At 39.2% G+C, this 121,896-nt stretch overlaps 6 protein-coding genes across 10 annotated transcripts in view; 3 read left to right on the forward strand and 3 right to left on the reverse strand.

Moving 5' to 3' along the window:
• Nucleotides 1–580, forward strand: part of LOC106084066 (proteasomal ubiquitin receptor ADRM1 homolog) — a 1,860-nt gene extending 1,280 nt beyond the window's left edge. For both annotated transcript variants that reach the window (XM_013247509.2, XM_013247511.2), the window contains one exon: nt 1–580. This exon is cut by the window's left edge. In XM_013247509.2, the coding sequence (XP_013102963.1) occupies nt 1–318 (318 nt within the window). In that variant the 3' untranslated portion in view covers nt 319–580.
• Nucleotides 581–55,906: 55,326 nt separating this feature from the next.
• On the reverse strand, nt 55,907–56,187 carry LOC106084076 (uncharacterized). Its single transcript, XM_013247534.2, has one exon. The coding sequence runs from the start codon at nt 56,185–56,187 to the stop codon at nt 55,993–55,995; it is 195 nt and encodes a 64-aa protein (XP_013102988.1). The 3' UTR covers nt 55,907–55,992.
• A 12-nt stretch (nt 56,188–56,199) lies between these two features.
• On the reverse strand, nt 56,200–60,963 carry LOC106084075 (uncharacterized). Its single transcript, XM_013247533.2, has 3 exons — nt 60,742–60,963; nt 59,856–59,983; nt 56,200–56,384 (listed from the first exon to the last, which is right to left on the reverse strand). Exons 1-3 carry the CDS (start codon nt 60,885–60,887, stop codon nt 56,200–56,202), a joined length of 459 nt encoding a protein of 152 aa, XP_013102987.2. The 5' UTR covers nt 60,888–60,963.
• Nucleotides 60,103–87,242, forward strand: LOC106084074 (protein argonaute-2). 4 transcript variants are annotated; one of them, XM_059368835.1, is made up of 9 exons: nt 60,103–60,305; nt 69,430–69,507; nt 76,270–77,052; nt 77,119–77,341; nt 77,412–77,823; nt 77,899–78,238; nt 78,309–78,994; nt 79,074–79,243; nt 86,268–87,242. In XM_059368835.1, the coding sequence occupies exons 1-9, from the start codon at nt 60,194–60,196 to the stop codon at nt 86,404–86,406; spliced, it is 2,943 nt and encodes a 980-aa protein (XP_059224818.1). In that variant the 5' UTR covers nt 60,103–60,193; the 3' UTR covers nt 86,407–87,242. The 4 variants fall into 4 exon arrangements, with proteins under 4 accessions (XP_059224818.1, XP_059224819.1, XP_013102984.1 ...); XM_013247530.2 differs by lacking the exon at nt 60,103–60,305 and adding an exon at nt 61,812–62,644; XM_059368836.1 differs by lacking the exon at nt 69,430–69,507.
• A 30,240-nt stretch (nt 87,243–117,482) lies between these two features.
• LOC106084058 (transmembrane protein 234 homolog) lies at nt 117,483–118,345 on the forward strand. The gene is made up of 3 exons (XM_013247499.2): nt 117,483–117,887; nt 117,951–118,042; nt 118,121–118,345. The coding sequence occupies exons 1-2, from the start codon at nt 117,572–117,574 to the stop codon at nt 118,034–118,036; spliced, it is 402 nt and encodes a 133-aa protein (XP_013102953.2). The 5' UTR covers nt 117,483–117,571; the 3' UTR covers nt 118,037–118,042; nt 118,121–118,345.
• LOC106084064 (uroporphyrinogen decarboxylase) lies at nt 118,274–119,947 on the reverse strand. The gene is made up of 5 exons (XM_013247507.2): nt 119,763–119,947; nt 119,303–119,587; nt 119,079–119,237; nt 118,716–119,015; nt 118,274–118,651 (listed from the first exon to the last, which is right to left on the reverse strand). Exons 1-5 carry the CDS (start codon nt 119,775–119,777, stop codon nt 118,340–118,342), a joined length of 1,071 nt encoding a protein of 356 aa, XP_013102961.2. The 5' UTR covers nt 119,778–119,947; the 3' UTR covers nt 118,274–118,339.
• Nucleotides 119,948–121,896: the final 1,949 nt, after the last annotated feature.

Here is a 121,896-nt window from a genome sequence, read left to right on the forward strand (position 1 = left end):
CTGCCTGAAACCGAAGATGCTGATGAAAATAAGAAACAGCAAATAAAGGACACTATAGCCTCCCCGCAATTTCAGCAAGCCTTATCGCTTTTTTCCAGTGCCTTAGGATCGGCACAATTGGGCCCAGTGGTATCACAGTTTGAGTTGTCCCCCGAAGCTGTGGCAGCTGCGTATTCGGGAAATCTGGAGGATTTTGTCAAAGCTTTGGAAAAGGCTTTACCCGCTGGTGCAACCATGTCCCCCACCAGTACAAAGGGCAAAGATACCACCGAAGTAAAAAAGGAAGAAAGCAATGAATCTGCCGAGAAAAAAGAATAACCATCGCCGTGGCCATAATCACTAAATACATCTATGAAGGGGACGCTTGCGTCTTGAACATAAAGTTAATCGGTTAATTGTTTTCAAAACATTTTTTTTATTTGTATTATCTCCATTCGAAATCTTGTTAGCAAACTAGGCGTTCTCTCTTTTCTAAAGACTGAGAAACAATTCTAACGCATATAAATAACACCATCACACATGCAAAAATATGCGAAGCGCTTGTAAACTTTGCCTCTAATAAAAACAATATTCAATAGAAGGAATTTTTTTAAAGGGGTAGTGCCTTCAGTTTAAAGGAGAATGTGCGTAGGAGTACAGGAGTTATCATGTAGTTATCACTGACGTCAGTCCTTATTATTTCTATAGACGAACGGACGGATCGCCGCTTCAGAGATATGGGTCGCCGAAGACCCCGAAGTCAACAAATAGCCAAATAAATTAAGATTTTCAAAACGTTGAGGCCCCAGCAGCACGTGTTAACATCTTCCAATTGTTCTCAAATTTTGGGAATCTTAAAATCTAACAAAATGAAAAATTTTAAGGGTCTTACGCCGAAATTTTGTACCTGCATCCCTAATTTCAGGGCCTTAGCTTAGTTCGTATAGGTTAGTTTAGGTAAGAGTCCTTTACAGACTCACTTAGACAATTTTAAGTCCATTGTGATACCACAGTAGCGACAGACCAAGGCTTCTGGCGGGAATCGAACCCACGACCTCTGCACTGGTAATCCAAGCATGCTACCAACTTGGCTAGCGGGGCGCCCTAGTTTGTATAGAAAGTACAACTTTTTACGTTTTAGTATTTAACTAGAAGAATGTCAAGAAAATCTCCCAGTTGCCCAATAATTGCTGTCAAGGTGTTACTGTGTCCTAATTATGAAAGCTTTAGCTCAATTATTAAAGAATGTGCCAAATAGTACCAATTGCAGTCCTATAGTACGTTTTCTTCCACTTCTGGTACAATTCGTTACCGCATATTAATTTTTTTCAAGATCACGATAATTTTTATCAACTTGATTAATTCTAGCTATCGCCACTCGCTGCGGACAAAGATTAACCATTTCGTACTATTTTGTACTTTTTGGTACTTAACTGTACGAATTTTGAAAAATAATTTAGTTACCCATCATATGTTTCCTAGTTTTACCTACATGCCAACTCTATCTGTAAAGAAAGTACCAAATTGTACCAAATGCGGTACTAAACGTACGTTTTCTGTCGTTTCGAGAACAACTCTCCAACTGTTTCCCAACCCCAATTTTACGCAACATGATCCTTTAAGCAGAATTTCAAAATTCTAACTCTATCCGTTGGCCCTGTTCAATGTTCCTATATTTCATAAATTTGTTATACCTTTTTGGTTGTTGTTGTTGTAGCAGTTTATTGTGTACTATCTTTCGTCTGCTTGATTCTGTTGAGTGTCAAGACCCAGGAACTCCCTGACTAAGATGGGGTGCGTCCACAGGATCTGGGTCTGAGTCGAGTGGGTCTGGCCGGGCAGTTAAACAGGTGACGTGTATCGTGCGGTCCCTGGTTACAGTCGGGACATACATCTTGCACGTCGGCATCAATCCTAGCTCTGTGGGAATTGAGGCGGCTGCATCTGCCGGAACGTAATTGAGCCAGAGTCACTCTGGTTTGCCGGGAGAGGTCGATTTCTTCGGGTGCAATGGGTGGCGGTCGTTCTCCAAGGACTACATTCACCCGGTAGCCAGTTAACGCGTCTGCTACCGTGTCTGCATGAATGTTGTTCAGACCCGCTTGATATGCCGCTTGATCTAGAGGTTCTCTCTTGTAGCGCTGGACCTCACGCTCTAGATCATGTAGATCTACCTTAAGGCTTCTGGGCGGTGGGTATCTATCCACAAGATGATGATTTGGATGATTTCTGCGATAACAGCCCAAAAGGTATTGCTTAGACAGCATATAGTTATGTCTTCGCACTGGTAGGATCTTTGTCTCCTGGTGGAGGTGGTCCACATGAGAACTAAGGAGGCAGCCCGTCGCAGTTCGGAGGGCGGCATTCTGACAGATCTGAATATTATTCCACTGCGTGTCACAAAGCTGACGTGACCACACTGGCGCTGCATAACTTACCACAGACCGGCCAATTGCTTTGTACGTGGTCAACAAGGTTTCTTTGTCTGCACCCCAAGTGCTGCCAGCGAGTGACTTGAGGACCTTGTTTCTACTTTTGACTTTATTGCAGATTGCTGTGGCATGTGGGGAGAAAGTGTAGGAGCTGTCAAATGTGACGCCAAGTATTTTGGGACACTTGATGGTCGGAATCAATTCTCCATCGACCATCACAGTCAGCTCAGAATTCACCTCACGCGTATTTGTAGTGAACAGTGTGGCTGAAGATTTGGTGGCGGATATCTTCAGATTTCTTGCAGCGAAATATGAGGCAAGCTCGTTGAGGTAGACGTTCAACCTATCGCAGATGTCATCAATGGGTGGGGGGGCCTGATGCCAAGATCGTACAGTCGTCCGCATATGATACGATCTCTATGCCGTCTGGAGGAGGTGGGATGGAGGATAGGTAGAGGTTAAACAGAGCCGGAGATATCACCCCGCCTTGGGGAACTCCCTGTTTCACTCTACGGTGTTTTGACTTCTTATCCCTAAATTCCACAAATGACTGGCGGCCACACAGATAATTCGCGACCCAACGTTTAAGGCCTGGCTGGAGGGACGTGTTGGCGATGTCCTCAAATAATTTGGCATGGCTGACCGTGTCGAATGCCTTCGATAGGTCCAATGCCACGAGGACCGTCCTGTCACATGGCCTGGGTTGATTGAAGACTCGGCAAATGTGTGTGGTGATGGCATGCAAAGCTGTTGTTGTGCTGTGCAGTCTCCGAAATCCGTGTTGATGCTCGGCGAATGGAAATTCTCCTACGAGGCTCGGGAGGAGTAATGCCTCAAGCGTCTTAGCCACTGGTGAGAGAAGGGAGATCGATCTGTACGACTCCCCCAAACTCGGGTCTTTACCAGGCTTCAGTAGCGGGATCACTCTGCCCATTTTCCAGACATCGGGAACTATAAGAGCGTTCAATGACAGGTTAAGGACAGTGGTAAGGTACTCAACTCCAGGTAAATCCAGATTCTTCAGCATCAATGTAGAGATTCCGTCGGGGCCCAACGCCTTGGAAGATTTGGCGCCACGGATGACATTCGTAACTTCGCCCACGGTAAATTGTGATGGCTGTTCATCGGCTCGGAGACCACGAATACGGCGAATGGCTCTCCTCCTTGCCCTGTCTCTCTCGGGATGCACGATAAATTGACGGTTGAACAACCTGGCGCATCTCTTCGGATCAGTCACGGTTAACTCGCCAAAAGTGACTGAGGTCCTGTCGTCCCGTCTACCGGGGTTCGAGAGAGACTTAACAGTGGCCCACAATTTGCCTGCACCGGTGCCTAAGTTACATTGCTCCAAGTGTTCCAGCCACAAATTCCGCTTATGTTCGTTGACTACCCTGTTTATTTCCAGATTCAGCTCGCTGATTCTGGGATTAGCGGGGTCCATAGCACGAATCCCATCACGCTCGTCTGCGAGTACCACTGCTTGCGCCGGGAAATTGGGTCGCACTTGCGGTATTCGACCGGCTGGTATAAAGCGAGCGGCTGCTGCGTTGATGATGTCTCGGAATTTCCTCTCGGCCACAAGCACATCAGAGGGGGGTGGCAGTTCATTGAAGCGGCGATTGGTATACTCTCTGAAGCCAGTCCAATTGGCCTTCTTGTAGTTGATGAACGTTCGGCGCTCAGAGGTTATGAAGTCGGGTGGTCGGTCGATGGTGAGGATTATGGGGAGGTGGTCTGACCCCAAAGAGATGACGGCTTGCCAGGATACGTCACTCAGGAGATCAGGGGATGCGATTGAGATGTCTGGCGAGCTGCTGCACCTCCTCGTAATTCTAGTGGGGGCATCCTCATTCACCGTGCAAAACGTGGAGCTATCTATTTGCTCTGCCAAAGCTATGCCACGCTGGTCGTTGCCTAGGGGAGAATGCCATGAAGAGTGATGTGCATTGAAATCCCCCAGAACCAGACGACTATGGCCAGATAGCAACCCACTTATGTCGGGGCTGTAGGCCTGGCCATTAATCGGGTCACAGCTGCCAACCGGCGGTATATACACGTTGTATATCTCTATCTCGGCAGTACCAGACTTGACTGCTACCCCCATACATTCCATGTATGGGTCACTAGCGTCAAGCGCAGGCGAGATAGGTCTATACTGCACGGAATGGTGTATTACGAAGGCCAATCCCCCACCTCCATTCCTTGAGCGATCCTTACGTAGCACATTGTAGCCGTGACAACTGTGCAAGCTGCAGGTGTTAGTCAGCTTTGTCTCCTGGATCGCTGCGACCGATATGCTCTTCCGACTCATAAAATCCACAATCTCATCAATCTTGCCTCGCAGTCCATTGCAGTTTAACTGCAGGAACGATACATTTCCCGACACTGGCCTGGCAATAGTAGGGCTAGGGTGCTGTCTTTGCATAAATTGCCGTACGGGAGAGGTCGGGGGGGTCACATAGTCCGACGACGAGGACGCCGAAGGCGACGACGGCGACGCTTGTGACCCACTGCTGGCTATGTTCGCACAGCACCTAGCGACATAGCCAGTATGCCTATACTCCCGTAGCGAAGTTAGGCCAGAGCAAGAACGGAAATGTACCCACTCCAAGCACCTGTTACACCTCACCGACACTGACCGATGATGAAGGCGGTTCTGGCAAACGGAACAGAACCAGGGTCCGGGGTTCTTTTCAATCCCGGCACGGACCAAAAGCATACGGAGAAGGCACTCCGGGATGTGCCTCTCCCATGACGAAAAAAGGCGAACATGTACACTGAGGCGGCAGCCCTTGCCGATGAAGATTCCATCGGGTCAATCCGGTACGTACAACCGGCTGCCATGGGATTGCCTTTTTGGTACTTTTTTGATACCGAAATTTACCATTTTCCAAAAACTCATATAGTGACCCAATTTAGATTGCCATAGTCTGCCTAAGTAGCAAAGTTCAGGGATCTAGCTTAATAGATAAAAAAGGTGCCAAATAGTACTAAATGTGGCACTAATCGTACTATTACTCCCACTTGCGGTACTATTTTGCAATTTTTTTCCCCAAATATTATTTTTTCGAGACGTTCATTCATTTGCGTCCAAAACATTTTCCTAGCCTTCTTCGTTCGCCCTGGGCAAACATTCACTATTGGTACTTTTTAGTACCTAAACGTACAAATACAAAACCCCGTCTTATCCCGTGCCTATGGCCCAAGACCAACATTCGTGCAAAATTTCATGATTCTAGCTTTAACCGTTTGGGCTGGGCAATGATCAGTCAGTCAGTCTCTTTTATATAAAGAGAGAGATGGAGATATATCAGAGGAACACCTCAAGGAAATATATTGCCTGCTCTACTTTGGAATATAGAGAGATGTACTTCACGAAGCTTTACGTACGTCATCGAAGTGGTCTACCGAAAGTGGTCTTGGCGTGGATCCGTCTAAGACGTAAGTTGATCTTTCCAGCAAGAGATACGAGTACAAGTTACCCTAGGTGGCACCTGCCTCCTTCCGAGAGAATATTCCGTTTGCTGTTTGTAGTCTCGAGAACGGCGCCTTAAAAGTCCATCTATTGCTCAATACTCTCTGGAATCCAAAGGATGACTTTTTTGTGCATCACACCTGCACTGAGGACAACATCATCTGATGCACTCAGTTTTATGTTACACCTACTGCCTCCGGACATTTTGGGAAGACAATTTGCTGCGACCACTGCTGTAAGGCTAAGGGAGCTTCTCTCTGTTCATGCTACACTGTGTCATCTTTGATACAATGCCCGATGGACCTTTTGGCAAGTCAATTTTCTGCGACCACTGCTATGAGGCTAAGGGAGCTTCTCTTTGTTCATGCGACACTCTGTCATCTTCGTTACAATGCCCGATGTTCCTGGCAGTGTGGATTGCACAATGCCTGAGTAGCTATTTGATGAAAAGTACTGTTCCTGATAGAACCGAAACTCCAAACTAGACGACCAGGTGGGCTTTGGGGCATACTCTGAAGAACTAGGGCTGGTCATATCGAGAAGGTTACCCAACCACTGAAAGGGCAGACGATTTGGCGGTGAAGACCAGAGGACTGCCGTCAATTAACTTGGCTAACCCGAAGCCTTTCGGGTCGACGCAGTCCGAGTTAGGAAAGTGGGCGACGAATGCGCATGCAACGTTGTGGAACAGCGAAACGGTCAGTAGGACGGCGAAAATCCTATGGGGGGATCCAGATCGTGGAAGACGAGGCTATTACTGAAAAGAAACAAGAAGGAGGTCAGTATAGCTATTGGTATCATAACGGGACACATAGGACTACGAGCTCACTTATGTTGCGGCAAATGATAGCATGTGTAGGGCATGCGGGGAAGATGATGAGACGTTGGAGCATTTCCTTTGTCATTGCCCGGCTTTCGCGTTCAATAGATACCGGCACTTAGGTGGAGGCACAATTCCAGAAATGAACCAACTTAGGGGAGTGGTATTGAAAACAATTAAGGATTTTATAAGGAGCATGGAATTCCTAACTTATTACTGGCTTAGGTGTATGTCCATAGTGGCATGGGGCGGATTAATATCTGCACCCTCTTTTTAACCTAACCTAACCGACCACTGTAGGGTATATCAAGCGCAGATCATTGCAATTAAACCAATGGTGGAATAGCTAAGATATAATGTCATAACTGGAGACCACCGTAGCGCAGAGGTAAGCATGTCCGCCTGAACCCCTGGGTTTGAATCCTGGCGAGACCATCAGAAAAAGTTTTCAGCGGTGGTTTTCCCCTCCTAATGCTGGCAACATTTGTGAGGTACTATGCCATGTAAAACTTCTCTCCAAAGAGGTATCGCACTGCGGCACGCCGTTCGGACTCGGCTATAAAAAGGAGGCCCCTTAAACTTGAATCGGACTGCACTCATTGATATGTGAGAAGTAAGCCCTTGTTCCTTAGTGGAATGTTCATGGGTGAAATTGGCAATTTGCAATAATGTCATAACGACGATTGGCATACACATCTTCTCAGACAACCAGGCAGCCATTAAATAAAAATCTAGGGAACATATTTTTGAGTTCAAGAACCGCCCTCGACTGTCGAATATCTCTCAACAAGATGGCTGAATAGTTCAAAATTTTGCGCGTTCTGAGTGCCGGGCCACAGTGATATCCCAGGGGATTATAGAGTAGACGAGCTTGGGAGACGAGGAACTGGATTCTGTGGCCATGCCTCTAGCGACATGTAAGCCTTGTCTTAGATGACCTAAAGTGTTGTCTCCGTCATCGAATCCGAGGCCTTTGTCAATGTAGCCAGGCATTTTTTATAGTGGCTAGTTTGCATCTCCACTCCTTATCCTGTGGAAGGAGAGTGAGGAGTGTCTTTTAGGGTTATAAGATATAGTCACTTTATTTGCCACAGATATATACCAGGGGATCATAGAGCAGACGAGCTTGGGAGACTGGAAACTACTCTACATATTCCAGGAGAACTGGATTCTGGGAGCATGCCTCTAGCGACATGTAAGTCTACTCTTAGACGACCTTTAGTGTTGTCTCCGGCATCCAATCCGAGACCTTTGCCAATCTAGGCAGGTATTTTTTATCGTGACGAGTTTTCACCCCCACCCCTCATCTTGTGGAGGGAGAGTCAGTGTGCCTTTTGGGGTTATAACATATAATCACTTTATTTGAAACAAAGGAAATGTGGATAAGTTGTTATCTCTCTGTTCTATACGTTTAGATTTGTTTGACCCAATGACTTCTTAGACACCTACAACTCTATTTATTCTCAGGTTAAATGATGGTACCAACAATAGTCAAGTGTTGTGGTGGTGTTTCCTGCTTTTATACTCTCTGCTATTTTCCATTTCCATTGGACTTTCGAAGAAATCTACATCCAAAATTGTGTTATACAAAATCCATACATACATATTTCTATGTATGTATGTATGACCGTGAAAAGGCAAACCATAAAAAAAAACTTTGCAAAACTTTCACTTTCTCCTTAGTCGTTTTTTTTTCGTCTCACTACAAAAGCTTTTCCCAATTACTTGCAAATTTGTATGTAAACATGTGTGTATGTATGTGTATGTATTCATAGACAGACATATGCGTGTTTGTTCAAAAATAAAAAGAAGTCTAGGTAAACTACTTTTCTCAAAGCTTGTAGGAGCTACTAAAAACCTCATACTCATGCAACAAGTTGCCAAAAAACAAGCAGAAGTGTAAATATGTGCTACTGTGTTGAGCAGGGCCGATGGAGCTTCTCGACAATGTAAAAGTCAAAGTTCCAATGAAATGTAAGAAGAGCAATTGTGTACAAGGATAACTCCCTTGTTTTTGTATTCGGTTTTTGATTTTTTTTCTTTTTTTAGACACCCAATGTAGAAACGAGTTTCCTTGGGTTTGCTGCGATTACGTGTTCGCACGCATGTTTGGAAAATTATTTTCACTGTCACTGAAAGTGAAAATGCAGAGTTTTTCCCTTCCCAATTGTTTGGGGATGGGAGATGTAGCCTACTCTGTAGGATAGATTTGTAGGGAGTAGGAAACAGAATAGTGTATAGTTGGCAATATTAAGCTGAGTTGCTGTATGCCCTTTGGGCAGAGAGACATCTTCATTGGCTTGAAAAATGTTGTGGTGAAATTTCGTATTAACCAGTAAGGAAAGGCAAAGTCGGGCGGAGCCGACTATATAATACCCTACACCACCGAGTCCACGTATTACTTTTAATATATAGCACTTGTATCCAAATCTAGTCATACTTAAATTTTGCATACCTACTGAAATATCGATGAGAACCTTCAACTTTTCTCTTACGATGGTGCGAAAATTGTGGCTTCTACAGCCTTAAAAGTCGAGTTTTATCTAAATCTGATTCGATATTTATGAAATTTTGTACACGTATTGGGATGTCAATTAAAACATCTCATGAAAAATTTTGTAGAGAACGGACCAAAATTTTATCTACTACAGCCTTTAAAGTCAAAACGATTAAGAGATATATTGGGTTGCCCAAAAAATAATTGTCGGTAATATAGTAGTAATATGGTCGGCGTTGACAAATTTTTTCAACGGCTTGTGACTCTGTAATTGCATTCTTTCTTCTGTCAGTTATCAGCTGTTACTTTTAGCTTCCTTAGAAAAAAAGTGCGCGAAATTTTGTTTACATTTGTTTGTTTGGCGTCAATTTTAATATGGGTACCACATGTATTGAAAGAAATTCATTTAACAAACCGAATCAACGCTTGTGATAAGCACCTTAAACGCAATAAATTCGATCCGTTTTTAAAACGAATCACACTGGAGATGAAAAATGGATTGTTTACAACAACGTTAGTCGAAAACGATCATGGTTCAAGCATGGTGAACCAGCTCAAACCACTTCAAAGGCTGATATCCACCAAAAGAAGGTTATGCTGTCTGTTTGGTGGGATTGGAAGGGTGTGGTATATTTTGAGCTGCTTCCAAGGAATCAAGCGATTAATTCGGATGTTTACTGTCAACAATTAGACAAAATGAATACAGCCATCAAGGAGAAGCGACCAGAATTGGTCAATCGTATAGGTGTCATATTCCACCAGGACAACGCTAGACCGCACACATCTTTGGTCACTCGCCAAAAACTGAGTGAGCTTGGCTGGGAACTTTTGATACATCCACCATATAGCCCTGACCTTGCACCATCAGACTACCATTTATTTCGATCTTTGCAGAACTCCTTAAATGGTAAAACTTTCGGCAATGATGAGGCTATAAAATCGCACTTGGTTCAGTTTTTTGCAGATAAAGGCCAGAAGTTCTATAAGCGTGGAATACTAAATTTGCCAGGAAGATGGCAAAAGGTTGTCGAACAAAATGGCAATTATATATTTGATTAAAGTTCATTCTAAGTTCTATTAAAAATGCATTTACTTTCTTTTAAAAAATCCGCAATTACTTTTTAGGGCAACCCAATATATGGGAACTTTACCTAAATCTGGTTCGATTTTGTTGACATTTTTTGTAGGTAGTGCGACATCAAAAAAAAATTTTTTTCTGCAATATTTTGTAGGGATGGAATCAAAATTGTGGCCACTACAGCTTTAAAAGGGCTTATTGTATGAAAGATATATATGGGAGCTATATATAAATCTGATCCGATTGTGATGAAATTTTGCACACATATTGGGACGTGACAGAAAGCACTTCGTGACACATTTGATAAAGATCGGGCCAAAATTGTGGCTACTACAGCTTTAAAAGGACATATCGAATGAAAGATATATATGGGAGCTATTTATGAATCTGATCCGATTCTGATGAAATTTTGCACACATACTAGGACGTCAAAAAAAGAACTTCGTGCCACATTTGGTAAAGATCGGACCAAAATTGTACCTTCTACAGCCTTAAAAGTCCATTTCGGATGAAAGATGTATCTGGGAGCTATATCTAAATCTTAACCGATTTAGATGAAATTTTGCACACGTATTAAGACATCACACGAAACATCTCATGCTCAATTTGGTAAAGATCGGACCAAAATTGTGGCACCTACAGCTTTAAAAGGGCACATCGGATGAAAGATATATATGGGAGCTATATCCAAATCTGGGCCGATTTTAATGAAATTTTGCACACATATTAAGACGTCCAAAAAAAAAAACACTTTACGCCAAAATTTTGTAAAGATCGGATCAAAATTGTGGCTTTTACATCTTTAAAAGGGGACATCGGATGAAAGATATATATGGGAGCTATATCTAAATCTGGACCTAATTTTTCAAAATCAATAGCGTTCGTCCTTGGACCAAAAACTTGTAAAATTTGGTGAAAATCAGACAACAAATGCGAGCTGTACCTTGATTAAAAGAATACATGGACAGACAGACAGACGGACATAGCTAAATCGTATCAGGAACTTATTCTAAGCCGATCCGTATACTTATCGAGCTCTTCTCCTTCTTGGCGTTGCAAACAAATGCACAAATCCTTAATACCCTGTACCACAGTGGTGATGTAGGGTATACAAATATAAGATTATGTAACCAAATTAAGATTTATCAACAAGTAACAGCGTGCTAAGTTCGGCCGGGCCGAATCTTATATACCCTCCACCATGGATCGCATTTGTCGAGTTCTATGCGCGGTATCTCTTTTTAGGCAAACAAAGAATATTGAATATATCAAGTTATAGTCCGATTCGGCCCATAAATTAATGCTAAACATTGTAGAAGTCATTGTGTAATATTTCAGTTCATTCGGATATGAATTGCGCCTTTTAGGGGCTCAAGAAGCAAAATCGGGAGATATGTTTATAAGGGAGCTGCATCAAGCTATTGATAGATTCACACCATATTACACACATATGTTGAAGGTCATGAGAGAAGCCGTTGTACAAAATTTCAGCCAAATCGGATGAGAATTACGCCCTCTAGAGGCTCAAGAAGTCAAGATCCTAGATCGGTATATATGGCAGCTATATCAGGTTATGTACAGTTTTGCGCCATACTCAACACAGTTATTAAAAGTCATAACGAAAAACCTCATGTAAAATTTCAGCCAAATCGGATGAGAATTGCGCCCTCTAGAGGTTTAAGAAGTCAAGATCCAAGATCGATTTATATGAACGGTACGCCAGATTATGAACCGATTTAAATCATACTTAGCACAGTTGTTGGAAGTGATACCAAAACACTACGTGCAAAATTTCAGTCAAATCGGACGATGATTGCGCCCTCTAGAGGCTCAAGAAGTCAAGATCCAAGATCGGTTTATATGGCAGCCTTATCAAAAAATGTATCGATTTGAACCACACCTAGCACAGTTATTCGAAGTGATACCAAAACACCACGTGCAAAATTAGTCAAATCGGACTATAATTGCGCCCTCTAGAGGCTCATGAGGTCAAGACCCAAGATCGGTTTATATGGCAGCTGTATCAAAAAATGTACCGATTGAACCACACTTATTGGAAGTGATACCAAAATACCACGTGCAAAATTTCAGTCAAATCGGACAATAATTGCGTCCTTAGAGGCTCATGAGGTCAAGACCTAAGATCGGTTTATATGGCAGCTATATCAAAACATGGACCCATTTACAGACAGACGGACGGACATGGCTAGTTCGACTTAAAATGCCATGATGATCAAGAATATATATACTTTATGGGGTCTCAGACGCATATTTCGAGGTGTTACAAACAGAACGACGAAGTTAGTATACCCCCATCCTATGGTGGAGGGTATAAAAATTATAAAAACAATTAAAAACGCATTAAGTTTAGCCGTGCCGAACCTTTGATACGCACCACCATATATATATTTATAATCCAAATTTATTATAATACTACGATATTCATATCAATATCCAAATATAGGGCGATCTCAATCATGTTTGGTTCAGATGCTGACAAACTCTATACAAGTAACAGTTCCAAATTTTAAACAAATCGGGTAAGAAATGAGCCGTTTCTGTGATTGAGTAATAATTCGGATGACTAATTTATATGACAGCTGTATCTGAATATGGTCCGATCTGGACCATATTTGGGTTGGATGACGGGATTTTTATAGCAGCTCACCATTTAAAATGTCAGTAAAATCGGAGAGTAAATGCGCCTTTTAAGGTCTTTAGACCCTAAATCTGAAGATCCGTCTCTTTGGCAGCTGTATCTAAATATAGCCCGATCTGGACCATATTCGGGACAGATGTTGGGAGGCTTAATACAACTTACTGTTTCAAATTTCAACGAATTCGGCTAATAAATGCGCCTGTTATAGGCCTAAGACCCAAAACCGACAGATTAGTCTATATGGCAGCTATATCCAAATATGTTCCGATTTGTACCATTTTTGGTTCGTATATTGACGGGTCTAATAAAACTCTGAATTTCAGCGAATTGGGGTAATTAATGCGCCTGTTATAGGCTTAAGACCCTAAATCGGCATATCGGTCTATATGACAGTTATATGTAAATATGGTCCAATATACACCATACTCGGATCGGATGTCAAGGCCCCTAGTGCAACTCACTTTTTCAAATTTCGGCAAAAACGAAGAATAAATGGTCCTTTTATGGTATTTATACCCTAAAGCTGAAGATCGGTCCTTATGGCACCTATATCTAAATATGTTCCGATCTGGATCATATTCGGGACAGATGTGAGTAGTCTTGATACCACTCACTGTTTCAATTTTCAGAAAAGTTGGATAATGAATGCGCCTGTAATAGGTCTAAGACCCAAAATCGGTAGATCAGTCTATATAGCAGCAATATCCAAATATGTTCCGATCTGGACCATTTTTGGTTCGGATATTGACGGGCCGGAGAAATCTCTTGTTCCAAATTTCAGCAAAATCGGGTAATTAATGCGCCTGTTATAGGCTTAAGACCCTTAATAGGCATATCGGTCGGTTTATGTGAGGTTATGATGACAGGTAATTGGGCGGCCGACGATATAGCCAGGAATGAATCACTGATGATAGCTTATCAAGCTGCGGCATCAGTGCACCTTTCTTTATTTGATAAACGCAAATGCAAATTGCAAATTTAGCCCATGAACATTCCACTGAGGAACAGGGGCAAACTTTTCACATATCATTGAGTGTAGTGCGATTCAAGTTTACAGCTCAATGATAAGGGGCCTTCTTTTTATAGCGGAGTCCGAACGGCGTGCCGCAGTGAAAATTTTTCTGATGGTCTCGCCAGGTTTCGAACCCATGCGTTCAGCGTCATAGGCGGACATGCTAACCTGTGCGCTACGGTGGCCTCCGATGATAAACGCTCTACCTAAGAATCAGGGCGTGGGTTGATGTTGTGGGTTTCAGAGGATGACCAAGGATCTGTGGCCGAATATTTCACGGAACAGGATTTCACTTATGTTGGGATTTAGGAAGTATGGCCTCGGGCTGCTGATAGAAATCCTGACTATTCATTAGGTTAGGTTTAAGTGCCAGTAGGCCATCAGACTCACTTAGACGTTTTCGTCCATTGTGATATCACAAGAACAAGAGAAGTAAGGTAGATGCCATCTAGTTCCTTCCGTTGAACTGTCCAGATCGCTTAAAAAAGTCTAACAATTTGGTAATGTTCATATCCGCTAAGTTCGACGAGTTCTCAAGGAAATGAGAACCTAAAGTGGAACTCCTTCTGACTGTCAGTGCGGGACACACATACGGCAAAATTTGTATAGTCTCTACTTCCTCGACGTCTCCACGGCTTCTGCGTTAAATACAGGATGAGTTGAACTTCTGCAGGGTTTGTGGTGATGAGGAGGTGTTGGAGACGGTTTAGCACCTTACGTGTCACTGCCAGCGATGATGGCAAGAAGACACTGGATTATGGGTGAACACCTTGACTCGCTCCTGTACTACCGTAGCCTATAGGGGCTGGCTGGAGTAATTCCCCTCTTCTAAAACCCACCAGACACCTTTAGCCGTTGTCGCATGCATACTCTTTTTGTTTCCTTCCCCTCTCTTTTCGTACCACTGTCTTGACCCAAAACATATTTGGTGGACCGTGTGTCAATTAGCTTCATTCTGCAAAGTCTTTTCACAGGGATATCAAACTCAGACATGGCTTGAAATACGTTAGAACGTTAAGATCAGTGGAAAACGGTTTTGTAGTTGACGAAAATATTGCAAGTGTCGATCTCTTGGTGTTGGGCCTTTTCCCAGATAGGGTGTAGTGTGAATATATAGCCCATGGTTGATTTTCTAGATGTATAGTTGATAAGATTGGCGGCCACCGTAGCGCAGAGATTAGTATGTCCACCTATAACGCTGAACGTCTGGGCCCAAATCCTGGCAAGACCATTATAAAAAAAATTTTTCAGCTGTGGTTTTTCCCTCCTAATGCTGGCAACTTTTGTGGGGTACTTTGCCATGTAAAAATTTCTCTCCAAAAGAGGTGTGGCACTGCGGCACGCCGTTCGGACTCGGCTATAAAAATGAGGTCCCTTATCATAAAGCTTTTAGTTAAATCCGACAGCACTCATTGATATGCGAAAAGTTTGCTCCTGTTTCTTAAAGGAATGTTCATGGGCAAAATTTGAAATTTGCATGGTTGATAAGAGTCTTTTAGCTCGTTGCCCAAAAAGTAATTGCGGATTTTTTAAAAGAAAGTTAATGCATTTTTAATAAAACTTAGAATGAACTTTAATCAAATATACTTTTTTACACTTTTTTTCTAAAGCAAGCTAAAAGTAACAGCTGATAACTGACAGAAGAAAGAATGCAATTACAGAGTCACAAGCTGTGAAAAAATTTGTCAACGCCGACTATATGAAAAATCCGCAATTACTTTTTGGGCAACCCAATATATCAGATTGTAGACTAGAGGTCATAATGAAACACCACATACCTAATTTGAAATCAATTTGACAAAAGCTGTGCTCTCTCAGGACGAATCTTGATGTTTACAGGGTCAGAAGTGGGCTGATCTCTCCCACGATACGCCAGAAAGTATCTTGTATGCGATGGGAATAAGACGTATACCTCTGTTTTGCTCCCTTTCTTATGTGCGGGACTTATTTAGCTAAGTTTCTAATAGGCTATGCATTCTTGAAGTCAGATTGCGCAGGCGAGTTGTTTTGCGGATAACCTATCGGCTTCTGCTGCCTTGTAATTCTACAGTCAGATTGTTGCTATGCTGACTTCTTTTCGGCTTGGCGGTATATAATCTATAATGTCATCAGGAATTAGTTCTTGGGGTATCCTTTTGACCACGCACGATATGACATGAAGAGTTATTGGGGCCTTTAAATAACCAATGGCCACTCTGTTCCCACGGCGATCAGTCCCTTGGACCGGAATGAGCTTAATCAATAACAGGAGCTTGACTAGGATCGCCAACATTTTTCACATTCTCAGAACCCTATCTTCATCAGCTTCCAGACTTACTTCTTTAACTCTTCAGGAGACTGCGACTGTGCCAAAACCATTGGTCTGATGTTTAGGTTAGGTTAGGTTGAAAAGAGGGTGCAGATATTAATCTGCCCCATGCCACTATAGACATACACCTAAGCCAGTAATCGGCTTAGTAAAAACTAAAAAGTAGCCTCGAAAAAGAAAATTTTAAGTTAGGAATTCCGTGCTACTTACAAAATCCTTAATTGTTTTTCTCCCCATATCTGGTATCGTCTCCCCACCTAAGTACCGGTGTCTGTTAGCCGCGAAAGCCGGGCAATGACATAGGAAATGCTCCAACGTTTCATCATCTTCCCCATATTCCCTTCACATGCCATCACTTGCCGCACCGATTTTGCATAAGTGAGCTCGTAGTCCTATGTGTCCCGTTATGACACTAAAAGCTATACTGACCTCCTTCTTACTTCCTTTCAGTAATAGCCTCGTCCTCTCACGATCCGGATCACTTCATAGGATTTTCGCTGTCCTACCGACTGTTTCCACAGTGTCACATGAGCGTTTGTCGCCCAAGCCCTTAAATCGGACTGAGTCGACCCGTGCGGTTAACCAAGTTTATCGACAGCAGTTCTCTGGCCTTCACTGCTAAATCGTCTGCCCTTTCATTCCCCCTTACCTGGCACCCAAACGATGCGGATTGTGCCATCCTCAGAGAAGACGTGAATCTTCTTCTTACACTCCAAGACTGTTAGTCCTGGTTTTTATTGCCCTTATGGGCATTTTACTGTCCGTAAAGATATTCACAATCGACGTCCTCTCATAAGTATTACACTATCTCACGCATTCCGCAATCGCCCGGATCTCTGCCTGCAGGACCGTATTATGGTCAGGCAGTCTAAAGCAGATCTCAGTTCCTGGGTTCTCAATGTAGACCCCCAGGCCCACTCTTTCCCCTAGTTTTGAACCATCCGTGTAACATGATCTTCCAGACGGCAATACTAGGGTTCCGTCAGTCCAAGACTGTGCCGTGTGTCTGATGTTTACCTCTTTGATAGAATTTTGGAACTTCTACGTCAGGACCTACCACTTTTCACTTGGTATCTGGCAAAACAAAACAGAGGCCCTCTCCCAAGCCTGGTACAAACGCTGTATAACAAGCCGATCAACGTTGTGCCAGAATGATACACATTCTCCCATTCCCCCTTTTCTATACAACAAATTGCATCTCACATTTGTGATGTGTTGCAAGGTGTATGACGCCTCAAAATTTAAGTCTTAAACTGATGTAGCTTGCGAAAAGCTCACTTATACATACACTTGCTTAACTAACCATATAAACTAGTGGAGAGATAGAGAGAGAGATAGAAAGTGGGAAAGGAAGAGAAGACAGACAGACTACAACGAAATCACAAAAAGTAACCAAAAAGAAAATAATTCCCTCACAGTAACAAATACACACAAACATATAGCTGAATAACTTATCCTTGTCAGCAGAAGGCCACACGCCGACACTCTACAATACACTCATGTACACACACACACAACCATCTCAAGTTAAGTATGTATACATTTCTCTGCGCGCTCAGTAAATGTTACTGTTAACATGCAATTACTTTTGCCATTGACTTTCATGCACATGACAAAATAAAGCAAAACAGAGAGGGGTTTGTTTGGAAAATGTAATTTTTGGGCAATATGTATATTTAGGAGCCTTTGTATGCTAAAAAGGAATGGAACAGTAAAAGTATATATTTTGTAATTCCTATTGCCTATGTGGTCTAAAGATATGTATTTTTCCGCTTCTTCTTTTTTAGTTTTCTTTAAGTGCCCTTTCTTTAATGATGAATTTCCCCACATCTATGAAAAACAAGGCCTTTATTTATTATGGCCATATCAGTTCCCCTACTGCTTCAGTATATATACAACACTTACACATTCTCATTTTAATAACAGCATACAAACAAACACATGCAAGAAAATATTCGCATCGAAAAGATACATTTGTGCAAAAACAAAACGATAAAAAAAAGATGCGAATGTGGGAAATATGGAAACTTAAAAAATAGAGAAAGAAAGAGAGAGAGAGAGATACATACAAAGAGCTACTTGTTGTTGTTGCCATACAATCGTTAAGGCTTCAAAATATGGGGAAATGACTTTAGCTTTAAGTGAAAGTGCAAAATGTACAAAGCCACAATACTTCATTCCGATAACATCCACAACATGTGACTGTCACTATTTAAAGTAATTTTGAGCACAAAAATGTATGCACATTTTTTCATTCATTTTTCCGACTCCGTTTTTTCGCCGAACAGCCAAAATAATTCAAAGTTTGAAAGGAGTGGCATAAGTGCTATTTTCCCTCAAGAACTTGTCATTGAGGAACTTTTTTAAAGCATTACTAAAGGGGACAAAGTGTATATTAACAAACAATAAATAATAAATTTCACTGATACCATTAAACAGCAAACGTGCAAAAACTGCAATCATCAGTTTGAGTATGATTAATGTAAATTGCAAAATGTTATATTGCGTATACGTTATATGTACGGTAATGTAGATCATAATGTGTAGTTACCAATGGTCAACATGACGTTTGTTACCCACCACCGAAGGATGAGGGTATATTCATTTTGTCATTACGTTTGCAACACATGGAAATATGCATTTCCGACCCTGCAAAGTATATGTATATTTTTGATCACCGTGAAAATCTAAGACGATCTAGCCATGTCAGTCCGATTGTCTGTTGAAATCACGCTACCGTCTTTAAAAATAGAAATATTGAGCTGAAACTTTGCACTGATTTTTTTTTTGTCCATAAGCAGGTTAAGTTCAAAGATGAGTTAGATCGGACTATATCTTCATATAACCCCCATATAGACCGATCCGCCGATTAAGGGTCTTAGTCCCATAAAAGCCACATTTATAATCCTATTTTGCTGAAATTTGGAACAGTGAGTTGTGTTAGGCCACTCGATATCGCATTTATTGTTGGATGTCGCCGAAATTTGGGACAATGAGTTAAGTTAGGCCCCTCGACATCTTTCTGCAATATGGCCTAGATCGGTCAAGATTTGGATATAGCTGCCATATAGACCGATCTCTCGATTTAAGGTTTTGGGTCCATAAAAGGCTCATTTATTGTCCGATTTCGCTGAAATTTGGGACAGCGAGTTATGTTAGACCCTACGACATGCCCTCTTCAATTTGCCACAGATCGGTTCAGATTAGAATATAAAGCTGCCATATAGACCTACCTCTCGATTTAAAGTCTTGGCTCCGTAAAAGGCCCATTTATAATTCGATTTCACTAAAAATTTGACACAGTGACTTATGTTAGGCTTTTCGACATCCGTGTCGTATATGGTTCAGATCGGTCTATATTTGGATATGGCTACCAAAAAGACCAATATTTTGTTCTACAAAATTGAACAATGACTTGTACTTATTACACCACTCAATATCCGTGTTGAATTTGGTCCAAATCGGACCATATTCCGATATAGCTGCTATGGGGGTATAAATTATGAATTTTTCCCCGGATTATGACGAAAGGTGGTTTACATATATACCCGAGGTGGTGGGCCAAAGATGGACCCGGTCGAACTTAATGCTTTTTTACTTGTTTAAGTATTTTTTTGGAGTGTTATTTCCAAATCTTGTAACAGCTTTTCTCTAATAACTCTTATGTTGTAAATATAGCCTAGGACTAGGTTAGATTGAAAAGTGGGTGCGCGAAATCTGAGCGATGACATAGGAAATCCTTCAACGTCTCATCACCTTCCCAACATGCCCTACATATGCTATCTACCAAGTGGTGTCCCTATGCGGCCCGCCGTTCAGACTCAGCATAAAAAAGGAGTCCTCTTATCATTGAGCTTAAACTTTAATCGGACAGCACTCATTGATATGAGAAAAGTATCCCCTGTTCCTTATATATAAGAGCAAGCTGAGAAAATCTTAGAATAAATCCTGGGTGGAATTCTGCAACGGATGATACATCTGAGGCGTCTAGGCCGAGGAAGTTTCTGTCCTCTAGAACTATTATGGTAGGGTATATTCAGAATTCAGAGAATGTATGATCAATGTCTAGTGAGTGTCACTGGTATGCATTCGTCTTAGCCCAAAATCCTTTTGGGCGACAATAAGTTACGACTCCTTCAAGTCGCCAGGCCCTGATGATGTATCACCGGTTTAATTACAGGCTGTGTCTGATAGACTGGTTCTCTGACTTAGGGAGATATACTCTGCTTGTATCAGCACGTCATATATACCTGTGGGATGAAGGGACACGAAGGTCATTTTCATTTTAATTTTCCGAAATCAGGAAAATATAGAAATATAAAGATAAAAACATATCATAGGGCAAAGATCCCTGCAGATTGCCTGACGCTGCAGCAGCATGCATATAGTGAAGGCAAGTCCACTGAAAGAGCCCTTCACGACCTAGTCGGCTACATATAGGGTTCTCTCACTGTCAAGGAATATACAATGGTAGCATTTCTTGACATTGAAGGTGCTTTCAATAATGTAAAACCGACGTCAATCATGAAGGAGTTGGCGTTTTTAGGCATCAAATCTACCGTAAAAAAGTTTTTTAATAACTTACATACTCAGTTGTAGTCCTCAGTGCGGCTGTGCTGCACAACAAGTCATCCTTTGGATCCGGTTAAGTATTGAGCAGTAGATGGATTTTTGAAGCGCCGTCCACCAGACCACAACACCATATAGCATAATAGGTCCGACAACTTCGGTATATACCCAATGCATGACACGCGGTCTAATTCCCCAACTTTTGCTAATGGCTCTCTTGCAGGTGTATAGGGCAAGAGTGGCCTTTCTTGCCCTTTCCAAAATGTTGGATTTGTAGTTCAATTTCCTGTCCAGCAAAACACCCAGGTATTTTGGACTTTCTGGAAATGGAACATTCTCTCCACCCAAGGAGACAGGTTCCACTATAGGCAACTTGTATCTTCTGCTGAAAAGAACTACTTCTGATTTGCGGGGATTTATACTTAGACCAATTTCGGTAGCCCACTTTGCTGTTGCACGTAGAGTTTCTTGAAGTATATCTCTCTGAGTTCTGGAAAACTTTCCGCTAACCGCGATTGCCACGTCATCAGCATACGCGACCACTCTTACGCCTTTTTCTTCCAGAGACAATAATATATTGTTAATGGCTATATTCCAAAGTAGAGGAGACAGTACACCTCCTTGAGGTGTTCCTCTACTGACCCATCTTTTAAAATCCAAAGATCTCAAGCCTGGTGACTTAAATGGGGAAAGGTTTTTTTTATTGCCTCTTTGATCATGAAGTTTGTTACGACGCACTCTCCGCAGTTCCGGTTGTCGCTGTCCCCCCCGTTGTGGCCTGTGGAAAGTGGGTGTTCATAAAGAGCCTCATTATTCCCTTCGTAGGCTCTGCTCTGCTACTCATGTGGTCTACCAATGTTTCGGTTTGGATATGAGTTTTCGAGAGTAGCACCACTAACGCTTTAGATTTATTCACCGAAAAGTTTTCATAGAAATTCAGGTCTGATAGAATTTCTCACATTAACATTTTAACAAAATTTTCCAAGAAAATTAATATTAATGAAAATTAAATTAAAAGAAATATATTTGTTTTTATATTAAAGAATATAAATGAAAAATTGGTTCTTTTTGTAGTCTATCATAACTGCCCTTGAAGATCAAGGAAAAACAAAAAACTTCTATGAAAAATATTAGTTTTTTATAAAATGAAATATAATTTTCTCAATATCATATCAGCATGCTAGAGAAATAAAATGTTGATAAAATTTCTTCTAAAATCAGAATATTAACGAAATTACCTACAAAAATAAAAATGTGACAAAAATTTTAATAGAAATCTTCATTTTAAGTAAATTACTTATAAAAATACTTTTTTTTTAAATTCCTAATCAATTTTGATAATTTTTTTTTAATGTAGAAATGAAATTTTGCCAACATTTATGTGAATTCAGTTTTAATTTATTCCCACTGAGAGCATTTAAAATCACCCATTATCTTCCAATCATGAATCATTGCAAATTATTTAAATGGCAACTTTGCAATATGACACCGCTTAGCGGCCATATATAAAAAAGAGAAAATGTGGAGAGAAAAAAACCATTTGTTATTGTTTTCATGAGCCTATCGAAAAGTGAGTAAACAATAAGAATATACAGAGAGCAGAGAGCACACACAGCACATACAAGTGAGACTTGCCGACTATTGTTGTGTTCGTGTCGTGGTGCGGCCAAAAATGTTTGTTTTTAGCATTGTATTTAATGTATTGGACTTTTCGGTTTTAAAACGCAATAAACCTTGATTGAAAGGAGGCATACGCAAACAATACACAGATATTCACAATATCCGCGCCGTGTCAATTTGTCGTTCGGTTCACAAATTCATGGATGTTAAGTATATCCCTTAAAGTTGTGAGGAGATTTAAAACAAAAAAATAATATTACAAAAAGTGTAAATATAGCAAAAAATCACTTGTTTGAAAAAGATTTGTGCTATTTTACTGATCAAAATACCAAATATACACTTAACAACGCGTTTGAGTGTTAATGTGTGTGCGTGTGTTTGTTACCGGTTCAGTTAACATATAAAAATTGCTGTTTATCGAGGAAAAAATTTAATTGCATTTTATTTGTTTTGTGTTTTTTTTTTGCAAAAAAAAAGAGTGAAATTCTGTTGAAATAATTAAGTGAATACCTACGAAAAATCATAACAATATCAACACAACAGCAGCGACTGTGGCTGTCATTCCCAACAGACATACGCATACACATTTGCCAATTTACACGGTGGTTGGGAGAGCTTTTTATATGTGTGCGCGCAAAGCTTCTCGTTGATTTATTGGGGAGTGCGAAAGAGTGTTGTGAGTGTGTACTAAGTCCAGTGCAAAATAAATTTCAAACACTCTCAGTCAGTCGATGTTTATGATGTACCCATGCATGTATGTATGTATGTAGCTGCGACGTTTGTGCATTTCTCTGTTTTGTCGCTTGGCATGAAGTGGGGTGCAGTGGAGTGGGGTATCTTCAGTTGATTCTTGTTTGTTTTAATTTCATTTCGATATAATAACAAATATGATAAAAAAGTAATCCAGAAAATAACAAACACAACACTCACTTGCATATAACTACATATGAATGTACTACTATGTATGTATGTAAAAAATTTCCATTCGTGACGGAGAATATTCACTGGTGTTTAGGACAATATTAACCAACAGCTAATCCAGAAAGTGCGTCAATGGCGCTCTTAAAATGTTATTGGTATAATAAAATAAATAGAAACCTTTTTGGTGCACTAAGAAAATATTATAAAATACCTATCTACATAGTACATATGGAACGTGACATGTCCCACAACTATGTAGTATTGAATAATTTAATAAGGGTTCACTGATTCCACCATCAGTTTCAGGTAATGCTTGACAGCGAGAGAGCCTTCTGGCCGGTAGCGGCCTGGGTCATGAAGAGATGTTTTAGTGGACTTGACCTTTCTATAGACGTGCAATTGCCGAGACAGGCGATCTGTAGTAATCTCCTCCCTCAAATACATATGTATCCATTTATGTATCTCTCTAGGGTCTTTAACATTAAGGTTGGCAAACTAATTGAGAGAAAATCTTTCGCTTTCGTGTGGTAGGGCATCTCTGAAAACGTGTGCCATATGTAGGAAAGCCAGCCAGTAGTGAGCAATTTGATTTCGAGAAGATAACCATTTAGACTACTCTTTGCAATAATATCGGCTCTGTGTCTCCCATTGCCCGTACCCTAAGGAGTTTAAATCTAGGAATTCTTAGTCCACCAACCACAACCCAACACACCCATGGTTCCTGGATATGTTAGGTTAGGTTTTTCACTTAGACTACCTTAGTGATACCACAGCAGCGTCAGACCAGGCATCTGGTGGGAGCTAAACTCATTGGTAATCCGAGCCCGCTATCAACGACCATGATTCCAGGACAAGAACAACGTCAAACCCTCCCAAATAACATAAGCGTAGAAAGGGCTGTGGGGTGGACTAAGCACCCCCTAGAGAAGTTTTAATGGAGATTTTTCTGCAGAAACCGTCAGAAAGTCAGAGTCAAACAAGTCCGCCATTGTTGAGTCAGCCTCGTCTTCTGAGTCCATGAGGAGTTCATCCGTACTACACTCGTTTGATCTTTCCCAGCGCATTTAGGCGCAATTAAGGAAGCAGTAGCACCACTTTTACTAAGGATGATGGATATTTGTTGTGTAAACGATTCTTACTTTGTTACTGCTGCGGTGGAAGTATATTTTGAGTTCCCTCCTTTCCCGCTGGCGCATACCTTGAGCCTAATTCAACCGTATAACCCAGTCACACAGGGCTAATCGGATCCCATCTCGAGGCCTTCCCCTGCTCTTTAAATTGTGGTAGGGACATTTTTGGTCTCCTGCCATTCGCCAGACTTAAGAGATGCGCTTGATAGTTCCTCGAATAAATATTCAGCACCACTCTTACTAAGGGTGATGGACACTTGTGGTGAAGACGATTCCTGCTTTGATGCTGCTGCTGTGGAATTATATTCTAAGTTCCCTCCTTTCCCACTGGCACATACCTTGAACCTAATCCAACCGGATAATCCAGTCACATAGGGCTTATCGGATCATGACTCGAGGCCTTCCCCTGCTCTTTTGATTGTGGTTGGGAGATTTTCGGTCTCTTGCCATCCGCCAGTCTTTAGAGATGCGGTGGATTGTTCCTCGAATAAGTATTCAGCACCACTCTTACTAAGGGTGATGGACATTTGTGGTGAAGACGATTCCTGCTTTGAGGCTTCTGCTGTGGAAGTATATTCTGAGTTCCCTCCTTTCGCACTGGCGCATTCCTTGAGCCTAATCCAACCGGAAAACCCAGTCACACAGGGCTTATTGGATCCCATCTCGAGGCTTTCCCCTGCTCTGTTAGTTGTGGTAGGTAGATTTTTGGTATCCTGTCATTTGCCAGACTTAAGAAATGCGGTTGATAGTTCCTTGAATAAGTATTCAGCAGCAACTGCTGAGGCGTCTCTTGATTCCCAAGCTCCACAGCCCTTGTACACCTTTTGCTTCAATTTGTTGAAGATTTGTTGAGGTCTGCAAGGCAGACGTAGTTTATTCCATCTTCCAGTCGATGATTCAATGATTTGGATTGCACTCCCTTAGTCTCCTAAGTATGAATTCAGAAATTGAAGACTCCTTTTTTATGCTTGCGCGCAACATTGGTCGAAAAGGAATATCTTCCTTCTTGACTAAACGCAGTACTGCGTCTGGCTAGTTTTCTTCAATCTTTTTTGGGGGCAACAATACCTGTCAATTGAAAGTTGATACCTGTTAGGTATTAGTTCGAATCTGCCCCGATACCAGCCTGCATCGTCACAAACTAGAGGAGGTCCAGGAAAATCCGCGAGATGTCGGACGGTACAGATAACAGTTCAAAATTAGCTCCTTATGTTCCCAGGCATTAGGGTATACACTCGATAAGTCATTGTTCGATTAATCGATTATTCGTGATCTTTGAAATAATCGAATAATTGAAAATGAAATATTTTCAAACAAACAAATAATCGAATAATTAAGAACTGTTAATCGATTAATCGTGTTTTGATGTTAAAAAAGCTTAAAAACATATGAATTTTGTCATATGCATTTTTAGGATCATTTAGGCCCTTCTTTAGCCAACTTTCATTCGAATGGGATGAGAATTTTTGGCGTAAGTTCAAAGAGGTTAGGGTTTCCCTATTATAACCTTCACCAGAATTTCCTAATTTCGCCATTCCATGCTAAACACCTCGAAACATTCGTCTAAAACCCCATAAAGTAAATATTCTTGATCGTCATGACATTTTAAGTCGAACTAGCCATGTCCGTCCGTCCTTTTGTCGAAAGTACGCTATCTTTCGAAGGAGAAAAGCTAGCCACTTGAAATTTTGCAAAAATACTTCTTATCAGTGTAGGTCTGTTGAGATTGTAAATGGGTCATATCGGTTCATTTTTTGACATAACTGCCATATAAACCGATCTTGGATCTTGACTTCTTGAGCCACTAGAGAGCGCAATTCTTATCCGATTTGGCTGAAATTCGGCATTAAGTTTTTTTGTTATGACTTCCAACAACTGTGCAAAGTATGATTTAAATCGGTACATAACCTGATATAGCAGCCCTACAAACCGATCTGGGATCTTAACTTCTTGGTTGTTTTACAAGTAAGACCACCTTTAATTCTTTCGCCTTGCTACAAGGTATGGAAAGCTTGCAAAAGTTCTTGGACCCATTTTACTATTATTCGCCTTACTCTCTTTGGGATACGATGCCTGCTAGGTGACCGCCATCTTTTAAATGGCTGCTGTGCCGTTTCCCAATTGGGAAATGAGGCTCTTCGGGTAGCCTGTGCAGCAAATTTTCGAGCCCAATTAAGGGGTATCTCTCCATATCGCCGAAAGTCTTAGAATTATTCGCACCAAGCCCTTTCAATGAACCAGAGAGCATTGCATCTTTTATAATTCCTCGCCTACAAAAAGCGTATTCGTTTGACAGAGGAGGCTGATGGCAAATTTTGGCATCCGCCTATGACGCTGAACGCCTGAGTTCGAATACTACCAAGACCATCAGAAAAAAAATTTCAGCGGTGGTTTTCCCCTCCTCATGCTGGCAACATTTGTGAGGTACTATGCCATGTAAAAATTCTCTCCAAAGAGAGGTCGCACTGCGGCACGCCTTTCGGATTCGGCTATAAAAAGGAGGCCCCTTATCACTGAGCTTAAACTTGAATCGGACTACACTCATTGATATGTGAAAAGTTTGCCCCTGTTCCTTTGTGGAATGTTCATGGGCAAAATTTGCAATTTAGCAAATGCTTCAATAGATAATTAAAAGTTAAACATTTTTGTATGGTTCCATGCAAAAGTTGAAAATTTTTATTTTAATATCGACAGACAGTATCGGCTGATATCACCAGACTTATTTCTCTGGGTGTAGTGGATAACACTATCATATCTATTCTTGAGTGGCTATAAAATTTCTTTTGTAAATAACAATCTATAACGAGGTGCAGAAGTGCGAAATAGCTACACGGTTCTGATTAAATTTTATTTGCTACTCTTTCTTTCAATGATAGACGATTTTCTTTGCAAATGGAAAAGGAAAGCCAGAGCCAACCACTATGGGACGAGTTTCGTCTTTGGTTAGAAGACTCTTTTTACCATATTAGGTGTGATGGCTTCAGGGGCCGTGCGTTGGTATGTTGTATTTATATAGTATTTATTGCGTAAACGCCTCTATGATACAAATACCACATTAACCACGCTCGACAACTCTGTCTATTAGCTGTACTTTTCCCAATGCATGTATTTTCGTGTAAAGACAGATTTTTTGTCTGCGACAATTACACTACTTCTCTAGTTCACATGATTCTGAGCATCTGTTGGAAATTGTATTGATGACTTCGAACGCTCCTTGTGCCCAGGTTCGAGTCCCGACCGGGCTCTATCGAATTTAATGATCTTCGCCCTAACAGGCGAAAAACTTGAAAATTAATAAATTTTGTTAGTAATTAGTTTCATTCGAACTTTTATACATCAAAAAGTTAAATTTTGTTAAAATATTTTCCGTTGCGAATTTTTGCCAAAATTTTACTCAAACTACTTTGCTATGGGAAATTCATAAATTGTTTTTTTTTTCGATTTTTTTTTGCTCCAGCGAATTCTTTAAAATTTGTAGAAAAAAGAAGAAAATTAAAGTTCCATTTTTGTGGGAAATTAACCCAACATTTAGTTTCTATTTCCTTTTATTCGAAAACTTTTGCACCTTGCTGTATAACAGCCATGGCTATGGCTTTCCTATATTTTCTGTTTGCCTGCGTAGTCGCGATTACCATTTGCCTCCTGTTGGAGCATGGTTGATGTGTTTTATTTACACGCTTTTGACGTCGCCTTCGTAGTTTATTATGATAAATCGCTAAAACGACTCGAATGGACTTGCCAGGCAAAGTCAACAAACTGAAAATAAATACGTACTACGTACACGAACAAAAATAAAATAAAAAAGCCATATTACATAGGGACGAACACTAAAATGCACCCACCTATTTTCCATAGACTTTTTGAGCCTTTTCTATGGACGAAAACCAATGCCTTCACATTACTGTCATTAACATCTTCATTACAGCGATGGATATGCAGAGTATTACACATGAATACATACATATGCATATGTATGTATGTATGTATATGAGATGAATATTTCGATATGGTTGTTTAGAGAGTGTAACATTCGATTTTAGATAATTATTTCGTTACGGTTGTTTAGAGAGTGTAACATTTGATTGTATTTATCTACAGATACATCCTCCGTTCCATCCTAATAACTTCTTAAAGTAGGAAATCAAAATCAAAAAGTGATCAAAGCGTTAAATTGCTGCAAAAAATCATGTCAATATTTATGAATACCTGTGTGGAGTTAAATCAATGCCAATATTCCACCCAATTCGTTTATCTGCGAATGTATCAAAGCATGATCTCAATATAAATTTTGCGTCAAAGAAAAAAAAAAAAAACAACTAAATTGCCTAATCAACTAAGTTGAAGTGAGATTTTAATAAAAAAAAGTTTAATCCTATAGTGCTGAATAAAATACCCATCGACTACGATCAACCTGAATTTGAATTGCAGTTGTAAACAAAATACTGTTGGGATATCTTAAGGGCAGCTGACACTCCTTTGGAATAGTTTTACACGGAAAAACTTTTAAAGGTAAGTTGCAAAACAACCATTCTTATGATTAGACAGCTAGAAATTCAAGTCAACTACGTCTAAGTCTAGATGGATTTCAATGAATTTGTTTGATAAAAAATTTCAATAAAATTATCTCTAAAGGCAATTCTGAAGGCAATCTAATGAAATTCTCTGGTATTCGGAAATTTTTCCAAGAACAAAATTTTATGAATTTTTCTTTAAAAACTAAAATTTAATGAACATTTTTCAAAAAAGAGAACAGGGCGCCCCGGTAGCCGAGTAGGTAGCGAGCTTGAATTACCAGTGCAGGGGTCGTGGGTTCGATTTCCGCCAGAAGCCTTGGTCTGTCGCTACTGTGGTATTACAATGGATTAAAAAAGTCTGTAAAGGACTGTCATTCTTACCTAACCTAACTTAAAGAGAACCCTTTGTCTATTGCCTGTTTGCCAATTAGATAGTGATCTGTCATCACGAAAAAGATGAGTGGCTCAAATCGCCCTCTATACTTTACCACGTGTTCCTTAGGGATCTGGCTTTTGGGGCGTTTCAAGAGGATTCCACGGAGGAGAAATGGATAAACTATTGTCGGGCACGTAATAAGACTAAATCCGTTATTCGAAAAGACATGCTCATGCATTTTATTTTGATAACGAAAGTGATGCGAGCACCATGTGGAGTAAGATCAGGAATAATGGTCTATTGGATGTTGTTCGTGACGGTTGCCACGGAATGGGTGTTGATGTTGACGAGTTGAATGCCAGATTTATTAGTTACCAACTTCACGATCCTGGTAGTATTGATGATTTGTTGCTGCCCAATGCTTTTGATGAAAGTTTCTCGTTTGAAATTATCTCCTTAGGCGAGCTGTTTGATGCATTTTCCTTAATTACATCCAATGCCGCTGGAGATGATGGGTTTTCTCTAAGATTTCTTAAACTAGCTTTCCCGCATATCGCTACTTATTTTTTGCGTTTGGTTAACTCAATTATAATAACGTCGACTTTTCCTTCCGAATGGAACTTCCGAATGGAAGTTTGCGAAAATTATTCCCCTACGGAAGAAGCGATGGGAGAATGGATGGATTGAGGATGGGAGCAGCTCATACCATCATACCAAACCTGGAAGGAAGGGAAGTGGTTTCCGATCGGGTACCTTAGATGAACCTTGAAGTCGAGTGCGATTAACGGAACCCTAGTACTGCCAACTGGAAGATCATATTACACGAATGGATCAAAGCTAGAGGACAGAGTGGTCCTGCGGGTTTACATTGAGAACCCAGGGACAGATATCTGTTTTAGACTGCCCGACCATATTACGGTTCTGCATGTCAATTCCCACAGAGCTAGGATTGATGCCTACGTGCAAGATGTATGTCCCGATTGTAACCAGGGACCGCACGATACACGTCACCTGTTTATCTGCCCGGCCAGACCCAGATCCCTGTGGACGCACCCCATCTTAGTCGCGGAGTTCCTGGGTCTTGACACTCAACAGAATCAAGCAGACGAAAGATAGAACATAATAAACTGATACAACAACAACAACAACAACGGTCCTGCAGGCGGAGATCCTGACGATCACGGAGTGCGTGTAGTGGTGTGTTTCTAACGCGAGCACGTCGAATGTGAACATCTTTACGGACAGTAAAATTGTCACGGTAAGGTCACGAACAGTCTTGCAGTGTAAGAAGGAGATTAACGCCTTCTCTGAGGATGGCAAAATCCGCATCGCTTGGGGTGTCGGGCCACAACTTAGTAAGGAGAATTGAAAGGGCAGACGATTTGGCGGTGAAGGCCAGAGGACTGCAGTCAATAAACTTAGTTTAACCGAAGCCTTTCGGGTCGACGCAGTCCGAGTTAAGGGAGTGGGCGACGAATGCGCATGTAACATTGTGCAACAGCAAAACGGTCGGTAGGACGGCGAAAATCCTATGGGGGAATCCAGATCGTGAGAAGACGAGGCTATTACTGAAAGGAAGCAAGAAGGAGATCAGTATAGCTATTGGTATCATAACGGGACACATAGGGCTACGAGCTCATTTATGTAAAATCGGTGCGGCAAGTGATAGCATGTGTAGGGCATGCGGGGAAGATGATGAGACGTTGGAGCATTTCCTTTGTCAATGCCCGGCTTTCGCGTCTAACAGATACCGGCACTTAGGTGGAGACACAATACCAGACATGAACCAACTTAGGGAAGTGGTACTGATTTTGTAAGTAGCACGGAATTCCTAACTTAAAATTTTCTTTTTAGAGGTTACTTTAAAGTTTTTAGAGGGCACAACAGGCCGATTACTGGCTTAGGTGTATGTCCATAGTGGCATGGGGCGGATTAATATCTGCACCCTATTTTCAACCTAAACTATGGAAGAAGCCAACTTTTATATCTTTGGATAACTTAAGACCAATATTGATTTTGACGATTCATTAAAAACTTTTGAGCACGTCCTTAAATGTCAATTATTAACCCATCTTGAATCCTCCCTTTCGCTAAGCGATTATCAATGTGGCTTTCGTAGCAATAGAAATACAACGGGTTTACTACTTGGATTGACTGATTTAATTAGGGGCAATTTTAATGACAAAAAAACTCTCCATTCTACTGTCCATGGATTAGAAAAAGCGTTCGACAGGGTGGATTATTCCATTTTCCTTCAAAAGCTGAGTGACCTTTATGGTATTGGGTGGAATGCTTGTCAACTTATATTGTCCTATCTCACGGGAAAGTATAATTGCGTTTGTGTACATGGTGAAACATGTGAAATCCTTCCCGTTAGAAGTGGAGTTCCTTCTTAGGGCCAATGCTGTTCATTTTGTATGTAAATGATCTGCTTTCAAGAAGTGTAGGTGATTACTGCTCTATGTGTTATCTGCTGATGATATGCAAATTTTATTTACAGGAGAGAATAATTCCATGGACGTGATGCAACAAAAGATACATGACACCATGCACATGTTACATGGGGTCTTGATTTCTTAAGCCTTTAGAGGGCGCAAATCCATGACGTGTTTCGTTATGACTTTCAACAACTGTGCAAAGTATGGTTCTAATCGGTTCATAACCTGATATAGCTACCATATGAACCTGGGATCTTGGCTTCTTGTTTTCTTTTATCCTTTCCTTTATTTTGTTTGCCTAAAAAGAGACACCGGGAAAAGAACTCGACAAAAGCGATCCATGGTGGAGGGTATATAAGATTCGGCCCGGCCGAACTTTGTGGATTATGTGAACTTAAGGCCATAAAAGATCCATTTATTGTATTACCCGAATTCAATGAAATTTGGCACTGTGTGTTCTGGTAGACCCCTACCCATTCCTGTGAAATGTGGTACAGATCGGACCATATTTGGATATAGCTGCCATATAGACCGATCTCCCGAAATAGAGTATTGAGCCCATAAAACGAGTATTTTCCGTCCGATTTTGATGAAATTTTTGTTGAATATCGTCCAGATTAAGCCATATAGGGAATGTGGACCAGATACTCTACACAATATTCTATAAAATACTCTATATTGGGAGATCGATCTATATGGCAGCTATATCCAAATATGGTCCGATCTGGATGATATTCAGTAAACAGGTGTAGAGGTCTATCAAATTGCACTGTTTCAAATTTCATCCAAATCGGATGAAAAATGCTCCTTTTATGGGTTTAATACTCTATATCGGGAGATCGGTCAATATGGCAGCTATATCTAAATATGTTTCGATCTAGACGATTTCAAGAACCAGAACTCGCTGTGCAAAATTTCATCGAAATCGGATGAAAAATGCTCCTTTTATAGGCTTAATACCTTATATCGGGAGATCGGCCTATATGACAGATATGTCCAAAAATGGTCCGAACTGATCCACATTTCACAGGAATGGGTTGGTGTCTTCCAGAACACACTGTGCCAAATTTCATCGAATACGATAATAAATGGATCTTTTATGGCCTCAATACACTATATCGGGAGATCGGGTGGTCGGTCTAAGGGCAGATATGTACATATATATTCCGGTCTGAACCGCACTTCACAGAAATTATTAGAAGTCTACCAAAATTCACTGTGCCAAATTTCATCGAAATCGGATGAAAAATGATCGGTATATATAGCGGCTATATATAACTAAAATCCGATTTTATGTGATCAGAAGGTCAGGCTTATATACAAAGAATACGAAATCATTAAAAATTGTTTGGAAAACTTTTCTACCCAAGATATCTGCAAAATTATAGATACCCAAATAAATACCCAAAAAAGGTATTTATTGGGTATTTACCCGGTAGAAACCCAACTCTCTACATAACCTGATATAGCATAGCAATTATTATCCATTACCCTTTGTTTGCTTGTAGCGTGATATCGGGTAAAACCCTTGACAAATGCGATCCATGGTGGAGGAAATGTAAGATTCCACCAGGCCAAACATAACACGCTTTGAGTTGTTTTCTTTGTAAACCAGTACCTTATTTATATACCAAAATAGTGGCATTTACAACTCTCCCTTTTACCGGTCAAAATGTTACATGGACAATACATGTAGATACTTGTGGATATTTTTACACAATATGACATGCCAAGTAATGCAGAAACCCCAATTATAAATTATCGATAAAAAAAAAACGCGAACATAAATACAAGGCGAAGAGAAAGTTTCTAGAACTTCAATGGCGATGGTAAGTTGTGTATTCAACAACAACAAAATATTACAGCGAACAGCTGGCAGGTCGCTTAAAAAGTCGAGCCGCATATACATACATACACACATATATGTACACATGTATATTTGCCATATTGTTTATGCAGAGACAAAGTTATACAAGAATGTGGGTATGTTTTTGTAGCAAAAAGTGGTTGATAGAAAAATCCATGACAAGGATGTTTTTGAGGGTATTCGCGCTAAAGTATGTGAAACCTTAAACTCGAAAAAGCTCTCCGCACTTAATTAAGAGAGTTAAGGAGAGCAATTTTAGACTAAAAGAGCATTCCTCAAACCTAAACCTACCTCAAACCCTTGGCAATTGTTCCCATACAAATATAGAAAATATAAAGAGCAGGCACATGTACACCAAACAGTAGGGACACCATTCGCATAAGGTAATATAAGAATGTAAAATAATCGGGCCCACTTTGTACAAGTTTGTCATTTTTATTTTGACAAAACATGTTGTGCTTGCCTTGGCCAAGTGTATACTCACCTAAATTATGATGCCTTGGTCACAGGAAAAACTGCAAGTATAGTTAACAGTTAAGCAAGGAAAGAAATGAATATTTGTATATGTAATCAGTTAAAATATCTCTTGTAAATACTATGTATCTGATATCGATTACATGGAAATTGTTTTTATACCCACCACCGTAGGATAGAGGGTATATTCGTTTAGTCATTCCGTTTGCAACACATCGAAGTATCAATTTCCGACCCTACAACATATGTACACTTCGGATCGTAGTAAAATTCTAAGACGACTTAACGATGTCCGTGTGTCTGTTCGTCTATCCGTCTGTCCGTCTGTCTGTTGTAATCACACTACAGCCTTCAAAAATTGAGATATTGAGCTGAAATTTGGCACAGATACGTCTTTTTGATGTACGCTGGTTAAGTTCTTGAACGGGCCAAATCGGACAATATTTGGATATAGCTGTTATATAGACCGATTTCCCGATAAAAGGCTTAATGTCTATAAAAACTTAATTTTTCATCCGATTTTGCTAAAATTTTAAACAGTGAGTAGTTTTAGGCCTCCCGACATCTGACCTAAATATGGTTCAGATCGAACTATATTTAGATATAGCTGCCGTATAGAACGATCTGCCGATAAAGGGTCTGAAGTCCATGAAAGCGTTTTTTATTGCCCAATTTCGCTGAAATTTGAAAAAGTGGGTTATTTTAAGCCTCCCGACATCTGACCTAAGATCCGACTATATTTTGATAGAGCTGCCATATAGACCGATCTGCCGATAAAGGGTCTAAAGCCCATAAAAGCTTTATTTATTGCCCAATTTCGCTGAAATTTGAAAAAGTGGGTTATTTTAAGCCTCCCGACATCTGACCTAAGTATGGTTTAGATCCGACTTTATTTAGATATAGTTGCCGTATAGTCCGATCTCCTGATTAAGGGTCTGAAACCCAATAAAGCTTTATTTTTTAACCGATTTCGCTGAAATTTGAAACAATACGTAGTTTTACGCCTCCTAATATAGGACCCAAATATGCTTCAGATCGGACTATATTTAGATATAGCTGCCATATAGACCGATCTGCCGATAAAGGGTCTGAAGCCCATAAAAGCTGTGTTTATTATCCGATTTTGCTGAAATTTGAAACAGAGGGTTATCTCAAGCCTCCTAATATCTGACCTAAATATGGATAAAATTGGACTATATTTAGGTACAGCTGCCATATAGACCGATCTCCAGATAAAGGGTCCAAAGCCCCCAAAAACTTTATTTATTACCCGATTTTGCTGGAATTTGAAACAGTGGGTAGTTTTAGGCCTACCAACATCTAATCCAAATATGGTTCATATCGGACTATATTTAGATATAGCTGCCATATATACCGATCTCCAAATAAAGGGTCCAAAGCCCCAACAAATTTTATTTATTTACCGATTTCGCTGAAATTTGAAACAGTGAGTAGTTTTAGGTCTCCCGACATCCGCCCCAAATATGGTTTGGATCGGACTACATTTAGATATAGCTGCCATATAGACCGATCTCCCGATAAAGGGTCTGAAGCCCATAAAAGTATTATTTTTTATACAATTTCACTGAAATTTGAAACAGTGAGTAGTTTTAGGCCACCCGCCATCCGACCCAAATATGGTAAAAATAGGACTGTATTAAGATATAACTGTCATATAGACCGATATGCCGGTTAAGGGTCTGAAGCTTATAAAAGCTTTATTTATTCCCCGATTTTGTTGTATTGGGTTGCCCAAAAAGTAATTGCGGATTTTTTAAAAGAAAGTAAATGCATTGCCCAAAAAGTAATTGCGGATTTTTTAAAAGAAAGTAAATGCATTTTTAATAAAACTTAGAATGAACTTTAATCTAATATACTTTTTTTACACTTTTTTTCTAAAGCAAGCTAAAAGTAACAGCTGATAACTGACAAAAGAAAGAATGCAATTACAGAGTCACAAGCTGTGAAAAAATTTGTCAACGCCGACTATATGAAAAATCCGCAATTACTTTTTGGGCAACCCATAGCTGCTATATAGACCGATTTTCTGATAAAGTGTCTAATGCCCATAAAAACTTAATTTTTCATTCGATTTTGCTGAAAATTGAAACAGTGAGTAGTTTTTTTAGGCCTCCCGACATCTGACCCAAATATGGTTCAGATCGAACTATATTTAGATATAGCTGCCATATAGATCGATCTCCCGATAAAGGGTCTGAAGCCCATGAAAGCGTTTTTTATTGCCCAATTTCGCTGAAATTTGAAAAAGTGGGTTATTTTAAGCCTCCCGACATCTGACCTAAGATCCGACTATATTTAGATAGAGCTGCCATATAGACCGATCTGCTGATAAAGGGTCTAAAGCCCATAAAAGCTTTATTTATTGCCCAATTTCGCTGAAATTTCAAAAAGTGGGTTATTTTAAGCCTCCCGACATCTGAGCTAGTTATGGTTTAGATCCGACTTTATTTAGATATAGCAGCCGTATAGTCCGATCTCCTGATTAAGGGTCTGAAGCCCATAAAAGCTTTATTTTTTAACTGATTTCGCTGAAATTTGAAACAATAAGTTTCACGCCTCCTAACATAGAACCCAAATATGCTTCAGATCGGACTATATTTAGATATAGCTGTCATATAGACCGATCTGCCGATAAAGGGTCCGAAGCCCATAAAAGCTGTGTTTATTACCTGATTTCGCTAAAATTTGAAACAGAGGGTTATCTTAAGCCTCCTAACTAAATATGGATAAAATTGGACTATATTTAGGTACAGCTGCCATATAGACCGATCTCCAGATAAAGGGTCTGAAGCCCATAAAAGCATTATTTTCTATCCAATTTCACTGAAATTTGAAACAGTAAGTAGATTTAGGCCACCCGCCATCCGACCCAAATATGGTTCGGATCGGACTATATTTAAATATAGCTGCCATATAGACCGATCTCCCGATAAAGGGTCTGAAGCCCATAAAAGCATTATTTTTTATCCAATTTCACTGAAATTTGAAACAGTAAGTAGTTTTAGGCCACCCGCCATCCGACTCAAATATGGTAAAAATAGGACTGTATTTAGGTATAGCTGTCATATAGACCGATATGCCGGTTAAGGGTCTGAAGCTCATAAAAGCTTTATTTATTCCCCTATTTTGTTGAAAATTGAAATATAAAATTCAACAGTGATTTATATTTATAAGACCACTCAATGTCCGTGCCGAATTTGGGTGCATAAGTTATCCAATTTTCATCGGATTATGACGAAAGGGGGTTTACATATTTATCCGAGGTGGTTTGTATCCAAAGTTCGGCCCGGCCGAATTTTATACCTTTTAACTTGTTTTTTATTCACGCCACGATAGGATTGGGATATACCCTACACCACTACTGTGGTACGGGATATTACAACATTGTGCTTTCGTTTACAACGCCAAGAAGGGAAAGAGCCGGACCCAATGCTAAGCAGACAGCTTGACTTAAACTGACTCTTTTGCTGAATTAAGCCGTGTTTATCTGTCTATCTGTTTGGCCACGTATTGGTGTTCAAGGCAAATGTGGCAGTAATTGTCCAAAACGCTCTTTCACCTATCTCTTTGAAATTTTAAATGGTTAGGGCTGAGGTGTTAACGAGATCACATGCAAAGTGGTTCGGGCGCTTCTGACAGGCCCTTAAAGTTGGTCACTCCTGTATTTTGAAAACTTGTTTGGGCTGACAAATCTTCATTTGTAGTCCGATTTTCTAAATTCTTTTTTGCTGGATAGTGCTCAAAAAACCATATTTTCTGAAAACAAAAATGCAGATTGAAAAAATTTGAAGGAGAAAACTAATAAAGATATATAAATAGCTCATTTGGAATTTTGGGGATAAAAGTGTTCTTCAAAATCTAAAAATTAGTTGTGCCTAATTTTTTTTTCCACAAAAATCCGGGCAAAGATGGTTTCAAAATTGGCATTTTCAGTAAATTGGCTGTGGTAAAAGTAAAAGCACGCTTAGTTCGACCGGGCTGAATCTTATATACCCTCCACCATGCATCGGATTTGTTCATTGAAGTTCATTGAATGACTTTTTCAAATATATTGGGTTGCCCAAAAAGTAATTGCGGATTTTTCATATAGTCGGCGTTGACAATTTTTTTCACAGCTTGTGACTCTGTAATTGAATTCTTTCTTCTGTCAGTTATCAGCTCTTACTTTTAGCTTGCTTTAGAAAAAAGTGTAAAAAAAGTATGTTTGATTAAAGTTCATTCTAAGTTTTATTAAAAATGCATTTACTTTCTTTTAAAAAATCCGCAATTACTTTTTGGGCAACCCTATATATAAGCTATATCAAGTTATTGACAGATATGGACAGCACTTGTCATGACTGTTAGAAGTCATAAAAAAAACGACCTCCAAATTTTCAGGAAAATCTAGTAATAATTGCGCCCTGAAGAGGCTCAGGAAGACAAATCCCGAGATCGAGCTATATGACAGCTATATCAGGTCTTGAACCAATTTATACCATACAGTGGCACAGTTATTGGAAGACATTCTTAAACAACATATGACAAATTTCAGCCAAATTGGATAAGAATTACGCCATCTAGGGACCCAAGAAGTCAAATCGCAATATCGGTTTATATGGCGGCTATATCAGGTTATAAAATGATTTAGACCACACTTCGAACAGTTTTAGAAAGTCATACCAAAACAACATATGCAAAATTTCAGCCAATTTGGATAAAAATTGCGCCCTCTGGAGGTTTAAAAATCAGGAATCGGGCTCAAAACGGGAAATCGGTTTATATGGCAGCTATATCCTGTTAGAGACTTATTTTGACCATACTTAACACAGTTGTTGGAAGTCATACAAAAACGACCCGCGCAAAATTTCAGCCAAATGGAATAACAATTGCGCCCTCTAGAAGCTAAAGAAGTATAATCGGGAGATTTGTTTATATGTACCGTCCATAAATCGCATTTGACACGTTCATTAAATGGCTTTTTCAATTATATAGGAGATACACCTTTAGATACAGATGGACCGTACTTGTCATGACTATTGAAGTTATAAAAAAATACTACGTTTTAAATATCAGCCAAATAATTGCTCACCCTAGACGGCTCGAGAAGTCAAATGGACAGCTGTATAAGGATATGAACCGATTTTAAACATTCATGGCACAGTTATTGGAACGCACAAGAAGCCTATTACTGGCTTACGTGTATGTCCACAGTAGCATGTTGTGGATTAGTATCCGCACACACTTTTAGTTCCAAAAATTCAGCTTAATCGGAAACGAACTGAACCCTCTAGAGGCTCAAAAAGTCAAGATCCGAGATAGGTTGTTATGTTATGTTTGTTAGCTTTGTATATGAGGAAGACAAAACAAAACACTTCATGCTAAATTTCAACCGAATCGGATGAGAAATGCGCCATCTAGAGGTTCAAAATCAAGATCCGAGAACGGCTTATATGGGAGCTATATTAAAACATGGTCCAATGGACCCGAATACAATATCAACCGATCTACATTTCAAAATTTCAAGCGCCAAGCTTAATTTCTTCGAAAGTTAGCGTACTTTCGACAGACAGTAGGTAGGTTTGGAATGTAAATGGGCCAAATAGGTTCAAATTTGGATATCTATTGTATAAAAATGAAATTGTTGCGCTTTGTTTGTTAGTTTGTTTGGACCCTCCCCCTAACCACAATTCTCAGAAATTTCAGATTTCGGAGACGGGTGCACCGATATAAGCGAAATTTTGTATGCAATCTAATGGTACCCCAAAACACGAAATCGGTATACAAGTTTTGGGTAAAATAACCTGGGGGGACGCCCCATCCTAAAACCCACCCGAACGGACATGTTTACCGATTGCGACAATATGATATAAAAATTATATAAAAAAGTATTCCTTGGTGTCTGAGGCGCCTGCTCTAACCCAAAAACCCCCCAGCAAGTCATATTTACCAATTGGGACAATATGGATGCCAAATGAAAGGTATTTTAAAGTAGAGTAAGAATATGATATAAAAATCTATTCCTTTGTGTCTGAGGCGCCTACCCACCTCCCAAAACCCCTCAACAGGACATATTTACCGAATGGGAAAATATCGATGTCAAATGAAAGGTATTAGGAAGATGAGTACACATCTGTTATAAAAATATGGTCCAAGATTTTTACGGCGCCTCCCCAAACTTAAACACCCTCAAAATGGGCATGAATTTGCAATGTCACAAAATGGGTATCAGCTAGTAGCTCCCAGCTAGTAGCTCCAATATAAACCGACCTCCGATTTGACTTCTTGAGCCTCTAGAGGGAGCAATTCTTATCCAATTTTGGTGAAATTTTGCACACTTTTACTTGTTTTACAATAGGCTGGTTAAGGTCGAAATGAGCTATATCGGACTAAATCCTGATATACCCCCTTATTGGCCGATCTTCCGATTAAAGGTATTGAGCACATAAAGGCGCATTTTTTCCCCGATTTCACTAAAATTTATTACGGAGAGTCCCATTCGACATCCGTGCCAATCGGAATGGATATAGACTGATCTGCCGATTGTTAAAATTTTCACAGATTGTTTAAGTTGGTCCAGAAGGAGAAATAAGCTATAAAACTGTTTCATATTGGAGGGGGGTTCGTCCTCCCCTTACCATCAAAACGCCAGCCAAAATCAAAAGTAGACCGATTGTGACAATATGGGACTCAAATGAAAGGTATTTGGGAGTACATTACGAGAATGATATTAAAAATTGGGTGCAAATATCTAGGGGGCTCCCCAACCCCAAAACTCCCCAAATAGGCATATTGTACGATCATGTCAATATGGAACTCAAATGAAATGTGTTCGGGATTAAAAATGAGGTCATAATAATGGGAGGGCCTTTCCACCCCCAAACCCCCTCGAAGACCATTTCAAATGGGGAAATTAGCGAATCATGGATATATGGGGTTCAAATCAAAGGTATTATGGAGTAAACTACGAATATTATAGCAAAATGTATGTCCAAATATCTGAGAGCACACCGTAGGGGTCCATTTGCAACACATCGATATATCCATTTCCGAACCTACAAAATAGATATACTCTTGATCGTCGTAAAATTCTACGACGATCTTGCCATGTCCGTCCGTCTGGCTGTTCAAATCACGCTACAGTCTTTAAAAATAGAGATATTGAGCTGAAACTTTGCACAGATTCCTTTTTTGTTCATAGGAAGGTTAAGTTCGAAGATGAGCTATATCGGACTATGTCTTGATATAGCCCCCATATAGACCGATCCGCCGATTTAAGGTCTTAGACCTATAAAAGCCACATTTATTGTACGATTTTGCTGAAATTTGGGACAGGTAGTTGTGTTAGGACGATCTCTCGATTTAAAGTTTTATGTTAGGCTTTTCGACATCCTTGTCGTATATGGTTCAGATCGTTATATATTTGAATATAGCTACCAAAAAGACCAATATTTTGATCTACAAAATTTAACAACGTACTTATTAGACCACACAATGCCCGTGCCGGACTATATTTCAATATAGCTGCTATGGGGACACTAGGGGACAGCATACCGCAAAACCAATCAGTGATGATGGTACAGAATGTTTACCTCCTAGTCAGAATAAGGTCTAAGTACCAGTGACCCGACTAAAGAACAACAAGGTAGCAGGAGCCGACGGGTTACCCGCTGAAATATTTAACACCGGAAGCGACACGCTGATAAGGCGTATGCCTCAGCTTATCTGTGCAATCTGGCTAGAAGAACGCATATCCGATGATTGAAACCTCAGCATACTATGTCCCGTACACATGAAAGGAGACAAGACGGAAGGTGTCAACCACAGAGGAATAAGTCTTCTCCCCATCGCATACAAGATACTCTCGAGGGTACTGTGTGAAAGATTCAAACCTTAAGTCAATGAGATAATTGGGCCCTATCAATGCGGCTTTAGACCTGGTAAATCCACCCTGGGAAATCCAAATCCTGGGAAAAACCCGAGAAGGACAAATCAACGCCTACCATCTCTTTGTTGACTACAAAGCCGCCTTCGATACCCCTTTACGTTCAAAGGTATTTCAAGCCATGTCTGAATGTAATATCAGTGCAAAATAAATAACACTCTGCAGGATGACACTTGCTGAAACGCGTTCCTCAGTAAGAATAGGAAAGAATCTCTCCGAACCATTTAATACCAATCGAGGTTTCGGACAAGGAGACAGTTTATCGTGTGATCTCTTTAATATCCTGCTGGAGAAGAGTATACGAGATGCAGATGTGAATAGATATGGCAAACTACTCAAAAGAGAACACATGCTACTCGCCAATGCGGACGTCATCGACATCGTAGGTCGGTCACCGGAAGTAGTAACTGCTACCTTTGAAAGAATCGAAAGAGAATCATTGAAAATGGGTCTGGCAGTAAATGGAGATAAGACGAAATGGATGGTTTCATCTCCCAAAAAGCCTTGCACAACCGAGCAGATAAAGAAAATGGAGAAAGTTGGGAACAACAACTTTAAGATAGTCAGTAACTTTATCTACCTCGGCACCGCCGTAACCGAAACGGATGATACCAGTTTTGGGATAAAGCGAAGAATAATACTGGCAAACAGATGCTACTTTGGACTAAATAAGCAGTTTTGAAACAAGGCCACCTCTCGACAGACGAAGACTACACTTTGCAATATACTGATACTACCCGTGCTGCAATATGGTTCTGAACCATGGGTACTTGTGAAAGCTGATGAGGCAGTGCTTGGAGTATTTGAGAGAAAGATTCTTCGTAAAATATATAGACCAGTTTGTGTTAACGGAGAATATAGGCGACGTATGAACCACGAGCTGTATGACGACGATAGCATAGTTACACGCATCAAAATACAACGGCTGCGTTGGCTAGGTCATGTTGTCTGAATAGATGAAGAAGCTCCAGCAAAGAAGTCTTTTGAAGGCAAACACGGTGTTACACGCAAACCGGGAAGACCAAAAGCCCGATGGAAAGATCATGTGGTGGGAGACACGTCGAGACTTGGTGTCAGTGATTTTAGAATGAGCGCAGAAGGTCGAAGCGCTTGAAACGCCATTCGGCTAGTGGAACAAATGTTCTGTCATAGCCAATTAAAGTAAGTAAAGGATTATGACGAAAGGTGATTTACATATATACCCGAGGTGGTGGGTATCTAAAGTTGGGCCCGGCCGGACTTAACACCTTTTTACTTGTTTATTCAAAAAAATACCGTTAAAATGTTTGTTTCCATTTGATCAAATGGTTCATATATTCTTATGCAAATCGTGTTTTAGTAGTTTTTTGATAAAATCTGGCTAAATCTATCCAGGTATACCACACAGTTATATCTGTAAAAAAAATTTTAAATGAAAGAATGTGTTAAACGTAAAGATTACACATATTTAATAAAATGCTGCATAAAATTTCAAACAAAAAAATTTCAAAAATCGGTAAAAATTACTGGTTGGTCATTCTAGTGTTAATCAAATTTTTGTGGGAAATTTAGCAAAAATTCGCATATACAACACTGAAAATGCGGTGTTGTGAAGCCATTATGATTATTATTATATTTTTCATAAAATTCCTACAGGAATTTTCATATCAATCCCCTAACATTTTCACTTGTTCTAAAAATTGTTTGGTAGGTATACCTAAACCGCCTCCATTTTTATTATTTTTTGTTTTCTTGTATGGAAGAAAGGTCATATTGTTGTGAAATTGTTCACCTTCCTTACATTCCCCATCAATCAATCGAAAAACACCTACACAATTTCAGTATAATGTGGGACTTCTGTTACTCGTCAACATCCACTAACTTCTTGTTCTCTTTAAATTGCTGATATTCTCTTGTGAATTCGCTCAAAATATACCGACCTGCAGTTTCCATTTGAATTAAATAGAGGTTTGGAAAGATGTGTGTAATACATAACTGAAAAGGTAAAAATGTTTATAGCAATAGAGTACTTACACACACACACGTACATACATGCAAATGTGCTATGTATGAAATAATGTATGTTGTATGCACTGCATTGTAGATATACCCATGTACATATACTCCAGACATTGTAATATTACAGTAATATCTCTTCTTCAACACTAATAGCAATAATTTGCTTTAACCCTCTTCCCTTGCTCTCTCACACAAACTCTATTTTCTGAGCGCCAAACCGCATTCCCACGCTGAAACTGTAACATCAGCTGCTAAGTTTTCTCTTTCTCTATTCACCATGGCAGTGACATTGAAAAGTAACTTGGTATTCAAATGTTTGGCTTTACATACATACGTACTTTAGAAACTTATTTGCTTGCTACAGGATGTATCTCATACCGCATAAAGTGTCGCACTTGAGTTGCCCATTTTTTGGCGGCAGACAAAACTTCAAGCTTAAGTTTAAAAACAGTTTGGCAGCGGCATCATTTTTAAATTTGATACCGAAACCAAACAAGTTTTCTTGTGTTTTTACTGCAACATTAATTTTCGGAAAGTTATCCCTAATACAAGTTACACAGCAATACTAGTGGTCTGGTATAAATTAAAAAATTCTTATACAATAAATGACATATTACGGATGCTGACTGAGGAGGGATTTGAATGTTATAATACTTCTAAGAGGTAAGGATCCGAACGAGCTATGCAGAAGGGCCGAAAGGGTCTTTCATATGGCATATGACTGGGCTAGACCCAGAGGTCTCAATGTTAACCCAGAGAAGACTGAAATAAGCCTGTTCACAAGGAAGACGAAGGTGGGATAATTTAACGCACCACGTTTCCTCAACAAGACGATTTCGATATCTGTATGATCTTCGACAGGAAACTGATTTGAAAGTGTCACATTCAGAAGCGTACTGAAAGGCTCACAGATGTTGGGCACTATGTAGACGGGCCATAGGCTCGAAATGGGGCCTAAATCCTAGGAAAGTCCACTGGCTCTACAGGTGATTAAACCAATACTTACTTACGCCTCAGTAATTTGGTGGACTGCTATGGAGAATAAGTGCAACATAAGGACCATACAACAGGTTTAGAGAACATGTTGGACCGAAGAGGACCACGCCCACTAGGGCACTGGAGACTATTCTAGATATCCGACCCATTGACATACAGATTAAGTGTGAGACAGCCACTGCGGCTTTGAGACTTAAGGCGATGGGAGAATGGATTGAGGATGGGAGCAGCTCATACCATCGCGGTATAATCGAGGCGACGATAGAAAAACTGGAAGGAAGGATACCTGAGATGAACCTTCACAGTCTTGGATTGGATAGTATTGCCATCTGGAAGATCATGTTACACGGATGGATAAAAGCTAGAGGGCAGAATGGGCCTGGGGGTTTACATTGAGAAACTAGGGACTGAGTTGATATGTATGAGGTATGAGGCTGAGGTATGTCTGCTTCTGATTCTCTGTCCTTTGTTATTTTGCTGCCAAGATAGCAGTTATCAACAACTTCAGTGACATGGCCGTTTAAAGTGGGCGATGTCCGATGTTTTGTTCCTATCCGCATCAATTTGGTCTTAGTTATGTTAAGTTTCAGGCCGCCTTCTCATTCAAGCGTTCCAATTTTTGCTTTGGATCTTTACTTCTTGAGCCGCTAGAGGACGCAATTCTCATCAGATTTGGTTGAAATTTGAAATGAAATTTTGCATGAGGTGTTTTGTTATAACTTCCAACAACTGTGTCAAGTATGTTGTAAATCGGTACATAACCTGATATAGCTGCCATATAAACCGACTTGGGATCTTGACTTCTTGAGCCTCTAGAGGGCGCAATTCTCATACGATTTGGCAGAACTTTTGTACAACTGCTCCTCTCATGACCTTCATCATGCGTGTCCAATATGGTTTGAATAGATTTTTAGCTTGATACAGCTCCCATATAAACCGATCTCCCGATCTTACTTCTTGACCCTACAAGTCCCAATTCTTATCCGAATGGACTAAAATATTACCCAATGACTTCTACAATGTTCAGCATTCAATAAATTTATGGTTCGAATCGGACTATAACTTGATATAGCTCCAATAGCATAACCGTCCCTATTCATTATCCTTTGTTTGTCTTAAAAGAGATACCGCGCAAAGAACTCGACAAATGCGATCGATGGTGGAGGGTATATAAGATTCGGCCCGGCCGAACTTAGCACGCTCTTACTTGTTACTTCTGACATCCTTACTTAGTTTACTTTAATTGGCTATGACAGAATATTTGTTTCATTAGCCGAACGTAGAATAGTTTTCCAAGCGCCTCAATCTTCTGCGTTTATTTTATAATCTCTGATCTTCCACCACTTGATCTTTCCAGCGGGCTTTTGGTAGTCCCGGTTTGCGTGTACCACCCGTTGCTGGAGCTTCTTCATCCATTCTGACAACATGAACTAGCCATCGCAGCCGTTGTATGATATGATACTTGTAACTATGCTATTGTCGTCTTACAGTTCATATACGACGCCTATATTCTCAATTAACGCAAACTGGTCCATATATTTTACGACGAATCTTTCTCTCAAATACCCTAAGTACTACCTCATCTGCTTTCACAAATACCCATGCTTCAGAACCATATAACAACACGGATAGTATCAATGCCTTGTATAGAGTAATCTTTGTCTGCCGAGAGGTGACTTTGTTTCTATACTGCTTACTTAATCCAAAGTAACATCTGTTTGCCAGTATTATTCTTCGCTTTATCTCTAAACTTTGTGTCATTCGTTTCGGTTACGGCGGTGCCGAGATAGATAAAGTTGCTGTTTATCTTAAAGTAGTGGTTCCCAACCGTAGCGCAGAGGTTAGCATGTCCGCCTATGACGCTGAACGCTTGGGTTCGAATCCTGGCGAGACCATCATAAAAAATGTTAAGCAGTGGTTTTTCCCTCCTAATGCTCGCAACATTTGTGAGGTACTATGCCATGTAAAACTTCTCTCCAAAGAGGTGTCGCACTGCGGCATGCCGTTCGGACTCGGCTATGAAAAGGAGACACCTTATCATTGAGCTTAAACTTGAATCGAACTGCACTTATTGATATGCGAGAAGTTTAACCCTGTTCCTTAGTGAAATGTTCATGGGCAAAATTTGCATTTGCAGTGGTTCTCAACTTTCTCCATTTTCTGCTCGGTTGTAAAAGGCGTTTTGGGAGTTGAAACCATCGATTTCGTCTTATCCCCATTTACAGCCAGACCCATTTTCACTGACTCCCTTTCGTTTCATTCAAAGGCTACAGTTACTACTTCCGGTGACCGACCCATGATGTCGATGTCGTCGACATAGGCGAGTAGCATGTGTTCTCTTGTGATAAGTGCGTCATATCTATTCACATCTGCATCTCGTATAATATTTTCCAGCAGAATATTAAAAAGATCACACGATAGGCTGTTTTCCTTGTCTGAAACCTCGTTTGGTATTAAATGGTTCCAAGACATTATTTCCTATTCTTACTGAGGAACGGAAGCAAGTGCCATCCTGCAGAGTCTTATTAATTTTGCATGCATACCAAACTCAGAGATGGCTTTTAATACCTATGAACTTAAAGGGGTATCGAAAGTTGTTTTGTTGTCAACAAAGAGATGGTAGGTGTTGATTTGTCCTTCTCGGATCTTTTTCAGGATTTGACGCAGTGTGAATATCTAGTCTATGGTGGATTTAACAGGTCTAAAGCCGCATTGATAGGGCCCAATTATCTCATTTACATTAGGTTTTAATCAAACGCTCGGGAGTATCTTGTATGCGATGGGGAGAAGACTTATTTCTCTGTAGTTGGCACAATCAATCTTGTGTCCTTTCTTGTGTACGGGAAATAGTATGCTGAGGTTCCAATCATCGGATATGCGTTCTTCTAGCCCGATTGCGCAGACAAGCTGATGCATACGCCTTATCAGCGTGTCACCTCCGGTCTTAAATAGTTCAGCGGGTAACCCGTCGGCTCCTGCTGCCTTGTTGTTCTTCAGTCGGGGTCACTGCTACTTGGACCTCATTCTGACAAGGAGGTAAACATTCTATACCATCATCAGGGATTGGTTTTGTGGTATCCTCTTCGCCGCCAACATCGGACACTAGCAGTTGGGTAAAATGTTCTTTCTTGCTAACATCCCCTTCATAATTAACAGCAGTCATTTTCAGCAAATAGCAGACTGTTTTGGCCGGCTACACTGCTGTACCAGCAACCATTTGTTTGCAGAAACAGCAATCATGTCTGCTGTTTTAGCAACAGATACATGTAAACAACAATTATACCGACAAAACAACAATTATAGGGTTCCATAAAAACCGTTATCTGGGTAAAAATCATAAATTACGCTATATCTCAAAAACAAGGGCTTATGGAGAACAAGTATGCCCCACAGCAGCTATATCAAAATATGTTTCGATTTGGACCAAATACTAATAAGTACAAGTCATTGTTGAATTGTGTATAATAAAATATTGATCTTTTTATTAGCTATATGTAAAAATAATCCGATCTGAACCATATACGTCACGGATGTCGAAAAGCCTAACATAAGTCACTGTGTCAAATTTCAATGAAATCGAATTATAAATGCGCCTTTTATAGGGCCAAGGCTTTAAACCAAGATATTGGTCTATATGGCAGCTATATCCAAATCTGGACCGATTTGGGCCAAGCTGCAGGAAAATTTCGAACACAACTCGTTCTTCCAAATTTCGGCGAAATCAGACGCCTTTTATGGGCCCAAAACCTTAAATAGAAAGATCGGTCTATATGGCAGCTATATCCAAATGTGGACCAATCTAATTGCCAAATTAAAGAAGAATGCCGAAGGGCCTTACACAACTCTCTGTCCCAAATTTCGGCGACATTGGACAATAAATGGGCCTTTTATGGGCCCACAACCTTAAATCGAGAGATCGGTCTATATGGCAGCTTTATGGGACCAAAACCTTAAATTGGGAGATCGGTCGATATGGCAGCTATATCCAAATGTGGACCGATCTGAGCCAAATTGAAGAAGTATGTCGAAGGGCCTAACACAACTCACTGTTCCAAATTTTGGCAAAATCGGACAATAAATGCTCCTTTTATGGGCCGTAATCGGCGGATCGGTCAATATGGCAGCTATATCCAAGTCTGGACCGATCTGAGCCAAATTGAAGAAGTATGTCGAAGGGCCTAACACAACTCACTGTTTCAAATTTTGGCAAAATCGGATAATAAATGCACCTTTTATGGGCCGTAATCGGCGGATCGGTCAATATGACAGCTATATCCAAATCTGGACCGATCTGGACCCAATTGACGAAGAATGTCAAAGGGCGTCCCAAATTTCAGCAAAATCGGATTATAAATGTGGCTTTTATGGGCCTAAGACCGCAAATCGGCGGATTGGTCTATATGGGGGGTTATATCAAGATATTGTCTGATATAGCCCATCTTCAAACTTAACCCGCTTATAGACAAAAAAAAAAGAATGTGTGCAAAGTTTCAGCTCAAAATCTAAATTTTTAAAGTCTGTAGCGTGATTTCAAAAGACAGACGGACGGACATGCAAGATCGTCTTAGATTTTTACGCTGATCAAGAAGATATATATACTTTATAGGATCGGAAATGGATATTTCACCCATCCTTCGGTGGTGGGTATAAAAACTGTTGGCGAATTTGGAAATAATGCGCTAAAAAATTCGACTCTTTTCATTTTGTTGACCAGTGTTATTTATGAAAATCTTATTTTTAAGAAATGAAGTAGAATTCTGTCATTCGATTCTTTCGCCAATTCATCGAAATTAAAAATAGAGGGATCATAACCACTATTAAACCAGCTGGTTTGAATTAACTTGCAAATCAATCAAGTAAAATGTTAGTGGCCCTGGTTTGCTTATGTTCTATGCAGAGCTACGGAGTCGAGGTTTTGAGGCCGGAGTCGAAGTTAAAGTCGGACTATTGAGAGGGGTTTGGGGTCGAGGCAAGTGCGCTCAACTCCGAATCGAACTCCGACTCCGGCTTAATACCCCGACTCAATCTCAGACTCCGCTGCCCTGGTTCTATGAATAAATTCATTGACAAAATGCTGCAAAAAATTATTTCTTGACTTTTTTTTTCCTCAAAAATTATAATTTTATATAAAATTTCTTAAAAAGTATAAGTTGATGGAATTTTTTTATAAAATAACATATCGAGAACAATGTTTATGAAAACTTAATTTCTACAAATCCTAACCCCCCTTTTTCGTACAGCTGTTTGCTTCCAGCCTAAATGCTGTAGAAAAAATTCGCGCCATATCTAAATTTTGTATATCTATAACGCTTGCCATTCGCAGCCACCATTTATTATTCTCATAGAATCATCTTAAAACTCAGAGCATAGTACGAAATGCAGTCGAAGAGAGGTCCGTATGTCTCTTTCCATATCGAAAGGATGCATTTTTACTCTTTATTATAAGTTAACACCGTACAAACATGTTTGCACGTACATATATGGCTGACTGCATTTACAGTAAGTGAACAGATTTCCGCATCCCCCGACTGGCCTCCCCCTGGTGAAACTAAATGCAACAATCGATTTTACCATTACACCACAGTAACAACCAGGAAAGAAAATAGAACTTTTAAGGCCTTTTAAAAATTCTCTGTCCTAAAAAAAATCGCAAAAATTTGCCAAAGTTATAATTATTGACATAATTGAGTGTGGCAAATAATTTTAACAAATTTCCAATAGAAAAATGAAAATGGTTACACTCAAAAAAAAATGTTAGTAAAAACACGTACATAGATGGCTGACTCCATTTGCTGTAAGTGGACAGTTTTCCGCCTCCACCGACTTTTAACCCTGGTTAAACTAAATGCAACAATCGATTTTACCATTGCACCACAGTAACGACCAGGGGAGAAAACAGAACTTTTAAGGAATTTCAAAATTCTACGTCGTAAAAAAAATTTGCAAAAAATTGAGTGGAGCAAATAATTTTTACAAATTTCAAAATAAAGAAAAATAATATTGTTACACTCAAAATTTTTGTTAGTAAAAACAGCAAATATTTTGCTGAAACAGCAGAAAGTCTGCTGAAAATGGGTCAGCAGTAATTTGTTGCAGAAACAGCAAACACTTTTGCTCTTTTCAAATGGAAAATGGGAATCCATAAATGGTTCTACATCCAGAGAAATTAGTTTGCTAATATCAGCAAACACTGTCTGCTTGATTTTGTTGTACAGTCCAGGAACTCTTGGACTAAGATGGGGTGCGTTCTCAGGGATCTGGGTCTGAGCCGAGCGGGTCTAGCTGGGCAGTTAACAGGTGACGTATATCGTGTGGTCCCTGGTTACAATCGGGACATATATCTTCCACGTCGGCATCAATCCTTGCTCTGTAGGAGTTAAGGATCTGCCGGGACGTAATTGAGCCAGAACTACCCTAATTTGCAGGGGGAGGTCAATTTCTTCAAGTGTAATGGGGGGGGCGGTCGTTCTCCTAGAACTACATTAACCTGGTAGCTATTTACCGCATCTGCATGAATGTTGTCTAGACCTGCTTGATATGCCGCTTGATCTTGAGGTTCTCTCTTGTAGCGCTCAACATCAGGCTCTAGATCATGTAGATCTGGCTTAAGGCAAAAAGTATTGCTTAGACAGCATGTTGTTATGTCTTCGCACTGATAGGATCTTTGTCTCCTTATGGAGGTGGTCCACATGAGAACTGTGGAGACAGCCCGTCGCAGTTCGGAGCGCGGCATTTTGACAGATCTAAATGTTATTTCACTGCATGTCACAAAGCTGACGAGACCACACTGGCGCTGCATAACTTACCACAGGCCAGTTACTTTGTACGTGGTCAACATGGTTTCTTTGTCTGCGCCCCAAGTGCTGTCGACAAGTGACTTGAGGACCTTGTTTCTACTCTTGACTTTATCGCAAATTGCTGTGCCATGTGAGTAGACTGTGTAGGAGCTTTCAAATGTGACTCCAAATATTTTGGGACACTTGATGGTAGAAATCCATTCTCCATCGACCATCACAGTCAGCTCGGTATTCACCTCACGAGTATTTGAAGTGAATAATGTGGCTGAAGGTTTGGTGGCAGATCTTCAGATTTCTTGCAGCGAAATATGAGGCAAGTTCGTTGAGGTAGACGTTCAATCTTTCGCAGATGCCAACAATGGATGGGGGCCCGATGCCATGATCGTACAATCGTCTGCATATGATATAATCTCTATGCCGTTTGGAGGGGTGGAATGGAGTATAGGTAGAGGTTAAAGAGTGCCGAGAGAGATATCACCCCCCTTTGGGGAACTCCCTGTTTCACTCTACGAGGCTCGGAAGGAGTAATGCCTCATCTTTGCTGCTGGTAAGAGAAGGAAGATCGGTCTGTACGACTCCCCCAAACTCGGCCCTTTCCAGGCTTCAGTAGCGGGATCACTCTGCCCATTTTGTAGACATTGGGAATTATAAGACTGTTCAAAGACAGGTTGAGGACAGTAGTAAGGTACTCAACTCGAGATAAATCCAGATTCTTCAGCATCAATGTAGAGATTTCGCCGGGGTTATTCGTAACTTCGCCTTCGGTAAATTGTTATGACTGGCCATCGGCTCGGAGACCACGAATACAGCGAATGGCTCTCCTCCTTGCCCTGTCACTCTCGGGATTGACGGTTGCACAACCTGATGCATCTCCTTGGATCAGTCACGGTTACATCGCCAAAAGTGACTGAATTCCTGTCATCCCGTCCACCGGGGTTCGAGAGTGACTATCAAGGGTTAATTCAATTCGGCTTGTGCACCCCTTTAGTGTAGAAGCCACAATTTTGATCCGATCTTTACGAAACGAGGTGTTTTATTTAAAGTCCCAAAAAGTGCGCAAAATTTCATCATAATCGGTTAAGATTTTGTTAAAACTCCCATATATGCATATCTTTCATCCCATATTGCCTTTTAAGGCTGTAGTAGCCACGATTTTGGTTCCATCTTCACAAAATTTGGCATAAGATGTTTTATTAGATTGACAAGGTCAAATACTTAGGTGTGATCTTGGACAGGAAACTGAATTGGAAGTGTCACATTCAGGAGCGTACTGAGAAGGCTCACAAATGTTGGGCACTATGTAGACGGGCCGTAGGCTCGAAATGGGGCCTGAATCCGAGGATAGTCCACTGGCTCTACAGGAGCGTGATAAGACCAATACTTACTTACGCCTAAGTAGTTTGGTGGGCTGCTATGGAGAAAAAGTGCAACACCAGGACCATACAACAGGTTCAGAGAACATGTTGGACCGATGAGGACCACGCCCACTAGGGCCCTCGAGACTATTCTAGATATCCGACCCATTGTCTTACAGATTAAAAGTGAGGCAGCCACTGCGGCTATGAGCCTTAAGGCGATGGGAGAATGGATAGAGGATGGGAGCAGCATATATCATCGCGGTATAATCGAGGCGACGAGAGGAAACCTGGAAGGAAGGGAAGAGGTTTCCGATCGGATACCAGAGATGAAACTTCACAGTCTTGGATTGACAGAACCCTAGTATTGCCTTCTGGAAGATCATGTTATACGGATGGATCAAAGCAAGAGGACAGAGTGGGCCTGGGAGTTTACATTGAGAACCCAAGGACTGGGATCTGTTTTAGACTGCCTGACCATAATACGGTTCTGCAAGCGGAGATCCGGCCGATAACGGATTGCGTGAAGTAGTGTGGTGCTAACGCGAGGACGTGGAGTGTGAACATCTTTACGGACAGTAAAATTGCCATAAGGGTAATAACAACCAGGACGGTAAGGTCACGAACAGTCGTGCAGTGTAAGAAAGAGATCAACGCCTTCTCTGAGGATGGGAAAATCCGCGTCGTTTGGGTGCCGGACCATAACGGAGTAAGGGGGAATGAAAGGGCAGACGATTTGGCGGTGAAGGCCAGAGGACTGCCGTCAACAAACTTGGTTAACCCGAAGTCTTTCGGGACGACGCAGTCCGAGTTAAGGGAGTGGGCGATGAATGCGCCTGCAACATTGTGGAACAGCGAAACGGTCGGTAGAACGGCGAAAATCCTATGGGGGGATCCAGATCATGAGAAGACGAGGCTATTACTGAAAAGAAGCAAGAAGGAGGTCAGTATAGCTATTGGTATCATAACGGGACACATAGGACTACGAGCTCACTTATGTAAAATCGGTGCGGCAAGTGATAGCATATGTAGGGCATGCGGGGAAGATGATGAGACGTTGGAGCATTTCCTATGTCATTGCCCGGCTTTCGCGTAAGTAGCACGGAATTCCTAACTTAAAATTTTCTTTTTAGAGGTTAATTTATAGTTTTTTGAGCGCACAACAAGCCGATTACTGGCTTAGGTGTATGCCCATAGTGGCGGATTAATATCTGCACCCTTTTTCAACCTAACCTAACCTATGGTAGATGGTATATATGATTCGCCCCGGTCCAACTTAGCACGCTTTTACTTTTTATAACCACATCCATTGGATGGGGGTATACCAATTTCGTCATTCCGTTTGTAACACCTCGAAATATTGATCTAGGACCCCATAAAGTATATATTGGGTTGCCCAAAAAGTAATTGCGGATTTTTCATATAGTCGGCGTTGACAAATTTTTTCACAGCTTGTGACTCTGTAATTGCATTCTTTCTTCTGTCAGTTATCAGCTGCTACTTTTAGCTTGCTTTAGAAAAAAAGTGTAAAAAAAGTATATTTGATTAAAGTTCATTCTAAGTTTTATTAAAAATGCATTTACTTTCTTTTAAAAAATCCGCAATTACTTTTTGGGCAACCATATTCTTGATCGTCTCGACATTCTGAGTCGATCTAGCCATGTCCGTTTGTCGAAATAACGATAGCGGTCGAATGCGTAGAGCTAGCCGCTTGAAATTTTGCACAGATATTGATGTGGGTCGTTGGGGACTGCAAAGCGGTTCAGATTTGGATGTAGCTCCTATATAAACAGATCTCCCAATTAGACTTCTTGAGCCCCCGGAAGCCGCTATCTTTGACCGATTTGACTGAAATTTTGCATTTAGTGTCCCGTTATGACTTCCAACGACAGTGCCAAGTACGGTTCAAATCGGTCTATAACCTGATATAGCTCGCATATAAAACGAACTCCCGATTTTAATTCTTGAGCCCTTACAAGCCGCAATTTATGTCCGATTTGACTGAAATTTTGCACGTAGTATTCTCTTATGACTATCAACAACTGTGTCAAATACGGTCCAAATCGGTCTATTACGTGATATAGCTCCCATATAAACCCATCCCCCGACTTGATTTCCTGAGCCCCTAAAAGCCACAAATTTCGTCCAATTTTGCACGTAGTGTTCTCTTATTACTACCAATAGCTGTGTCAATTACGGTCCAAATCGGTCTATAACTTGATATAACTCCCATATAAACCGTTCTCCCGACTTGACTGCTTGAGTCCTTACAAGCCGTAATTTTTGAAATTTTGATATTTCCTATAGAAATATCAATTCGCCTCCAAGCCATTATGTTTGGTTATAACATCTCAGGAAAAAACTCCAGTTGAAAGCAAGCATGCATATCAATTGAAGGCTGCACATATGTATAATTAGGCTCGTTGTAAAAAAATGCACAACAAGACAACTTCAGTGGAAACAAGGTCAACAGCATGCATCGAAGATCCACAAGCATAATCATTGGCAACTGGTTAAAATGAAGTACAACCAAGTTAATGTGAAAAACAAACTGGTTTATGTTCAAGTGTTTATCCCTTTTACCATTATCCACATAAGGATACTCAAGGCATGCTTCTTTCGAAAACAATAACGAAATCCCTAAGTACATACATTGTAAATATTATATTTATTTGTTTTTGTGGGTATTTTTGGGGTTTTTTTTTTTTTTTGTTAAACTTAAACAAGAGATGAAATTACATTTCTACAGGTTTTATTGTTATGTATCTGGATAAAATGAATGCCACCAGTATGGAGGCACAAACAAAACAAAATGCAAACGTATAGAAAGATTCCTCGGTAAAGATATCCGTGAATGCTGGGATATCGCCGTAGATTTTCTCAATAACCGCTAAGGTACCCGTGTGTCGACCACCATGCTTGCGTGCCATTGTGTTTGCGATTTACTTTTTCTTTGGTGCTTTCTTTCCTGCACTGGCGATTTTTTGCTTTTCAGCTTTGGTAAGCACTTTAGTGGTCTCTTCCTCCTCAGGTGCCAATGTTGAAATATGCTTATTGCACAATTGCAATATTTCCAATGTATTCAGGTTATTGCTAAGGAAACGAACGTCTTTCACTTTAAGTTGTTCTGTAAATAAAGTAAAAACAAACATATATTCAATTACTGTGTTTGAAAACAGGTTATTGTGAGTCATTTAGTAAGTAATTTTCTTGGGCTCTCTATTCGCAGATCTGATAGAAGGTAATAGTGACTACTCCAGAAATAATGAACATAAGGGGGAGTTTGAAACATTGGGTTTATCATCCCAAATGTCACAGTTTGTAAGTGGCTTCATATCTATCGATCTACAACGATCTACAGCGACTTGTAAGAGCTACCATACTAATAAGACTAACTTTACTTTAATTGGCTATGACAGAATATTTGTTCCACTAGCCGAACGTAGAGTAGCGTTCCAAGCGCCTCGATCTTCTGCGGTCATTCTAAAATCTCAGACACCAAGTTTCGAGGTGTCTCCCACCACTTGATCTTTCCATAGGGCTTTTGGTCTTCCCGGTTTGCGTGTACCACAGTGTTTGCCTGCAAAAGACTTCTTTGCTGGAGCTTCTTCATCCATTCTGACAACATGACCTAGCCAACACAGCCGTTATATTTTGATGCGTGTAACTATGCTATCGTCGTCATACAGCTCGTGGTTCATACGTCGTCTATATTCTCCATTAACGCAAACTGTTGCATATATTTTACGAAGAATCTTTCTCTCAAATACTCCAAGCACTGCCTGATCTGCTTTCACAAGTACCCATGGTTCAGAACCATATAACAATACGGGTAGTACCAGAGTCTTGTATTTAATCCAAAGTAGCATCTGTTTGCCAGTATTATTCTTCGCTTAATCTCAAAACTGGTGCCATTCGTTTCGGTTACGGTGGTGCCGAGGTAGATAAAGTTACTGACTATCTATCAGTTGTTGTTCCTAACTTTCTCAATTTTTTTATCTGCTCGGTTGTGCAAGGCTTTGAATTTTTCTTTTACCGCTGGTACTATGTTTGCTTTTTGAGAATTTTTATTGAAGGATTAAAAATAAGCACCTAAAATTTCACACAAATACTTGTATTGGTGTAGGTCAGTTGGGATTGTAAATGGGCCATATCTACAAATTTTGTCCCAATTATTTCTTATTGCTGTAGATCGCTTGGAATTGTAAATGGGCTTAATAGGCCCACGTTTGACTTTAAATTATTCAGTCAGATCGCTTTAACAAGCATACATTCCAGATCAGATCCTAATGTGTAACACTTTGCTTGCCGGTGCAGAACAAATGTTCTATAGCTTCCTATTTCTCGACGTCCTTCTAGTTAGTGTAGTTGTTGTTGTTGTAGCAGTTTATTGTGTTCTATCTGTCGTCTGCTTGATTCTGTTGAGTGTCAAGACCCAGGAACTCTGCGACTAAGATGGGGTGCGTCCACAGGGATCTGGGTCTGAGTCGAGTAGGTCTGGCTGGGCGGTTAAAAAGGTGACGTGTATCGTGCGGTCCCTGGTTACAATCGGGACATACATCATGCACGTCGGCATCAATTCTTGCTCTGTAGGAGTTGAGGCGGCTGCATATGCAGGAACGTATTTGAGCCAGAACTACTCTGGTTTGCCTGCGGAGGTCAATTTTTTCAGGTGCAATGGGAGGCGGTCGTTGTTCAATGACTACATTCATCCGGCAGCTATTTACCGTGTCTGCATGAATGTTATCTAGACCTGCTTGATATGCCGCTTGATCTAGAGGTTCTCTCTAATAGCGCTGAACCTCACGGGAACGTATCTCTTAAGAGCTATATTACCTTAAATTCAACGAAGAAAATGGCTACCATCATGGACGACACAACAACAAAGCAACGGAAAACAACAAAGAGACAAAACAGCGCAGCATCAACATGGGTAAGACAGGTGCCAGGTCAGGTCATACTCAGCTCCAAATTACTCGATCGCACCGGCACGGGATAGCTGTGAGCACCTCACCCATCCCATGGCAGCCGGTTGTACGTACCGGATTGACCCGATGGAGTTTCTCATCAGCAAGGGCTGCCGCCTCAGTTTATAACACACTCCTACAATAACAACAATCAGTGTTATCGAGCGGAGAGTCTCAGTGAGAGGACGGGTCGCACCGCCTGAAGAACCGCAGCGTTCGGTTCTTTGGACCGAAATGAGCTCACTCACCTACAGAAGTTTGACGAGGATCGCTACCTCCACATGAAAATCTAGCTACAATAACAACTCTGTCGTACCAGTATAGCATCACTTGGTCATGCAAAAATAGCGTTTCTAGTATTTCTCCCACCAAATTCTTCTCGTGAAGTAAAACACCACACCGCCTTATTAATCCCTATCGCGCCACCAACTCTAATGTCAGTATAGTACGGGTATTTTGTCAATACATGATTCCAGTCCTCAGATCTCCCAAAATGGTACAATAAGTTGTGGAATCTGTCAGGAAATCATTAAAGGAGCAATGTCCAGTTAGTGTGAAATCCAGACTCTAGCCAAAAACAAAGTCTTTATGATCCCGTACGAGTGTCACCATCCTTTAATCAAGTGCCTTAAAATGTAGCACATTTTCCCAACTAACATCCCACTTGCCAGATCCGAAGCATTGAGCCAAACCTCACGCCCTAATGGAATCCCCTTTTTCACACTGTACAGATCATGTAACTTATGAGTATAAAAAGCAAAGGCACGCAAAGCAAACCTTTGCTGTATCTGTAGACACAACCCTACTTACAGGGAAGCACCCCAGCAAAGCCACATTTCTGACTAGACATTGTCTTTTTCCTTCCCGTTTGAATGCCTATACATTGTATAAACAGCACCATGACTAAGAACTCAATCTTTTCTCAGAATGCACTTAAACTTTCCGCCTTCCCCGCAATTTCTCATTCATCCGATCCAAATGGACCAGAAAATCCATTTTCTTAACAGCCTTTCTCAGATATTTTACGAGTGCCACTTTGTGATACTAACTGCGCCATTTCGAATCCCGGATGGACAATTCCGCTACCATAGGGCTTTGAGCATCATTGTCACAGACTTGACCTCTGCGACGTCAGCACCAAGACGAGAGTTTTTGCACAATACTCATAGCCTGCTCAATCCGAGTTTCCAACGCAAGTCTTCTTCGCCCAGGATAAGCAGCTCATTCGCTCTGATTTAAAAGGACTCAGCCAAACTTCTCAGCATCGGAAGACCACAACGCAGTATGGTATTATCGTCTAACAACTGTCGTATCCAACCAGTGCGGTAAACGCCCAACAATTGCCGTTAGCCCTCTTGCAGAAGTATGGGGGAAAAAAAGAGTTCCATTTTTCTTTTGAAATAAATTGGATTTTTTAGTTAATCTCCTGCCCTTTTGCAGGACTATAATCTTGCTGCAGCTGATCTTTATACACCAAACATTGGCCGTAAACAATTACTTTACCAATTGCTTATGGCCAATGTGTCCTTATTCTATATTTTTAAAAAATTGAGTCTTCCTAACTTCTACTGTGAAGAAATTTTTCTATACATTATAGAATATATTTTTCATATTAAAAACCACATACCCACCTTGTGCTTTTGGTATTAAGGAAAATTTAACTTCGGCAGGCTGACGATTGCATACAACATCCGTTTTTACCACACACTTGGGATTTGTTAGCACCACACGGGGAGTGGACAGTAGAAAAAGGAAGTCTCTGAAAACGAAAAAATTTTTAGTTGGACATACTGAACTATTTTTAGCTTTATTTTTTTGTAACACATCATCGAGAAAAAACCATAACAAATTCCCGATTTTTGTTCTTTTTTCAGCCAAACAATTTGTGTGGAGAAATCCACATTACAAACATATTTCTTCTAAGTTGGAGCAAAAATAAGGCCTCAAGCTGACTCCAACACCGACAAAAATGTCCACGGAGAGGGAGCTGGCGGGTGGGCCAGCTCAACTCCACAACCTACCTATGACTTTTCCAGATCTGGGGGCGAAACTGGCCGTGGGAATTATTAGCAAAGTTTACGGTAAGTAAAATTTTTGTGTCAAGTTTTTCAGAAAAAAGTAGGCCAGTTCTTTTGTATGTGCAGATATAAACCTTCTTTCCGTATGTAATGTCTAGAATATTTTGACATCTTCTTTGCTCTTAATGGGGAACAATAAGAAAAATCATTTTCTCGCCATATGTCATTTATTTTCGCGCATGCGTTAGGAAAATGGAAAATTCGGTTCATAGCCAATATACGAAAAACGTCAAATACAACGTATACACAAGAGAAGAAACAAAATATTATAAAAAAAACCATTTACATAAAATTGGCACTTACAAATTATAGAATAATAATAATAATTTTGTTAATATTATCTTAAGTTTCCCCTTTATTTCATATTTTTATTAAATTCACCCAAAGTTTTATCTAATAAAGTACTTTCTTTCGACGCATGCTGTACTCTTGTACTTACCTCGTTGATTTTACATTCTCTGCGAAGGGATCAAATGTTACTGTTATACGATTAACTCCCTTTAAATTAATACGTTTCAATTCTTTTCCGATGGCAGAGACAATGCCCTGGGAACGTTTTAAAGTTCCACTGTATGAAATTGACATTTTATTCTATTATTCTTTATTTTTTTGATTTTCCGGTGCGATGTTGGTGTTATGTTTTGTAACTAGTCTGATTTGTCGATAACTTCTTTAATTGGTATCGATAATTGGATTAAAAACGTAATAATCGATAACAAACGTAAAATCACGCTAATCAGTCGTTTCCGTAACGTTGTGACGTGTAGTTAAGCTTGTGTGCGTTATGTATATGCTTGCTGTGTTTTAATTTAGTACTGGATAGACAAGCCGTAAAGGGCACAAATAAAGCGCAAAAAAAGTTTCCAATGCAAGTCTGTTTGTTTACCAAGAAGTGTATGTTTTAATTGTCCAATACAAGATAAAATAAATATATTTTCAAATAAAAACGATTAATTACAGCACATAAGTACTTCATTGGTCAACAATGTTTAAAATTTGGCCAACATTATAAATCGATTTTTGTCGCTATCTTGTATTCTATACAAATATTTGTCAGTGGTGATAGAAATATCTTGCCTGTAACCGAAAGCTAGAGGTGCATACTCAGCTTTAAGGGTAGTATGCACCCCTGGTGACATTTTCGTTACCATAAAAATGCATTGACATTTTCTAAACGACATTTTTGTTACAATGAAATTTTCTCTGCGTAACAGGGTGACATAATAAGCATTAGGGAATTTTTTTCTTGCAAATACGAATGAAAATTTATGTTTTAATTGGCCCTTGCAACATGAAATTAAGTTATTAGCAAATAAAAACGATTAATTTTAGTACATATTATAAAAATCTTGTATTCTATGGTCTCATTTGTACAACTACCACAAATAATAAAGATGTCAATTCTGTGTAGCCTTCCTTTGGACTATTCGGGTTTTAATTTATTGAAAGTCGACTTCGACTTTTTTACATAAAAAGTCGACTAATCGATTAATCGACATTGTGATCTGTATCGGTTAATATATTGTGAAAGAACGAACGTGAAAAACTTGTAAATTTTCATTTGGGTTTTTGGATAGTTTGCTGCAATCCTACTGCAGTTATTTTACAATAAAAATAAATTGTAAAGCTTCCTCTACACGATGTATATAAAAATCCAATGAAATTTACATTCTTAACGTCGAAAATCTAAAAACGAAAAGTCGTGAAAATCGGGCCAGCAGAAGCAGCATTCAACACACTCATACATCGCCACAACACACATTGTCGATAGATTTGTACCCACCTTTTGAACAAAAATTAAATAAAACCAGAACCACGACGGCCAAAGAAGTCTCACCAACGTCATCTTGGCAAACAATTACAACAAAATTCCAAGATTAATTCTTGAATAAAGCGTGAAGAAAGCATTTACATACAGTGATTCTTAGTGTTAGATTAATAAAAAAAAAGTATATTTTTAACGACGAAATAAAATTTTAAGCAAGAGCGTGCAAACAGCAACAAAAAGATTTATCATAAATTTGTGCCTAATATTGTGTTCTTCATTTGCTGTGTTTCAAATACCAGAAATTTAGAGAAATTCTTATTCTAAGCATAAAATTGTAACAAAATATTGCCATTTCTGTTAACGAAACCAAAACGAAAATCGTAACAACAACAAAAATCAATTCTGACTACAAGTGATACAACAAAAGTCTGAACAAATCCATATAGTTTATCAACACACTCACACACACACTACAAAGGAGAAACAAAAAGAGCAAGACAAACAAGTCTTTTTTTTATAATTCTAATTCAATAGTAATCTAAAAAAGACATCAAAATGTATCCCGTTGGACAACGTAAGTTCTATGTGCTGTGGTGAAAGGATTTATTCAAAAATCAAATATTTGATATTTGGGCAAAACAATTTTGCGTGAATTGGGGTTTTATTTTCATGTTCATGTTCAAAAATGTGTATATTCTCTTTGGTGTTCTCATTCGCTGCATTTTGTGTGCGTTGTTGGAACTTGGCAGCACTAATTGCAATTTTTGTATGGTGTTAGCAGTACAGCCAACTTGTAATGTAATTACAATTCCCAAACAATTGGAAGATTGGGGCTTGCATAGAACTTTAACCACCTAATGCCAACAGATGGAACTTGTAGTTTTAACAAATACAGGATAGTTGATTTTGTAAAAACATTGTGGCGTTACAGTCTATATCTAGCCTCAATACAAGACACATTATTTAGAAACTTGTTTATAGTTTTGAATTGCGTTCATATGTTCTGTTTATATTAGATGTAACATTTGAAATGACAATAAAATGTTGAGGACAGAGCTGTTGTATAAAGGCAACATTGGTATTAGAATTGTCGTTAATTTCATATATTTTTTTAGCTATTTCCTATTTTTTCGAATACTTTCATAAATTCTTTATAACAAGTGGTGTCATCGTATTTGATTTATGGGCTTTATTATTCGAATTGTAGCCTAATGGTGTGAATAATCTCTTTTGGGATCATTGAACTTTAAATATTTACAAAAACATGGGAATTGAAATAAATTCACATTTCAGATTACCAATTGTTCCTTTATGATATGGTCGTTAGAAAAACATCAAGAAACGACGTTATAGGGTTTTCGGCAAAAATTCACTTTATGGGACGCACCTCCGATTTGGCTGATATTTGGTACCGTATTAAGGAAAAAAATAAAAAAAATTGCATAAAATGATAAACTTATGGAATTCGGTTTACTTCCTAAAAGTGGTACCAAACATTGCACCCACGTTCACGAAAAACATATACCATATGCCCATGTTAACAGGTTTCAAAATTCTCAAGACCCCGTAGGTCCTTCCCTGTGCAATTTTTAGACATGTTTTTGCATTCGTATTCTACTCGCCTAGGTCGGACCATACGTTTGAACTTTCTCGCGGTATATTCCCATGTGCATTATCATCGACCTGATGTCCTCGCTTTATGTGTAACCAAGGTGGATGAGGATTCTGATCCACAGGGTTTTCACATTCCAGGGTATCACACTCTATCTCTTTTTTCCCCCACATAGGACTTGAGCTATATGTACGTAATGATATATTGTTCTATAGGCAGCAACACTTGGGTTCACAAGATCCGGAATTTAATTCCATTTGGGTTAAATTTAGGATTGGAACACACGTACTTTATTTCGGGTTTATATATAGAAGTCCAAACTCGGAAAGGGACGTTTCCTAAAGAGTCTTTGACTCCCTTTGTGACTCAATTACTACAATCTTAGAGGATCTTCGTTGTTGCTGGCGATTTCAATGTCCACAACTCCTCCTGGCTTTCCCATTCGGGACATACGATTCCGGAGCGTCAATACGCCGAGCTTTTCGCCTGATGCAACTAGTGAATGAACCGACACACATTTCATGTGTCCAAGGAGACAAACATAATACTCTTGACCTATTCTTAACTTCGCCACCCTGGGATGTATGAAGTGAATGTCCTTGCGCCTCTTGGTAGTTCCGATCACTGCACCATTTCAGCGTCCTTTTCGTATTCTGCTCTTCGCGGCGCCTCTTCCTCAACCCCGAAGCCGTCAATTATTGTATATAATGTACTGGCCGAAATGTTTGCAGGAAATTCTTCCATGCCATTTAGCAATCAACCACACCCCGTGATTGATAGTGTACCTAGTTCGATGCCTCAGATATTGAACACGTGGAGTTAAAAGGGTCCTTGCGGATCTCGACGTTAATAAATCTCCGGGCCCAAATGGTATATCAACACTTCTCCTTTGTAAGAGTTCTTCGACGCTTGCTCTTCCACTACGCAACCTTGTTTACGGTGCGGGAGTTTTCCCGGCGAGTTGGAAGATAGCGAACGTTTAACCCATCCCCAAAAAAAAGGTGGGGCGAACAAACCTGCGAATTACCGGCCAATTTCGATATGCTCCGCGTTCTCCAAGGTTATGGAGAGTATGATTAACCGCCATCTTGTCAGATACTTAGAGACCAATGGGCTTCTTAGCGATAGACAGTATGGGTTACGGTAGACCTAATGGCATTTTGTCGGAACGATGGAGTCGCTCTATCCACCAGTTTGGTGGGAGTAAGGTCGTTGACGTTCGTGCTTTTATTCTGAACTCTTAAACAGGATATTCTGTTTCTAGTTTTGAAAGACTTCAACAAAATATCTCTCTTTACTTAAACAAATTTACTGCACATTTTCTACGCCAACACAATCCTGCCATTATATTACACTAGGATTAATTTTGGCTAGATGCTACTTTTAAGTCATAAGCATAAAAAAGCATTTAAATTTTTCACAAATCTTTCATTAACCATTTTTTTATTTGGATTTTGATAGTAGTTCACGTGATAAGCGGAATAGAGCACCAACTCCTAAAAAATGCACAGAAACAGCTGGAAGTGAAATAATATTGAGTTATCTCCGGTGATTATTTCAGTAATTAATTTGTTATTGATCTGTTAGAAAATTGCACAAAAAAAACAAATTTATAGCAGAAATAAAATAAATAAAGGTACACATGTTGAAAGCTACGACTGTCGAAGCCCTATATACGGGCACTACGCCAGGTGAAAGGAAATAATAATTCTGCTTACCGCATGTTCTTAAACATTACTCATTTATTCACAAGCGCCACCAACCAGTCTTGTGCGAAGTTAAAATTCTTTACTTATATATAATTTATCTATGCCGAGACAGCAGTTTGAACTGAGTTAAGGCCCTATCACACTATATGTTTTTTATCTGATGGCACTATGTGTGTCAAAATTATGAATTTTTTGTAATTAATCAATGCGAATATTTGGATCGATCATAATTTATAAAAAAAGAACTAGCTTGCCCAGTGTGCTTCGCTATATCCATAAGTGTTTGCGGCCCTTTTTGACATGCTCCAAATTTAACAATTATTTATATTCTTATTTAACTCTCAAATACCATATGGTGCCGTTGGAATACTTGTCCGTTTGGGGCATAATTTTGGGGTGGTATATGGCCCAAATTTCTCTATAATTTTCGTATTCTACTCTCAAATACCTTTCGTTAATGTCCTATCATGTCCCGTTCGGAGTATATATCAAAGGCCTGCACTAAATCCTTGGTGTTTTTGCTGCACTCGTAAACACTGATCCCATATGATGTTGTATTTCCAGACGACTGAAGAGCGAGACACCGAAGATAGAGTAAAACGAACAAGTTGTTGTTGAGTAGATAATTTTGAAAGACAACCACCATTCAGAGCTTGGGAGTATTTTTAACTCGCATTCATCGCCGCTACAGTGAGATATGAGAAATTAATCAGTGTATATGAAAGCGTCTCGCTGTCATTTTCAAAATATGAACTGATCACACAAATCGTTCGCACATTGTTTGTTTTCTGATATAAAAACAAGGCGTGTGTTTGTTTACATATGCTTTTGCCAAATCAACCACGTTGCTTTCGTACGAATTTCGTACTACGAAAGCAGACCAAGATATATTCATTTACAGGTAGTGGCAGTTGCCCAACAACGAAATATTGAGTAAACTATCTGTCATAATCAGTGATTAGTGCAACTCTGATTTTGAGTATTCGCGCCATTTTTCGTTGCTTGTGTGTGTTGTTGTTCTCAACTATAATGTACACACACAAAAAAAATCGTTGACAGATAGTGCCATGTTTGAATTAGGAAGGTTGGCCCACGTGTCCAGCTGATAGCTCAAATTCCACTAGAACGTCAAATGCTCGGTTTGAATTTTAAAATTATTTCACTTTTTTTCCTTTTTCACAGTTTAATTGTTTTAATTTATAATTTAAGTGTTCAGAAATTTGACAGCCTAGGCTTTTTGTCGAATGGTAGTAAAAATATGACGTTAAGTGTGGTGAATAATTTTTGATTTGCCCAGGTGCTGGTAAGATTTTTGAAAGCACAGCAAACGTTGAAGTTTCATTCAAGATATATTGATTTACAGGTAGTGGCAGTTGCCCAACAACAAAATAGTGAGTGCACTATCTGTCAAAATCAGTCATTAGTGCAACTCTGATTTTGTGGATGTTACTAGGTCGCGCCATTTTTGGTTCTTATCTATAATACACACGCCCACAACCAAAATTCGTTGACAGATAGTACACTTCGCGGAAAAAAATGTAATCAGCTGTTTAAGGTACTCTACCTGGTCATTATGTCATGGTTTCATTGGATATATATTCATTTACAGGAAGTGGTAGTTGCCAAACAACAAAATGTTAAGTGCTCTATCTGATTTTGTGTATGTTACTAGTACTAAGTTCTTGAAATACCCTATGATTGTTAGTGTCTCTTTAAAGTAGAAATGAATGGTCTTGGTGTATACGTCCATTTGGAACAAAATTTTGGGGTGGGGGAATAAACTTTTTAACCACAAGGAAGTTTTCTACTCTCAAGTACCTTTTGCTTGAATCCCATACTGTCCCGACGGAGATCCGGGCGATCACGGAATGCGTGAAGTGGTGTGGTGCTAACGCGTGGACGTTGGGTGTAAACATCTTTACCGATCGTAGAATTGACATAAGGGCAATAACAACCAGGACGGTAGGGTCACGAACAGTCTTGCAGTGTAAGAAGGAGATTAATGGATTGCAAAATTCGCTTCGTTTGGGTGGCGGGCCATAACGGAGTAGGGGAAATGAAAGGGCAGACGATTCGGCGGTGGAGGCCAGAGGACAGCCGTCAATAAAATTGGTTAATCCAAAGTTTTTCGGGTCGACGCAGTTCGATTTAAGGGAGCGGGCGACGAATGCGCATGCAACATTGTGGAACAGTGAAACGGTCGGTAGGACAGCGAAAATCCTATGGGGGGGATCCAGATCGTGAGAAGACGAGGATATTAACGAAAGGAAGTAAGTAGGAGGTCAGCATAGCTATTGGTATCATAACGGAACACATAGGACGACGAGCTCAGTAATATAAAATCGGTGCGGCAAGTTATAGCATGTGTAGGACATGCGAGGCAGATGATGAGACGTTAGAGCATTGTCCGGCTTTCGCTTTTAACAGATACCGTCACTTAGGTGGAGACGCAATACCAGACATGAACCAACTTAGGGGAGTGGTATTGAAAACAATCAAGGATTTTGTAAGTAGCACAGAATTCCAAAATTAAAATTGTATTTTTAGATGTAACTTTAAAGTTTTTAGAGCGCACAACAAGTCTATTAGGTGTATGTCCATAGTGGCATGGGGCGGATTAATAGCTGCACCTTCTTTTAAACCTTACCTATTGTACCGATAGGCGTTCATGCTTGTTTGGTGTTTATTTTTGGGGTATAATAAATTCCCCAGCGGTGATTGACGCACTATGTTTCAGTCCGCCACAGTGGGCTCATCTTTCTTTAATGTGAAACTTCTCTGATATGGCCAATACAATCAAAAATGGCCAATATCATTTTTTGTTCAATACTGGAAAGCCCTTGGTCCATATAATAAATCCCCAAGCGGTGATTGACCCACTGTTTTTCAGTCTGCCACATCATATTTATCTAGAAAAGCACTCGTGAGAAAAGTTGTTTTCATAGGTGATAATGGTAAATATTTACATAATTTAATATTTTCTGTTAAATTTGAAGCGTTTGTGATATATTTTGGTTTTTTATTGTTTTTTTTTTTTTGCGGGATTTGGAGCCAAAATATTTTTTTATTATTTAATATTTGCTGTTAACTTAATAACAGATCTCTGTTAACGTGTTAACATTATGCTGAAAATGTAATTGGTTTGTGTACGTACTAGTTAAAGTTAACTTAATCTTCACGGACACGTGAGAGATTGACAACTATCAATCCCATGGCAGCCGTTTATACGTACCGGATTGATCCGATGGAATCTTTCATCGGCAAGGGCTGCCGCATCGGCGTACAACACACTGCTACAACAACAACAACAACTGACAAGTGTGTGTTGTGCGGTGGGCGGCGATAGCATAAGAGGTCACAGGATAATGAGTCAAATTTTTTCTTGTCTGGATTCTCCTCAAATTTACAATCCTCCCGTCATTATGGACAATTGTGGCGACCTGAAAAAGGCGACAGAAGGAATTATCATCGATGCGAGTACATTTCTTTTTCACTTGATTTTCTTGATACGTAAATCTCTACATTTTCCTATTTTCTAAAACGATCATAAAGGACTTTATATCCCCAAGCAGTTACGGTTAGACACGTGTCTTTAAACCTAATCTTGTTGTGGTTGTCGTAGTAGCCATGTATTTGCATAAGGTAGTAGCATGGTCGTCCCGGCCCATAGAACCTATAGCCATGTCGCAAATGTAGAACATGAAAAACCCCCAATTCATACGTTTGTTATTGCCCAGAATTTTTTTATGTTCACGATTTTAAGGGTCTACTCAAAATACAATGTAAAATACCTCATCTTAATTAAATACATACCATATCACTAATATCTGCACATGTGTAATAATATTAACTTGATGGTGTATCATGTATTTTTTACAAAAAATTATATATTTTTATTTTTTCCTATAATGGTATTTGTTTTAATTTTTTAATTTATTTTTTTTTAATTAAAAACTTTTTATTTTTTATTATACATAACTTTTTTATTTTTCTTTTTCGTTTTTTTCATAATTTTCTAATTTCATTTCTCAATTATAGAAACACAATGGACTACACCCACGCACACGAGGCCTCAGAGCCCATCTCAACAGCAGACTAGCTTCGACACCCTCACATGTAAATTATCCCAATGTATATGTTTTTTTTTTTTCTTATAAAGAGAAAAAGTTTTGTTTTCCTTAATAGAGTTGAACGTAAACATGTACATACATAGTTTTTTTTCTCCATGTTGACTGCAAAGGCGGTAAGGCATTAGTTAGATAGGATATATTTCTAAGTTCTATTCGCAACAGGTTAGCTACTAGGGATATTAAATATCAAGACCTAGTCTATACAAACTAGGCAACCAACCATGATTACTTTTAAAACCAATGATTACAACACAACAATTATTTCGTCTTCTGCATAATGAGTCCATTTGTTTTGACCCAAGCTTATACCATATGAAGACCTACTTGGGCTCTTGCAAAGAAATAAGTTAGAAGAATTACTGTCTTGGAATCACTGAGCTTTTCTTTTCAATTTTCATAAAATTCTGCATATGCCGTTTCGAGTTTTGGTACATTTTTTTCGGATTCGCCTTAAATTTGTATGGTGATTTGTGTTATTATCAAACCGCGCAGCTCTCATTTAGTTGATGATTTTGTAGTGATGTCTCCTCTTATGCTTTAAATGTATCATTGGTTGGTAAAACTTTTTCACAATAATTTTCCCAAGGCACGTGCTTTTAAATTTCTAAACTAGGAACCAAAAAATATTTCGCCATTTCATATGGCTCTTTATGTCTTTTTATACCCACCATTGTATGGAAAGACTTTTCAACCATATTAGGTGTGATGGCTTCAAGGCATCACGCACGGCCCTTGAAGCCATCACATCTAATATGGTTGAAAAGTCTTCTAACCAAAGACGAAACGCGTCCCATAGTGGTTGGTGTGTGTTGCTATCTTGGGCTTTCCTTTTCCATTTGCATCTCCGATAATTGAGCTCGTCTCGAAAGAGAAACAAACAAAAATTCGAAGACGATTAAACGATGTCCGTGTGTCGCCCTAACAGGCAAAAAACTTGAAGAAATCGTCTTAGAATTTTACGACGATCCGAAACATATATACTTTGTAGGGTCGGAAATTGATATATCTATGTGTAGCAAACGGAATAACTAAATGAATGTACGCCCTACCCTACGGTTGTAATCACTCTACAGCCTCAAAAATTGAGATATTGAGCTGAAATTTGACACAGATACGTTTTTTTGATGCACGCTGGTTAAGTTCTTGAACGGGCCAAATCGGACCATATTTAGATATAGCTGCTATGTAGACTGATCTGGGGATAGGGGTCTAATGCCCATAAATGCTTTTTTTTAACCGATTTTGCTGAAATTTGAAATAGTGAGTAGTTTAAGGGTTTCCGACATCTGAACCACATATGGTTTAGATCGGACTATATTTAGATATAGCTGCCATATAGACCGATCTCCCGATAATGGGTCCAATGCCCATAAATGCTTTATTTTTTATCCGATTTCGCTGAAATTTGAAACAGTGATTATTTTTAGGCCTCTTAACAACTGACTCATATATGTTTAAGATCGGACTATATTTAAATATATCTGCCATATAAACCTATCTCCCGATAATGGGGCTAATGCCCATAAAAGGCTTATTTATTACCCGATTTCGCTGAAATTCGAAACAGTGAGTAGTTTTAGGCCTCTTAACACATGACTCACATATGTTTCAGAATGGAATATGTTTAGATATAGCTGCCATATAAACCTATCTCCCGATAAAGGGTCTAATGCCCATAAAAGCTTTATTTATTACCCGATTTCGCTGAAATTCGAAACAGTGAGTAGTTTTAGGCAACCCAACACCCGACTTAAATATGGTTTAGATCGGACTATATTTAGATATAGCTGCCATATAGACCGATCTCCCGTTAATGGGTCTAATGCCCATAAATGCTTTATATTTTATCCGGTTTTGCTGAAATTCGAAACAGTGAGTAGTTTTAGGCCTCTTAACATCTGACTCAAATTTGCTTCAGATCGGAAATTTAAAATAGTAGGTTATTTTAAGCCTCGCGACATATGATCTAAATATGGTTCAGATGGGATTATATTTAGATATGGCTGCCATATGGACGATCTCCCGATAATAGGTCTAATGCCCATAAGTGCCTTTTTTTTATCCGCTTTCTCTGAAATTTGAAACTGAGTAGTTTTAGGCCTCCCAATATCTGACTCAAATATATTTCAGATCAAACTATATTTAGATATAGCTGCCATAAAGACCGATCTCTTGATAAAGGGTCTGAAACCCATTAAGACTTTATTTATTATCCGATTTCGCTGAAATTCGAAACAGTGAGTAGTTTTAGGCCACCCACAACCCGACTTAAATATAATTTAGATCTGACTATATTAAGATATAGCTGTCATATAAAAGGGTCTGAAGACAATAAAAGCTTTATTTTTTATCCGCTGAAATTTGCAAAAGTGAGTTGTTTTAAGCCTCACAACATCCGCCCAAAAATCAGACTTATAGATATAGCTGTCATATAGACCGATCTTCCAATTTAGCATCTTAATCCCATAAAGAGAAGATTTATTATCTGAATATGTTACTTGTATATGAGTTCTCGGGACCTGAATAAAATATGATCGAGACCAGCCCCTATAAGATATAACTACGTATATAGTAGTGGAGTTATAATAAAATAGTATGATTATTATATCCTTGTTTAATTTGGTTCAGATCGGTCCAGATTTGGCATTTATTATCCGATTTCGTTCATATTTGATGCAGTAACTTATGTTAGGCTTTTCGACATCCGTGTACTTTATGATTCAAATGATTTTAAATTTGGATATAGCTGTCAAAAAGACAAAAATGTGGTTCTACAAAATTGATCAGTGACTTATATTTATGAGACCACTCAATGTCCGTGACGAATTTGGGTGCATAATTTATCCAATATTCGCCAGATTGTGACGAGAGGGGGTTTACATATATACCCGAGGTGGTGGGTATCCAAAGTTCGGCCCGGCCGAACTTAATGCCGTCTTACTTGTTCATTTTAGCCGTCTTTAAATTTTGAGGTAGAAACTTTATATGGAAAAGAACATAAACACGAAGCTATATGGATTATTTCCAAACCCGCCGCCTTTGAAATAGAGTTAATAAATTAACCAACTAACGACTGTTATTTTTACTTTTAGAACTAATTTTGTTTTTCGTTAATTTTTGGTTTGTATGTCTGTTTCATTTATTTTTTGGTTTTTTTGTTTGTTTCATTGTAATATTCGAAATTTCCCATATCATACTCATTAACTAACCTGTTGTCATAATCTATTGTAGAGTTGTTGCACCGCTTATTGAAACGTAATCAAGTAAAAAAAAGGTGTATGCGTAAGAATTATACAATAATACTTGTTAAACTGAAAAATAGTCTTTACGTACTTGGTATAAGAGAATCACCAAAGTTTACCCTCTTCTCAGAGTTTCCTTCTGAATTTTTATAAAGAATGCGGTGCTGCATTGGTTGTTGTAGCCAATGAGGATCCTCATCAAGCTCCTATAGGTGATGAAGCCCTTTCCTGTCTATAGGGCCGATCGCAGCGGGATGGGCAATGCGCGCATTGCTACATTGAGCATCATATTTAAGCAAGAACTGGTGCCGCCCGGCTGTTGCTTTTTGGCTGTTGTTCTCCTTGTGCCTGCCCGAAGAAAAAAAAACATTGAAGAAGCACAGTTGGCTGTGATAGAGGCTATGTAAGCCTCGGTCTTCTTTAACAAAAAGACAATTTATTGTAAAACTAGACAAAAATATATCGTTAAAAACCATGACATATACACCCTTGTTCCCGGCGCGATGTAGCACGATGTAGTTTAAAATGTAATTAACTTATATATCGATCGTTTTCGTCATATTTTATAGTCGATTTCGACTTACGTAATACCAAAAATGTTAAAAAAAATTTCGCCTTAGACAACCATAATACCACTTTGTAAAAATGTCGACTTTCGACCAGTGTTGCCACTCCTACCAAAATGAAAAAAAAATCCAGCCAAACCCGACCAAATGCTATACAAGTCAAAATGACCGAAGAGTTGGGTCATTTTGCCATTCCATTTGGAACACATCAAATTTAATATTTTCAAGGCCATAAAGTACTATATCGTCATATAGGACTTAGACATGTCCGTCCGTCTGTTAGTTGAAATCACTCTATAGCCTTAAGTTTGAAGATGGCCTATATCTTGGTACAGCACCCTTTATACCAATCACCCGATAAGGAATCTTAAGTTCATAAAGTCGTATTTTTCCCTGATTTCAATGAACAACCGAGCCGAAATTGGTTAAAGGAATATACCGACTTAAGTGTTTGAGCCCAGGAATACGCATTTACTAAACATTTTCGCCGTTGCATTGAGTTGCATGAAGCCCTCAACATACGAGTATGGACCAGATTTTACCATATTTGTATGCAGCTGCCACATAGCCCTGTTTTCCGAGTAAAGATATTGAACGCAAAAAAGCTGCATTTCCTACCCAGAATTTACGAAGTTTGGCAGAGATCCTTAACACTACTTCGAGTGACCGTCAATATCAGAATTACGGCATTTTTCTTAAAATTTTAAGCAATAAGAACCTTTGCAACCTCCTGGGCCATTTGAAATCCATGGCTATATTCTACACTTTTAATGAATACACAAAAACGACAAAAAGTGAATCCCCCGGCGATTTTTTCAGTAATTAACTTGGTTGTTGTTGCCACACTTTCATGTGGAGGTGGCGATCCTCGTCAAGCTCATGTAGATGAGCAACCTCGTTCCGGTCCAAAGCGATCGCCGCGGGAACAAAGCGGTTATTGGTTATTTTAAGGCGCCAATAACTCGCCTTGTTATATCGATCGTCATAGGCACTTAGTATTTCTGCAAGAGCCGGTGCCACCCGAACTCTCACTGAGACTCTCCGCTCGATACCGTTGATTATCCATGACTGCCGTTGCAGCTACTCCGTAAGGAGCATTCCATGATCCGCAACTTGTGGACGTGCCCGGTAGCTCGCTCTCGTGATAGCAATGAACACCACACAGATCGCACATCAATATTCCGGCCTATGTGGTGCTGACAGCTACCCCGTTCCTTGGTATTCTTATATTGCAAAAACCTACCAAAAATTGAGGTCAACCTACCAAGAGAATAAAAACCCACTAATTTTGATAGGAAACTACTTACCAGCAACACTGCTTTCGACTACGCCATCACCAACCGGAAAAAGGGCGATTATATAAAAATTGTCTTTATCTATGGTTTACTCATAACATTTTTTTTGACAAATTACGTACGTAAGCCATAATCCAATAAGTATTTGCGGAACCATTTAGGCCCCTGGTCCTTAAACTTTTCACATATCAATGAGTTCTGCTCGATTCAAGTCTAAGCTCAATGACGAGGGACCTCCATTTTATAACTGAGATTGAACGGGTTGCTGCAGTGGGACTCCTCTTTTGAGAGAAGTTTTTACAAACGTTTTGAGAAACGTGAAAAAAATGTTTGGCACCCTTGTAAAAGTTGCCAACATGCAGGATGTATCCCCAGATCCCTGTGGACGCACCCCATCTCAACGGAATCAAAAAACAATACAAATTTTTGATCATGAACATTTCACTAAAAAACTGGGGCAAACTTCTCGCATATCATTGCGTGCTGTCCGATTCAAATTTTAAACTCCATGAAACGGGCGTCCTTTTTAAAGGCGAATCAGAACGGCGTGCCGCAGTGCGACACCTCTTTGGGGAGAAGTTCCTCACAAATGTCGTCAGCATAGGAAGGGGATAACCATCGCTGAAAAATGTGTCTGATGTTCTCGACAGGATTCGAATCCACGCGTTCAGCGTCGTAGCCGGACATGCTAACCTCTGTGCTACGATGGTCTTCCTCAACAGAATCAAGCAGACGAAAGATAGAACACAACACACTGCTACAACAACAACAACAACAATCCCATGGCAGCCGGTTGTACGTACCGGATTGACCAGATGAAGTCCTTCATCGGTAAGGGCTGCCGCCACAGTGTACAACACACTGCTACAACAACAACATTTTCATTTTGAAATGGCACGGTACCTCGCTATGTCGCCAGCATTAGGAGGGGATAACCAGCGGTGATTTTTTGTTTTGTTTTTATGTTCTCGCCAGTGGGTATGCTAACATCTGCGCCACGGTGGCCACCAAGGCTAATTTGCTATTTCCCCCCTCTTTAACAAATACAAACAACTGTTCAAGGAGGTTGGCTTATGGCATTACAAACTCACTGCTACAACAGCAACCTTTTTTTTAAATGGCAAAGTACCTCCCTAATGTCGCCAGCATTAGGAGGGGATATCCAAAAGTGAAAATTTTCCGGATGTTCTTGCCAGGGGGACATGCTAACCTCTGCGCCACGATATCCACCAAGGGTAATTTGCTCATTAACAAATATCAACAACGGTTTAAGGAGGTTCTCTAATGGCGTTACAAACTCACGTTACATGAGTAGTATTTTGGTCTTCGGCTTATGTACGTTTTTAGCTCAAAAATAAAATAGACCTAATGTCGACTATTTTTTTAAATTTCATGCCGCCCCATGGACAAAGTTTCTCCTACAAATCATGGCCAAAGCTACATGCCCTGGCTGCAATAAATAAAACGATCAACAGCTTTTATCATTCCATTAAGCATACCCATTTCATAAATCATAAACGCTCGTCAAAAAAAAAAAAACTATCATTGTTATTTTTAGCATGCGTACTTATCTTGAATTGTGTAGTTGTGTGACACCTAGCTTTGTTAAATCTTCTTTGACTAATGTGTATTTTTGTACTTTCAGCACCACCAGCTCCTGGTTCATCTGTGAATCCCACCGCTGTTACTAGCCCAAGTGCTTCTAATGTTGCTGTTGGTGGTGCCGTTGGAGGCGCCTCCTCCACCCAGGCAGCTGTAGATTCTGCTTTAGGTGCTTCATCGACTGTTACACCAGCAACAGCTGCTGCGGCCGCCACCCCTACTCAATCTGAACTGCCTGTATTTACATGCCCTAGACGACCGAATTTGGGTCGCGAAGGCCGGCCCATAGTATTGCGAGCCAATCATTTTCAAGTTAGCATGCCCCGTGGCTATGTGCACCATTATGATATTAATATACAACCGGATAAATGTCCCCGCAAAGTAAATCGTGAAATTATTGAGACTATGGTACATGCCTACAGCAAAATTTTTGGCGTTTTGAAACCCGTCTTTGATGGCCGCAACAACTTGTATACGCGTGATCCTTTGCCCATAGGCAATGATCGTTTGGAGTTGGAAGTAACTTTGCCGGGAGAGGGTAAAGATAGAATATTTCGTGTAACCATAAAGTGGATGGCTCAAGTGTCTCTCTTTAATTTGGAGGAGGCTTTGGAGGGACGTACACGGCAAATACCTTATGATGCTATTTTGGCATTGGATGTGGTAATGCGTCATTTGCCCAGTATGACTTATACGCCGGTGGGCAGAAGTTTCTTCAGCTCTCCCGATGGTTATTATCATCCCTTGGGGGGAGGTCGTGAGGTCTGGTTTGGTTTTCATCAAAGTGTGCGACCATCACAATGGAAGATGATGCTTAATATCGATGGTAAATATAAAAGAAAATACCATCAACAGTGTTGAGGTTAAGTTTATTTTAATTTTTTTTCAATAGTTTCGGCAACTGCTTTCTATAAATCTCAACCCGTCATTGATTTTATGTGTGAAGTTCTGGATATTAGAGATATTAATGAGCAACGCAAACCCTTGACAGACTCTCAGCGCGTCAAGTTCACTAAGGAAATCAAAGGCTTGAAAATTGAAATCACCCATTGTGGACAAATGAGACGTAAATATCGTGTTTGCAATGTGACCAGAAGACCTGCTCAAATGCAATCGTAAGTCTTAAGAACAGCAATGAGGGGGAGTATTGTGTTTAATATAAAATCTCTTTCTTACCGTGCTTAGTTTCCCTCTTCAACTGGAGAATGGCCAAACTGTCGAGTGCACGGTTGCAAAATATTTTCTCGATAAGTATCGCATGAAATTGCGATTCCCCCATTTGCCCTGTCTGCAGGTAGGCCAAGAACATAAACATACCTATTTGCCATTGGAAGTATGCCATATTGTGGCTGGGCAGAGATGTATTAAGAAACTGACAGATATGCAAACATCCACCATGATTAAGGCCACAGCACGTTCCGCCCCAGATCGTGAGAGGGAAATTAATAATTTGGTTAAAAGGGCCGACTTCAATAATGATTCATATGTTCAAGAATTTGGTTTAACCATATCGAATTCCATGATGGAAGTAAGGGGTCGTGTCTTGCCGCCACCAAAGCTTCAATATGGGGGAAGGGTATCCAGCATGACGGGCCAAGTAAGTATTTTCATAATGACAAACTAAAAACTTTGTTTCAACTTGCAAAATAATATTTTCTACTCTTGCCTCTAGCAACTTTTCCCACCTCAAAATAAGGTCTCCTTGGCCTCACCTAATCAAGGTGTCTGGGATATGCGTGGCAAACAATTTTTCACCGGCGTTGAGATCAGAGTCTGGGCTATCGCATGTTTCGCCCCTCAGCGCACTGTGCGAGAAGATGCCTTGCGCAATTTCACTCAACAACTGCAAAAAATATCGAACGATGCGGGTATGCCCATAATTGGCCAGCCTTGCTTCTGCAAATATGCTACGGGCCCGGATCAAGTTGAGCCCATGTTTAAATATTTAAAGCAATCCTTTGCCAGTTTACAGTTGGTAGTAGTTGTGCTGCCGGGAAAGACGCCAGTTTATGGTGAGTAAAAAATGATGATTTCTTAGAGCATAGAAAGCAGACATGAAATGTTTTTCTTTTTTATTAACAGCTGAAGTGAAGCGTGTGGGTGATACCGTTTTGGGTATGGCCACCCAGTGCGTGCAAGCTAAGAATGTAAATAAAACTTCGCCACAAACTCTCTCGAACTTATGTCTCAAAATCAATGTTAAATTGGGTGGCATTAACTCGATTCTGGTGCCTTCAATACGGCCTAAAGTTTTCAATGAACCTGTCATTTTCTTGGGCGCCGATGTCACCCATCCTCCGGCTGGGGACAATAAGAAGCCCTCAATTGCAGCTGTTGTTGGTTCCATGGACGCTCATCCTTCACGCTATGCGGCCACTGTGAGAGTGCAACAGCATCGTCAAGAAATCATACAAGAATTGTCCAGCATGGTTCGTGAACTTTTGATTATGTTCTACAAATCTACCGGTGGCTATAAGCCACATCGAATTATTTTATATCGCGATGGTGTATCAGAGGGTCAATTCCCACATGTTTTGCAGCACGAATTGACAGCGATACGCGAAGCATGCATTAAACTAGAGGCTGAATACCGTCCAGGTATTACATTTATTGTTGTACAAAAAAGACATCACACAAGACTATTTTGTGCTGAGAAAAAGGAACAAAGTGGTAAATCTGGTAATATACCAGCTGGCACAACGGTCGACGTTGGCATTACGCATCCTACAGAGTTTGATTTTTACTTGTGTAGTCATCAAGGTATTCAGGTATGCTTTGAATTTCTATTTCCTTTAGTCCTTAAATCGTTTGACTGTAATTCATGTGTATTTCTCCTTCTTTTTTTAGGGCACCAGTCGACCTTCCCACTATCATGTTCTTTGGGATGACAATCACTTTGACTCTGATGAACTGCAATGTTTAACATATCAATTGTGTCACACATATGTCCGTTGTACACGTTCTGTTTCGATACCTGCGCCAGCCTATTATGCGCATCTTGTTGCTTTTAGAGCAAGGTAAGTCAAATCGAATAATGAAAATGTTTTATTGCGTATATTTAAGATGGCAAGCAAATCAAATTATTCAAATTTGAAAGAGTTATTTCTAGCCGTAATGGTCTCGATTGGACCAAAAATTCTGTGGGTTTTCTGGTAACTGTCTTTATCTCTTGATTAAGTTGGGCCAGATAATAACTGAGGAGCCGCAGCTAGATACATTCTGGATTTAGATTTAGATTTAGACAAAATGTCTTATATCTACTCAGCAGGGTTTCTTTATCTGGCCCAAGTGCAGCCGACAAGCGACTTGATGCCCTTGTTTCTCCCCCTAACCAAATTGCATTAGCATGTGCGGCCTTCAAATGTGACATCAGGTATTTTGGTCAAGTTGGTGGCCGGAAACCATTAAACCATTGACTCTCTCATGCAGCGTACTTCCGCTATCCACCTATTGTGAATTTGTTGGCGTCAAGGGCCCAAATCTATGATCGTACTTTCGTCTGTAAATGATTCGTTCTAGATGCCATCCGTAGGGTATAGAAAGAATGGAGTATAAGTAATGGGTCAAAAAAAGTCGGAGATACGAACCCAACTTGAGGAACTCGCTGTCTCATATAACGGGCCTTCAATAACATTTAAAAAGCGAGGTATGGCTTAACGTAACGAAAGTCAAAGAGCCACAAGAGCCGTCCTGTGACGTGGCTTGACCTGGTTCTAGCTTTGACTAATATTCAGTGATGGCGTGCGAAGAGGTCGTCGTGTTCTGCAGTTTGCGAAAACCATGTCAATGTATTTTCCATAATTCATTCTCCAAGAAGGTTAGGGATATACTAAAATTGTTTCTTTGCTTCAGTATAGGAGGAATCGGGGACACGACTGCCCAATATATCTAAATTAGTTTGCATCAACTAAGCTTTTCCGCAGGTAGGTGCCCGTCGCTTTAGACGATTCGACGCTGGGAATGCTATTTGCTCCTTCTTCCATGTTAAATTATGGTGGTTGATCATCGGTTCGGAGGCTACGGATGCAATAAATGACTATCGTTCTATTACTCGTTGTCAATTTATTCGACGGTTGAACAGTCAGGGGCGTCACGTATCATGCATTAGAATCGATTTGACCATAAATACCGCAACGTAAATGAGCCAGAACTACTCTGGTTTGCCGGGGGAGATGAATTTCTTTAGGTGCAATGGGAGGCGATCGTTCTCCAAGGACTACATTCACCCGGTAGCTATTTACTGCATCCACTACCGTGTCTGCATGAATGTTATCTAGACCTGCTTGATGTACCGTTTGATCTAGAGGTTCCCTCATGTAGCGCTGAAACTCACGCTCTAGATCATGTAGAACTACTTTAAGGGTTCTGGGCGGTGAATATCTATCCACAAGATGATGATTGGGATGGCCTCTGCGATAACAGCCCGAAAGGTAGGAGCATGTAGTTATATCTTCGCACTGGTAGGATCATTGTCTACTTATAAAGGTGGACCACATGAGAACTGAGGAGACAGCCCGTCGTACTTCGGAGGGCGGCATTCTGACAGTTCTGTATATTATTCCACTGCTTGTCACAAAGCTGACGAGACCACACTGGCGTTGCATAACTTACCTCAGACCGGCCAATTGCTGTGTACGTGGTCAATAAAGTTTCTTTGTTGTTGTTGTTGTTGTAGCAGTTTATTGTGTACTATCTTTCGTCTGCTTGATTCTGTTGAGTGTCAAGACCCAGGAACTCCGCGACTAAGATGGGGTGCGTCCACAGGGATCTGGGTCTGAGTCGAGTGGGTCTGGCCGGGCAGTTAAACAGGTGACGTGTATCGTGCGGTCCCTGGTTACAGTCGGGACATACATCTTGCACGTCGGCATCAATCCTAGCTCTGTGGGAATTGAGGCGGCTGCATCTGCCGGAACGTAATTGAGCCAGAATCACTCTGGTTTGCCGGGGGAGGTCGATTTCTTCGGGTGCAATGGGTGGCGGTCGTACTCCAAGGACTACATTCACCCGGTAGCCAGTTAACGCGTCTGCTACCGTGTCTGCATGAATGTTGTTCAGACCCGCTTGATATGCCGCTTGATCTAGAGGTTCTCTCTTGTAGCGCTGGACCTCACGCTCTAGATCATGTAGATCTACCTTAAGGCTTCTGGGCGGTGGGTATCTATCCACAAGATGATGATTTGGATGAATTCTGCGATAACAGCCCAAAAGGTATTGCTTAGACAGCATGTAGTTATGTCTTCGCACTGGTAGGATCTTTGTCTCCTGGTGGAGGTGGTCCACATGAGAACTAAGGAGGCAGCCCGTCGCAGTTCGGAGGGCGGCATTCTGACAGATCTGAATATTATTCCACTGCGTGTCACAAAGCTGACGTGACCACACTGGCGCTGCATAACTTACCACAGACCGGCCAATTGCTTTGTACGTGGTCAACAAGGTTTCTTTGTCTGCACCCCAAGTGCTGCCGGCGAGTGACTTGAGGACCTTGTTTCTACTTTTGACTTTATTGCAGATTGCTGTGGCATGTGGGGAGAAGGTGTAGGAGCTGTCAAATGTGACGCCAAGTATTTTGGGACACTTGATGGTCGGAATCAATTCTCCATCGACCATCACAGTCAGCTCAGAATTCACCTCACGCGTATTTGTAGTGAACAGTGTGGCTGAAGATTTGGTGGCGGATATCTTCAGATTTCTTGCAGCGAAATATGAGGCAAGCTCGTTGAGGTAGACGTTCAGCCTATCGCAGATGTCATCAATGGGTGGGGGGCCTGATGCCAAGATCGTACAGTCGTCCGCATATGATACGATCTCTATGCCGTCTGGAGGAGGTGGGATGGAGGAAAGGTAGAGGTTAAACAGAGCCGGAGATATCACCCCGCCTTGGGGAACTCCCTGTTTCACTCTACGGTGTTTTGACTTCTTATCCCTAAATTCCACAAATGACTGGCGGCCACACAGATAATTCGCGACCCAACGTTTAAGGCCTGGCTGGAGGGACGTGTTGGCGATGTCCTCAAATAATTTGGCATGGCTGACCGTGTCGAATGCCTTCGATAGGTCCAATGCCACGAGGACCGTCCTATCACATGGCCTGGGTTGATTGAAGCCACGGCAAATGTGTGTGGTGATGGCATGCAAAGCTGTTGTTGTGCTGTGCAGTCTCCGAAATCCGTGTTGATGCTCGGCGAATGGAAATTCTCCTACGAGGCTCGGGAGGAGTAATGCCTCAAGCGTCTTAGCCACTGGTGAGAGAAGGGAGATCGGTCTGTACGACTCCCCCAAACTCGGGTCTTTACCAGGCTTCAGTAGCGGGATCACTCTGCCCATTTTCCAGACATCGGGAACTATAAGAGTGTTCAATGACAGGTTAAGGACAGTGGTAAGGTACTCAACTCCAGGTAAATCCAGATTCTTCAGCATCAATGTAGAGATTCCGTCGGGGCCCAACGCCTTGGAAGATTTGGCGCCACGGATGACATTTGTAACTTCGCCCACGGTAAATTGTGATGGCTGTTCATCGGCTCGGAGACCACGAATACGGCGAATGGCTCTCCTCCTTGCCCTGTCTCTCTCGGGATGCACGATAAATTGACGGTTGAACAACCTGGCGCATCTCTTCGGATCAGTCACGGTTAACTCGCCAAAAGTGACTGAGGTCCTGTCGTCCCGTCTACCGGGGTTCGAGAGAGACTTAACAGTGGCCCACAATTTGCCTGCACCGGTGCCTAAGTTACATTGCTCCAAGTGTTCCAGCCACAAATTCCGCTTATGTTCGTTGACTACCCTGTTTATTTCCAGATTCAGCTCGCTGATTCTGGGGTTAGCGGGGTCCATAGCACGAATCCCATCACGCTCGTCTGCGAGTACCACTGCTTGCGCCGGGAAATTGGGTCGCACTTGCGGTATTCGACCGGCTGGTATAAAGCGAGCGGCTGCTGCGTTGATGATGTCGTTGTTGTACACTGAGGCGGCAGCCCTTGCCAATGAAGCACTTCATCGGGTGAATCCGGTGCGTACAACCGGCTGCCATGGTATTTCTTTGTCTGCACCTCAAGTGACTTTCTACTTTTGACTTTATCGCAAATTGCTGTGGCACGTGGGGAGAATGTGTAAGAGCTGTCAAATGTGACGCTAAGTATTTTGGGACACTTGATGGTCGGAATCATTTCTCCATCGACCATCACAGACAGCTCGGTATTCACCTCACGCGTATTTGTAGTGAACAATGTGGCTGAAGATTTGGTGGCAGATATCTTTAGATTTCTTGTAGGCAAATATAAGGCAAGTTCGTTGAGGTAGACATCCAACCTATCGCAGATGTCAACAATGGGTGGGGGCCTGATGCCATGATCGTAGAATCGGCCGCATATGATACGATCTCTATGCCGTCTGGAGAGGGTGGAATGAAGGATAGGTAGAGGTTAAACAGTGCCGGAGATATCACTCCGCCTTGGGGAACTCACGGTTTCACTCTACGGTGCTTCGACTTCTTATCCCTAAATTCCACAAATGACTAGCGACCAACAAGATAATTCGCGACCCAGCGTTTCAGACTCAAAGCGGTGAAAGTGTCCTATTGGGGGTTTTTTTGGGGTGGGGGTCCCCGAACCCTTTGGGGGAAATTTTGTATACCACGTTCGTATTCTACTCTAAAATACCTTTTATTTAATACCCATAATGTCCCAATCGGTAAACATGATCGTTTGGGTGGGGTTTGGGGCAGGGCGTCCCCCGTCCCGCAGGGTTACTTGACCCCAACGTTGTATACCAATTTTGTATTTTTGGGTTACCGTTAGGAGGCATACAAAATTTTGCTTTAATCAATGCACCGTTCCAGGAGGCTAAACTCTACCATGTGTGAACATTTCGTGAAAAACGGTTCAGCCGCATTTGGGTCTACTCGGAACAAACGAAGCGTAACACTTTAATTTCTATATAATAGAAAACAAATGCTTTCTATTTGGATTCACAGGGTAGATGACAGGAAGTGTGTGGAAATAATCCAAATTACTGAATCCATTCATTCACTTTTTCTTACCCACACCATGGGTCGCATTTATCAAGTTCTTTGCCTGGTATCTCTTTGTACCCAAAAAATAGATTAATGGATAAGAATTGCTATGCTATTGGAGCTATTTTAGGTTATAGACCGATTCGGGCCATACTTGGATAAATCGAATAAGAATTGCGCTTTATAGGGGCTCATAAAGTAAAATCGGGAGATCGGTTTATGTGGGAGATATATCAGGTTATAGACCGATGCAGACCATATTTGGCACGTATGTTGGAGGTCATTGCGCATTCCAATTTTCAGCCAAATTGGATAAGAATTGCGTCCTCTAGAGGCCTCGGGAGATCGTTTTATATAGGAGCTATATATGAAATGAAGTATCATGAAATGATATTGTCCAATTACAATCCCCACCGACCCACACTACTAGGAAGTATTTGTGCAAAAAGTTAGTGTGCTTTCCACAGATAGACATCCGGACCGACATGGCTAGATAGACTTAAAATGTCAGGGCGATCAAAAGTATTTTTCAATGTATTACAAAGGGAATGACGAAGTTAGTATACCACCATCCTATGGTGGAGGGTATACAAATCGAAACATTTTCTGGCACTGGCACTGGCAAAGTTTATAGTAGGTACATTTAGGTGATTGGGGTATTATTTGACCTTTCACAACTTGTTTTATTTTTATACCCACCACCATAGGATAGGGGGTATATTCATTTAGTCATTCCGTTAGCAACACATCAAAATATAAATTTCCGTCCCTACAAAGTATATATACTTCGGATCGTCGTAAAATTCTAAGACGCTTTAACGATGTCCGTGTGTCTGTCCGTCCCTCTGTTGTAATCACTCTACAGCTTTCGAAAATTGAGATATTGATCTGAAATTTGGCACAGATACGTCTTTTTGATGCACGCTGGTTAAGTTCTTGAACGGGCCAGATCGGACCATATTTGGATATAGCTGCTATATAGACCGATTTTCCGATAAAGGGCCTAATGCCCATAAATGTTTTATTTTTCATCCGATTTCGATGAAATTTGAAGCAGCTAGTAGTTTAAGGCTTCCCAACATCTGACCTAAATAAGGTCCATATCGGACTAATATATATATATATTGCTGCTATATATACCGATCGGCCGATAAAGGGTCTGAATCCCATAAAAGCTTTATTTTTTAACCGATTTCGTTGAAATTTGAAACATTAGGTAGATTTACGCCTCTTAACATAGGACCCAAGTATGCTTCAGATCGGACTATATTTAGATAAAGCTGTCATATAGACCGATCTGCCGATAAAAGCTCTGAGGTATTTATTACCCGATTTCGCTGAAATTTAAAACAGAGGGTTATCTTAAGTCTCCTAATATCTGGCCTAAATATGGATAAAGTTGGACTATATTAATTATTATTCTGCCGAAAAAGGGTAAAAAGCTCTATTTATTACCCGATTTCGCAAAATTTTAAACATTGGGTAGTTTTAGTTCTCCCGACATCCATCCCAAATATGGTTCAGATCGGACTATATTTAGATATAGCTGCCATACAGACCGATCTGCCGAAAAAGGGTCTGAAGCCCATAAAAGCTTAATTTTGTATTCCATTTTAATGAAATTTGAAACAGTAAGTAGTTTTACGTCACCCGCCATCCGACCCAAATAAGGCAAAGATCGGACTGTATTTAGATATAGCTGTCATATAGACCGATGTGACGATTAATGGTCTGAAGCTCATAAAAGCTGCATTTATTACCCGATTTTGTTGAAATTTTAAATACAAAATTCAACAGTGACTTGTATTTATTAGACCACTCAATGTCCGTGCCGAATTTGGGTGCATAAGTTATCCAATTTTCACCGGACTGTGATGAAAGGGAGTTTACATATATACCCGAGTTGGTGGGTAACCAAAGTTCGGCCCGGCCGAACTTAATGCATTTTTACTTGTTTTTTGTTATTGTTGTAAATCTTTTCTATTATCTTAACATTAAAACAATTGTCTATTTCGATTTTATGCATATTTCAGATATCACTTGGTTGAAAAAGAACACGACTCTGGCGAAGGTTCACACCAAAGTGGCTGTTCCGAGGATCGTACGCCTGGAGCCATGGCTCGTGCCATTACAGTACATGCGGATACCAAAAAGGTTATGTACTTTGCCTAAATTCTTTTTTATGTTTATGTATATTGATTTTTATACATGTGTACATATTCGTAAACATGCATACATACCTATGCATATGTATGACATTCGCTAAGAAAACGGCAGTAACTTTACTAACGTCGTTCCGGTCTCTCTCACATACACACAATACATACACACACTCACAGATATTCAAACGAAATCCTTCCCAAATTCCTTTACTCCCTTAAAACTTTTACTTTTACGAAATGAAAAAAAAAGAACAAAATGCCAAAAACAAATTATGAAACAATTTTCCCCGAAACAAACTTCGAATACCAGGCAAATCATGCATCTAATTTTAACACAATGCAAACAACACAAATCAAAGCATTTCAATACAGAAAAAGGACAAATGTGTTAACAACAAATTCATTGGGGTTGCTTTGACTATAATGCAAAATTAAATGTTTCCTTTTGGGAAATAATTCAATAAAGCACTACTAAACTATAGTACTTCAATTTATTTAATGAAACAACAAACAAAGCAAAGAAAACATAAAATACAAAGAAATTATTTATAATTTTTAGAATAAGTTTTAAGTTTAAAATTGTGTCAATAAATTGAATAAATTAGGTTAAAAATACAATACCCACAAACAAAAAGAAAAAAAAAACAAGAAAAAGAAGCCAAGATATGTAATCAAAAAAACCCAAAACGGATTTGCTGAATATTGAAAAAGAGTAAAACAAAATCATTGTAAGAAAAAAAAGGTTTTCACTGAAACTTAATTTTATGCAATAATTCCTCTATCCTTAAACCAACAGTTGCGGATATATCTAACTTTACTAGCGAAAAACGGGATCAACCAATCAAACTGTTAAAACAAGCACTTACAATCGCAAAAATAAACTAAAATAATAGGCCCGACAGTGGCAGCATTGTGTTAGAACATAAACTTAAACACAAAAAGTCAATAAGAAAACAGAAAAGCAATAAGCATTAAGAACAAGCACCATACCATTTCGCTCACAGTTTCAGCCGCGCCAATCTAAAACAATGACAGACACTAGTTTTGATTTCTCGCAAAATAACATCAGTGAGAGTGTTGCACCACCGCAGGCGCCAAAACGAATGAGAGAAATAATGCAAGCATCATATATAGAAAGCACTTGCAAAACACCTAGACTCTCTAACTACGAATCACCTCAGCGACTTGTTATGCTCATCGATAAACGGTTTGAAAAACAAAACGAACTTATCCAAACACTAATAAAAGAGAGTGAAACCCGTTTGTTACATGAACTTGATAAGAGAATCAGTGACTTTCAAAGTGAAATTACATCTCTTAAAGAACGTATTGTCAATATGGAAACAGTCGCAGACAAAATAAATGTGATTGAAAAAGATATTTTTGAACTTAAATCGCAAAAGATGGTATATCCACAAAATAGTGAGCTTGAAAATGAAATTAAAATCCTTAAAGCACAGCTAGCAAAGCAAGAAAACTTTCATGTAGCTTCTGAATTAAGAATAAACGGTATTCCTTCGTACAACGGCGAAAACTTAAACATATTATTCAGTAATATTTGCAATTGTTTTAATATTCCTACACCCACAGTAAAATCAATATACCGTTTAAAAAATAAAATACGTCAAAACAATGATGCAACAATTATTGTGGACTTAATGTCATCTTATGATAAAAATTATATCTTGAAATCGATGGCTTTTTTCAAACGCACGAATAAAACCCCTCTCCTATTAAACCATATTGGGTTCGATTCAAATTATGTCGTTCACATCAATGAAAATTTGACAGCAGCGAACTACAAAATATTACAGAGCGCACTTAAACTTAAAAGGCAGAAATATGTGGATTCTGCATACTCTTTTCGTGGACTAATTTATGTTAAAAAAATGAGATCTGATCCCCCGCAACAAATTGATGACATCGAGCAGTTAAATAAATTTTTTCGTCAATCCGATGAAATACCTGAACAAACTTCCAACATTTCTTCAATCGTCACAGATCCATAGCACTGTTTCTTTATTTTTTGCAATTATTCACCTAAAATACACTTATATATTTTTAATGTTATCAATTTATTTTTTACTAAAATTTTTTATTATAATTTATTCATGCTCAATTATCTACATAATAGTCTCAAGCTTTCTAATCTATTTCATCAATCTACAAACTTCAGAAGCATTGCTAACACCTGAAATTCTTGATGAGTAACAACGCTTATAGTTCCAAAGCCAGCCTTACCTGTATGATTAAAATAATGGCAAAACAAAAACCTGGTTTACGTGTGGTACACATCAACGCGCAAAGTCTAAATAACAAAATTGATGAGTTCAGATATGTTTTCTGCAACTCTGGAGTGGACATTATTTGTGTATCTGAGACTTGGTTTCAGCCCACAATATGCGACAGTATCTACAATGTCAATGGATACAAACTCTTAAGAGCTGATAGACAGTCGAATGCTGGCGGAGTAGCTATATATATAAAACTTGGATTACGTTTTACCCTTAAGCTTCGGTCCAATAATGACTCTAGTATGGAGTATCTTTTTATTGAAGTTAGCATGCAAAATAAGGAAACAATTTTGCTAGGTTGTGTTTATAGGCCGAACAACCACGTCGATATCGAACCCGTTAGAAATGTTATTGAAAACTTATCACTCTGCTACAATGATATAATCATCGCAGGCGACTTTAACAGCAACTTGCTACTGGACAACAACATTTCTAACATCATGCAAACACTTGGATTATTCTCCTTTAACACAAGTGTTCCTACTCATTTTACCAACACAAATGCAAGCTTATTGGATTTAGTATTCGTTAACAACTATTCTAAAATACTTTTGTACGATCAGCTGTGTGCTCCTGGTTTTTCGAAACACGATCTTTTATTTTTTATCTATGATGTGCATGTTAATACCACGCCTACAAGTTACACCTACCGGGATTTTAAAAACATCGATCTCAATCTGGTAAACAGTTGCCTTGATAAAATCAATTGGAATTTCATTTATACACTGAGTAGTGTCGATGACCAACTAACGTTTCTGCAAAACAACCTTCTTTTTCTATATAACTACTGTGTTCCTGTTAAAACCAAGGTGGTGAATCACAATCAGCAACCCTGGTTTAATAATAATATTAAAATTTTAATCAAACAGAGAGACCTGGCTTATCAAAGATGGCAACGTTTTAAAACATCGTATCTACATGATATTTTTAAGCATGCCCGGCGTGCAGTTGTAAGAAGCATTAATGCGGCTAAATACGAGTATTACAGCAGGAAGTTTAAATGTGCTGTGGACAGCAAATCAAAATGGAAAACTATTCGCGATATCGGTATTGGCACTATGCAATGCAATACAACTAACGTTAATTTAAATCAATTAAATGAGCTATTTACAAAAGTGGGTAATTCTAGCACCTCTAACGATTTTTATTCATGTCTCCAGACGGTTCCCATTGAACATGATTTTTCATTTCAATGCGTCAATAGTACTGATGTCATGAAAAGTATCACTTCAATTAAGTCCAACGCTGTGGGTACTGATGACGTTAGCCCAATTTTTATTAAACTTTTGATGCCTCAGCTATTACCGTACATTACGTATCTAATTAACAGCATAATTACAAAATCCACGTTTCCCCAGAAGTGGAAACAAGCTAAAATAATACCAATACTGAAAGCAAACAACGAATTTAGACCAATAGCAATTTTACCTTTTCTATCAAAAGTTTTGGAAAATTTGTTAAGTTCCCAGATAACAGCGTTTCTTGAAAATGAGAAACTGTTGACTGAGCACCAGTCTGGGTTCAGGAAAAAAAGAAGCTGCACAACAACTCTTATTGGTGTCGTCGAAGACCTTCGTAAAAAACAGGATAAAAATATGATATCCATGCTCGTCCTGTTGGACCATAGTAAGGCGTTTGACACAGTAAATCATGATATCTTGTGTTCAAAACTCAATAAGCTGTTTTATTTCTCCGATACCGCCTGCAATCTTATTGCGTCTTATTTGTCAAATCGTTCCCAGTGTGTTGTCCTAAATGAACAAAAGTCGAACGTATTGGATATATCGCGAGGTGTGCCTCAGGGCTCTATTCTTGGTCCTTTATTGTTTACCCTATATATAAATGACCTTCCTGACGTCCCTGAGACATGCAGTATACAAATGTATGCGGATGACGTACAACTATATGCTAGTACAAAAGTCGAAGATATCAATAGCTGTATCTCAAAATTCAATAAAGACTTGCAAGCAATCAGCGAATGGGCATGTACAAATTGTTTAAACATAAATCCATCGAAATCTAAACTAATAATTATTGGCAAGACTCCAGCCTCTCAACCCGATATTAACTTAAGAATTTCAGACTCAACTATTCAGCGAGTGGAGTCATCTAGCAATTTGGGTTTGACTTTTAACACCAAGTTGAATTGGACTAACCACATAAATCGAGCTTCCGGCAAAATTCATGGCATGTTGAGAAACCTATGGAAATTACGTACATCGACTCCTCAAGATATTCGCTTATTGCTTGCTAAAACGTATTTAATCCCAACGCTTCTCTATGGATGTGAAGTTTTTGCATGCTGCGGTTATAATGACACAAGGACACTTAATGTTGCCTATAATAATATTGCAAGATATGTCTTTAACAAAGGAAGAAGGGAAAGAATTTCGGAGTTTTCATACCAAATTTTTAATGTCCAATTTGACAACTATCTTAAAATCAAATGTCTATTACAACTGCATAAAATAATTTATACACAAGTACCTCCTTATCTGTACAATCGTTTACAGTTCGCAAGATCCAATAGAGGAAAAAAACTAATTCTACCCAGATTTAGAAAACTTTCTTCAGAACGACAATTCTACATAGGCACACCACGTCTTTGGAACTCGCTCCCCAATAATATTCAATTGTTAAGCAATGCTTCCGCCTTTAAAACTGAACTTTTTAAATTTTATGCTTGATTTATATAATCGTTTTTCATATTCAACCTATATAATGTTAATTCTTACCATAATTACTCTATAATTATTCTTTAAGTATCGTTTGCATTTTTTGTGTGTTCACTTTTAATTCTAGTACAGTCAATTATAAGATATTTCATCTTGTTGTACTAGTAATGTCAATAAATAAATCAAATCAAATCAAATCAAATCAAATCAAATCAATACGACGAGACATTACATTTAGTTTGAATTCTTCAAAGTAAATTGTAATAGTATTTACACTTTTACATACATATTTCTTTGTGCATTCTTTTCTTTTCCTTCAAGATTACATTATTTTGTATAACAATTACTTTAAAACCAAAGTTTTTACTTAGACATTTTCTTCTTTTTTTATTGTTATTATAATTTATTAAAAATATATATTTTAACTTTTCACTTTGTACAAACCAAAAGCTCTGATCTTATATTGCAGTCAAGAATTCTACAGAAGAATACCTTTTCTGTCAATTTCCCATTAAAATACAAGCTTTAATTATATTCTCTTTTTTTTTAATAAAATGTACAACACTTAAATTAAAAAAAAATAAATAAACATATTTTTCTGTCCGCCATTAAGGTGTCAATAAAACAAAAATTACAAATTCATCCAATCAACCATCCAATAAAAAAGAGTATAAAGGGGAAGAAATCAGGAATAAGCCTAAAAATCGATTAAATGTAGTCTTTGGTGAGAATTTCATTAATATTTGACTTTTACAGAAAATTTCATTAAAATTTTGCCTTAAAGCCTAGTACTGGCTTCGAGCTTTCGCCCGAACAGTTGTCAAAATGCACTATAAAAAAATTTTGTGAAATGACTAAGAATTATTTTCAAATAAGCAGTACTAAGTTCTTTTTACAAAATGATTTCAATATGTTGCTAGCAACATTGTCAAATTTCGTAAATACAGCAACAATGACAATTATCTGTTTATAAAAATTGTTAGTTTAAATTTTTTAAGAAACGTTAGAGATATGAAAGACAGTATAAACGACCAGAAGTCTATGTGACTCCCTAATCCCAGCGAATTCAATAAAAACTCTGCTCCAGTGTCCTCATTTATATTGGACCAATTCGTGTATATAGAGGTACCAGAGAAGTTCAGGACGCACCCATCCCAAAGCTTCCTATCCGAGAAGACAAACTCCAAGTCTGCATGTAAGAACAATCAGTTTGGCAATGCCAATGCCATGTAATCGCCCCATGACGACACAGGCATACTGCAGAACAAACGAATACCCGAAATCCCGAGAACCTGACTCTCTCGGTCAGAAGACTGTACTGAGCACAACGCCATCCTCTTACAAGTGCAAAGGTCTCAGATCAAATATTGGATTCAGTGCTGCACTTGAAGCACTCCTCGTCTCCCCTATATCAGCACCGCTACAATACCCTGTACTTTCTCCATCAAAAACACTATCGTAAGAAAGTTTATTAATAACTTACTTACAGCGTGCCTGGGACTTATATACGCTGAAATCCTGGCAGGAGGCAAGGGAGGTATTTATACCCAAGCCTGGCAAGGCATGTTATGCGACTCCAAAGCCTTACAGGCCTATAAGCCTTACGTCCTACGTCTACTCAAAACCATGGAATGCATTGTGGACACCATGATAAAGAGTAGGACATCCAGTGAACTGCTCAAATACAAACTGCATGCTTATGTCAAGGGAAGGTCGGTGAAGACTGCCATGCACAAGGGGGCATTTAACAATCTGCGGACCACGTTTATTAATAGCTTACTTACTAAAAGATACATCACGGTAGGCTTGGGATCTGTGGATCTAAAAACATGGGTCAACAGAGGACTACTTCAAGGTAGTGTACTGTCTCCTCTACTTTGGAATATAGCCATTAACAATATATTATTGTCTCTGGGGAAAAAAGGGTATAAAAATGGTCGCCTGCGCTGACGACATGAAGCTCTTCGGGAAGCTCTACGTGCGACAGCGAAATTATCGGCCATCGAAAGTGGTGTAGGCGTAAATTCGTACAAGACAGTAGTAGGTATTTTCAACAGGAGATACAAGTTACTTACAGTGGCATCTGTCCCCTTGTAAGGAGAGAATGTTTTATTTACTGAAAGCGCAAAATACCTGAGTGTTTGGTTAGACAGGAAATTTAACTTCGAATTCTACATTTTGGAAAAGGCTCTGGACATCGTGGCTAGACAAATTGCCGCTACCACTGCTGTGAGGCAAAGGGAGCTTTCCCTTAGGTCATGCGGGGCCTACGGACACTGTGTTATTCTTGATACAAAGCCCGATTTCCCAGGCATTATGGATTTCACCCTGCCTGAGCCGCTTATTGATGAAAAGTACTGATCGAATCTATTGGAACTAAAATATCCTTGGTAATAAAATTAGCATAGACTTTTATACGGATGGCTTTGTACTTAAAACTACCAAATTGTAGAAAAATAGTTTTTAGCTTGCTGGACAGTCATATGATAACAATGATGTCAACATACAACTGTTTTCTACCAAAACAACGCTTTACGCGGCAAATAAAAAAGTTTAATTACAAGTAAACAAATTAGCAACACTGGAAACATTGCGGGATTTCACAAAATTTAATTGGTGTTTAGCAACATTTTCCGCAGAATCTCCATAACAGTTCGACCACGCGTCACCTGGTCTGTTAAATGACATAACCTGGAAACCAGCAATTTCATTGGAAACAAACCACCTCTCTTAATGCCTGACGTTTATCGGCCAAATGATAGCCGCTGGGAATAGGAAAAGAGTACCCCAATCATCGCTTCAAAATACTATCACTGCTATCACTTGCCGCACCGATTTTACATAAGTGAGCTCGTAGTCCTATGTGTCCCGTTATGATACCAATAGCTATAGTGACATCGTTCTTGCTTCCTTTCAGTTATAGCCCCGTCTTCTCACTATCTAGATCGCCCCATAGGATTTTCGCCGTCCTACCGTTTCGCTGTTCCACAGTGTTGCATCCGCGTTTGTCGCCCACGCCTTTAAATCGGACTGCGTCGACCCGAAAGGCTTCGGATTAACCTATCGACGGCAGCTTTCTGGCCTTCACTGCCAAATCGTCTGTCCCTTCATTCCCCCTTACCCAGCACGCAAACGATGCGGATTTTGCCATCTTCAGAGAAGGCGTTAATCTCCTTCTTACAGTGCAAGACTGTTCGTGATCTTACCGTCCCGGTTGTTATTGCCCTTATTGCAATTTTACTGTCGGTAAAGATGTTCACACTCGACGTCCTCGCGTTAGCACCACACCACTTCACGCATTCCCTGATCGCCCGGATCTCCGCCTGCAGGACCTTATTATGGTCAGGCAGTGTAAAACAGATCTCAGTCCCTGGGTTCTCAATGTAAACCCCCAGGCCCACTCAGTGCTCTAGCTTTGATCCATCCGTGTAACATGATCTTCCAAATGGCAATACTAGGGTTCCGTCAATCCAAGACTGTGCCGATGGCAGCAGTGCCTCGCACTCGACTTCAAGGTTCATCTCAGGTATCCGATCGGAAACTTCTTCCCTTCCTTCCAGGATTCCTATCGTCGCTTCAATTATACGCGATGGTATGAGCTGCTCCCATCCTCAATCCATTCTCCCATCGCCTTAAGTCTCATAGCCGCAGTGGTTGCCTCACACTTAATCTGTATGTCATTGGGTCGGATATCTAGAATAGTCACCAGTGCCCTAGTGGGCGTGGTCCTCATCGCTCCGCCTTTGCCAAGACAACATGTTCTCGGAACCTGTTGTATGGTCCTTATGTTGCACTTTTTCTCCATAGCAGTCCACCAAACTTCAGAGGCGTATGTAAATATTGGTCTAATCACGCTCTTGAGCCAATAGACCATCCTCGGAATCAGACCCCATTTCGAGTCTACGGCTCGTCTACATAGTGCCCAACATCTGTGAGCCTTCTCAATACGCTCCTGAATTTGACACTTGCAATTCAGTTTCCCTCTCCTAGATCACACCTAAGTATTTGATCTTGTCAGATATCGAAATCGTCTTATTGAGGAAACGTGGTGCGTTAAATTTGACCACCTTCATCTTCCTCGTGAACAGGCATATTTCCGTCTTCTCTGGGTTAACATTGAGACCTCTGGCTCCAGCCCAGTCATATGCCATATGCAAGACCCCTTAGAAGTATTTTATCATTGTCTGCGTAGCAGACGGGTTCAAATCCCTCCTCAGTCAGCATCCGTAATAGGTCATTTATGGTGGTCACCCATAGCAGTGGCGATAAAATGCCCCTGTGGCGTGCCCTGTACCACTTTCAACCTTATATTTATGCCAGAGGACACACAATTTATCCACCTGTTCCTTAGCATATGGTTTATCCAGTCTCTAAGGACCGGGTCCACCCCGTACTGGTCTAAGGATTGGATCAATGTGTCGGTCCGCACATTGTTAAAAGCCCCCCTTGCCATATGCAAGACCCCTTAGAAGTATTTTATCATCGTCTGCGTAGCAGACGGGTTCAAATCCCTCCTCAGTCAGCATCCGTAATAGGTCATTTATGGTGGTCACCCATAGGAGTGGCGATAAAATGCCCCTGTGGCATGCCCTGTACCACTTTCAACCTTATATTGATGCCAGAGGACACACAATTTATCCACCTGTTCCTTAGCATATGGTTTATCCAGTCTCTAAGGACCGGGTCCACCCCGTACTGGTCTAAGGATTGGATCAATGTGTCGGTCCGCACATTGTTGAAAGCCCCCTCGATGTCAATGCATACCGCCAGCGTGTTCGTTTTGGCATCGAAGAATTCTTTTTTATCGGAACCTTGTGCAGGGCAGACTCCACCGTCCTACCCGACCTAAAAACAGTTTTAATATGACAACTTGCCATGCAAATCTGATAATTAAATGCATTTTTTGCGTGCATTCTATTTAAGTTATTATATTTTATATTAAAATTAACAACATCATATTAAATAGAATATCTTTATTTGTGGGCGGACACCGTAGTGCAGAGGTTAACTTGCCTGCCTGTGACGCCGAACGCCTGGGTATTTAAACCTGCGTGAACATCAGAAAAAATGTCAGCCTTGGTTATCCCCTTACTAATGCTGGCCATATTTGTGAGGTATCCTGCCATGCTAAAAGTTCTGTACCAGGTGGTGTCGCTATGCGACACGCTGTTCGGGCATGGTATAAAAAAGAAGGCCCTTATCATTGAGCTTAAACTTTAATCGTATTGCACTCTTTGATATGAGAGAAGTATACCCTGTTACTTAATGGAATGTTCATGGGATTAGTATTAGTATCTAGGATAGGTTGAAAGGAGGGTGCGGAAATTAATCCGCCCCATGTCACTATGAGCATCCACCAGCATCGAAAAAGAAAATCTAAGTTAGGTATTCCTTGCCACTTACAAAACCTTTCATGTCTGGTATTGTTTCCCCACCGAAGTACCAGTGTATGTTAGCCGCGTATTAATGAAATGAAAAAAGTAAATAATATGGTTTTAAGCTTATTCCGCATTTCTTTCCACGGTCTCGGCTTTATATAAAATCTTTTTCTTATTATAAACAAAGACTTTAGTTTCCTTTTTTTTATTTAGTTGTAAATAGCCGGACACAGATATGAAAATGTTGTGTTTTAACGTCATCAAATACACAAAATATAATACACATACACCAACAGATGCATAAATTTCATTACTTCCACACTTACCTTCCACACAAGCCATTGTTCTCCTCATTTTATTTATAAAAATAATACTTGGAATCAATAAAATACAAAATACAGTTTGTTTTAGAAATAAGTTATAGTATGCTATTATATGTTTTTAGCTTTTAAGTTTTACCAAAAATTAGAAGAAAAAAAAAAAAACAAAAACGCTAAACCCAGAAAAATATTTTTTTCTTATTTTATATGTTTTGGATAATTTGCTGATAATTTTATTTATACATAAAATACTATAAATAGTTTTTTAAAATGGTGTACGGGTTTTTCTCTGATATCTTTTTTTTCTTTAAATTAATTTTTAAATCCACACATAATCAAAAAACACAAAATAAACTACATAATCAATTATGATTATTGTAATTCAAATATTTATTTTAATTCAAGCTTTAAATACTCATTTATTTTTAATATTTCGGCCATTCTTTGGTGGGCGTTTTCAAGACAAAAAGTTGAGTTACAAAAATGAAAACAAAAATTTAAAAGCTATGCAACCACTTTCTTCGGTTGACGAAGATGGTCGCATAGCTGTTAGTTTTTTATTTGTATTTTTGTTACTCAACATTTTTTATTTTCTTTTTGAAAATGAAGAATAAATGGAAATTTAAATAAAAAACAACGACCTGGGGCCGAATTACAACATACGTGAACGAGTGAAATCATTCGAAATCTCTCTATTGTGAATTATATATCTCTTAATTAAACGGGAATTTTTCAAATTTAGGAACGCTTTACAATCGATCATTATTTATAAAAACCTTAATGTATATACAAGTGACATAACATCCATTAAATACGAGATGCAATTTCATTCGATCACGTATGCGATTATTCGGCCTCTGAGTTTGAATTGAAATAAATATTTGAATGTATTAAAAAAGGTCGCATACAAATACACTGTGAATGATTATTTGATTTTATTTAGCAAACTACTGAAAACAAAAGAAAAAAATATTACCAAACAAAACAATAAGTAAAACAAAAAACTAAAAGGACACAGTTCAAGTTAACATTTGATTTATTTATTTTAAACAAATATACGTACGTGTTGAAACAGCGTATAAAATTTTATTTACAGACACACACATAAATCATATAAAAATATGAATATTTTCTTTTAATGAAACCTTTTACTAACCGGTAGTCTTTTAGATAAGGCAGGTGGATCGCAAGTGGTTTTCATCATTTAATCGCAATATGGGAATTTCTTTGTGGGTTGAAAAAAAAAACATATTCAGGACTCGTCTCAAAGTCAAATCACCCACCGTTAACATTCTCTTGTAACTAAGAATTTTTTATTTGTACTTGATCTAATGGGAAATGCCATTGTGAATTCTTGTGATTGGTCATTGTGATTGAATTGTGCCGGGTCTTGCAAAACCCAAATTCCCATAAATTATTGCTGAACGAATTTTGCGACATATTTATCGGCAGAAGAAAGCTTGAATTAAAGTAAATAATTGATAAGCTGCATGTTTTAACTGGAGAATTTTTCTTCATATAAAGCAGCAATTCATATAGAGCTGTCATTTTCAGTATTCATAAGACTTGTCTTATGTGCCTCAAATACGAATAGAGGGTGCTCTAATTGGCATTTATTCGCACATGTACTATTTTTTATAGACATATGTCTACATGTATGTTCTATGAAATAGAAGCTCGATTTAATCGATAAAGTTGCATAATTATTCCAAAATCCATTTGTTATATTAACATTTTCGTATGTATCACACAATGTGTACAACTTTCCAAGTTGCCAGTTTTGAAATTTCATATTGCATGTCTGATCGTGTAATAGGAACTTCACTAAAGTTATTGCATTGGTCTGCCCAAGCACTTTTATAAATAAATATCAGCTGTTGCTCTTTTCGGCCAACAACAGAGCAAAGATGAGCAACAACACACAACTGCACATAAATATGCCCGTGGTCATAGGAAAAACAAACGGTAGCACGCTTACAATGTAAGCAGCTTCGTGTGCCTTCGTTCGGTCCACGCATTTTTGTTTTTGTTGTTATCTTACACTTGGTTGATTGTTCGGGTTTTACTACCCCTCACAATTTGGAATTTTAATCTGAGCTAGTGTGCTCATCACTGCAAATATTGTCCGAGTCTGTTTAAGGACTGCCTCTCTAAAAAATGTCCGAACAGAATGAACGCGTTGAGGAGCTTCGTGTTGAATCTTGACGGCTACAAACACTACTTACGTGTGGCAGTACAGAATGAGAAAGTTAAACTTTTCCGCCAAGGCGGATTTAAAAAGGTGGTCTCATACAAACACAATTTGGAGTTTTAATCTGTGTTAGTTAGTGTTCAAAAATTGCCTGAATCTGTTTAAAGACTGCCTCTCTAATAAAGACCCATACAGAATGAGCGCGTTGAGGAGCGTCTTGTTGAATCTTTGAAGACTAAAAAAAATAAGACCACTTTTAATTGTTTCGCCATGCTTTTTCGCGTTGTTTTTGTATGCAGTGTTGCATTTTTCCAACGCTCAAAGAGAAGCTCAATGCGTTCATTCTGTTTCGGCATTAGCCTATCTTAAACTAAATGTTGATAAATCAAATTTATAACTGTCTTTTTTTTTACAAAGTTTAATGTAGATTTGAAATAGTTTTATTTGACATATTTCCTTTATAGAACTGTCAAATAAATCTATTTTAAGGCTTTATAAAGTTTTGTGAACAAGGTCGCGAATCTTTGAATTTCAATTATTATAAACCTAAAACTATGGGTATCTAACCTTTTGAAATTAACGCGGTTTTACTTGTTTTACCTATAGCAAACACAATGTTTCTATGGTCACCGAGTGGCAGTCTTGGGACAGAGTAGGTTGGGTTAAGTTAGGTTGAAAAGAGGGTGCGGATATTAATCCGCCCAATATACCTAAGCCAGTAATCGGCTTGTTGTGCGCTCAAAATACTAAAAAGTAACCTCGAAAAAGAAAATGTAAATCGGGAATTCCGTGCTGCTTACAAAATCCATTCCATTCCTTACCCTTAGTTCCACGCCCCTTAGTTGGTTTATGTCCGGTATTGTGTGAGTATTCTGTTCAGTTTTTCGAGTGGAATGCTGTCATACTCCATATAAAAAAAGTCGCCGAAACAGGTAGTGTACCGCAAACAGCTGAGTACCATTTTTTCTCGCGAAGTGCATTATTTGTCAACGAGTTTTAGTGTATATTATAGTTTAGAACCATACAGCACAAAAATAATGGAAAATGGCGCGAACTAGTAACATACACAAAACCAGAGTTGCACTAATCACTGATTTTGACAGATAATGCACTCAATATTTTGTTATTGGGCTACTGCCACTACCTGTAAATGAATATATCTTGAGTGCAGATAAAGAAACGTGTTTTTGGCATCGAAACAAAAAAAATTTGATTTCTGTCAAATCTCTCTCGCGAAACAATTACAAATTTCAGCGGCTATTCCGAAAGGAGAATAGAATACCAACCCTAAGTGCCGGTGTCTGTTAGCCGTGAAAACCAGGCAATGACATAGGAAATGCTCCAACATCTCATTTTTTCCCCCGTATGCCCAGAGTAAAATGTTAGAATGGTACAGAGCATAATGTTATACAGTTTACTTCGATTGTCGTTTCAAAAATGCTTGAAATTTCATATATACAAGCAGGAGGTTAAACAATTGAGTATTATAGCCAAACCACGAATGGGGGTTAAACAAAAAGCCTATCACACTAGAGACGAAAATAATCAAAGGATTATACAATTTGTAAAAAATTTTAGGGTTTTAATAAAAAACAGCCATTGGAACTAATAGGTGTATAGGTACATAGCGGTAACAGTGTCAAGCCGTGGCGATCAGTCCTATGGATTGGAACGAGCTTGCTCACCTATGGAACTTGACACCTATTATTTCACATAGGTACTTAACAGTTCCCCGAACTTAGTTATTTGAAAGAAATCTAGATGGCGCAATTTATGATAGCGAAATTCTGTATTAAACCCCGTTTACACAGCTCTTCAAATCCGGATTTAATGGCTCGAGTAAAATGCTGACTAGAGCCTTTAATCCGGATTTAATGAGCAGTGTAAATGGGGTTTAAGGTTTTTACTTAGGCTACCCCTTCAAATAATAGTATGCAATTTCAATGCACATTTATAGCCACACTCCACTTCGCACCACCACCATTTTAAAATGAAAATATTCTTTTAATATTAAGTTTATCTATAGTTACTTTCATTAATATGTATATTTTTTTTTTCAAAAAAAAAAAAAGAAAAAAATACAACAAAATACTACACAAGGGATTTTTAATTAAATTTTTAGATTATTCTTATTATGATAGAAGCAAAAAAACAAAAAAATAAAAAATACAAATCATACTTAAAATGATTAAAATCGATAAAAAAAATAATTTGGTTTATATGCGAAATTAAAAATAACATATTAAAAGTAAAGAACACATCTTTTACACATTATACATAATTTTTTAGCATTTAAGTATTTTCCGATTTTTTTTTTGGTCATTTAAAATAAAAGATAATTCACTTCGTTTTTAATATCTTTTTTTTTAACAAATCTTTTCTTAATTTCCATTTTATATTTTTGCATACACACAGTATCGAATATAGTGAAATTAATAATAATAAAAGGAAAATATTAAATATTAGCGTTTTTTTTTAACAGCCAGCTTTAAATTGTTAACGAAAATCAGAAAAAAGCAGCATAATCCAGCAATACATACCATTTCAAATTTCGAAATACAATGAATAAATGTGATTTGAGTAATATGTATATGCATGTACTATGTTTTTAAAGGGCGCATGCATATATATATATATTTGAAAATAAACTACTACTACACCTACTATCTAAAAATGCTATATAAAATGGTTTCTTTACATAAATTTAGCAAAACAATACTAAAACAAAAAAAACGCAATATGTGTCTATTTGCTTCAAAATGCCAACAACAAAAACCTGATGTTTTTAAGAAACGTCTATAAGCTCTGAATTTGATTATCAGATATTTAACTAGACATTTTATAATGAATAGTTATAATATTCTTTGCAAAACATATTTGCGCCATTTCAGGTGTTTCTTACAATATTAGATGCAGCCAGGTTTGTTCATCTTGTAGAAATAGTTCATTCTGGCAGACCTAGCCGATGAAGAACTCCATCGGGTCAATCCGGTACGTACAACCGGCTGCCATGGGATTGCTGCCACTAAAACAAGAGAAGGAGGGTTACTTTAGGTTTCCCACAAAATCCCTTCAAAAGGCCAAATGGGACGATTATGGATTAGAACTCAACTACAGTTGCGTTGCCAGGAGAAATAACCATTAAATAAAAATGGTATACAGTTGGAATTTTTTGTCAGTTTCATACAACATTGGTGTTTTGAAGTAAATTGTAAAAATTATGAAATTCTATACACGAATGGAAATTTCTATTACATATTTGTGATAGTTGGCAACGCAACTGAAATTGGCTTGCAATTCATAATCGATCCATAAACTTGCAAATGTTCACATCTACTAATATCAACAAGCTTTAAAAGAAATGAGGACCTACATTGTAACTTACAGCTTTTGTAGAAATCATTGCTAACAAATTTGAGCCTTTCAGCATATGTCCTGTGCTAAAGGACTGTAGCCAACAACAGCGCCACCCGTTAGAGGCATATTCATGGTTTCCAGTTCCTCTGAAATATGTAATGTGATCGCTAATCTAAAGGCAAGCGTGGCGCAGAGGTTAGCATGTCCGCCTATGACGTCGAACGCCTGGCTTCAAACCCTGGCGTTAACATCAGAAAAATTTTCAGCGGCGGTTATCCCCTTACTAATGCTGGCCCCTGTTCTTTAGTGGAATGTTCATGGGCAAAATTTGCATTTGCAATGCCGCCTATGACGTCGAACGCCTGGCTTCAAACCCTGGCGTGAACATCAGAAAAATTTTCAGCGACGGTTATCCCCTTACTAATGCTGGCCCCTGTTCTTTAGTGGAATGTTCATGGGCAAAATTTGCATTTGCAATACTGGCTTCATTTGTGAGGTATCTTGCCAAAAACTACTCTACCAAGATATATTCATTTACGGCTAGTGGCAGTTGTCCAACAACAAAATATAGAGTGCACTATCTGTCAAAATCAGTGATTTGTGAGTGATTTTGTATGTTACTAGTTCGCACCATTTTTCGTTGTTTGTGTGTGACGTGGTTCTTAATACACACTCAATAAAAATCGTTAACAGATAGCGCACTTCGCGAGAAAAAATTGTATTCAGCGGTTAACGGTACACTACCTGGTAATTATGTCATGTATTCTACCAAGTATTGTAGCTATGCGGCACAACGTTCGGACTCGGCGTAAAAAAGGAGACCCCTTATCATTGAGCTTAAACTTTAATCGAGCTGCACTCATTGATATGAGATAAGTATCCCCTGTTGCTTAATGGCATGTTCATGGGAAATTTAGTAATTTAAAAACTTATCAATTCTACGATTTCCTGGAATATTCATGTAAATTGTTCAGATATCTCGTTGAGAGGTTTGTGACAATCAAAGAGATTGTTTTGTTGTCTGAGAGATTCTTTAGAGTACACCCCAAAGTCTTCAGGGTTATAAAGTTTGGAACCATCCAAAGGAAGTTCACTTGACTGAGACAAGTTGTTATTAGCACTGCGGTGTTTGTAGCCATAGCTGCCGGGTCGCGGGCCATCAGCGGGTGTCGGTGAAAGAAAGGGCCGAAGAGCTGATCAGGAATTGCTGCTAAGTAGCAGCAATGGAATCAGTGAGACCTTAGGTTAGGTAAGAGTGGCAGTCCTTCAGTCTGACAGATTTGACTTAGCCGAAGATACATTATCAGGACCTTCTGGAATTTTTCTATCGCCAAAAAATAATCTACTTAGCTCAAAATATCGGTGATAGTCAGGCGGCGCTGAAGGCTCTAGGTCGGGGGGTCGCATTGGCACCCCGAGCACGCTACCAACTCGGCTGCCGGGCGCCCTAAGCCAGTGAGACCTTCCCTGCGGAAACTTCTCCTTACGGTAGACGCTTTCTACAACGACCGAGCGGGTGAATGTAGTCCTTGGAGAACGACCGCCTCCCATTGCACCTGAAGAAATTGACCTCCCCTGGCAAATCAGAGTAGTTCTGGATCAATTACGATCCGGCGGATACAGCCGCCTCAACTCCTACAGAGCAAGGAGTTGATGCTGACGTTCAAGATATATGTCCCGATTGTTACCAGGGTCCACTCGATACACGTCACCTGTTTTAACTGCCTCTCCAGACCCACTCGACTCAGACCCAGATTCCTGTGGACGAACCCCATCTTAGTCGAGGAGTTCCTATGTTGAGTGTCAAGTCAACAGAATTAAGCAGACGAAACATAGAACACAACAAACTGTTACAACAACAACAATCGAGCGAACATAACATTGTTTATCATTTGCCTGAGCGTGATTTCGGACTTCTGATACGAGTCCTGCAATTGTGAAAAGACAGGATAATGGTTGGAAAACGCCAGAGTTCCCTTCAGAGGCATTAGGTTAGGTTAGGTTTAAGTGACAGTCTGCCATCAGACTCACTTAGACGTTTTCGTCCACTGTGATACCACAGGAACAGAAGAAGGAAGAAGCCTTCTAGTTCCTACCGTTTAACCATCGAGATCGCTTTAAAAAGCCCAATAACTGGCGAATGTTCACATCCACTAAATCAGACAGGTTCTCAAAGAAATGAGAATTTAATGTGGAACTCCTTCTAACTGCTAGTGCGGAACACACACACAGAAGGTGTTCTATAGTCTCTTCTTCTTCGATGTCCTTACAGCTTCTGCAAAAATCATTGCTGGCAACCTTCAGTCTGTCAGCATGTTTCCCGATTCGACAGTGACCTGTCATGACGGACACAATGACTGAGACGTGTGTTCTAGCCAATGACAGCAAAGCAGTAGACCTCTTCAAGTCTAGATGAGGCCACATAGTTTTGGAATGCTCACAGCCCCCTCTTTGTGACCATCTATCATCCATTGCACTTTGGGCCTGGTCCTGAAAACTTAGCTTACATGTCGCTAGAGGCATAACCACAGATTCCAGTATTCCTAGTCTCGTAAGCTCGTCTGCTTTAGAATTCCCTGGAATATCTCTGTGGCCCGGCACCTAGAACAGGTGAACAGGGGCAATTAACCCTCTTCAGAGCCACCTGAGACTCTCCTCTCGAAAATCGCTGACTGCCCGCGGCCGCATTTGCAGCTACTCCGCATAAAAACGGAGCTTTCCACCATCCGCAACCTGTGGTAACGGTAGCTTTCAGCTAAGCTTCCCGTGATAACGATGTGCACCACACAAGTTGGAGCTCAAATTTCCAGCCTGTGTGGTGCTCATAGTCATCGCATGTCGGCCGGGACCCTCTTCATTCGGGAGTTCTGTAAAGGTCTGAATTGGTTGTCTCGACCATACTCTCACCGATGAGAGTTTCTCCCAGGTCTGTCTGGTTCACTACTTTTTGTCTCAATCTGCGGTTGTCTAACTTATTTTTCTATTTCTACCATTTCCTAGAGCGAACACAAGGCCTAGCCGTCAATAACAAATAAGCATTTCGTTAATTTTGTTTGTCTCTCTGTTGGTTTTGTTGTTGTTGTAGCCACATTTTGACGTATAGGTGGCGACTCTCGTTAAGCTCCTGTAGGTGAGCAAGCTCTTTCCGGTCCAAAGGACTGGTCGCTGGGAGGCCAGGTTGGCCATTGGTTATTGAAAGGCGCCAATAACCCGCCTTGTCATATCGAGCATCATAGGCACTCAGTGCAAGAGCCGGTGCCGCCCGGCCTCTCACTGAGACTCTCCGCTAAATACCGCTGATTATCCGCGATTGCCGTTGAAGCTACTCCGTATGGGGCATTCCACTATCCGCAAACTGTGGACGCGCCAGATAGCTCGCAGCTAAGTTTCTCGTTGTTGTAGCAGCAGTGTGTCGTACACTGAGGCAGCAGCCCTTGCCGATGAAGGACTTCATCGGGTCAATCCGGCACGTACAACCGGCTGCCTTGGGATTGAAGCTTCTCGTGATAGCAATAAACACCACACAGATCAGACCTCAATGTTCGAGCTTGCGCGGTGCTTACAGCTATCCCGGCACGGGATTGTAAGAATCTACTTGAAAAGGCACAAACATGTTTTGAAATCCACTAGAAATCAATAGCAATATTTCAGCCTCTTATAATTTTTTGGTTTCATTCTAGATAAAAGAAAAACAAAAAATAAAAATCTACATATACATATAGATATGGAAGCATAGATGAAGTTTAAAAACCATAAACTCTGCAAATAAAGTCATCTATAACTATTATAAGTGCATACATTTAAAAATAAAATGATTTAAAAGAATACATTTGCAAAGTATTTATATTTATACATACTTACATATTTATTGTAGTGAAGGTAATAAACTTCAGATCTATCTGTCCATCAAAAAAAAAAAAAAGAAAAAGAAACAAAAAACTAATTAGTTCTAACATAGACCTCCGAATTATTGCATATAAAGTTAACAGTGGACACTTGTGTATAACAATTAAAAATATTTTTATTATGATATTAAAAATTCATATACATATATGTACACGTACTCTTTATCTTCAATAGATTTTATTTTTCAGTTCAAATCCAAAATTTATTTACCCAAAAAAAATCGTTGGAATATAATAAAGCCAAAAATTACATATATCAAAACTTCCACCTAAGTTTTCCTGCTTTAAACAAAATGAAAAAAAAAACAGAAAAAACAAAAATTATTTTAAATTATTTGAAACCCCATAAAGCAAAAAGGATAATTTTTATTAATTTTTTGTTAAAAATTTCGGGGATAGTTTGGCTTGAGGTAAAAACAGATGTCGTTGTTTTTTATTAATTGTTTTATTTGAATTTTTCCCCATATTTCGATTACCGCCGGTAATCTTCATCAGGGAATGGATAACTAAAAAGATTATAGTAACATAAAACAGAATTTAACAACAGCACAGAAACAAAAATATGAATTTGATTAAAATTTAACGTTCGAAATAGAAATTACAAACAATTGAACTTATTTCTTACACCATACAAGAATGACTGAAGCTTATTGTCTATTGCTTATATTTTTGTATTAAGTTTCTATATATTGGTGCACAGTGGTCTGCAATTCATACGTTCGGCAGTTACGGTGCTAATTATGTGCATCATTTCTAATGTGTATCTTCTTTTGCAGTTAGGTTCTTGGGCTAATATCTTGACGTCCTTGAAATTTGGTGCGTGTCCTCGAGTTGCATAGTGGGCTGTGAGTGCAGTCTTCTGTTCTAAAGGCTTATCCTTTGCCTTTTGATCCGATTTATGAGTGGAATCCCTTGTCTTTAGTTTCGTATTTGTAGTGCCAATATATGTCATGTCCCCATCGCAGCTTATCTTGTATACCACGTTCGATTTTTCCTCTTTCCTTATCCTGGTTTTAGTCTAGCTAAATAGGTTGTTGACGGTATTGCCGCTTTTTGTGCCAGTTGGTATGAGTCCTTGTTGTCAATGTTGGAATTACAAAATCTCTCCGAAAAGCCTGAAATATATGTTGTCCTTTTATAAATTCTTGGTGCCTTCGTATCCCTGTCCTTTTTGTTCTTCACATGTTTTATTAGATCCGTTACCGTTTTTCTTGGGAAATCATTTTGCTCTAATATGTTTCGAATTCTTTTCTCATATTCGATGTGGAAGGATTTGTTGCTTATTTTGAACACCCTATCGATAAAATTTGTGGCAGTGTTGATTTTTATCCTTCTTGGATGCTTTGAATAGAAGTTGATGAGTCTTTCCGATGCTGTTCCTTTTTGATACCAATCGAGCTTCAATCTGTTGCCTTTCCTATGGACTACTGTGTCAAGGTAGGATAGTATGCCATTTGTTTCGCATTCCATTGTAAATTGGATCTGTATTTTGAATGAATTCAATATTCGGATATTGTTTTCTACTTCATTCTAGTCGATTATGCAAAATATGTCATCCACATATTTGGTCAATAATCGCGGTTTGCTCGTCAATTTATCAATGCAATTGTCTAGTTGTTCCTCCATGATTATGTCGCATAGACGACTAAAAAGGGACCCAACATCAGGAATTCAAATCAAAAACTACAAAATTGTGGACACCCTTTTTAATCAAAACATTATAAACAAGACGATAAGAAACAAGTTATTTAATAAAACTGCTAACGCTCTAAGGATATATGGACTGCCAAAAATCCATAAAACAGGCACCCCACTTAGGCCGATGTTCCTCCATAAACTTCCGTACATACGGATTATCCAAATACATCACAGAGATATTAAACAATGTCACGAAGGACTCAATATACAACATAAAGGACGGAATAGAATTCAAAACGAGAATCAACGACCAAGAGATTAGAGACAAGGAATTATTAGTCTCGTTCGATGTTGTATCCTTGTTCCCCAGTGTTCCTGTCAATCTGGCAATATCGACAATAAAGAAGAAATGAACAATCAAGAATATACAGAAATTCCAATTGACTTACTAATAGAGATGGTAAACTTATGTAAAAAGGATTTCAGATATTTTATGTATGACGACAGGTTTTATGAACAGAAATATGGCATGTTAATGGGGTCTCCATTATCGCGATTTTTGATCAAATATGTAGATGACATATTTGCATAATCGACAAGAATGAAGTAGAAAACACACTCCGAATATTGAATTCATTCAATATACAGATCCAATTTTCAATGGAATGCGAAACAAATGGCATGCTATCCTACCTTGACACAGTAGTCCATAGGAAAGGCAATAGATTGAAGCTCGATTGGTACCAAAAAAGACACAGCATCGGGAAGACTCATCAATTTCTATCCAAAGCATCCAAGGAGGATAAAAATCAACACTACCATAATAAGCGACAAATTCTTCCACATCGAAAATGAGAAGAGAATTCGAAATATATTAGAGCAAAATGATTTCCCAAGAAAAACGGTAACGGATTTAATAAAACACGTGAAGAACAAAAAGGCCAAGGATACGAAGGAACTTACACCAAGAATTTATAAAAGGACAACATATATTTCAGGCTTTTCGGAGAGATTTACAACAAGGACTCATACCAACTGACACTAAAAAGCGCCAATACCGTCAACAACCTATTTAGCAAGACTAAAACCAGGATAAGGAAAGAACGTGGTATACAAGATAAGCTGCGATGGGGACAAGTCCAATTTATGCCCAATGGCATATATTGGCACTGCAAAAACAAAACTAAAGACAAGAGTTTCCGCTCATAAATCGGATCAAAAGGCAAAGGATAAGCCTTTAGAACAGAAGACTGCACTCACAGCCCACTGTGCAACTCGAGGATATGTAGCAAATTTCAAGGACGTCAAGATATTAGCCTAAGAACCTTACTACAAAAGAAGATACACATTAGAAATGCTGCACATAATTAACACCCCTACTGCCGAACGTCAGAACTATAAAACGGATACAGACCACTGTGCACCAATATATAGCAACTTTATACAAAAATATAAGCAATAGACAATAAGCTTCAGTCATTCTTGTAAGGTGTAAGAAATAAGTTCAATTGTTTGTAATTTCTGTTTCAAACGTTAAATTTTAATCAAATTCATATTTTTGTTTCTGTGATTTTGTTAAATTCTGTTTTATGTTACTATAATCTTTTTAGTTATCCATTTCCTGATGAAGATTACCGGCGGTAATCGAAATATTGGAAAAATTTCAAATGAAACAATAATAAAAAACACCGACATCTGTTTTTTAATAATTGTACATGACCTCAAGCCGAACCATCCACGAAATTATTAACAAAAAGGTCAACAATACACAATATACGATTTTTTGTTAAATCATATCAATGAAAAGTAAAACTCATTTCTTGAAACTGTAGTACTTTATTTTTTAAACGAATGCTGATTAAACTTACCCTAGTTTTTTTTTTCTAAAATTAATAACAAAAACAATATAAATATTAAAATAAATTATTTGTTATTATTATTTTTTTAATTTTAAAAAAGAAAGCCAAATTCAAATGCCCTCAATTTTGTAGCTCAATTTCCAATATGAGAATAAACACAAAAACTTACAACAACAAAAAAACTTTATCGGTGTCATCAACAACAAGAAAACAGAAATAAGACAAAAAGCTTCAACTAGATTTTAGTAGTAAAATATATTGAAGTAGATTTAGAAAAAGAAAACAAAAAACAAAAACAAAGAAAGAAAACAATTAATAGGAATTGTTAACCAAAAAGATCAACATTTTCCATAACAACAAAAATACAACACAATTAATTATTATTATGAATGTAATTATAAATTTAAAATGCCGGGAATAACATTTAAATGAAAACTTATAATTAAATAAAAGAAGAAGCTGAAAAATTAAATTAAAAAAAAAAAAATATATATATATATAAACACATGAACGAACTTCTTCATAATTATGATAAGTAACAATGAACAGTTCAATTTACTATATATTAAGATTAGCAGCAAATGCATAGAATCCATAGATGAGCATAATTATATTAAAAACAATTTGATATAATGTGTCTAAGAACCTGACGAAAGATATCCTCTTAAGATGTAATTGGTGAAAATCAATTGCATTGGTTTCTAAGTAGGGCACAAGTTAACATTTAAATTTTTCCATTGTCGAGCGAAGACAATTTTCTAAGTTCTATGTCTTGCGGTCTTCTCTAATTTCTAGCAATAAGTTTACATATATTTTCCTTCTAATCGGAGTTACGGTCTTAGCAAGTCGTGAAGGAAGATAATAAAATTCAAAACATGTATCCTGTGTAGGTATTTTTATTGGGATACTAGCCGAACCGCCCTGAATGCGGATATCGAATTCGTGCCATTGTAGCCTATGACGCTGAACGCGTTCAAATCCTGGCGAGAACATCGAACAAAGCGGTGTTTATCCCCACTTAATGTTGCATGGTCATTGACAAAATTTTCCCCAAAGAGGTGTCGTACTGCGGGACGCCGTTCGGACTCGGCTATAAAAAAAGGTCCCTTATCATTGAGTTAAACTTGAATCGGAAAGCACTCATTGATGTATGAGAATTTGCCCCTTCTCGGTTCCTAGTGGTAATGTTCTTCCTAGGGTAATGTTCTCATTAGGGGAGGGATGACATCTCAGACATTTCGACTCAAATATGGATATCAAATTAGTGCTGCACCTCCAAATCCCTTTAATTTGAGCCCCATTTTGCCATGACCGGTAAATATGAACCGTTTGGAGGGTGTTTAGGGGTTGGGGCGGCCATCGGCACTTTGCACTGCAAATATATGTAAAAATTCGTTCTTTCTTCCCAACGGGAATGAAGTTCAGTTTAGGGGGTGCTTTATGACGTACCCCAAAACACTTGGCTTCAAAATTGTATATCAAATTCGTTTTCTATTCTCAAATACCTTTCGTTTGAGTCCCATATTGTCATAATGGGCCAAATAACCCATTTGACGTATCTTTAGGAGGAAAGCGCCATCTAGACTTGAACGCAAATTTTAATGTCATATTCCTATTCTACTCCCAAATGCCTTTCATCTGAGTCCCATATAACCATGGTCGGCTTATATGCCCATTTGGAGGTATTTGGGGGTGGGCGACCTCCCATTATTTGGACCTAATGCTTAATACTGCTTAATACTTTTCATTTGAGTCCCATATTGACATGAAATTCGAATATATCTGTTTAAAGGTGTTTTGGGGTTGGGGGTGCCCGCTGAGTACTTGGACCCAAATTTGAATACCATATTCGTTTTCTGGTCTCCAATACCTATCATTTGATACCCTTATTGTGCCCATCGGACCACTTTCGGATATGGGTGGCGTTTTTTGGGGTAAGTGGAAGGGTCCGCCTCCACCCGATATCTAAAAATTATATAGCCTATATTTCCTTCCAGACAAACGTACACACATCTAAAAATTATATATGTATCCTATGTTTCCATACATACCTGCGCAACATGCGAAATTTTCGAGAAAATCGGTTCTGCCGTTTTCAGTCTATACGGAACAAACAAACCGAGACCCAATTATCCGTGATTGGCTAATGTGCCCATTTTGGGCATTTTTGTGGGGGTGGGGTGACCGCCTATACTTCGATATGCATTTATATGCCAGATTCGTTATCTACTCTCACATACTTTTCATTTGATACCCATATTGTCGCCATCGGTCCATTTTTGATTTTGGGTGGTTTTTTTGGGGTAACGGGGGAGGGTCCGCCCCTTCAGAAATCAACAAATTATAAAGCATATTTCTCCTTCCTAACCATATTCGCAATCTACTTCCGAATACCTTTCATTTGAGTCCCATATTGTCATGATCGTCAAAAACCTATTTTAAGGTTTTTGGGGTTGGGTCGGCCCCCAGTTACTTGGAAATTCGTACTCTACTCCTTAATACCATTCACTTAAGTCCCATATTGTCCCGATCGGTCCACTTTTATTTTTGGGTAGTACTTTTGGGGTAAGGGGGAGGGTCCGCCCACCTTCCGATATCAAAAAATTATATAGCTTTTGTTTCCTTCCAGACCAACCTACACAATCTGTAAAAATTTCAAGGTAATCGGTTCAGCCGTTTTTGAGTATACGGACCAAACAAACCAACACAAATTCAATTTTATATATAAGACTAGCTGGATAGGGCCCGCTCCGCTGCGCCTTCTTTCACTATCTTATTTTATCTGAGCCCTTTACCGACACTGGCAGCAAATAAGTCCTGTTTTGGGGTGCTGGTACGGCCTTTCAGATATTTCGCCCAATGTGGATACTATTTTCGAGCTCTTCTCCCAAATACCTTTCATTTGAGCATTATATTGCTGTGGTCGATAAATATATCCGGTAAGGGGATATTTTTGGAGGTGAAGTAGACGCCCATATATCGTGATCTAGTCTCAAATACCTTTCATTTGAGCCACATATTGTCATTATTGGTTTATATTTCCATTTGGGAGGTGACGCGGCCCACTAGATATTCCACCCTAAATAAGGATACCAAATTTCGGTTTTTGAGTTATTATAAATAAAGCAAATTTCGCCTAAATCGCCCCACTCATCTTCGAAATCTGACATGTTTGAAAATTTTGGATGTTAGATCTATTTCATTCTCTTGGTTTTGGTGGTGGATTAGGGTTGACAAACCCTTTGCCCCGAAAGTGGATATTAGATTCAAACACCACATTTAAGCTACGTATTGCTATAGCCGGTATATATGTATGTATGGCTAAGGGGAAGTTTATGAGGTGAGACGTCCCTGAAACACTTGGCCATAAAACAGATCCCAGATTTGAGTCCCTTTTTGCCATAATCCACAAATATGTCCAGTTTAAGGGGTATGGAGGGCGGGGCGACCACCCACGCACTTAGCCCTGAAAAAATATCAGCATCGTGTTCTACTCTCAATTTTTTTGAGCCCCAATTGCCATTGATTTAGGTGGAGTTTATGGGGTCGTCTGCCTTTTCATTTCCCCTTACTTCGTTATGGCCCGCCACCCAAACTATGCGGATTGTGCCGTCCTCAGAGAATGCGTTAATCTCCTTCTTACACTTCAAGACCTTCGTTCGTATCCTTACCTTCCTGGCTGTTATTACCATAATGGCCATTTTACTATCCGTAAAGATGTTAGTCGTTAGTCAGATTTCAGTTAGTGCATGTTATGCAATGCATGAATACGGTTACATTTTGCTTCAGACAAAGTATTTTTCTTGCCGTCTACTTTTGTAGTACGAAATTCGTACGAAGGCAACATCGTGGATTTGACAAAAGCATGAGTAAGCACACACGCGCTTGATTTTTTTTATATGTCTTATGAAAATGACTGCGAAACGGTTTGTCCACGATGCCAAGGAACAGTAAACACGTTAACTACAGACAACTCACTTTCTTGCACAATACCCTCGATAATATTTTTATATGTAGGAATCAAAATCGAATATTCTCTCCCAATGAAAAAATTGAAAATATTCAAAGATAAGTTAAATTTCTAATTAGAAAATAGCAAATGAGCCTGATAGCAATCAATGCAATTGATTTTCAATTACATACATATTCGTGTTAAATTTTTAGTATTAACACGAACAACGATATATGGGAATTATTGTAAACATTTGGTGATCAGAACATAAATTGTGTGTGTACTTTTTTTTATTAAATATATCAATTCTTGGACGTGAGATTTTTTGAACTTGACGTTTATATATTAAAAAGGACAAACCCAAAATTAAGTAATAATCGGAATTTTATAATATGTAAAAAAAATATTTTGTTTTTGTAAAGCAATGAAGAACATCATTATACTACATGAAACTCAACTCACAAAAGTCCCACAGCAACCTATCACATTCTAATAAGACGAGATAAAAAGAAATGCAATGAACCTTAATGCAAATGAAAGCAAAAAATACATAATTTAAAATCTAAATCAAACAAATAAATATATACATACATACATACTTACAAATGTTATTTTTCATTGTATACACATTGTACGAGTATTTAATATAATAAGGGTCTAAAATATTCATTAAATGAATCAAATAAAAATAAACTTTTCGATGTACTAAATAAAAGTAATGTCAGAAAATAACCAATAAAACTTATATTAAACAGAAACAAAGAGTTTTTTTGTGTGTAGAGTGTATGAAAACAGTTAGTGTGGGAGTAACTCCGCCAAACTCTCTTGTTTAAGGTGTACCCCGTGTTTGTTATCGTTTTATTTTGTGTTAAGTCCTTCATTTGTTGTTTATTGTTCGTCCCCTAGAGCTACTGGTGGAAGGGTTGGGACCGCCCAGAACATGGCCCCGACTGAGCTAGTTGGAACCCCACCGTAGCGCCACAGTAGGCGGCTCGTAACAGATAAAGGTGGTCTTATTTGTGTAACAACCACAAATCATATGGCGCAATCTGCCATCTTTCCATGATACTGATCAACGTTTTGCCAACACACGCAAACTGAGAAACAAACGCACACGCGTATCATCCGTTTTAAGCTATTTATTTCGACAGTGGACTGTAATAATGCTATCTCTTCGAATTCATACAAGCAACTGATTTAAAATTACAAACATAACAAACAAGAAATAAATCAGAGCACGCGAACAGCTGTTAACAGCCGGCCAGATTTTTGTTTGCATTCTCTTTGTTGTTATCATCTTTCTCTCATGTTCTCTGCTCATGTACGCATCATATGGTTTGTGGTTGTTGTACAAATGAGTCGACCTTTCATAACTACCAGGTAGTGTACTGTAAACAGCTGAGTACAATTTTTTCTCGCTAAGTGCACTATCTGTCAACGAGTTTTGGTTGTGTGTGTGTATTGTGGTTAAGAACCATAAAACACATAAAGAAAGAAAAATGGCGCGAACTAGTAACATACACAAAATCAGAGTTCCGCTAATCACAGATTTTGACAGATAGTGCACTCAATAAATGAATATATCTTGTCGACCTTAATTATTTTGCCATGAATTCAGAGTTGTAAAATAAAGTAAAAACAGTGATGATAAAAAATGAATCGTATTAGGTTCGTTCCTCCACAGGGAGCAAGTGGGGTTTAAGACTTATGCACTTGTTGTTCTTGGCGGTGGTACGGGCTTATGGGTGCTATGTCCAGCGGGCGATGATGGGTTTTAAGTCACATGTACGGTATCTGAACGGGGTAAATAGGGTCACTTTAAGATTTGTGTCGGGGACTAGGGGAACCACTGCAAATCAATCATTAAAGGTTTTACTGATTTCAAATATTCAGGTACAATTGGTAAAGTCTTCAGATAGTCTGGTACAGTTTAATGCTTTAAACGGTACTTGGTAAGATCCCAAGTCCAGTGCCGCTGTCGGGATTTTTTAATGCGTCAACAGTAGTGCCATACCTTAAGATTACGCACACAAACCATACCTTAAGACAAGCACTCAACTACAGTTGCATTGCCAGAAGATAAATCCATGAAATAAAAATTAGTATAAAGTTGGACATTTTTGTTAGTTTCATTTAATATCAGTGTTTTGAACGTTCAGCTATTAAGTACACTGTAAAAAAGTATGCAAATCAATGCAGAAATAGTAATTTCTATAGCAAATTTGAGTTGGCAACTCAACCGAAGTTGGGTTGCAATCCATAATCGATCCATTAGCATATCGCGAGATCTGTATGGTCACCCGCTGTAAAGTGGACAACCTAGGTGTGAACAGTACTAGTTCCATCTTCCCCCCCGCCATCACACCGAAACCACAACCCAGCGTCCATGTAGTAGTGCATCTGAATGCAGCATTCAAACGCACCGACACAGTGGTCAATAATATCCCAATAACGAGAATTCCAGATCGTCCGAGTACATAAACCACCCAATATCTCAATCTTTTAATCTATTTAGAAGATCCAGAGCAACGGCAGTGCCGAGTCCACAGAGCCGCCTTTAGCATTTTCTGATATGATCCTCTTTAACGTCTTAACAAGGAAAGAAGAAATAAATCGTTCTGAGGTCTTTGACTGAGCTTTATTGCAGCTTTTTGTAGCCAAATTCTTGTATGTTAAGGCAAAAACCCTTGGCAAGATCCTTTTTGGTGAGTAAGGTCGTTCCGCTGTTATGATCCCATTACCTGGAATACAGCTTACCTACCATCGGTATAAATACCCCCTTAACTCTCCACCCTTAGACCACCATAGCCCAGAGGTTAGCATGTGCGCCTATGACGCTGAACGCCTGGGTTCAAATCCTGGTGAGAAAGTAAAAACAAATTTTTAACGGTGGTTATCTCCTCCTAATGCTGGCAACATATTTGAGGTACTATGTCATGTAAAAACTTATCCCGAAAGAGGTGTCGCACTGATGCATGCCGGGCAAAAATGCACTTTACAAGGCGCTCCTCCGATTACTCTAAAATTTGGTATGTAGACGTTGGTTAACCCCAGAAATACGAAGCCAGAGGTCCGTTTTGGGGCAAAGGTCGTGTCCCTTCGTGGGTCAAAAAAATTGGGCATGCGCCGCGTAAGGTGCATTTTTCCCACAGGCCGTTTGGACTCGGTTATAACAAGTAGGTCCCTTGTCATTGAAAACTTGAATTGGACAGAACTCATTGATATGTGAGAAGTTTGCCTGTGTTCCTTCATTTGTATTTGCAACTCTCCATAGTTGATTTATTTGTACATTAAAACTCCTTATTTTGATGAAAGTATTCTTTATCAGCTAATAATGTGACATGTTGGTCATATGATTGTATTTGTATCGTCATGTATTTGCTAGCGAAATTTTCGCTGAAGCTGCATTCCGGCCTTCAACGCGAAACCCGAAAAGGCAACGCACACATTCTGCTTCGGCGTTATTTTCTTTGACTCTAAACTCTTTTATTGTGTTTGAAATCTAAAAGCAACCATTCACAATAGTGCAAATAAAAACATAAATAACACAAGAAAAAAAAACGGATAACAAAACTTTTATCTAATATTCCTTTGTAGCTTAAACAAATGAGTAATTTGTTGGGTTTAATATGTGTCGGCCTACTATGGGGTTGCACAAATCCTTTTATACGCCTAGGCAGTGAAGGTATTGAAAATATCAATAGCGGCTCATCTTCGAAAAACCTATGGCTGGAACTAAAAATGATTGGAATGCGTTTGAAATATTGGATACCTTTTTTGTTAAATCAAATGGGTAGTGTGGTTTATGTTTGGACGTTACAAACTAGCAATATTATTGTTGCCGTCCCTGTTGCGAATTCATTGACGTTTGCATTCACTGCCCTCACCGGTTACTGTCTTGGCGAAAAGATACCAGGAAAAAGTTTGTAACATTGCAGCAAGTTGTCATGTGCTGATTATAATATTTTATATGCATTCTTCCTAGATGTGATAATTGGTTCTTTGCTGGTCTGTCTTGGCTCTTCGGCAATGTTATATGATCAGGCATCCAGAGATAGCTCTTCAACATAACCTAAGGTAAGCTTACTTTTATACTATTCAATTTAGTATAATTTTGCAACAATCTATAACTATTTTGTATGCTGCCGGATTTAGAGAATCATTTACACATCTTTGGATCCAATGTGATAAGTTCGGCCTACCCAAAATGAGTTTTATACAAATTTAACTGATACAAATTATGTTAAACCGAACATGGAATACGACTGCCGTCGAAAACATATACGACGACAAAAAACAAACACAACATTTCGTATTACAATAACCAAATACCAATTGAATTTATTTTATATATAAAAATATATATCTCTTAATCTACAAGGCCTTGTGAACTGCATCTACCAACACTTCCATGCTAACGATTGGTGTTTGTGGTGTTATGCCATGACCCAAATTCGCTATATAACGAGATTTTCCAAATTTACGAACCATGGCGGTAGCCAATTCCCTGACTTCCTCGGGTGTTTTGTATAAATCTTGAGGATCCAAATTACCTTGCAGAGTAATGTTGGGTCCCACCTGTTTTCGTGCTTCCAAGGGGTCAACCGTCCAATCCAAGCTAATGACTTCATAGCCTAATGTGGCCTGTTCTGCCAGAGAATGGCCAGCACCTTTGGCAAATATTGTCTGTAAAAAAGAAAAATATGCGAAATGTATGACTATACACAACTTGCACAGGTATAGTATTTACCATAGGAACTAAAGGAATATTTTGTTCTATTAGACGTTGCTTCAATTTGTCATTGATTTCCTTTAAATAGGGCATAGACCATTTCATAAAATCGTCTTTGGTTAAATGCTCTGCTGAAGACTCAAATACTTGTAGCATTTGGGCTCCAGACTTAACTTGCATTTCCAGATAATCAACAATAGCTGATGTAAGCATAGCCAATAACTTTTTGGCATCCTCTGTGTAGTCACTTAACCAAGCTTTAGCTTTGGACATTGTTTTGCTGCCGCCTCCTTCGATCATGTAGCCCATTAATGTCCACTAAAGAGGAAAATAAAAGTTTTAAATGCCAAGAACTTTCATTTAACGTAATTTATAACATACAGGAGCTCCTGTGAAACCCAATAAAGGAACTCTACCCTCCAACATATGCCTCATCATAGTAAGCGCTTCGCCCACATATTTTAGGCGGTCCACAGCTCCGTCGGGTGTAAGCTTCGCCAGATCGGCAGGTGTTTTCAAAGGTTCAGGAAAAACAGGACCCTATTGAGAGTGTTCGAAATAATGTTTTTAATATGAAAATTTATTAGTCTCTATTATTTTCTTACCACTCCTGGATGCATTTCCACAGTCATTCCGAATGCTTGTGGTATAACCAAAATATCTGAGAATATAATGGAGGCATCTAAGTCGAATCGTCTTAGTGGTTGCATAGTAACTTCACATGCTAATTCCGGTGTACGGCAAACGGTGAAGAAATCATGTTGCTTGCGTACTTCTTGAAATTCGGGCAGGTAACGACCGGCTTGTCTCATTACCCACACTGGTACTCGATCAACGGGTTCTCCACGTGCCGCTCTCAGTACATTGTCATTCTTTAGCTCTGGAAAATTCTGTGTAGTCGATGGACACAAACTCATATCAATTAAAACAAGGTAAATTACAATTTTCTTAAACAAGTTCGACATCATGTTTTCAGTTAAAACCTTTGCAAATTGCATATGATGTAATTTCACTCGCTCTTTAAATGTTTTTTTAGTTTTGGTTTTTTGTGTATATGTTTTTTACCTTGCTGTCTTTCATGATTTTGCTTTACTTTGTTGTTTATAATTTATGCTTGCTTTGCATGAGTATCTGTCTCTTTAGTCTTGCTTTACAAAATTTGTGCTGCACTTATCTGTTAATCAAATAGAACTGAGTGATTTTAATTACTTATTTAATAGAATGTCATGGATAACCAGCTGATTCTACAATTAATTCACAATGAGGGCGCGTAAAGTTATGTGTGAATGTTTTAGACTTGGTACAACTAGAAGGTAAAGTCATAAGCCCAGCTTATCAAATTTTTCAATTTCAGAGTTGTATCCATGACATGACTACCAGGTAGTGTATCGTTAACAGCTGAGTACAATTTTTTCTTGTGAAGTACGCTATCTGTCTACGAGTTTTGGTTGTGTGTGTATTATAGTTAAGAACTATAACGCACACAAACAACAAAAAATGGCACAAACTAGTAACATGCTCAAAATCAGAGTTGCACTTGATGATCGGTTCAGATTTATATATATATCTCCCATTTATATCTTTCATCGGATATGGTCTTGTGCTTTTTGTGACGTCCTGGTTTGTCGTCAAAATTTCATCAGAATCGTATCAGATCTATATATAGCTCCCATATATATCTTTCATCCGATATGCCTTTACAAAATTTTGCAGGAGATGTTTTATTTGATGTCGCACTACATGCAAAAAATTTCATCAAAATGAACTAGATTTACGTAAAGTTCTCGTATATATCTTTTATGAGTTTCGACTTTTAAGGCTGTAGAAGCCACAATTTTCGTACCATCGTAAGAAAATCGTACAAGGTTCTATTCGATATTTCAATAGCTATTTAAAATTAATGTCGGACTAGATTTGAATATAATTGCTATATATTAAAAGTATTACGTAGACCTGGTGGTGTAGGGTATTACATAGTCGGCTCCGCCCGCCTTTTGCTTTTCCTTACTGGTTTTATATGGAGTTTGACAGTTGTTCGCGTGAAAAGCCGAATAAAGAACTAACCCAATAGATGCGCCGAAGAGTGGGCCAAAATATTGGCAGCTTTCAACTAGTTTTTTGACCGACTCGGAGCAAAGTCAAGGCAAAAGGTGGCCCTAGTTAGCAACAGTGAATAGACTCTTCAATTTTTATTACTTTAACACATTTTCGTCATTTGAATCAATAAAAAATATTTTCATACAAAAGAATTGGTAACACTTCGCGTCAGCTACCCAGTGTAAAGTGCAAGTGTTTCGATATTGATTACCATAACAATTAATTATACTAAAATTATAAAAAAAATAATTGACAAACAAATTGTGGTGCATACTGCCATAAGGCGGGTACTATGTTCGTTTTTCGCAGTTGAAAACACTTTTTTCCGCTATTACTTTTGTGAAACATAACGAATATAACAATGATATAATAACCATTTTATTAAAATTTTACCATAAGTATTGAGGGTATGTCTTACTGAATGAAATCAGCAAGTTTTTTGCTTTAAAATCTAATATCTAGGAAAAGTAATCGGCGAAAAATATCGCGAAAAGCGAATATAGTACCAGTCTATAGACAGTCTTTAGTGACTCTTTGCAAAGCCGCTAGTTGCGACGAATCGAAATAAACGATAAAAATTAAGCAACAAGATAATTGTGAATGGACAAGTAAGGATTGTGAATGAATAAAAAGGTGATTTAGCCACAATTAATCCAATTTAGTAATTTTTATGCTTTTGAATTACAAGTTATATTAACAAAACATGTTTACGCTATGTTGTTGACTTTTTTTATTTTACCGTTTTTTGTGTTCTCTCGTTTCTCACTTCTCTAAAAAAAAGAAGCAAAAGAAAACGCTAAATTTCAATTCTTTGCAATTTATAGCCATTTTTTGCAGAGTACAAAAGTGCATCTACTCTCTTTCACTGTTGTAGCCACTCATGTGGAGGTGGGGATTCTCGTCAAGCTCCTATAGGTGAGCAAGCTCGTTCCGGTCCAAAGGAGCGATCGCCGCGGGAACGGTGGTCATTGGTTATTTAAAGCCGCCATTAACTCGCCTTGTCATATCGAGCGTCAAAGTCACTCAGTATTTGTACAAAAGCTGGTGATGCCCGGCCTCTCACTAAGACTCTCCGTTCGATGGCCGCTAATTGTCCGCGACT

This window comes from Stomoxys calcitrans, chromosome 5 (assembly GCF_963082655.1).
Source record: "Stomoxys calcitrans chromosome 5, idStoCalc2.1, whole genome shotgun sequence".
Taxonomy (NCBI): Eukaryota; Metazoa; Arthropoda; class Insecta; order Diptera; family Muscidae; genus Stomoxys; species Stomoxys calcitrans.

Excerpts from the sequence above, each read along its gene's own strand:
- LOC106084076 (XM_013247534.2), bottom strand. The coding sequence starts at position 56,187 with ATGGCACGCAAGCATGGTGGTCGACACACGGGTACCTTAGCGGTTATT.
- LOC106084074 (XM_059368835.1), top strand. The coding sequence starts at position 60,194 with ATGTCCACGGAGAGGGAGCTGGCGGGTGGGCCAGCTCAACTCCACAAC. Across the intron at positions 69,508-76,269 it reads TAGCTTCGACACCCTCACAT|CACCACCAGCTCCTGGTTCA; the intron begins GTAAATTATCCC and ends TTGTACTTTCAG. Across the intron at positions 77,053-77,118 it reads GATGATGCTTAATATCGATG|TTTCGGCAACTGCTTTCTAT; the intron begins GTAAATATAAAA and ends TTTTTTCAATAG.
- LOC106084075 (XM_013247533.2), bottom strand. The coding sequence starts at position 60,887 with ATGTCAATTTCATACAGTGGAACTTTAAAACGTTCCCAGGGCATTGTC. Across the intron at positions 59,984-60,741 it reads GAGAATGTAAAATCAACGAG|AGACTTCCTTTTTCTACTGT; the intron begins GTAAGTACAAGA and ends TTTCGTTTTCAG. Across the intron at positions 56,385-59,855 it reads CTTAATACCAAAAGCACAAG|AACAACTTAAAGTGAAAGAC; the intron begins GTGGGTATGTGG and ends CTTTATTTACAG.
- LOC106084058 (XM_013247499.2), top strand. The coding sequence starts at position 117,572 with ATGAGTAATTTGTTGGGTTTAATATGTGTCGGCCTACTATGGGGTTGC. Across the intron at positions 117,888-117,950 it reads CGAAAAGATACCAGGAAAAA|ATGTGATAATTGGTTCTTTG; the intron begins GTTTGTAACATT and ends CATTCTTCCTAG.
- LOC106084064 (XM_013247507.2), bottom strand. Across the intron at positions 119,238-119,302 it reads TGGAAATGCATCCAGGAGTG|GGTCCTGTTTTTCCTGAACC; the intron begins GTAAGAAAATAA and ends CACTCTCAATAG. Across the intron at positions 118,652-118,715 it reads ATATTCCTTTAGTTCCTATG|ACAATATTTGCCAAAGGTGC; the intron begins GTAAATACTATA and ends TCTTTTTTACAG.